Genomic DNA, 123,629 nt, shown 5'->3' with positions numbered 1-123,629 from the left:
ACTTCATTTTTAGTGCTTCAACACAGGATTCTAGTTTTAACTTCATCTATTATATGTTTCTGGTAATCATAAAATTTCTTCACTAAGTAACTGGTGGCCACTAAATCCTTGTTTTTAGAAGTGTGACTTTCTATGGTTTTGGTTTTTTTTATTTTGTGCATTTACTATTATAGTTTCATTCTATGGATTGTTGAAGTCTGAATCACAAAAACTGTAGGATAAGAGCAACTATTATGTAGTTTGAGTATTTTTAGCATTTTCCTTTTTTGTTACTGGAATATAAATAGATCTTTCCTGTCTTGGCCCTTACTGTGTTTTTTATACTGCATTATGAATCACAAATAGTGCTTTAATTATACCATGTACAGGTAATTCTTGGAAGTTACGGCAGATACCCCCTACCCCCCCCCAAAAAAAAGCTACTTACAATCCGGTTTCAAAATTGTGCCTGCTGCAGAGCCTCACAGTCACATAGAACAGAATATAACAGAGCTGGAAGGACCTTGGAGATTTTCTAGTCCAATCCCCTGCTTAGGCAGGAAACCCAACACCACTTCAGACAAATGGTTATCCAATCTCTTCTTTAAAAAATCCAGTGTTGGAGCATTCACAACCTCTGGAGGCAAGTTGGTCCACTGATTGTTATAACTGTCAGGAAATCTGTTAGTTCTAAGTTGCTTCTCTCCTTGATTAATTTCCACCCGTTGCTTCTTGTCCTATCTTCAGGTGCTTTGGAGAATAGCTTGACTCCTTCTTCTTTGTGGCAGCTCCTGAGATATTGTAATACTGCTATCATGTCACCCCCAGTACTTCTTTTCATCAGACTACACATACCCATTTCCAGCAAACCTTCATGCACAAACCTTGGGTAGATTCGCCTTTATGATTGACTATCTACCTATCTCCCCCTTATCATTTGAAGAGCTGTGGAGCTCTCATTGGGGAAGAAGAGTAGGCCTTTCCACCCCTCTGCCATGTGGCTCCAGCCCTAAGTAGGCACCATGAATACATTCAGGAAGCTCCAAAAATGATGCCTGCTTCTGGGACAGAGCCATGGGGCTAGGGATGCTGAGGAGTGGAGCAGCCAGCTGTCTTCTCTCAGTGCAAGCTCCCAAGAGGTACAGCAGATGGTAAGGGTTTGATGGGAGTGGGGAGGAAGGTGAGGGTGTAGATCTGGGTCCAAGTATCCCCAAGGCCTATAGAGGCCCTGAGGGTGGGAGGGAGAGGCTTGAGGCAGGCAGGCCTGGGCCTGCACAGGCTTCTCAGGCAACCATGTCGTGTTCAATGACCCATGTGGTTGATTAATGACCACAAGAGGAATGGGGGAGTCATTAAGTGAAGTAAAGTTTTCCCCAAATGCCATAATCAAATCAAGCAATTTCTAGTCTCTCCAGAGGTTGGACCTCCAGAAAAACTAGGAGCAGGGAAACAGGTTTACATCAGGGCTGATAGATGATCTCCAAGGAGATCCACAAGACAATTCTTTACCTTTCATGGTTTAGGAAGGACAGCTATTACACAATGGTCCTTTACAGGCTCCCCTAAATTTAAGGGAAAAAGTATAACTCAGTCATGACAGTAAGACAGCTGGTCATAGGAGAGTGTTTAAAACTCAGCATCAGGTTCTTAGGGACTTATTGGGGCCAAGAGTGAGGGCAGATGTCAAAGATTATGTTTCATTTTGTGATGTACACTGCCGGGCAAAATCTGTTCCTGGAAAGCCAGCTGTCTTGCTGCAATCTATAGGCTCACTTTTGCCACCCTGGAACACTTATGTATTGTTATTTACCACCAAGTTTTGAAAGGCCCCTTTTCAATTATTAAACGTTAAAATTCATTTGTCAACTTCTCTGCATCTGGCATCCAATGGGGAATCCGAGAGGTTGAATAAAATATTACAGGAATATTTAAGATGCCATGTCACTTACAGAATTATCTGCCCTCATAAAGCCCCTCTGGCCCCCCCCCCGCAACACCTATCTGCTGGTGATCTGCTTCTGAGCTGCTTGGGACTTGCAACTTCCTGCTTAGTTGTAGGAAATTGGCAGGAGGTTGCCTCAACTAATGACCATGGAATTTGGTTAATGATGGCACTCAAGACTGTAGGGGTTGCCATCACAAAATAATGAGGTCATGTTTTAGCACTGTATTGGTTGGCAACGAAAATTCCAGTCCAATTGCCATTGTAAAGCAAGGACTACCTACACAGAGAGCAAGAGAAGATATGGTATAATTAGAATTGTAGGATTCTGTTGTTATAATTTGGTCCTGGACAACATACAGCTCATGACCTGCATGTGGCCTGCAAAACAACTCTGTAGTCCACTTTCTTAACAAAAATAAATTTACCATCTGCCACCACAAAAGATGATAAAGTTGTCATACATATGAATTCACAGCTAAATGATTTTCTAATTTGAAAACAACAGGTAATGGAACATTTAATGGCTGATCCTCATATGACTGTTGTAGCATCCTCATGGTCACATGATCAAAATTTGGACACTTGATAGCCAGCATGTATTTATGATGGTACAGTATTCCAAAGTCACATAATTGCCATTTTCAATCATCTCAAGACAGCTTCCTACAAGTAAAGTCAAGGAGGAAGCCAGATTTATTTATTTATTGATGACTTCAAGGTCCACTTAACCACTGATTATTTAACAGCCATGGCAAAAAAAAAATCAGGCACAACTGATTTAATGGCAGCCTAGCTTAGTGACACATATTAGTCTCAATTGTGGCAGTAACTTGAGGACTACCTATAATAATCAGATGTGTGCTTTTAGACCATTCTGTTTATAACTAAGTTATATATTTTTTATATATATAACTAAGTCTTCCTTTTCAGGTGGGGAATCATACTTTGGGGGAAAATATTGGGCCTGTCAGGATTATGGAAAGAATGGCTAATGCAGCTATGAAGTCACAGAAATAAATAGGACAAAAACCTTTGGCCCATTTTTATCAACTCATAAGCCTATCTCAAAATAAGGGAAACTGGCTCATAGGGCCGGAAGTGGCTTTTTCCATTTTAGCTTTCATGATCACTAGTGGATCATACGCAACTCAAGAGTTGCCTACTTTGTTCTAGAGCTAAGATCAAATTCAAGAAGGAACCATGTTAATTAAATTAGAATAATTACTGGTTTTCTGTGAAATTGTTATCTTTTCCTTCTCACATTTATTTAATATCTGGACATTTAAGATTATTATCTACTTTTAAATAATATGTACTGAAAATAAGATAAAATAAGATATTACAATGATTATATGGTCTAGATTTAATTACAACCAATTTAATTATAAGCTTAACTGAATTAACTTAACGTAATAGCTCAGGCTGTTAGTAGCCTGTTATTAGAACACAGTAGCCTGCAATTACTGCAGGTTCAAGCCCAGCCCGAGGTTGACTCAGCCTTCCATCCTTTATAAGGTAGGTAAAATGAGGACCCAGATTGTTGGGGGGGCAATAAGTTGACTTTGTAAATATACAAATAGAATGAGACTATTGCCTTATACACTGTAAGCCGCCCTGAGTCTTCGGAGAAGGGCGGGATATAAATGTAAATAAAAAATAAATAAAAAAACTTTAGTGTATAAATCATTTTTGTTAGGTTTTTTCCTAATAACCTATTTTATTTGTTAATTTTTTATGTCACCCATATCCCCTACAAGATGATTCTGGGCAGCTTGCAGATTATAAAACAAGTAAAATAGTTAAAAGATTAAAACAACACAAAATTAAAATATTATTAAGAACTATACAGGTATATAGTTAAGTCCTCGACTTACCACAGTTCAATTAGTGACCATTCAAAGTTACAATGGCACTAAAAAAAAGTGACTTATGAGCATTCTTCACAGTTACAACCTTTGTAGCAACCCCATGATCATGTGATCAAAATTCAAATGCTTGGCAACTGGTTCATACTTCTGACCATTGCTGTGTCCCAACATCATATGATCACCTGCAACCTTTTGACAAGTCAAGTCAATGGTATCTGGTATAGAAATTAAATTATAAATAAATAAATAAAAATAAATGGGAATTTATTTTAAAATAAATGGGAAATTAAATTATAAATAAATAAAAATAAATGGGAAAGACCAATTTTCTTAACCGGTTTTCTAAGTTATCAACTGGACTGATTTACTTATCAACTGTGGCAAGAAAGGTCATAAAATGGGGCAAAACTCGCTTAACAAATATCTCAACAACAGAAATTTTGGGCTTAATTGTGATCATAAATTGAGGACTACCTGTACTAAAACCGAACTAAGAGAGCTAAGTGCCAGACGGAATGGGGATGATGTCTTGTTATCCACTTGTTATCTTGCCACCTCCAGCAATGAGCACTACTCCCAGGGCTCCAGGCCACCTGGTAAAGTCAGCTTTTGATACCCTTCTGGAAGGCCAAAACGGAGGGGGCAGTTCTTACCTCCAGTGGTAGAATGTTCCACAGGGATGGGGCCAGAAAAGGCTCTTCTTGACCCTTCCTGCTTCGATTAATTAGCAGACAAGATCCATAGCAGGTCTCTTCCACTGGCACAAGAGTGGTAGGCTTGTCCCATCAGGAAGAGACAGCTCTTCAGATTTATCTTAACCACTATAATAAATATACTGGTAGTTTTTTCCCCTCATTATATAATCAGTATGTTCTTTCTTGTGATATATTTTTTTTTGTTTCATTATTTTAAGAAGTTGAAAAATGAAAAAATATATGGACATTTAAGCTGTTTAATTTAAAAGGAAATTTCTTACTAAAATATTCATCATATGGTAGAAATGGTATAAAGTATGAATGATGAAAATATTCATCATATGGTAGAAATGGTATAAAGTATGAATGTTTATCTAATTAAATATTTTTCACCTGAAATTAGTTTTGAATCTTGGCATGACCAGTCAGCTATTGCTTCTGGACCCCCTTTAGATTGGAAGAACCAGATTAGTCTATTTTCAGAGCTCTGCATTAGAATTCCCAAACTATTATAACCCTAACTTATATGTAATTCTTTGAGAATAAAAGCAATATCTTGGTAGAAAAATTAACAGCTAATGATGAATATCTATATAACATTATTATTGTATCCTATATTTTTAACATCTATTTGATCAATCTTGAGCAATCTTTAAAGTTCTTGAGTTGACTTCAACATTAAATATATTTATTTATTTATTATTTATTATTCGAATTTATATACCGTCCTATCTCCCAAAGGACTCAGGGCGGTATATATTAGGAGTCATTCTTGAAAGTAATGTAAATCTGGTTGTAACCAATGTCAAACTGTAAAACTAGCTTTTTCAAGTTATTTTAGCTGAAACACTAGTATTTTAACACCTCTTGATAATTCTCTACATTTATCTGTAATTTACAATAAGATATTGATTTTCCATATAAAAATACTGAAAATATTTTTCTGTGTCAGATGCCTAAAAACAACAGTACTGAAAATAGTATTCACACTTTTGGTGGCCAAGCACATGACAATTCTCAAAATGTTAGAACAGATGCTTTATTATCTTCTCATACTGGCACAGAGGAAGTTTTGATTGTCTTTTTCATCAAGAATGCATTTATTGTCCTTGTTTGTGGAGAAGGAAGTAGGCTCTGTCACTCACATTCAACTCCACTTAACCTTGCTGTGAAAATTATTCCTCTCACAGCCTTGAGTGCCTTCCCCTTTCATCAGCTTTGTTATCCAACTGCTTCTATCTACAGCATAATTCTCAAGACCCCTATGAGCTTCTGATGGTGACTGCATGACAAGTGAACCACCAATTGGCCAAACATATGTTGTGTGAACTCAGCATCTGGTTAGTTTAGAAGTCTGGGTGTGGTGTGAATCCTGGAAAGTTAATTAATTAAATAAACTATGGTAAACTTAACCGTGGAGAAGCATGCCCAGGAGCGTTCAGCAAATGAGTCTCTCTCACACAACTACACTATATGATTCAGGACACCTTATAACCTTCTTCCATTTTGTCTCTGAGTTTTGGTATCTATTCTTCTTTAGCTGGGCCAGGCACCCCACTCCTGATCTGGGTGCTGTCGCCTTTTAAATTGGTCTTGGGCCTTTCCCACTGAAAAAGCAGCACCCTCAAAACACAAAGACTACACTGCTGCCCCTGAAACACGAACAACTCACCCCCATTCGGCTTTCTCCAGTTTATTTTATTTATTTATTTATTTATTTTGTCACAACATCATATAAAAAGGATTATATAGTATATAAACGTATATATGAGTAAATATTAGGAGTTCCTAATATAAATATTAGTTCCCACCCTTCACTCCTTTTCGTATCAGGCGGCGGCGGCCCTTCGGCTGCGGCATATCCGTCCTGGGTTCATTTTTGCCCGCTTCCTTGGCATAACAAGGGGGTCCAATCTCAGCAGGTGCGCTCAGAGAAGCTCGGCCGGGAAGCGGCGCCAGGAGCAACTGCTCTGCAGCCGCCGCCGCCGCCTCTCAGCCATCTCTTCCAGGACCCAGCGCGGAGGCTCCCAGAACAGAGAGCCCTGGCAGCCACACAAAGAGAGCCAAGGCCGTCGCACGACGGGGTGGCCGAAAGCGGCGGTGGCCGCTATCCGCGGGAGGGGCCAAAAGTGCGGCAGGACCCGTCTCACCTGCCGCGCCCCGCTTAATCGAAAAGCGCAAGGGCGGCTGAGGAAGCCGCAGAGGGGACTGCAAGGCAACGCCAACGCTGCCCGCATCCATACTCCGGTGCTGGCCCGCTGGACGGCGGAGGGATGGCATCGGCCAAGAGAGGGCGAAGGAGGAGAGGATGCCCTCCTGGGATGTAATGCGGAGCAGCAGAGATTCCTGCCCCTCAGGAACCCCGAGCCGGGCTCCGCTCTCCCTCTCACCCCCGAAGCGCCCTTTTGGCGAAGTTCTCGCGTTAAAAAAGGAGGGGAGCCCTCCGCCTTTCCCCCTCCCCATTTTGGCTTCTCCGCAGGGCTGGGCAGGGCCTGGAGCACGTGGTGAGGGAAGGCGAAGCCCATGTGACCGGCCTCCCTCTCCCCTCGAGCCCCCCGCCGATCGCCTCTCTTCTGCCCGCCTGCCTTCTCCGTGGTGGGCTCCGTAGCGTCAGTCCGACTCCGCTCCCTCGGCACAAGCGGCCGCCGCCATCACCCCCACCCCCCGCGCCGCCACCCAGCCCGGGCACCATGGTAAGAGCGCGGAGCAACCTGCCGCGCCTGAGCGCTCGCCGCTCGGACTCCGCCGGAATGACGGGACCAGGCTCCCGAGGGCGAGAGGGGCGACGAGAGCCCCGTGGCGGCGCCTGGCAGCCATTTTAGTCTAATTTTAGCCTAGGCTGAGGGGGTGGCAGCGGACGACCCCCCAGCGCAGGCCGCGGGGGAGGCTGGGGGGCGCCGGGGGCGGGTGGACAGGTCTCTCGGCCGTCCCCGAGAGAAGGGGAAAGGGAGCGCCGGTGAAGGAGGCTTTGCCCCTCGGTGGCTCCTGTCGTGGTCTTGAAGAAATGCTTTCCCCCGATCGGAGCGCTTTCGCGGAGAGGCGCGGAAAAATACCCGGGAGCGACACGATTCCTCCTGGTTTCCTTCCCGTTTAGGTACAGCGGGGAAGGTTTTTCTCTAAAATAGCAGGATCAATTGGCCCTTTGGAGTCACGGAACGGGACCCAAATAACGGGACTGGCTTCTCCCCTCGCCGGGTTACCTTGCCTTCTAGAGAGAGGACTGGGGCAGAAGAAACGCAGTGGGGCGGATAGGATGAAACCGAGCCCCTCATTGCTTGGAAAGGATTCGTTTCATTCGCTTTCCCTTTTTATTGGCGTGTAATGCGGGAAATAAAAAAAGGCTGGTTGACTTCATCCATCCTTCTTTTTATTTTTATTTTTGTAGATTTGGGAGAAGAGAGGAATATTCCTTCTAATAGAAGGATCTATAAGGGAGAACAGTCGATGAAAAATAAATGACTTGGGCTTCTTCTCCCCCACCCCATCTCCCACAAAAAAGAGAAACGAATATTTTCTATCTCCCCTTTTTGGTGGGAAAATAGGCAAGATCCTTTGTATGACTTCCATCTTATAATGGGCATGTCTACTGGCACATTATGTGTGATAAGATGCAGCTTTCTTTTGCCTAACTCGGGAAAAAAAGCTGTTTCTTCACTGAAAGGCAGGTGTGATGGAATGACGCATAGCTGGGTTTTCCCCTCTCCCTTGTGGCACTAGCTTATTGCTTCTGGATAAAGAACATGGGATAAAACCAATGTTTTCCTTTGTTAGATGGCTTTAATCGATCAGAATGTTGGGGCAGAAGCACCCCCTCATTGGGAAAGCTGAGTGCAGTAATATATACCATTCACCACATATGGATATTGCTTATATTTACGGAGTTATTCAAACATGGGGGAAGGGGGTCATCTTTACTCTTTTAATCTATTCCAGAGAAGACTGCCCATTAGAGCCTGCCCACTGCCAGTATGTGAAAATCCAACAGAATGGCAGGAATGTCCTGATTGTATTTGAATGACATTATTATACAGCTGTTCCTGTTGGTGCTAGATAGTATGTGTACACAAAAGGCTCGATTTTCTTCTAACAGTAGAGAAGAAAAATGGCAAAGGTTGTCATTCTGTAAAAGAGAACACTGAGATAACTATTATATTTTGTTTACAGAACAATGTTTGGGGCTTGGCTATATCATATGAGTAAATAACTGAATTGTTTTTGTAATAAAGCATCATAAAAACATATAACCATATATTTCTTTGTGTGTTAAAGAGAAACATGAATAAATACCAGCTTGAGCTTGTGCTGTTACTTTTCTGGATGCACTCACGAATCCCTAGTAGTGTGATGTAGGGATTAAAGTGATAAAATAAAATCTGGAAGACCCAAGTTCAGATCTACCTTCAACCACAATTACTTTGAAGCAGGCTCTATTTTTCAGATGGTCCCCACCCCACCAAGAGATAAAGCTTAGGAAAAACTGGAAAAGGGAAGTGCTATGTGTTCCTTGCTATACTCAAAAAAAAAGGTAGTAAAATCTAAAGTCTAATTTCTGTGCAGGGACTTGTTTACATGAAAATGAGGTTTCTGCAAGAATAGCTTAACTTATGTCTCACGTTTTGGGATGCTGTTTATATATTAAAGTTATGCTGTATGGGTTGCTGTCCACTAGGCTCTTTCCAGCATAATATTTAATACTAAATATAATTGAAAAAATTCATAGATCTTTCCTGCAAATTTTGCATCCTCATTTCATTCACTGCAATTGAATGAAAGCTAGAAAAAAAATCTATGGCTTTAAATAACTACGACTTTAAGGAACACCTCCTCTTAGTCAGATGGTGTGAGTTACATTCTTTTAGGCATGGCTCCTGCAAGGTTTAACGAGCTTCAGTGTAATTGTACATTCTGTCCTTGGTTATTTCATCCTGTAGTGATTTCAGTGAAGTATAAACAGAATAATATTAGCTAAAATTTAAGTACATAACATAAATCCTGATACAACACAAGATACATTTATTCTGCCTCCTTAACAAAACTAGAATATTCAGTATAAATTGTCTATTATTATACTGTATAATATTAGGACCATTTCCTTGGCTATTAACATTTCCTTGAATTTGATAGGAATTAATCATAGATAACTGCAGATAATGTTAGCAAATATTGAACCTCAAAGAGTGTTCAAAATGTTCCAAATTTCACTGGGGACCAAGTTACAAGATTACAAGTCACAACTTGATTCTATGCATATCTCCCTTGAGGTAAATATTCCTGAATTCAGTAGAGCTGCTCTTAGTATGTCTTCAGATTCAGTTTATATTAACAATTATTATTTCAATTTGTTTTATAGGCTTCTGGGGTAACAGTGAATGATGAAGTTATCAAGGTTTTCAATGATATGAAAGTACGGAAATCTTCAACATCGGAAGAGATTAAAAAAAGAAAGAAAGCAGTTCTTTTCTGTTTAAGTGCTGACAAAAAGCAAATAATTGTAGAAGAAGCAAAGCAGATATTAGTTGGTGACATTGGTGTCACAGTCGAGGACCCTTATATAGCCTTTGTGAAGCTGTTACCACTGAATGATTGCCGATATGCTTTGTATGATGCAACATATGAAACAAAGGAATCTAAAAAGGAAGATCTGGTATTTATATTCTGGTGTGTAAGTCAAAGAATTATTGTTAAAAACACAGTTGACTTTCCAAGATTTAAAGCCCAATTAACCAATTTCTCTTCTCTGCAGGGCCCCAGAAAATGCCCCTTTAAAATCAAAGATGATTTACGCAAGCTCTAAAGATGCCATTAAAAAGAAATTTACAGGTATGAGTAGAAAACATGTCCTAAGACAATTTTGAATTTAGATTTCTATATATTCATTATTTTTCAGCAACTTTATGAAAGAAAATCCTTGCCACTAAAATACAGAACAAAACATATGTATTTTCATTTATGTTTTCCAGGTATTAAGCACGAGTGGCAGGTAAATGGTTATGAAGATATTAAAGATCGTTCAACACTGGGAGAGAAACTAGGAGGCAATGTGGTAGTTTCACTTGAAGGAAAACCCTTATAAAAGGACAGGCATGTGCCATCTGGAGCTTCCATTTTTGCAGCTCATTCAGTTGGAATAATACTAATTCCTTTTTTGGCCCCATCTTCCCAGAACCCAAATACCTAAAGAAGATATCATTAACAGTCTACAAATGACCATCGTTAGACTATTTTTTAAATCTGGTAGTTTTATGTAGAATCCATGGAATGCCTTCCTTATATTTTAGCCCAAACTGTAGGCATTTCTTGCAAATGTGTACAATGAATGTGATAGTTGATGTGGATAGTCTAGCCAAGCAAAAAGAAAAGGTTTAAGTTAATTGATTGCCTTTAAACTCTTGTCCAATGATCACATGAGACTCTATTCAGTTTTACTTTACAGTTGCACTTGCAATTCCATGAGGCTCTTGTGCATTCAGACACCTCACATGCCTTTATAAGCCTATTTTTTGTGACATGGCAGCACATAACACTATGCATTTTAAGCACTTTTTGTAGTATGTTTGATTTCTTCTTCCATCTCCCTAGAATGCTAATTAATTTATGGAATTGTGTCATCAGTATCTTGTATCTTGGTCCTCATTTCTGTTAAATGAACTAATTGTAATTATGCCTTTTTTGTTGTTTTCCCCATGAAAATATATGCTACTGAACAGGAGTAGGAATTGTTTACCACGCAGATCATGCAACCTAAATATATATTGTGAAGCATCGTTCATAATGGCAATTTCAATATAAAGGAACTGTAAATGTAACCCTGATTTGAAATCAAATATCAAATCACCACACTGCAATAAAACCTGTAGCTAATTACAGAAGGCCCCTTTATTTTCATGGGAAAATATACAAAACATATACAAATACATTTTGTATCACTTCCCATCCCTCTAGTATATATTCCACTTCAATCACTAATCTATTACATTGTGATTTTGCTCTTACAATGATTTGAATATGCAACCTTCCTTCCCAAATCTATGGTTGCTTTAATATGTTTTATTATTAGGAAACAATTAGTCCAGCAACTTACCCTGTTTCAGAAAAAAACCTGCAATAAAAATTATTAGCTAGCCTAGAGTGTTATTTCAGGATACTTTCCCCAATTTTGTGTTAGTTTAGTATTTCATGTTCTACTTTTTTGTCTAGTCATAGGGCAGCTGTTTTCCAGTTAACTTTTGTACAAATAGGTCTGAAAGCTTTTGCTGCTACTAAGTCTTGCATCAGGAGCATTTGGCTAAAAGCCAGACACTACACTCCATATAGAGAATTTGATCTGCTCTGTACGAGCAGTCCTCCGTTAGCCAAAGCTATTTATGGCAAACACATGCTTTTGTATCTTGTCATCGGTTCTCCACAAATGGCAAAACTGGACAGGGTTCTATTGGTATGCATAAAGGAACTTTGTTAGGCAGCCAGTCGCTGTTGAAGTGTGCATACCACTAGAAGGAATGTATTCATCAAAGGACAAAAATTTAAAACGGTTGCAATTTCTTAACAGAAGATGCCAGAGAATACAAATAAATTTTAATCAGATTTAAAATTGTTTTAAGACCCTTTAGGGGAAGAAATAAAATAATTGGGTGACAACTATTACTCAGTTCTACAGATTGTTACTGTGGAACTCATACTATTTCAAGCTTTCAGCTGTCTCCAGCTTATTGCCAGTGAAATGTATATCTTTTAGAGTAGTATCTGATTTTCATGGTAGCATTTAAGCTATGCATACTATTGATAGATTGTAACAGTTTTGTAGCAAAAAGAAACTTAATTTATTTATAGGAGACTTTAATAAGAATTAAGTTTATGAAACATTTCTTTCTTTCTATTATGATGTGCACTTAAAAAGTTCTGGCTGGTATAAAAACCTACTTTTGTTCAGTCCTTACCTAGGCCTGTAATTTCAAATGTTTTAAAATGAGTGTTAATTAAAAAAACCTGTCTAGATTGCAATGTTTATCCATATCCAGTGTAAAGCACTATTTTTAATTCATGGAATCTTCTACAAATAATATACCGCTGCCTAAATGGATCTCTTCACTCTTCAGAACCGAATATCAAAGAGAACATAAACATTTGACTCAAACTATGTATTCACTTAAAAGTTTACACCAATTTATGTAAAGCCAGAATTGATTTATGTGTATCAAGTATGAAACCCTCCATAATTCAAATTTTGTTTACAACTGAAAAACAGTACTGAGATTGATTTCAGTGCTATAACTTGCTTTTTTAAATGCTGCTACCAATCTACTGCTTGGACAATAAAACAAATGAAAGACAGCTGGCACGTGTTCCCCAGAGTTCATCAGCTGTTGTTTTCTGTCATGCAAAAAGATGAAGGCTTCATTGTGACTTAAAGGTTGAAGAAAACTTCACAATCTGAGCATCTTGCATGCTTCCCATCACTGGTGGGCATTAGGAATTTGCTTCAGTTATTTTACGGATAAAGAAATGTTAAATAAAAGTTTTCATGACTGTACTGAAAGTCTCTGCAGATACCGCATTTTTTTCTTTTAAAAACCTTGAAAATGAGCAGGTTTGGCTTAAATATTGAATACATAACAATACACTATGTGGATTGATATAAAATGAAACAGAAAATTGCAAAAGGTAAAAAATAGATACAGAAACTAAAAATGACTTTGGTAATAACCTTCAATAATGCCTTTAAGTTGATGTCAGATGCTGTTTGTTCTTCTGACATAATGGATCTTAATTTAAACTGCCAGTTTTCCTTAGCTGAAGCTTTTTCCCATTTTAGGATACAGTTCTGAGCCCATTAATGTGGGGGTATGGCTCATTGAAATCATCATTCATTTTCAGGTAGCACTGTATTATTAGATACAAATCAAAGCAATCCAGTTTTGAATTATGTAGTAATCCTATCAAAATAATTAGAGGCTTGATAAAGGATCCAATTAAAATTGGATACAACATGCTAGAAAGCAAGAGTGCTGGATAAAAAAATAGGAAAACACAATGAAGCAAATATGAAACTTAAGGATTTTTTTTTTTTTGCTGATAGAATTGTTCTGATATATTTTTTCTGTCTCTGAACAGATGGCTTTTCTCTTATTATTGATCTTAAAATAAAAGATGATAATTTTTTAATACCACCAGTAAATGTCAGTAACGAGGATATAAACAGTACTGATATGTTAAAATAAGTGGGTTTGTTTTTCATTTATTGATTGATTAATCACTAATATTTACACTGTAAGATCTCCTATGACTACTGGTAGTAATGCATATATTAATTCTATCCTAACTCCAACTTTCTTGTTAAAATGAAGAAAACAAATAGTGGATCTGCTTTATTTATATACTTAAGAAAAGGTAACAGGGTAAGTACTTGCCCTTTTACAGGCGGTCCTCAATGTACAACAATTCATTTAGTGATGATTCAAAGTTACAATGGAACTGAAGAAGTGATTTATGACTGTTTTTCACATGACCGTTGCAGCGTTCCCATGGTCACATGATCAAAATTCAGACTCTTGGCAACTGACTCATATTTATGACAGTTGCAGTGTTATGGGATCATCTGATCACTTTTTGTAACCTGACAAAGTCAATGGAGAAGCCAGATTAATTTAACAACTGTGTTATTAACTTAACAACTACAGTTGTTCCAACACTGGAAATTTTTAAGAAAATGTTGGATAACCATCTGACTGAGATGGTGTAGGGTTCCTGCCTAGGCAGGGGGTTGGACTAGAAGGCCTCCAAGGTCCCTTCCAACTCTGTTGTTATGTTACGTTATGTTATGTTATGTTATGTTACAGTGATTCACTTAACTGTGGCAAGAAAGATCTTAAAATGGGGCAAAATTTACTTAACAAATGTCTCACTTAGCAACAGAAATGGGTTCAATTGTCGTAATTTGAGGAGTACCTGTATTATACACACAAATAATCTTGATCTCCATCATTCTGTGAATGGGTAACTGCTTACTTTTTATATACAGTGGTTTTCTATGAAGGCAAACGCAGCAGACAGTAAACTATTTTTCTTCTCTATATAATTTTCTATAGTAATCTATCAGCTCTGTTGTTTTCTCTGATAGATGACCTGTATTCAAAGTAATTGTGCCACAAAAATACATATATGCAATGGCTTTTTAAATGATGAAATTTTACACAAGTAAAAATAATAGGTTTTGTTTGTTTGTTTGAGGAAACAGCAATGTATAGTTGCCTCACCTCAGCTTAAAAGAAGCAGAAAAAGTGCATATGATTGGGAAGATGGGTATGAACTAATTGCACGTTTAGCCAATTATAATAAAACATGTATTCATCTATTTTGCTTTTTAATAGCACATTTTACAACAAATCATACAATCTAAACTGGGGGTAATAATCTAATTATTGTATGTAAAAACGCTTCCCATATAATGCTCCATTATTATTTGGACAAGTATCTTCAATTATTTAAGAAATTCTGTAAACACTAACATGATTTAAAGAGTATTTGAAAAATGGATAAAGAAACAAAAGTGCTTGTGCAAACAAGGATACACAGTTTTTATGGCAAATAAGAATGAACTACTGGATTTATCAATTACTGTGTGCAAGAATGAAAGTAGGATACAATAGAAACTGTCATTTGGAAAAAAAGATACAATTTCCACTTTTAAAATTAATTATGATGAGTCTCTGGTTTTGGCTTGTATAGGTGTATCTATCTATCTATACCTCCAGTGATACAAAATCTTTCTCAGAATGGCTTAAAATCGTATCACTTTCATTCTAAAAATGTGTTGAAGATTTGGTCTAATTACATAATTAATATCAAATTTGCGATTGAGTTAATGACTTCACTGTAAGGATTCATTTAAATTTCACACAGATACTAATTGTCAGGGGGCTATGTTTGGTTTCTTCATAAATTTGTTCTCAGAAAAATATAAAATATTATTAATATGGTTCATCGCACACAGCCAGACCTTCAGATTAGATTTGATATTTTTATCCACCAAAGACCTGCAATAGGTGGATGCTGATGTTTGATGGTGTTAAAGATACTGTAATAGGATGTAAGTTGTTCCAAGTGAAGCTGCCTTTTGCAGTTGGCTGATAGTGATTTTGTCAATCCTGATTGTATTATTTTGGTTCATTGCACAGTCAGGCAGATGTTCAGATTGAACCTGGCAAAATGTAACAAACATAGTACCAATATAGAAAGGGTGCAATCCCAGAACATCTGGAGCACCCCTTGAACAGCACTGGCATTGACAAAATCATCATAAATCAAAAGCCAACTTGAAACAGCTTTCATCCTGCAATAATACTTTTTGCACCATCAAACAACATCTACTGGTAAATAATGACATTTTAAAAATGTAGCACGGTATCTCAAAGCAACTTAAACATTTCCAATTCTACAAGCTTGTTGAACAGATGAAAGTTGATATAGGTACTTCTTGACTATGACTATTTGTTTAACAACCATTTGAAGTTACAATGGTATTGGAAAAAGTGACTTACCAGTCCTTGCACTTATACCACCATAGCAATTCAAACTGGCAAATGGCTTGTATTTATTCCATTGCAGAATTCCAGGATTGGGTGATTGTCATTTGTGACCTTCCCAGAGGGCCTCTGACAACCAAAGTCAATGGGGGAAGTCAGAAATGTTTAACAACTGCAGCAAATAAGTTACAAAATTGGGTGTGACTCAATGACAGCATCACTTTGTGATGGAAGTACTGGTTCCATTTGCAATAGTTAACTCAAGGATACCTTGTATTTGCAAATGTTGAAGCATGTTTCATCATTTTTTGTGTGCGCCTTCAAGTCAGGTTGGACTTCTGATGACTGCCTGGTCTAATCCCTGCAGTTTTCTTGGCAAGATTTCAGAAATGGTTTCCCATTGCCTCCTTTCTAGGATTGATAGAGTGACTGGCTCATAGTCATTTGGCTTTTGTGCCTAAGATGGGACTAGAATTCAAGGACTTCTGGTTCTAGCCCAGTGCCTAAACCACTACACCAAACTAGCTGTTTTTACCACTTTAGCAGTGCCATTTCAAGTGATGATGGAGGAGGGATGGTTGTTGCAAGGTATTAGATATCTGACCCTCTTTTTAAAAAGTAAAAACTGGTACTTTAAATAGTATTGAAAGAAAAAAAGAAATGTACTTTCAGCTATATATCCTAGTAAACAATCTGGCTATCTTAATCTGAATGGAGTGGTTTAGAGAACATGGGAATAAAGATGGTTTTGATTATTAATTTCACTAAACAATGAAACTAGAATTAGTGAAAAGCTTTCTATAGTGCAATATAGTATTACATTGGTATGAAATAATCTAATTTTATGGACATAGCTCCATGCTGTTCTCCATTCTAATTAAGTCTTTTGTTCATACCAAAATTATATTAGCATCCAATCATTTAAAGTTTCGGTGGTATGAAGATCTTCCAATAATTTTATTAATTGGAACTATAACCAGTACAGTACTCTACATGTGGCTGTGGCACAGATTAAATGACATTGGCGATTACAGTTATAGGGTTGAATCAAACATCTTGCTGGCCGAAGGAAGTTTATCCTTTCCCATCCAGACTTTGTGAGACTCTGGGGACGACTCACAATTCTATAATTAAAATCTTAAAAATATTTTAAAACAATAAAAAACATTAAAACACTAAAAAGTATTAAAACATCTAATTTGAATATATGCATAGCAAGACATCTGGCGTCTTAATATAGCCAGGAGGTGGGGCCCTTGGCAATGTAAATAGCCAGGTCTTTAAAGCTTTATGGAAGGCTAACAGGGTTGGGGCCATTCTAATTTCTCAAGGTTATTAAACTTTTTAAGGTTTCCTTCACAGTTGGGCTGTGGGAAAAAATAATTATTTACAATGTTATATGTACAAAAGAAAATTAATTTCAATAATGCGAGAGACTATTCATTGATATTGCCTGAACTGGCACTAGCATTAAAATTATAGCCATAGCACCATCTACTGACAACAACATAGCTTGCAACTTACTATGTGTAAAATCATTATTTATATATATATAACCAGGTAAATAAGAAAACAACTTAGCTCATGATTTCTAGAATTATTATCATTCACATGAGGGCAACCTTAGGCTTCATTTATTTAAAATGTTCACAAGGTAAAATGAAGCTCAAGAATTTTATTTTCTGAACAAAATGTAAACATGCAAATTATCGTTAGCTGTGCCTACAGCAAGTGGCAACGTATAGCTGATTTTGGCTGATCTCATAAAAGCAAAGCAAGGTGAAATCTGGTTTGTATATGGATGGAAGAAATTCCCCAAGCAATAGGCTAGACAGGAAAATTGACAAAAACATCATGAAAAAGGGTAACGGCAAACTAGAATAGAATAACAGAGTTGGAAGGGATCTTGGAAATCTTCTAGTCCAGGGGTCTCCAACCTTGGTCCCTTTAAGACTTGTGGACTTCAACTCTGGGAGTTGAAGTCCACAAGTCTTAAAGGGACCAAGGTTGGAGACCCCTGTTTTAGTCCAACCTTCTGCTTAGGCAGGAAACCCTATATCATTTCAGACAAAAGGTTGTCCATCTCTTCTTAAAAACTTTCAGTGCTGGAGTATTCACAACTTCCGGAAGCAAGTTGTTCCATTGATTGTTATAACTGTTTTTTTTAATTGTTTTTTTCTTAGTTCTAGGTTGCTTCTCCCCTTGATTACTACTTCAGAACTACATGAACATATATATGTCCTGGGAATTTATATTTTTATTGTTAGCTGTCACATGCCCTATGATTAAACTTCATTGAGATCATCTGTGCATACTAGTAATAGTATGATAAAGTTCTTAATACAATGGGAGTTTTAAATGAGCATTTGAAGGCTTAGCCAGTAACTGGCTTAGAAACAACATAAGACATTCGTGCAGTTCAAATAATTGATTTGGCAACATTTTCAGTCCAGCAGAAACAATATTTTTTTTCATTCATTCATTCATCATACTTCTAAACCGTCCATCTCAAAGAAGGACATGATAATGCCTATGGATTAGAATATTGTTTAATCGCAGACAATTAAATTAATTGAATAAAATGTAGTTAATCATGAGTTGATGTGTTGGCCAGGACCATGCCAGGAAACATCATTCATACAATTTGCTGCAAATGTACAACTGCATTCAGACACTGTATTCCTACAATTACTGTAAGTGTACAACTCTGAATGTATCCAAATACAGCACTTGTCAAGTATTTCAGAGTGCTCTCCTTACACTCCTTTCTGAAAAATGTTGCTGGTTTCATGCAAAAATATGTTGGCCACCAACAACATGATTATTCCAGAGCCCATATGAATCCTGAACGTTCTGCTTTGCATAAATATTTTTTTTTAAATTTTTATTTACATTTATATCCCGCCCTTCTCCGAAGACTCAGGACGGCTTACAGTGTATAAGGCAATAGTCTCATTCTATTTGTATATTTACAAAGTCATATTGAATTATTTAAGAGAATGCTGGTATCACGAACTTTGAGAAACCCTGTTCTAATACAAATATCATTAGGCTGACAAATGATGATCTGAGAAGCAGATTTTCAGGGTTTATTATTACTGATTAAAACAAAACCAGCAACTCAGTATAAACTACACTGTTCATATTTATTATAAGAGCATCATGAATAGCTTCATGTTTACCAGAATACATTTTTAAAGCCCTCATATTTCAGGATTTCATGGGTACTGTACCATCCTAATACTTTCCCAACGGTGCTTTTTTCAAGAGGCAACTGGACTTTCTGGTTTTTCTTTGAAGACATTTCGCTTCTCATCCAAGAAGCTTCTTCAAGACGCTCAGAGCTGAAGAAGCTTCTTGGATGAGAAGCAAAACAGTCCAGTTGCCTCTTGAGAAAAGCACCTTTGGAACAACCACAACCTGGATGACTGAGAATCTCCATAGACATCCTAATATTGCACTAGACTATTTTTAGAAGACAACTCACACATTTAATAAAGTATAGAACATGAAAGAAGATGGATAGAAAATATTATCATAATAGAATCAAAGTCATCCAGTAAAGTGATTGGTAGCTGATTCAGACTGGGTCAGAAATACTTTTCACTTGGGGTGTAATTAAATTATGCAATTTGCTTCTTCCAGATGTAAAGACCGCAACGAGATAAGAATGCTATAAAACTAATCTTGCTTTTAATGAAACTCACAAATCAGGACTGACAGTGTAAAAAACAGAGGCAGAATGGGGATCAACTATGGAGATAACAAATGTTACGCTAGCATTATTTTGTGCCAAAGCACGGATGGGTGGGTGGCACTTTAGCACAATAGAGGGGGAATGCTAATGTTATATTTGTGTTTCATGCATGCCACACATTCTTTCTTTTCAGTCTATGCCAGTTGATCTTTAGGGCTGCCTTGCATAATAATTTTTTTTCAATCATATGGAACATAAGGTTGAAGGAGGAGATAAAACTAAACCCTGGACATATTTAAAAAGGGATTTTATAGCCATGTTCTCAAATATTATTTCATTAGTTTTCTTCACAACAAAGGCCAGAAATTATTAAAGGTTTGTTTAAAGAGCAAACCAAATGTTGCTAACTCATGAACTTTGAACACCTGATTTTGTCAATAAGAGTGTGTCAGGAATGTGGTTTAAAACATTATTCCATGAATGTTGTAATAACAAATTCTTTTTTGCTATGTAACCTGACAAACATTTTGGCTTATATTCAGAACTATCTTGGAAATGGGCTATTTCCTGTTAGCTATGTAGAGAATCAAAACTCCAAAATGCTGAGACTGTGTACCATGTAACTGATATGTACAACAAAACAAAATTTGTTCCAGAATTCCCTGGAAAAAGTCATAATTTCCCCAAGCTATCTCCTTTAACCTGAATTGTAATCAGAGAGTTGCGGTAGAAAATGTGAATCTGTGCATATTTTCCTCTTGATAATAAAGGGAAAAAGAAATCAACAAAGGCTTTAGCTTTTTAAAAAACTTTATGGAAGAATCACATTTTATTTGCAGATGCCATCCCATAAAATTTACATGATTTCAGATGAATAAATACAAACAGGGCTTTTAAAGGGAATTGGTTCAGTTCTTTCTAATTCTGAACAGAGTTGGACACATTTTGCTATCAAATTTCAGGAAATGTAATGAAAGTTTTATGTTACAAGTCATTGAAGTTTTGAGGAAATGGGTTTATCCCCCCTCGCTTTGTCACAAATTAATCAACCACATTTTTATTTATTCTGTTATGCAAACAACAGCTTTTGTAATACGTTGTATAATCCTATAATATTTTATTAAATAATACAGGTAAGAAGGATCTCTTATGAACCTAGCCAACAAAATACTGGATTTTTGGATTTGGATTTTTAAGATTACTTTTCTATGTAATTTGCTTATTGGTGTATTTATTCCTTTAGATCTTTTTAATTATATCATGTATTGTATACAGTAATAAAATATTGTTGCATAATGTATATATTTGAAATAATTACAGTAAGTCACCTTGGGTTTTTTTTTAAAAAGCACAGGATATTCAATGATACACCCTACTTGTATCATAAAAGGTGTCATTCATGTTTATTTTGTTGTACTGTAAAGCAGGCCTAATTATCAGCCCACAATATAGCTCTTTCCTTTGAATCTATGCAGCTCCTAGGAGATGCAAAAGTGATACTACAAGAGCCGCAGTGGCGCAGTGGTTAGAATGCAGTACTGCAGGCTACTTCTGCTGACTGCCAACTTTTTGACCCAGATTTTTGGGATGAGAAAAGAAAGTGTCTCTCCAAGAACTGAACCTTTTTTCAGCTGACTCGGAGCTCCCAAGCAGCCCAGAGGTCCTGCAATGAGATGGATCCGGGCTAATGCCATTGCGATCCTGACCATAACCTGGATCCTAGGCACTTTCTAGTAAGTGTGGCAGGACAGCAAGCCTCATTCGGCCGCGTCCAGCTGGTTTCCCAGCAGCATCAGCATTGGCGGCGTTAAGAGTGGGCAGAGAAGAGAAGAGTCCGGCAAAGTCAAGCTCCATAAAGAAGAGAGGACCGTCCTCCTTCTCGTAAGTGTGGCTTTCCCCTCTTGGGCTCCTGGTGCCCGCCGATGGGTTAGCGATTCCCACGGCTGCCTTACTGCAAAAACAGATGCTGCGCAGGCATGGGGAGGTTGTGGGGATGGGGAGGAAAGGAAGCATGTGGAGGTGTGGAAGTGTTGGCTGAGTTTGCAGGGAGATTGGCCGAGTGGATGCTACTGGCTAGGAGGAAGAGATGGAATGGTAAAGTGGGGGGGGCAATTTACTCCCTTCCCCGAAGCCCTGCCATGCTTGACTGCCTTCCATGGGGGCTTCTATTTGCCTGTCTTCGCAAGCTGGCCACCGGGACGCCAGGAAGGCAGCGTGGAAAGCAGGCAAGCATGGCAGGATTGCGGGCCGTGAATCGGTTCAGGGGCGTGGCGAGCCATTGCTCCCGGTTTGGCGAACCAGGCCCAGTCTTCGTTACCTACTCACCCGATCCGGTAGCATTTTACCCCTGGTACAGACATTAGCCAAAGGAATGGTAACAAATATTTTCTGAATTACGGTATCAATTTATTCACATATACATATGTTAATCCTTTCATTTTTGTTTTAAATTAGATATAAAACAAGAAAAACAAAAGGCTTGATGTAGCATATATACATATATACAAATCTGCAATAAGATTTTAAAAAATGGCATTGTTTTCCATCTTTTTAGAATTCCTTACATTACAAATCTTTATGGTGCCCCGATCTATTATTTAAGAAGACAGTGAAGGCTGAACTTTCTCTTAGGGCTTTTAATTCTTATCTTTATTGGATGCTGGTATGTGCTTTACTTATTGTTGTTGTATGCAATAGCTTTTATTGTTTTAATGCACTGGGAGCTGAAGTCCACAAGTCTTAAAGTGGCCAAGGTTGGAGACCCCTGCTATAGTGAATTGAGTAAAACTACACTCCTGCAACGAACCTATCTACTCTTCACCAACCTTTTTATTTTATTTTATTTTTCACAACAGTATACACAAACATCGACATAAAACAACACATCATAAAAGAAAAAACATATATATAAGCAAAAGTATACAACAACGATGTTAATTTGATATAATGAAAGGGAACAATAGGACATGAACGGTAGGCACTTTTGTGCTCTTATGCACGCCCCTTATAGTCCTCTTAGGAATGGGGTGAGGTCAATAGTAGACGTTTTTGGTTGAAGTTTTTGGGATTTTGAGTAGAGACTATAGAGTCAGGTAGTGAGTTCCAAGCGCTAACAACTCTGTTACAGAAGTCATATTTTCTACAATCAAGTTTGAAGCGGTTGACATTAAGTTTGAATCTATTGTTTGCTCTTGTATTATTGCGATTGAAGCTGAAGTAGTCTTTTATAGGAAGGATATTGCAATAGATGCTTCTGTGTTAAACACAGGTCATGTCGGAGTCGGCGGAGTTCTAAGTTTTCTAATCCCAGGATTTCAAGTCTGGTGGCATAAGGTATTTTGTTGTTTTCAGAGGAGCGAAGAACTCTTCTGGTAAAATATTTCTGGACGCGTTCGATTGTATTAATGTCAGAGATGTGGTATGGGTTCCAGACGGATGAGCTGTATTCAAGAATAGGTCTGGCAAATGTTTTGTATGCTCTGGTTAGTAGTGTAGAGTTTTTGGAAAAGAAGCTGTGTAAAATTAGGTTTACAACTCTTAGAGCCTTTTTTGCTATATAGTTGCAGTGGGCTTTGGCACTTAGGTCATTTGATATGAAAACTCCAAGGTCTTTGACAGGGTGGGGGTCATCTGTAAGGTAATGTCCATCAAGCTTGTACTTGTTGTTAGGGTTCTTTTTCCCAATATGTAAGACTGAGCATTTGCTGGTTGAGATTTGGAGTTGCCAAGTTTTAGATCAATCGGCGTAGCCAATTTTGACCACTTGTTGTCTGTTTGACAGGAAGGCATTTATCCAATTGTGAAGAGGTCCTGATTTTAGGATTTTAGTTTTAGGAGAAGTTTATCATGTACTACTGAGTCAAAAGCTTTGCAGAAGTCTATGTAGATTGCATCTATTGCTTCTCCCCCTTTAGCTATTTTCCTCTATTAACCTCTCCCCCTTTAGCTATTTTCTCTGAAGCGAGCATGAATAATTGGATTATAGCAATTTTCAAGGATTCTATTTCGATTGAAACACATGATAGGAACACATGATTTGGGTTCGAGTCGTAATATGTCTCTGAAAAGCGCATTTTCTTGAAATAACCGGAATGCAGCAGAGGCGTCGGAACGAACTAGCTGCGGCAGTGTTTTTTCTCCCACCCTCCACCCTGCCTTGTCGCCTCCTCTGTGTCCCCCACCCCCAGCCCTCCGCAGCACATCCAGTACGCCACGTAAACTTCGAGTGGGATTTTCAGACCCGAGCTTCTTGAAAGACCACAGCCCCTTTTCGGAAGGAAATGCTGATTTGCCCTGGAGAGGGGGGGGGGCTCGCCCTAGTGGAACCACTTCCAGAAATCTATAGTTCAGCTCCTGCAAAATGCAAGCCCACAACGCCGCTGATTCATAAAGCGCGACGCCCTCTCGGTTAAACAAACAAGCTTCCCTCACGCGGCTTCTGAGGAAAGGCGACCCCGCACCCAGTAAAGGCGCCGCCCTCGCCCGCTTCTGGGAGCCGCCTTAAATCCCGCCCCTTCGCTCTGGGGGCGGGTCGGACTGGTGGGTAAGGCCGGCGCTCGCGAGGCCAGCAGGGAAGGGCCGGGAGAGCAGCCATGATGGTAGGTGCTCGGGGAGCTGCGGGCAAGGAGGGCTTGGCCGACTCGCCACTAACCTCACTGTCGCTTTCTCCTCTCTCCCTTCCTTTCCTTCTCCGGGATGCCTCTGGACCCCTCGTGCTCCGCCACCGCCTTTGCTCGGGAACAGGAAGGCTCGGACGACGGCCCAGATTTCCTTTCCGAGGAGGACCGAGGAGTAAGTGCTGCCTTTGCAGATGCGGGGCGGGGGGAGGGGAGGAGGTTGTCCCCAGCTGGAAGCGGGCAGTTCCGTTTAGCCGTGGGGTGGGGGGCGGATGGGTCGTCGAGTGCGGGTCCTCACGACCCTACTCCCCTCGGGGGCTGGTGGGCGGAGGAGCTGGGCAGCCGAGTTTGTGGAGACGGACGGACGGCGGCGGGAGAGGGACTTTTCCTGGGCAGCCTCGTCTGGTGGAACCAGGAATGGGCCGCGGCCGGTGCTCTGGGCCCACTTTTGATTTGTCAAATAATCCCTGGCTGTTTGTGCCAGTTTTGAGGGGTTTTTTTCTTCAAGGTTTGTAAAGTCGGGCTAAAAATTTATAATCACTGTTATAAAGGCTGTAATTACCTCAAGGGCAACCGGAATGCTCGTTTCCTTTTCGGAATACGGTTTGCTGCGAGAGTGTAAACGCGTCTGCAATTCCAAGAGTTCATAGCGATTTCATTGGTTTTTGGTCAGTTTCGTAAAATAAACTGGAGTAATTTACCAGAAATCGCAGACCACGGTTTAAATGACTATAGTAAACGTTTTCCCATAACGTGCTAAAGCAAAACCCTGGTTTTTGGTTTAAACAATAGTTTAACTATAGTCCTAGTGTAGCTCCTTAATTTCCCAAGGGGCACTTCAAAATATTAAAATAATGCCTAGTGAATGCTTTTCTTTCCCATTTTATCCTTGTAATAATCCTGCAAATTATGTTAGGTGTAAGTTATTGTTTCTCCAGGCCAGTTGGACTAGTTAATTAAAATTTCGGAGCCATACCTTGGTTGGACTCCTCTTCTGTAGCTACCATTCTAAGTATTATTTCTTTGACTTAGAAAGTTATACGGGTATATTGTGTGGTGTTCATTGCAAGAGTCATAGAGACAGTGATAGATAGTCAAATATTTTAGAAACTTTAAAGAGAAAATTATAGAAAGAAATATCAAGTATAGAACTAGGCTATCAACTAGTTAAGATGAATTTTTGCCTTAATCAGCTAGGCAAAAATGGATTCTTTACAGTCATAATTCCTAATTTCCCCCATTTGCTATAAAATACTGTTTTCCAGAATGCAGAAGTTAGATATGCTAGATATGCAGGTGATTGGCAGTAGATTAACTTGGGTTCCCAATTCCCAATTGTGCAAGCACTACATGAAAATGATAGTCTGTCCTAAATTATAATTCTGAAATGAGAGCTTGAAGAACAAAATTGTATTTGACTGTTTTTTAAAAAAACCTTAATTCAATGTGAATTAGGGCATACCTTTTACAATATATACTATATAGGTTTCAAATAATGGATTTAAATTTAATTCTGACTGAAAAAGTAATACTAGAAATTCAAAAGTGAACACACCTATGGAACATTGGCTACTTGGTTATTTTCTCCAGTTCTGTTTTCTCTTAAGCTTGGAACAATTAAGGAAATACTATGCTTTCGAGAAGATTGTGACTTGATCTCAAGTTCTCTGTTACAGAGATAACATTAAGAGTTTTTACTTGCAAAGGCATAGCAGTAATGTTTATGTGATTTCTAAACAGGGATGTAAATATTTACATAATTTAATATGTGGTTTAAAATATATGTTCCACAAAAATTGTGTAGTTGGCTCTAAAATACAGACATTTTTTCAATTAGCTATATTTATAGTATAAATAGTAATTATTTTCTATATGCTTGGATGTGGTTAGACTATTTTAGTGGTTTGAACCAATAGATGGATGAGGCTGCAATCCCATACATGTGTATCTCATAGCAAGACAAACTGAATTCAGTAAAATTGTGTAATTGTGCATAGGATTGTACTTAACATAAATCATATGGTCTACATTTTTCTCAAGACTAGTTCCTGCATAATGTAAGCAATAGTGCCTTATCTGGTTGGGGTAAACTGCTGAATTAACTATATATTTGGATTATCCCATAGGGCTGTTCTTTTTAACATAGCTTTGTGTTCAAGAGAGTTGGGGACACAATTACAATTAATTATCATTATGAAAAAGGGCAATGGTGCCATGGCAAAAATGCTCTGAGATCAGTTTGTCCTGAACAATACAGCAATTTGATGGAAAATTCTGAATATATTAGAAGGCGTTTCATACAGAAATCATGTGATGAAGGCTGGAGCAACCTAATTCAATTTGCATGCCCTTCAGAACTGTTAAGTAAAATTCCTACTCACCAATCATTGGCTGTAAATTCTGGAAACTGAACTCTTATCATATATGAAGAATACCTTATTGAAGAAGGCTGACATGGATTATTTATCTCTAATCTTGTTGCTAGAAGCATGTAACTAGAGGTCTGTGAATTAAAGAATAGTTTTACAAATAATGATAGAAACACTTGACTGATTTATAGTACTACTGTATATTATATTTGATACCATTTTGAGAACCTGATCCCAACTTTTGGTAATTTAAAAGAGACATCGTTTTGTTTGTCTAACTTCCTGGTTTTTTTCTGTTGTCAGTAGAAAATAAGTGCAAGAGTTGAGTACTATAATCTTTTCCCTCTATGTGCATTGATATGTTTTTCAAAATGGTTTTCATATTGCTATTCTAGTGCTATTGTTATAAAATATTCAATATCTGAACAATTGATTAAATATTCTTGAAGACGGAGTGCTACTATTGAGAGTGGTGGTTTCTGTTTCTTGCCAACTGATCCTAAGCAGTATTTTTTTTTTAAAGAATGGATAGTATCAAGTAAATATTAGGTTACTATCACTCCAGCGGACAAAAAAACACACACAAAAAAACACCTTTGTGAAATGCTTTGTTGGAATGTTATAAGGTAAATATTGATACACAATGAGAATAATAGATAAAACATGGCTGCTTGATCAGAAAACTGTTTCACATAGTGTAAAACTGCTTTCCCAAACTTTTTCCTTCATTACCTAAAACTATGAGAGTTTTATCAAACTTCAAGGACAAGTTGTAACTTCCTTCCTTTAGCACTCATATATATCCTCGAACAGTTGCTGAACAAATAGTTGTACCCTGAGAACTACCTGTATTATAAAACAATATTGAATAATCCTCATGTCATTTCAACAAATTACCATTGTAATTAATTTTTATCTTAATATGAATACTTTGGGAGATTTTAAAATGTATTTTACTAGCTTTCAAGTTGTAATCTTTAAGTCAACTTTAAGTTTAAATGTCTTGTGATGGGTAATGGAATTGTGTGTTGCTACTAAAAGAAAAACAACTTTCTCAGTTTTGGCTAATTTGGGAAACACTGAGGTAAAACATCAAGCCTGATTAATGCAGTAGCATTGTTTTTGAAGCAAAAAAATATTTAGTGTTTACTAAAAGCTTGGCCAAAATAATAGATATATTTGCAATCAAAATCCAATACATTTTAATAACCTTTTATGCCCCTTACTAATTAATTTCCTCTTTTTAGCTTAGAGCTGTTACTGTAGATCTGCAAACTGATGCTGCTTTGCAAGTGGACATTTCAGATGCTCTTAGTGAAAGGGACAAAGTCAAATTCACTGTTCATACAAAGGTAATCCTTGACATTGCTTTTATTTATACTATAACTGATTTTTAAAAAAGTAAATAAACCTTACTGTGTAAAGATTAAATGTAGTGAGATCTCATTTTAATGAAACAGTTATAGGAGGTGCTTTGCTTATATCCAGCATAACCAAAAGTCCAGTAAATTGAGACATTCTTATATTTTAGATGATGGTTATTGGTATCTTGTATATAATATACTCAATAACATTAGGTATATTTTGTCATTGGTATGATGTAATGTAATTTGTAATATAATGTGGTTAATTTCACGTGAAGTCTGTTGCATTGAGATCCCCAAAAATGGACTTGTATAATATTTTGATGTCAATCCTGTTGCTTTCAGTAGGATTTAACTAAAATTTAAAATGTCTTAATGCATGATTAGGTTGATAATACACTTTTCCTCTGTGAAAATATGTAATATACATGAACAAAGATTTACTATGCTATGAGTGAATATCAAACCTGCTCCTAGATTTCTATATTCTCACCCCCAATAGTTGCTTAATAATTTTTTGCTTTGAATGCCCTATTTCTGAATCTGTTGTGGTTGAGGTATATTACTGTACTTTACTCTGAAGAGATATTTGTGTTGTTTTTAAATTAACATGAGGTAAAGCACTTACTATGTTGTTCATTCTATTTTGTTTTGTAGAGTTCTTTACCAAACTTCAAACAAAATGAATTTTCAGTTGTCAGACAACATGAAGAGTTTATCTGGCTTCATGATTCCTTTGTTGAGAATGAAGATTATGCAGGCTACATTGTAAGTTTTTCCCCCAAAGAACTGTAGGAAGAGGATCTGACAGTAGCAAATGCTCCTGTACTTCCTGTTGAACGTTTCTGTGAAACACCACAGAATGTTTCATAAAAATGTATTCTTCTGAAAATGAAACAAGATGTTGGAAAGAATTTCAGGATGCAGTTCTTACTTTGATTTCCCATTTGCTGCATCAGCCTTTTTGCTGCTTTTAACCCAGGATCTTTCTATGTCTTAATATTTTACATCTAATTTACAAGCGATAAGAACATCAAACTACGTAATGAAACATCCAGTTGATTACTTTTATTGCTGTAATTAAGGGAGGAGATATTTAGAAATTCTGAAATACTGCTCTTCAAAAAAGGCATAACTGATCATTAGGCTATGGACTTTTTTGAGGTGGAAGTATGCAGGGTGTCAACATAAATTACTGCAAAAGTAGAAATACGAAATTATTCCCTGTAATAAAATGGCAGTTGATTTAATATGAAGAAAAAGAAGCATGAAGGCACTATTAATAGAAGTGATTTCTTGTCTTAGAGAATTGTGCTTAATTAATTAAAGAATTAAATGTTGTAAGAAACAAAATAATTTTTAAAAATAAATTGTTAATTAACAAGAATATTTTAACTTTTAGCAGCACATCTGTAAATTCTTTAATTGGAGTATAAATTCAAATGTACCCATTTATTTTTACTTCTGCAGCTAAATATTTCCTTTAACAGTATTTCCTGTTGTTTTAGCTATAGTAGGCAGATTTACTTTGCCTTTCTTTTTTATCCCAAAAGGGCAAATTACACTGCTGTAATTTCTGGTCAATAAGGCAAATAGTTAAGGGTGATTGATCTGAGGGTATATTGCTAAGAAAGTTTGCCTTAAGGGATATTAGAGGCTTTACTTCTTGAAAATTATTTTCCCAGAATAAAAGTACATCTGCTGTTGCAATGAGGAAGGCCTGATAACTAATAAAGCCAAATGAGGAAGATGACACATATTCCTGAGTCTAGTACTTGATCAGTTTTTCACCACTGCACAGTGGATGTAGTGGGAGAATAATGTTACACATTTTATAGTGCTTTTTCAGTGACATCACTGAAGAAAAAAGTACTAAAATATATTGCCAATAAACCACTGAATGGCTGTGGTTTAAATCTCAATGACTTACTAAAATGATACTTGAATCTATACTTTCCAGTAATCATACTTAATTTTTGGATGCTATTATTTAGAGCTGCTTGAAAGTATTTCTGATTTAAAATGACCCATACTGATTTATGACAGATGCAGCATATATTTTAAAATACGCCTTTTTTCATAATATCATGAACCTCATAAGCATTATAATTGGAATCGGCAACACATGTTATCTTGAACTATTATTGAAAGATAATACTTAAATATTTCAAAATAATGCTTAAGCGGACTGCATAAATCATTAATGAAGTTGAAGTAAGTCTGATTTTTGTCTTAATGCAGTGAACAGTATAAGGCAAGAGGTTTGTGTTAATGTTCTTATATAGCTTAAAGTATGCTTATCCAAAGAGTTTTCACTGTATAAGATTTAAAAATAAACCTGATCAAGTCATTTGACAGATACCACCAGCGCCACCGAGGCCTGACTTCGATGCTTCAAGAGAAAAATTGCAGAAGCTTGGTGAAGGAGAAGGATCCATGACTAAGGAAGAATTTACGAAGATGAAGCAAGAATTAGAAGCGTATGTGTATAGTTTTTTTTTATATTTCCAACTCCAAGTCTTTCTAGAAGTGTCAGGCATATTGGCATACTTGCCTATGATTGCTGAATTAATATCTTGCTTGTATTAAAATAATGGAAGATTTGACTGACTGAAATTCGAGAACTACCTATAATGGACTGAGAATGCAAGTTACTTCCTTCTAAAAGATCAGTGTCCTATTTTGTATATAACAGGCAAAATGAAATGTATATGTGTTTTTAATTTCTATATATCTGAAAATACATGATTATGACAGTAAGTACTTTGTTTATGAAGGTAATTTGGGGGATATCAAACCAGCTTCCACCATTATCAAAATAAGGAAGAAAGTAATACTTGGTCATTAATCTGACCATGTATCTCTTACAGGGGAGAGTTGTGGAGATCCTGGAAAGAGGAAAAATTGACAGAAATCACCTCATTCTGCTGAATAATACCTTCTATCAGCAAAATAGTTGGATATTTGGATATTCTGAATTTTAACTCTCATCTGTTAGGGAATAGCGAGAGCTTAGGACAGTGATGGTGAACCTTTTTGGCATTGCGTGCCAAAAGTTCTTCCTGGTTTCCGCCTCCTGTTCTCTGCAAGCACAGCTCTTTAGTCAGATCCCTTTCCCCTACAAGTGTGGCCCTTTTAAACAGGGAAAGAAGACAGGCGAGAGAACGAACATGTTTTGCAGGAAGCTTTGGAGTTGCTCGATCATCAGCCGAGCAAATTCTGGCTCTAGAGCCACCCCAAACCCCACAGTCCGTGAGCGTGACAGAAGAAGGGAAAAGCCCCTCTCTTTTCAGTTCCCCATCGGGCTGGCTCCACCAAAGGCCGCCTCATGGTCTCGCAGCCAGTTCCGCCCTGAAGTTTCAAGGGCCGCCATATGATTTCCATGAACTTGAGCAGATCTGCAGCGTCGGGTAGGGCGAAAGCAGCAGCTCCTGGTTTTCCTGGCCGCCGAGCACTCACTAAGAGAAGAGCAGCTGGGGAAGCAGGCAAGGTGTGGTGGCAGGCAGGTGTCAGGGAAGCGCCAAGGGCAGCACACATGTCCAGGATGCCCCTCTTTGGGCTTTCCGCTGAGGCGGCAGGTGCAACCAGTCCCCGCCCGCCTGCTCGACCTGCAGCTCCCAGTGGGAAGGACCACAGGCAAGCCACGTGTTCAGAGCTTCCCCAGCAGGGCCAAGATTGCGGCCATCAGCCAGGGAATGGCAGCTCCTAGCAGGAAGGAGTCCAGGCAAGCTGCACATTTGGAGCTTCCCTGGCGGTGCCAAGAGCGTAGCCATCAGCCAGGGAACAGCTCCCAGCAGGAAGGAGACCAGGCCATGGGGTCATCTGCGCAGGCAGCCCACCACCATCACCCCGCCCTCACCTGCTGCTGGTCCAGATCGCCTAGGCCCAAGCAAGAAGCCTGCGCGGGCAGGGAGGGAGGGAAGCCTCAGCTTACCTTACTCTGTTCTCTTAGGAGTAACCGCCAGTATCCCCTCTCTGCTTCTCTTGATACATGTGCCTGTTGCTGGTCTTAGCATGCGCATGCGTGCCAGAAACCAGACCAGCTGGCCGGTGCGCATGCACACTCTGGAAACAAGAAGATCATCTTCCTGAAGTGCACATGTGCAATGGGCAGCTGCTCTTCTGGTTTTCGGTTTCCCGGTACACAGGAAACCCAGCTGGCCAGCACACTGGAACCCGGAAGAGCAACAGGCAATGGCTTTGCGTGCCCGGAGAAATGACTCTATGTGCCACTTCCAGTACGCATACCATAGTTCGCCATCACGGGCTTAGGAGAAGACAACTTTCCTTTAGTTCCCTACAAAGAATTGTTGGTCTTTCTGTTTGAAATTCCTCTTTAGTTTGATTAATTTTAAATTTTTTCTTTTAATTAAATGCAACTAATGAGCATTTTATTTTAAAATCTATTGTTTTTCATGCAGAAACACTTTTACAAAATAATATTGCTTTTTATATTTAGAGAATACTTGGCAATCTTCAAAAAGACAGTAGCTATGCATGAAGTCTTCTTATGCCGTGTAGCTGCTCATCCCATTTTGAGAAAGGATTTAAATTTCCATGTCTTCTTGGAATATAATCAGGATGTGAGTACTGAAATACATCACAAAAAACATTTGTGTTTATCCAGAAAACAATATATTCATAATATTGAGCAATTGTAGAGCACTGTATTCATTAAAAATTAGGTGTTTTTGTTAAATAAAATTCAGTATATGGTATAGAAATACATTCTTTTTAAAATATGTGAACATGATGGCTAAAGTTAACATCTAAAAACAAGTCTTCACAAAGAAAGAACAGCATGATCTCTGCAATAATCCTCTTGTCCCATTTAATAGATTTTTCTTTAAAAAAATGATGCAGAGGATATGGCAGTTCTAAAAATTGTTGAGTATGTTCCTTACAGAGATCACACTTTGATAAGGGTAACAAGAACCATTCTCTTAGGAATCAAAGAAGTTAAAATTCAAAAGATGAAGAGATGTAAAACATTGACAGCTCTTCCAGTAAATGGCAGCAAGGAGAATAGCTCCCTGAGGAAGTAGAGAAATTGTTAACAGTAAAATTGAAAATGTGTAGCAGCCTTTCTTTTTTTCCATATTAATTCAAGGTTAATGTGAGATCAGAAATGGTTTCTCAGATTGGGAGAACAGGTAATAAAATAGGAAGTGAAAGCTGGCATAAATAATGGGATTCATTAGGGAGGGGAATTTCTAACTTTGTATTTTCCAGGTAAAAAAAGGATTTTGAGTTGTAATTGTGGAAATGACAAAACAAAAAAATGCCTTTTTGGGTGGTATTATGCAGAAATTGAAATATAGTTGATCTTCATTATTCAGGATTCCATAAAATAAAACCAAAATACACCCCCCCACACACACCAATACTCACTACTTTCACATTATTTGTGAACATGCACAGACTGGGGAAAATCTGCATATCCCCAGCTGAGGATGAGTATTCACTAATTCAGTGTTTTGGCAACTTTATAGAACACAGCTACCATGAATAACAATATTTGACTATAGATGGGTAGTGCTATACTTCTCTCTAATAATCTGCTGAGAAATCACATTTGAAATGAACATTTCTATTGAAGTTATTTCAAAGGAGATTGTATTAATGAACATTTACAGAAACAACAGCCAAATGATAGGACTGAAGCATTTTATATGCATTAGTATTCTAAAATAGGACTTGCTAGAGATTTGACGTGTGCAATCAAGAGAATGTAATAAAATCTTTCTTTCCCAAATTCTAGGACTTGGGATCATCCAGTAACATTGATTAGCAATTAATTCAGGCTAAAGTGCCTCTTTACCAATGTGTATTCAAAATGTGAGGCTTGCTATTATTGAATATGGTGACAGCTATTAGTTTCTAAAAATACGATTAAATAGATTAATGATTGCTAGGCAATATAAGAGATAAGCTGTTTCTCAGTTGTTGGTAAACAGTCATAGAGAATGCTTTTGTACTCTGGTACTGGGATTTCCCCATCTTTTTAGCCATGGAGAAGTAAAATGTTTGATCAACCTTCCATTATTGCTACAGAAACCTAGGAATTCACAAATAGGATACTACAATAAATAGACCATAGTCCAGCAGTAATGATGATGACTTTTTTAAAAGCAGCCATGCATTTTAAAAAGTACAATGTTTTATATAATACATATTTTTCATTGACATATTTCAGCTATCTAAAAAAATACATGCTTTCTAAAAATAATCAAAATGCAATTGGTGGCTCAGACTGCTAAGACAGTCTGTTATTAACACAGCTGCTTGCAATTACTGCAAGTTCAAGTCCCACCAGGCCCAAGGTTGACTCAGCCTTCCATCCTTTATAAGATAGGTAAAATGAGGACCCAGATTGTTGGGGGCAATAAGTTGACTTTGTATATAATATACAAATGGATGAAGACTATTGCTTAACATAGTGTAAGCCGCCCTGAGTCTTCGGAGAAGGGCGGGATATAAATGCAAAAAAAAAAATACAAGTAAAGTATTTAACATGAACTTAAAAACCATATTAGTTTTCTGGCCTAGTCATCTACTGAAATAAATGTCCTATTGAGCCACGATGGCACAGTGGTTAGAATGCAGTACTGCAGGCTACTTCTGCTGATCACTGGCTGCCAGCAGTTTGGCAGATCGAATCTCACCAGGCTCAAGATTGACTCATCCTTCCATCCTTCCGAAGCCGGTAAAATGAGGACCCAGATTGTTGGGGCAATATGCTGATTCTGTAAACTGCTTAGAGAAGGCTGTAAAGCACTGTAAAGTGATATATAAGTCTAAGTGCTATTGCTATTGCTATTTACATGGATGTAGCATTAATAATAATTTTAAATGCCCAGTTTTTACTCCTAGCAAATTAGAACAAACTATCGGCACTGAAAAACATGAAATAAATCCAATACGGTAGAAAATTAGAATAGATCTACAAATATTGAAAAAAAATCAGTGCTGTGTTTAATGTGATGAATTGGGGACATTAAGTCCAGCCCCAGTCATGTAAATAATTCACTGATTTACTTTGAGCCTGTCACTCTTTTATCAGCCCAGCCTACTCACAAGTTGTGGTGGGGTAAAATCAAGGGACCTATTCAGTTAAATTACCTTGAGATCCTGGAAGAAATTTGATAAATTAGAAACACATCTAATAAGAAAGTAAGGACATTAAAATCCACTGTAACTGGGTAGTGAATGAAATGTTACTGTACAAAGGTGGAAATGAAAACAATACAACATTCTAGAAGTTTATCTTTAGTGAGAACTGCTTTGAGTTAATAACATCTCTGAATTGAAAAAAGTAAACTTACATTATGCATTTGTCTTATTTCAGTTGAGTGTACGGGGAAAAAATAAGAAAGAGAAACTTGAAGACTTTTTTAAAAACATGGTTAAGTCTGCTGATGGTGTCATTGTTTCAGGAGTAAAGGTGATCTTTTTAAATCCATTGCATCATTTCTGAGTATTGTTCAAAGTTATGAATTTAAATAATTTGCAAGACAGGAGTATATCTCCACCTTGCACCTTGAGGACGGGCTTTGGAGTCCCGAGAGGTGGCATGCGAAAAATAGGAGGCTTAGGGGTTTTTTAATTGGCTGTTTTAATTGACTTTTTAAGGGGAGTTTTTAAGGGGATTTTAAGGGGGGGGAGGGAAACCGACGGGCTTGGGTTGGGGGAGGAATGGGTGGGTGTTGGGGTAACCCGTCGTGGGGAGTCCAGTTCCTGCACATGCTCGTGGCGGGGGTTGGTGGGTCCGAGGTCATGGGGGAGTCGGTGTTCCATTGGCTGAGGTGGTGCTATTTCCACGGTAAGGGGAGGGGCAGATATGGCGGAAGTGGGGCTCATATCGTGTTAGGGGGTGCGCGCCCGATGTTTACAGGCGATCGCGCCCGAGCCCTCAAACTTCTCCCGTTCCCCGGATGGTCAGGATCCTCAGGGCCCTGGCCTTTGGCTGATGTTATGCAATGCACGGTCCGTGGCCAATAAGGCCCCCCTAATTCACGATCTTATTCAGGGGGGTGCCGCAGACCTTATGGGCGCACGGAGACCTGGTTGGGCCCAGAAGGGGCGTGCCCTTGTTCAGATGTGCCCACGGGTTTCGAGCATTTCATCAGCCGAGGGCCAGGGTAGGGGTGGTGGGGTGGCGGTAGTGATTAAAGAGAGACTAGAGCCGAGGGAGACCACTGTACCTCAGATTGCCGGGTGCGAATCCCTCTTTGTGAGATGGGGTCATAGATGTCAGATGGGCTTGCTGGTCGCGTACCTGGCTCCTTGCTACGTGACAGCTGCCCTGCCCGAGCTCCTGGAGGTGCTTGCTGGGGTGGCAGTTGAGACCCCCAGACTTTTAGTCATGGGGGACTTTAACTTGCCATCTTCCGGCTCGTCATCGACAGTTGCTCGGGAGTTCATGGCTTCCATGACGGCCTTGGACCTGACTCAAGTAGTTGATGGCCCTACTCACATTGGGGGCGGCACTCTGGATCTGATTTTTATCTCTGGTCAGTGGTTGAGAGATCTGGATTTGAAGGAATTAGCTATTGAACCTTTGTCATGGTCAGATCACTCTCTTCTTCGCCTGGACTTTCTGACCGCCATTCAACACCGCTGTCGTGTCCCACTCCTCCGCTGACGGCTGGGTCAGGGAAATCCGAATCAGGCTTGCCTCTGCAGCTCTGCCCAAAGTCCTAGCAAAGTCCTCAGAGCAGGCAGGAGACCAGTAAGTGACTTCAGCAAGATAAGTTCGACTTTTGCCTGACTCAGAGACTGCCAGAAAGTAGATCCTTTATATAGGCCATGGGGTGTGGCTCCATGACTCAGCACTCATTAAGGCCTGCCCCTCCCTTCCTTCTGTTGCCTCCGCCTCTCCAATCTTCTGATGCGAGGGTCACTCCAATCAGCTGTTGTTGGGAGTAAACCCTCCTCAGGCTCACCTGCTGTGGAGGAGGGGGAGGGGTCTAGCTGCTCCGTTTGCCTGGGCATGGAGTCAGGGCTGGGGGAGGGAGATGCTCCTTCTTCTGCAGTTTGTGTGGGCATGGAGCCAGGACTTGGGCCGGGAGGCATACATTCCTCAGTGTTCGGGAGCAGGTAAGAAGGCCCTGGCTGCTCTGAGGGCGGGCAAGACACAACAACCGCAGGGAGACGGAGCCATTACGTTGGTTCCGTCCCAGGCGCCTGATGGACCCGGAGAGGTTCCGGACGGAGCTTGGGCCATTTCCTGAAGGTCTGGCCCACGACACGGCTGAGGAACTGGTTGCGGCCTGGGAACGGGCCGCGGCGGGGGCCTTAGATCGTGCCGTCCCTTTGCGCCCCCTGCCCCGGCGCAGGCCCCAACCGGCCCCTTGGTCCCCCGAGGAGCGGAGGGGGATGAAGCGCCGGAGAAGACGCCTGGAGAGTTCTTGGAGGTCTAGCCGTTCCGAGGCTGATCGGACACTAGTGAAGTCCTATACTAGGACTTACCTAGTGGCATTGAGGGATGCGAGGCGTTGCTCGCCTCCTCCCTCATTGCGCCGGCAGATAACCGCCCAGCCGCCCTGTTTCGGTGACCTGCCCTCCTTCACCAGGGGGAGCGGGATGACCCGTTGCAGGGACGTGCTGAGGAGTTTAACGGTTATCTATACGATAAAATCGTTCAGCTTCGGGACGGTCTGGACCAAAATTGCAGTGACTCAGGGGAGGCGTCCGAGGGTGGTCTTGGTGATATTTTATGGGATGAGTTTGACCCTGTGGCTCCCGAGGACATGGACAGGTTGTTGGGTAGGTTGAATGCCACCACATGTTTACTGGACCCGTGCCCCTCCTGGTTGGTGCTGGCCACCCAGGAGGTGACACGAGGCTGGCTCCAGGCAATTACGAGTGCTTCCTTGGTGGAGGGAGTCTTCCCGGCCGCCTTGAAAGAGGCGGTGGTGAGACCCCTCCTCAAGAAGCCTGCCTTGGACCCGGCTGTTTTAGGCAATTATCGTCCGGTCTCCAACCTTCGCTTTACGGCGAAGGTTGTAGAGAGTATGGTGGCATATCAGTTTCCCTTACACCTGGATGAAACTGTCTATCTAGACCCGTTCCAGTCCGGTTTCCGGCCCGGTTACAGCACTGAGACGGCTTTGGTCGCGTTGGTGGATGATCTCTGGAGGGCCAGGGATAGGGGTTGTTCCTCTGCCCTGGTCCTATTAGACCTCTCAGCGGCTTTTGATACCATCGACCATGGTATCCTGCTGCGCCGGTTGGAGGGATTGGGAGTGGAGGCACCGTTTATCGGTGGTTCTCCTCCTATCTCTCCGATCGGTCGCAGACGGTGTTGACGGGGGCAGAGGTCGGCCCGAGGCGCCTCACTTGTGGGTGCCGCAGGGCCGATTCTCTCGCCCTCTTGTTCAACATCTATATGAAGCCGCTGGGTGAGATCATCAGTGGCTTCGTGTGAGGTACCAGCTGTACGCTGATGACACCCAGCTGTACTTTTCCACACCGGCCACCCCAATGAAGCTATCAAGTGCTGTCCCGGTGTCTGGAAGCCGACGGGTCTGGATGGGGAGAAACAGGCTCAAGCTCAATCCTCCAAGACAGAGTGGCTGTGGATGCGGCATCCCGGTACAGTCAGCTGCAGCCGCGGCTGACTGTTGGGGGCGAGTCATTGGCCCCGATGGAGAGGGTGCGCAACTTGGGCATCCTCCTGGATGAACGGCTGTCCTTTGAAGATCATTTGGCGGCCGTCTCCAGGAGAGCTTTTTACCAGGTTCGCCTGGTGCGCCAGTTGCGCCCCTTTCTAGACCGGGATGCCCTATGCACGGTCACTCACGCCCTCGTGACGTCTCGCCTAGACTACTGCAATGCTCTCTACATGGGGCTCCCCTTGAAGGGCATCCGGAGACTGCAGTTAGTCCAGAATGCGGCTGCGCGGGTGATAGAAGGAGCCCCTCGTGGCTCCCGGGTGACACCTATCCTGCGCAGACTGCACTGGCTACCTGTGGCCTTCCGGGTGCGCTTCAAGGTGTTGGTGATCACCTTTAAAGCGCTCCATGGCATAGGGCCGGCTATTTACGGGACCGCCTTCTGCTACCGAATACCTCTCACCGACCCGTGCGCTCTCACAGAGAGGGACTCCTCAGGGTGCCGTCAGCTAGGCAGTGTCGTCTGGCGACACCCAGGGGAAGGGCCTTCTCTGCGGGGGCTCCCGCCCTCTGGAACGAGCTCCCCCCAGGACTTCGCCAACTCTCGGACCTTAGAACCTTCCGTCGTGAACTTAAAACACACTTATTCAGGTGCGCAGGACTGGATTAGATTTTTTAGTTTTTTAAATTTTAAATTTTAAATTTTGTACTGATTTTAATTGGTTTTGCTATTTTTAGTTAAATTGGCCGGTTAAATATTTCATTTTAAAATTATTTTAAATTTATTGTCTATCTATGTATTTTAATAAGGCTGTACACCGCCCTGAGTCCTTCGGGAGAAGGGCGGTCTAGAAATTTAATAAATAAATAAATAAATAAATAAATAAATCTCAAGTAATTTACAGGAAACTTGTACACAAAGTGTAGCTCTTTTCAAGATACCATTGGTTTTCAATCTAGCGTTAAGAATTTCTGGGATACTTTGCTTGGGACTCTTGCAGCTCTGGATCTTTTTAGCTTTCCTGAAGGAATTGAAACTTGCTCTCTGTCCTTCTGGATGTAGAAATTATAGGATGATTCTTGTGGTCTGTTTACTCCCTTGGACTGCTGCAGAGATGAGGTGTAAATACATAGCATTTTTCCATATCAGATCTATCCATCTAATCTTGAAATGCTTGCCAAAATAATCATAATTTCATAATTTTCTCATTTTATACCTGCAACTTAAATTATCTGGGCTAAATGGCATTCTCAGTCTAAGGATCTCTAACTTTGACAGTCATTGGAAATACTTAGAATTTTAAAGATACAGTATGGGCAATCTCACACAAGTGGTATGTTCAGTCACATAGTACTAATACATTAAAAGTTGTTCTCCACTATTTCCTCTAGCCTTCTATGCAAGTGGGTACATTTCCAAACATTGTCATTCAAAAGTATTCTATTTATACCATTCTATTGGTGCATGACTCCTATAAGACAAAATGGATTCTTTCTGTCCACTTTTTAGACGTGAAACTGGGGGGGAAACACAGAAAATGAGAAAAATATTTTCATATTTATATAAATATGAATAATTTTCCTTTCGATACTTATACATTACATAGCTTGGTGGATTTTGCTGCTTTTCCCAACTTGGTATTCTTCAGATGGGCTGAAAATTTCAAGCTGTCAATGGTTATGCTGGAGTACAATTTAGAACACAGCAATCTCATTTTACCAGAATTGTTGTGTCTGGTGTTGTTTTATTTATCTGAGCTTTTAAAAAGAAATGATCTAGAAATATTTTATATCAGTATGTTGAAATGCTACTATAGTAGAATTACTGGGGGTGGGGGTTTGAGTGTTAAAATTGGGAATTTACTAAGCATCACTGTAACTATGGATATGTAACTGCTGTTTCTACAGTTGATCTTTGTTTATCTTGAGGCAGTTACATTTTAACTTGTTCAGTAAAAATAAATTGCTTCTTTTCAAATTATTCTGCTTACTTCTGATGTGTCTTGGCATACAGGATGTAGATGATTTTTTTGAACATGAAAGAACATTCCTTGTAGAATATCACAACCGTGTCAAGGATTCGTCTCTCAAGTCTGATAAAATGACACGATCCCACAAAAGTAAGTTGCCTACTAATACCTAGAAAGTATTTTGGGGGCATTAGGATAAATACCATTAAATTGTAAAATATTATTAGTTTGCAGATTCCATTTTATGGGATAAATCTGACAAGGATTTGGAAAGTATTTTGGAAAAATAGGGACAGTATTTGATTGATTAGGACTAAGACCAAATATGGAAGCGACAGACTGTGCTTTGTTCTTTTTTATCTGTGCTTGCAGACATTGCCTGAGCTTTTGTTTATATCTTCCAAATAAGTTTTGAGATTTAAGACAGGTGTGACTTTAAAGAAGATGGAATTCCTGAGAATATAAATCACATAGCTGTTCTCAAAATTGTGGATGCACTTCATATACTAATATGATTAAAGTAGAAAATCTAACAATATAAAATGAATTTAATGCCATTTCTTTTTCTTTTTTCAGATGTTGCAGATGACTACAATAGAATTGGTTCTTCATTATATACATTGGGAACACAGGACTCCACAGATATATGCAAGTAAGTCTCTTTTAAAACATACATAACTTAAAAAGATTATAGCACATAATTTTGAATGTTTTTAAATTGATGTGCATACCATGTAGTAATTTCAACTATTTTTATCTCAACTTTGCACTTGGGTTTATGAAAATCCCTGACTAGAAAGTTTGCTTTCTCAGTTTTGAGTTCTGCTGTCTTCAGTCACCACCACTGCTACTACTAATTTATTAATTTTACATGCAGCTCAATTCCTAGTGACTGACTGGGTTACAAATCGTTAAAAACTTTAAAACAAAATAACAAAGCAAAATGGATCAAAGATGATGACAGAGATAACAAACATAGATGGTTTGTTAGGGAAAAGGTAAAATAAAAAAGGGGAGCTTCAGTTGTACACACCAGAGGCCTGGGCAAAGAGACAAGTCTTCAGACTCTTCAAAACACCAATAGAGTAGGGGCTGCTCAAATCTTGTTCATTCCAGAATGCTATAAAAGAATATCAAGATTCCAACATTTAAGCTTTCCTTTAAAAAAAAAATCTGTTCATCCAATTTACTGCTTGCTTTTCCAAGCTAAACTTGCAGTTGTGGACTTTTAGAACTGCTTGTAATTCTGATTAAACGGATATCATCCAAAATACTGTGTTGTCTCATGTCTTTGTTGAACAACAGCTTGAGGGAATATTTACTCTCTTTATTCGAAAAAGTATGTATGAAATAATATTAATACAGTAAACTGAGCCAGGTGGTCCAGTGAGATGTGAGGTTCCATTTAAAGAAAAATCTTTCTTTGTTATTTAAAAAAATGTATATAGCCTTTTTATATGTATTTATTTGTATATTTTTATTCATATATATTTTAATATATACATTTTTTTATATATCATTTTAGAGTCTGTTCTACAGAAAAGTTTACAGAAATAAATTTTGCCCCCAAGTAAAAGCTTTTGAGGACCTCCAGAAAAAGATTTTTAACGCTTATGAGGCAACAACTATAAATCATCCGAAGATATGTACTTGATATGTAGATTGAAAAGAACCCTAAAAAAAGTAAAAAATCTGCAGGCTATGCTTACATTGTTTGATGTCAGTATTCCTGATTCCATTCTAAAGAATACACTGAACATGAGTTGTGTGCATGGTAGGATGAAAAGCACTGCTGTTCAGATGGCACATTCTTGCCCATTTGAAGTTTCTCAAAGATGACCTGGATGTTCCAGCAGGCTTAGAGGGACCACGGTCCTCAAATTATAAAGTGCACTGGATGTCATTGAATCATATTGGGTGGTTTCTGCCTATTATTTAGAGCTATATTAAAGAAAAATTGGGGCAGTTAAATAACAGCATATGCCAGGGCTGTCAAACTCAAGGCCTGCTGGCCACATCTGGCCCATGGGGTGCATAAATCTGGCCTGTTAGGACCGGCCTGGAAATAGCAAAGGAATGGCTTGCAGTATCTTTGGCAGCCACAGTGGGCAGGGCGGGCAGGGTGCTGCAGGAGCATCGGTCCCATCTCTACCCCCCATCCCCAAGGCCAGCCCACAGAGGAGAATGCTGATCTGGCCCTTGGAAGAAATCCAGTTTGATACCCCTGGTGTATGCCACCTTGAAGATTTAGGAAAGGGATAACTGTTATAAACATTAAGGAAGTTATTTTGATAACTATTGAAAGTTAACATGATTCAGTAGTCTCTGTGTATAGTTGATAATGTTGTTCACCAGGCAATTATTGATATGGAATGATATCCACCATAAATTATAAACAAAATTATGACCAGAAAACTATTTATTATATTTACTTTTCATTTACAGATTTTTCCTGAAAGTATCTGAATTGTTCGATAAAACAAGGGTATGTATTATGAAAGATTGCAAAATTTCAATTTGGTTAACTCACGGGTTCTTCAGATTTTGGTATTTTTCTCTGGTTTAGGTTTCTATGACATCTTATTATTATTCAATGTTACTTATGCTTCCAAAATACCTCCTGTCCAAACCTCTAAAGCATTACTTAATTAACCAATAAACACCAGAAATATGAATAAAAGAAAGACCACGAACTTCTACAAAGTACTACCTACATTCAGTTTGATCAGAGGAACATCCATGGGATCACCACTCAGTATTTTAGGAAATAGCCTGTCCACTTTATCCTCACCATGCACCTCAATCATGTCTCCTTTTATTCAACTTTTAGACCAGGGGCATCAAACTCAAGGCCCGTGGGCCAAATGCGGCCCGTGGGGTGTTTAGATCTGGCCCATGGGGTCAACCTGGAAACAGCGAAGTACTGGCCCACAGTGCCTCTGCCAGTGAAAACTGAGCTTGTGGGGAGGGGCGGCGGCACATATAGCCCTCCCAGGCTCCGTTTTTGTCTGGAACAGCCTCCTGCAGCCCTTTGCCAGCAAAAATGGAGCTCGGTGGACCTTGGACCCCTTGAGTTCCATTTTTTCTGGCAGAGGGCTACAGGAGGCCGTCGCGGCCGAAAACTGGAGCTTGGAGCCCGTTTTCACTGGCAGGGTGCTCAGGCTGACACAGGCACCCCCGACACAAGTACTGTCAAGCTGGCCACGCCCACCCAGCCCCCAAGATCAAACACAAGCCTGATGCGGCCCTCAATGAAATCGAGTTTGACACCACTGTTTTAAACTCTTCTAGATTAAAAAAACCCAAAATATCACAATCTTCCTGATAGAGAAACTCCTTGCTCATCTTAGTTACCTCTTCTGAACCTCCTTTAGCTCTACTATATACTATTTGAGCTGCAGTGACCAGGCATTTTAAGATGTAGACAATAGCTTTCTGTAAATGTCTGCTTTTGATAATAAAGTAGGAGCATTTAAATGGGACACTATAAATGGACATGGTTTGTACTATCTAAAATATTCTTTCTGATTTGCTTTTCTTGTTTAGAAAGTAGAGGCCCGCGTATCTGCTGATGAGGATCTTAAACTCTCAGATCTTCTAAAATACTACCTAAGAGAATCACAAGCTGCAAAGGTGAACTGAATTTCTGGTTGGAAAAGTATCTTATAAATTTGATGTTGTAATAGAATAACAGCCTGAAAATGTTCAGAAAGTAGAACTCAGTGGAACTAATATTTGATGTGCTAAAATAGTGTTTAGATGCTCTATTCACTAGTTTGTACTAAGCCATATTTGCTAAAAACTCATAACATATGGTCCTTTCAGTTTGGGTGTGTGCGAGGATGAGGAAATGAAACAAGCATAATGGAAACAGAAGTATTCTTGTGCTATAGTTACTTTTTTTAAAAGACAGGATGATTGATTCAGTTGGTTACTTCAGTAGTTATTTGTTTTCTGATATAGTTCCCCTTAGAGGAATGAACTTTAATTTTTATGATAGGAAAAAATTATTTAGTTTTGTAAAGTGACTATCTTAATAATAGAGTAAAAATACTATTTGGATAACATTGAAAGTATTCTTTCCAAAGCTAATATACACAATTGGATTTTATTCCTTTTTTATTTATTACAGGATCTTCTGTATAGGAGATCAAGGTCATTGGTGGATTATGAAAATGCTAACAAGGCACTGGACAAAGCAAGAGCAAAGAACAAAGATGTACTGCAAGCTGAAAATACTCAGCAGCTTTGCTGTCATAAATTTGAAAAAATATCTGAATCAGCAAAACAAGGTACTGAAATAGTCTTGGAAATAGTCAAATTTTACAATTACAATTTTACAATTTCCAGAAGAATATGTCCTATGGCACCTTAAGGCTTACAAATTAATTATGGTGTAATGTATTGTGGACTACAGTACACTCCATCAGATTTTTCAATCTTCTGAAATGCAAGAATATATAGGTTGTCCTTGACTTATGGCCATAATTGAGCCTGACAGTTATTGTTGTAAATCAGGATGATCATAAAGTGGGTCATGTGACTGACCTGATTTTATAACTTTTTGTGGTCATTAAGGGAATGTGGTGGTCGTGTAGCAAATACAGTGGTTGTTAAGTGAACCCAACGGTTAAGTAAACTAAAAGTAAATACCCAATTTCTGGCAAAAACAAATCGTGGTCATGTAACTATAGAATACTGCACATGCTTGTAAATGTGGGCTGGTTGCCAAGCACCAAAGTGCAGTCATGTGACCTGGGGGGGTAGTGGAATTTTGAAACCAGGTCTAAATACCCCGTTTCCCTGAAAATAAGACCCTGTCTTATATTTTTTGAACCCCGAAATAAGCACTTGGCCTTATTCTCGGGGAGGTTATATTATTTTGGGGCATATGGAACAAGATGGGATTTCTCTTGCCTTCTTACCTGATTTCCAGCTCTATTTTTGGGGAGGGCTTATTTTCAGGGGTAAGCTTATTTTAGTGCATGCGCTGAAAAGCCTGATTGGGCTTATTATCAGGGAATGTCTTATTTTTGAGGAAACAGGGTAGTTTTGGGAGGAAGGGTCTGCCATGGCTTTGAATGGTCAGTAAGTGATCAATTTAAGTCAAGGACTGAGTGTGTATTTACATTTTGAGAAGTGAATTTCTAAGGATTCAGAGGAAACGAAATACAGGCTATATAGACAGTGGTAAGGAGCGATAATAATGAAATATATTTTATTGCATTTGATTTACTTCTAATACTCCCAGTCCCCCTGCCATCCAATACTTCTGTAGATAGTAGCAGCAGCATATCAAGAAATGGACTGAAATCCACAAAAGCTTAAACTTTGTTAACATTTAAGATTCTGTAAGATATAGAAATGATTTTTTAATGCACTTAATACCTGAAAAATAAGTATTGTTCATTAGTTTGTATTTATTCCTATAAGAAAATGCTTTTATATAGAATACATTTGTTAAATTGTCCTTGTAATCAGAATTGTAATGCTGATTGATGGGTTTAACAAAATTAAAGCACTTAGAATGGTAATTAAATCAATTTAGGGTCACTGAATGTTTAACTAGATTACCTGCAAGAAACTCACTGTTAATATCTGAGTTCTTTCTCAATAGGATAGAAGACTAATAGGCAATTGTAGCTAGAAAATCTAAACCAGTTAAAATAAAAGTAAGTTTTTATCCTAGAATATCCAAATATTATGAAGATTATGGATTGTAATACTGTTAGAAATTTTTTTATCTGTTACACAAAACAGTAATGACTTTATGATTTAATTATATAAAATATCTTGGCTAGATTTAATGCTATTAGATCTAATATTATTGGACTTGAAGCTTATCAAAGAGTTGCTGGATTAAACTTTGTTTTTGGATCTAAGTAGAATTCTCTTAAATGTTACATTTTTATGATTGAAATGCCAAATCTTTTCATTTCCCACAGAACTTATAGATTTTAAAACTAGAAGAGTTGCTGCATTCCGGAAGAATCTAGTAGAACTGGCAGAATTGGAACTGAAACATGCTAAGGTTATTGTTTTCTTTTTTCTTGTAATTTAAATATTGTGTACTTTAGAAGCCAAAACAATACACAATGTTTTAATTAAAAAAATTGAGATGCAAATTAAATATATTTGATACATAGATTGTAGCCTTTTTTAAGAGAAAGGATGAGCAATCTCAATTTGAATTAACATTTCAAGGTTATCTCTAATACAGAATATTTATTTCTGAATTAGTTTTGATAATTGAAGTGGCAAGTATCATTGAAATTAATGTCATCCGTTATATTGGCATCCATAATAAGTTGCAAGTTTGTGTGCTTTTTCCATTTTCCAACTCATTAACTAGAAGTACGATGGAGATGTGGCTTTCATAGCAGCAGTGATGGATAGATGTTGGATAGATGTTTTAGTGAAAAGGAGTAAGAGATAGTTATGTCTCTTAGATAAACTTATTTTGTTTAGAGCAGGTTATTAGTTTATTATATTTTTTTCATTATAAATCCCTTTTGTAAATCGAAAAATAAGTTCTTGCCCAGTTCCTTATCATTTTGTCACCTTTTTTATCTTTGTCATGTGTGTTTTCATTCTATGATTTCTGTCTTATAATCTTCAATTTCTTTCTCCCGCAATATTTCTCTATGAACTAATATTTGTATCCCTTCTTCATCCTGTCTATCCATATATTTTTCCATAGTTTTGTCTGCCACATATTTCATTTCTTCTTTATAATCATCTTAAAAATACATTTTAAGGTACAGCGGATTTCTTTCCCAATTCTTAAAAAAATCTTTTAAAATGTGTCAAATACCATAACTTTATTTCTCATTCTGCAGATTTCACTTTTCTTTTTCTTGCCTGAAACTTCAATTCCCTCTAATGGTCCATTTCTATATTCATGAAATTTCAGGTTTCATTACCATTTTGTTTTCAACTTTCCACGAATGATCTTTCTGGTAGAATAAACAGTATGCAATCCATGGAAATGTTTTGTTTATTAATTTTTTCAAAAGAACTTTAGCAAAAATCCTAATATTCCATTTTTTGGGTCCCTTAATCTATTTAAAACATTTCTTAAATTCTAATTTAGCCTTTTTGTCATCTGTTTTATATTTTTAAAGTTACAAGCTTCTACATTTCAAGTTTTTAATGTTTCTTTTCTTAAAACAATATTTGAGAGCTGAGCATCAACTTTGATTATACTAGCGTATAATCCTAATAAGTAAAAATAACTACACTCAGACTTCCCCAGCCTGGGTATTCTGCTTTGTGAGTTTTAATTATCACAATTCTTGAAAAACAATATGACAGTTGCTGAGAATTCTGGGATTCTGGCAGACACTAATCAAATAATGTGTTGAAATCATTGGAGTACTCAGAAAATGATGGTAGTAAATTTGTTTTTAGTCTTGTACATCTTAATCTTTATATTTTAATTGGTAAATTGAGTTATAAGTATTGAATTTCATTGCTTTCAGTGCCAATTTGAGACATTAACAGAATATTTTAAAAATGAATATCAAATTGCTTCCACTTGCACTTTAATTGAACATCACAATGTTAGTAACATGTAACAAGTGTAAAAGCAGTTTTTGAAAGTCCAGAACTACTAACTCCCAGTATGATTTGTACTGAAACTGGGTTATATAAAATACTGTCTTGTCGGTTCGCTTACAATGATATACATCCTTAATAATATTACTAATTTGAGATAGGAGGAAATCACAAATTAACAGTGACCTCTGTGTTTTTTTCATTACCACAGGGCAATTTACAGCTGTTGCAGAGTTGTCTGGCAGTGCTTAATGGTGATACATAAACTAGAATCTGTCATCCTGTTAATAAGGGCTGCCTTCCACTGGAGTTTACGACTTTGAGTTAATATTTACAACTTGGTGAATTTGGTGACAAAGGATACACAAACACGTTCCTTTTTTTCCAAAACCACATAAGCGTATCAGAATAATTCCAAATTATATGAAGCAACAATATATTTGCTACATACAAATATTCACATTAATTTAATCACTGTACACTCTTATTGTCTAAGAAACCAAATGTTCTGAGTCTTTTTTTTTGTGAGAGTAGCCAATAGAATTATGTTTTTGTTTAAAGCTAGTGTTAAATATTGCTGCCATTCTTATTTTACTACCTTTGTAATGTCCGAAGCTGATTTGAAACATATGGTTTCAAAACAATTAAATATTGCCACTAGGTGTTTGGATAATGTTACTGTAAAGCATTGTATTGGTTATTTCACATATTGTTATCAAGCATCTTAACTTTTTCAAATAACATTTCCTAGAAATTTTGGAGCAAACTTTATGTAATCTTTATAATACAACCTCAGAAAAAAAAGCAAATGCATTAGTATATTTGCCTTAACTTGTAGACTAATCCCAATTACTGTAAAATAAACAGCGCAATCATTGAATTTTTCTAAAATCACAAGTCATTGTATTATTGTAATTGTTAAGCCTGGTGATCTGACAATTGTCTCCACTTTATACTCTTTAATTATGTTTGTTTTTAAATAAATACTTGATTCCGTACTACTATATATACATTGAGACACATTTAGTGCATCATACAGAATACAGGGTTGGAAAAGGCAATTTGGGGCCTTAAGTCTAGTCTCCTGCTCAGAGGAGGAATCCAAATTAAAGTGTTCCTCACAGATAGCTTTTAGTTGCCACTTGAATATATTCAACAAAACAGCCAATCTACTGGGCTGCTATTACTGGATAATGAATTTCTCTGTCAATCTGTTTTGTTAGAAAGTATTTTTTCTAATATTCAGTTAGAATTTGCCTTTCTACAATTGCTTATTCTGTATTTTATACCTTGGAATAAGAAAACACAGATCTTGACATCCTTCATTTCCTCCCTCAGTTGTTTTTAAGATTAAACATTTCCCAGTTCTTTCACTCTCTTCATATGGCATAATTTCTGGTCCATTGAACATGTTGTCTTCCTCTGAGCCTGTTCCAATTTTTCTAATTTTTTAAAGTGTAGTGTCCAGTTTTGGACACTATTTAAAGTAAGGTCTGATCACAATACAAAAAAGTTCATTACTATTCTATGAATCACTTTGAATCATTATTTTCCATGATTTGGAAATTTCTGGTGACACATGTAAAATTGCATTGCCTTCTTTGGAATTTCATCACACTGCTGACTCACAGAAAATCCTTTATAAGAGGAATTTGCTTAGAAGTTAACTAGTAACAGAAAAGGCAGAGTTACTCAACTCCTGTTTTGGTTCCATCTTCTCCAACAGCATTATTTGTCAGTAAGAAACTGAAAAGAATGATTATTATATCATAATATTATATATTATTATATATATTATTATAAATAATATTCATATTAATAGAAACATGATAAAAAAAAGTCTTTGGAAGCTCTAAATCAGTATGAATAGGATACTAAAGGAATTAATGGTCTGGTCAAATCTTTCATGTATCTGAGAAATTGGAACTTTACGATGATTGAAAAGGAGCTTTTCCTCCCCCTCTCCAAATAGGAGAACAGGAAAATTCATCAAACTACAGAAGTACTATTTATAGGAATAAGACTGGAGGAAAAAAGAAGAGGACATGTGAATGAGATTAACATTTTAAACAGTATTTCTAAAACTAGACTTTGAAGTCTTGTTCATGTATCTTAGAATTAACAGTACTATGTGTTGCTAAACTCTTTGTAGTTGTCATACAAAATTCCCCATGCTGTATGATCTTTAAAAGTACTGAGGCTTAATAAGGCCAGGAAAAATTGCTCATTTCCCATTGTACACCAGAGGTTATCAGTTAACTACAGGCATGGAGGTTTGTAAGAACAAGCCTATTTTGAAAACAGGAGTTTGATTTTCTTGGCTCCTTATATCCAGCACGTAGAAAATTCACTTATCCATGAGCCGTGGTGGCGCAGTGGTTAGAAGGCAGTACTGCAGGCTACTTCCGCTGGCTGCCGGTAGTTTGAGTCTCACTGACTCAGATAAGTCTCTGTTTGGTTCTTTGCTTACGATTTCTGTTTGTTCTCGGCTCCAGTCAGCTGTGGGGTTAATTAAATCAAAGTCAGGGCTGGTCTCGCCTAATTCTGCCTTATCGCTCAATCTGTTTCTTAATTGATCTATGTGGCGCCTCCTGACTCTCCCGGACCTGCGCAGTTCACTTTCTGGAGTTGAGTCGAGCGTGCCGGAGGGACTTTTCGTTCCTCTGAGCCTGTTCCAATTTTTCTAATATTCAGTTAGAATTTGCCTTTCTACAATTGCTTATTCTGTATTTTATACCTTGGAATAAGAAAACACAGGTCTTGACATCCTTCATTTCCTCCCTCAGTTGTTTTTAAGATTAAACATTTCCCAGTTCTTTCACTCTCTTCATATGGCATAATTTCTGGTCCATTGAACATGTTGTCTTCCTCTGAGCTCCTCCTCCCGCCATCCGCCCTGGATTATTCGCCGCTCGGACCTGCTGTCCTCTAGAGGGACCGGAGGGTGTCGCTGGACCTCGCCTGACTCAGATAAGTCTCTGTTTGGTTCTTTGCTTACGATTTCTGTTTGTTCTCGGCTCCAGTCAGCTGTGGGGTTAATTAAATCATAGTCAGGGCTGGTCTCGCCTAATTCTGCCTTATCGCTCAATCTGTTTCTTAATTGATCTATGTGGCGCCTCCTGACTCTCCCGGACCTGCGCAGTTCACTTTCTGGAGTTGAGTCGAGCTTGCCGGAGGGACTTTTCGTTCCTCTGAGCTCCTCCTCCCGCCATCCGCCCTGGATTATTCGCCGCTCGGACCTGCTGTCCTCTAGAGGGACCGGAGGGTGTCGCTGGACCTCGCCTGACTCAGATAAGTCTCTGTTTGGTTCTTTGCTTACGCTTTCTGTTTGTTCTCGGCTCCAGTCAGCTGTGGGGTTAATTAAATCATAGTCAGGGCTGGTCTCGCCTAATTCTGCCTTATCGCTCAATCTGTTTCTTAATTGATCTATGTGGCGCCTCCTGACTCTCCCGGACCTGCGCAGTTCACTTTCTGGAGTTGAGTCGAGCTTGCCGGAGGGACTTTTCGTTCCTCTGAGCCTGTTCCAATTTTTCTAATATTCAGTTAGAATTTGCCTTTCTACAATTGCTTATTCTGTATTTTATACCTTGGAATAAGAAAACACAGATCTTGACATCCTTCATTTCCTCCTCAGTTGTTTTTAAGATTAACATTTCCCAGTTCTTTCACTCTCTTCATATGGCATAATTTCTGGTCCATTGAACATGTTGTCTTCCTCTGAGCTCCTCCTCCCGCCATCCGCCCTGGATTATTCGCCGCTCGGACCTGCTGTCCTCTAGAGGGACCGGAGGGTGTCGCTGGACCTCGCCTGACTCAGATAAGTCTCTGTTTGGTTCTTTGCTTACGCTTTCTGTTTGTTCTCGGCTCCAGTCAGCTGTGGGGTTAATTAAATCATAGTCAGGGCTGGTCTCGCCTAATTCTGCCTTATCGCTCAATCTGTTTCTTAATTGATCTATGTGGCGCCTCCTGACTCTCCCGGACCTGCGCAGTTCACTTTCTGGAGTTGAGTCGAGCTTGCCGGAGGGACTTTTCGTTCCTCTGAGCCTGTTCCAATTTTTCTAATATTCAGTTAGAATTTGCCTTTCTACAATTGCTTATTCTGTATTTTATACCTTGGAATAAGAAAACACAGGTCTTGACATCCTTCATTTCCTCCCTCAGTTGTTTTTAAGATTAACATTTCCCAGTTCTTTCACTCTCTTCATATGGCATAATTTCTGGTCCATTGAACATGTTGTCTTCCTCTGAGCCTGTTCCAATTTTTCTAATATTCAGTTAGAATTTGCCTTTCTACAATTGCTTATTCTGTATTTTATACCTTGGAATAAGAAAACACAGGTCTTGACATCCTTCATTTCCTCCCTCAGTTGTTTTTAAGATTAACATTTCCCAGTTCTTTCACTCTCTTCTTCGCCTGGACTTTCTGATCGCCATTCACCACCGCAGGGAGACGGAGCCGACACGTTGGTTCCGTCCCAGGCGCCTGATGGACCCGGAGAGGTTCCGGACGGAGCTTGGGTCATTTCCTGAGGGTCTGGCTCACGGCTCGGCTGAGGAACTTGTTGCGGCCTGGGGACGGGCGCTGAGAGGGCATGTCGGATGCCCTTCAGCCAGGTACCCTTCAAATAATGCTGCGGTGAACTGTGGATCGTTATCGGACACGATGGTGTCCGCAGCCCATGTGGCGAAAAGGTGTTTTAGGGCTGCAGTGACAGCTCCCGCGGTTGTGGATTTCATTAGATGATCTCCAGCCATTTGGAGAATGCATCCACCACAATTAGAAATGTTTGGCCGTGGAAGGGCCGGCAAAATCAATATGTATGCGGGACCAAGGGCCTTGGGGTTTCTCCCACTCCAACACTGGGGCCGTGGTGGTAGTGGTCTGATTCCTGACAGACTTGGCATCGCCAACCCTGTCACTGATTTCCTGTCCATTAGGGGCCACCAGACATAGCTCCTAGCCAAACCCTTCATCCTCACAATTCCTGGGTGACCCTCATGCAGGAGTTCCAGGACTTTTTTCCTTAGTTTTTCGGGGGCCACTACCCTATCCCCCCAGGGCAGGCACCCCTTGTACAGACAATTCCCTTTTTCTTTACAAACTTTAAACGCCGCCATGCAGCGGGCCATCCCCTTTGAACCCATCCAATCACAGTTCTTAATACAACGTCCCGGTATGAGGCCCGAGCCACTTCCTGAGATGTGGCTGGGCCAGAGTCCAAAGAGTCAATTAGTAGAACGGGTGCGCCGGGTGGGGTCCTCGATTTCCTGGCAATGGGCATCTGCTCAGTGCGTCTGCATGCCCCAACTCCTTTCCAGGCCGATGCTGCAGTTTGTAGGAGTAGGCGGCCAAAAAATAGTCCATCTGGTCAGTCTAGGTGAGAGTGCTACTGGCGTTGGGCGGTCGCCAGCCAGTAACCCCAATAGCGGTCTGTGATCAGTGACAATTTCAAAGTCTCGCCAAAACGATTCGTGAAATTTTTCACCCCTGACACTATTGCGAGAGCCTCCTATCTAGTTGGCTGTAATTTCTTTCAGCCGGGACATCGCTCGTGAATAGAACGCTATAGGGGCTTCAGTGCCGTTTGGGAGTCTGTGGCTAAGTACAGCTCCTACTCCATAGGGGATGCATCACAAACCAATACTAACGGCAGCCTGTTATATTGTATTAACAGGCTATCGCTTGATAGCAAGTTTTTGACTGCCTCAAATGCCCTATTCTCTGACTTCCCCAAGACCAAACAGTGTTTTTCCAAGCAATTTATGCAACGGTTCAGCAACGGTTGCTTTGTTTCTTAAAAATACAGCATAAAAGTTTACCAGACCCAGGAAAGCCTGGAGTTCTGTCTTGTTTTTGGGTGCTGGGGCTCTCTTATCGCTTTGACTTTGCTCTCAGTGGGGTGAATTCCATTCTTATCTATCCTATATCCCAAAATTCAACAGATTCGACCCCTATCTGACACTTGCTTGCTTTAACTTTTAATCCTGCCGACCTAAAATGGCCAAAACTTTCCTTAATCGCTTCCCCAGTTCTCTTAAATCTTCCCGATACCAACACATCATCGAAATAGGGCACGACTCCTGGTAACCCTTGTAGGAGTCGCCCATCAAATTTTGAATAGCCCAGGGCCACACTCACCCCAAACTGTAACCGGTGCATTTAAAGGCACCTCGGTGCGTTACAATGGTCTGGGCTTCAGCTGTGCTAGCATCTACGGGTAGCTGTTGGTACGCTTGTGCCAAGTCTAATTTGGCGAAAACTTGTCCGTGCCCTAGTGAGTGCAATAAGTGTTGCACTACTGGAACTGGGTAGGCGCTTTTGCAATGCTTTGTTCAAGGTAGCCTTGTAATCAGCGCAAATTCTTATGGACCCGTCTGGTTTTATAGGGTGACGATTGGCGTCTCCCATTTGGCATGGTCAACTGGCACTAGTATCCCTGGCTGACTAATTTATCTAACTCTTTGTCGATTTTAGGTTTGAGTGCAAAAGGAACCCTCCTTGCCTTTAACCTAATGGGAGCTATTTGGGGTCTAAATTGAAGGAGATAGGGGTCCCTTGTACTTGCCTAAACGGTCCTCGAATCGTCTGCGAATTCCTCCATTAGGTGTTTTGCAGGTTGCATCCGTCCGTGGACGCCAGTCACCCCATTCCCAACGCCTGAACCAGTCTAGCCCCAGCAAGCTTGGCAAGGTTCCTCGACTAACGTGATGGGCAGGGTCTTTTCGTATGTCCCGTACTTGACCTCGACGGTCGTTGTCCTCGAACAGGGATGCGGTTGCCCTGGTAATCCTGCACCGGAGCCGTTGTTTCTGTAGCTTGCGCTTTGCGATGTGTGGCAAGGCTTTCACAAAAGTGTCCCAGGACATGATTGAGATAGCTGATCCTGTGTCTACTTCCAGTCGGCACGGTACGCCTTCAATCGTCGGGTTTGTGAAGATCTTTTCTTCGATGCGGGTAGCTGCGTGGTCTATGGTAACAGTCATTCGGTTTGACTTCGCGCTCTTTCTTTCCTGGCCAATCGCGGGTCGCCTCGCCGATCTCGCGCTCTGATTGGCTGGTTTGAAATTTCGCGGAATGTGGGTTTGCATCTCTGACTCAGAGCCGCTCTGATTGGCCGATTTGAATTTTCGGCGGAAGGTTGGGGTGCTCGGCAGACTTGAGCCAGGTGCCCTTCCTTTCACACCGCCGCAAATGGCGCCCCTGAACTTACATCTTTGGCGCTGATGTCGCCCGCAACTTCCGCATTCCTCCGGGTCTTCCTTGTCGATTTTCCGGTGTAGTGGACTTCTTCCTCCTTCGCTGGTTGACTCACGATAGGTTTCTTCGTGGTGGACTGTGCTCGGCTTTGCGCCCGCCATCGGCGTGAGTCGCTTTGTAAGGTGTCTGCTGCATGGTTGGACATCTCATGGGCTCTGGCTTCGTCCAGGCGTTTGCCAATGTCAGGTTGCTCTTGGCTAGCAACCGTCTCCTCAAACGGATGTCTCTGACCCCCCGTATAAGTTGTTCCAGCAGCTCTTCGTCCAGATCGCGGTACTCGCAATGCTTGGAGGCTTGTCTCAGGGCTGCCATGTAGTCGCTGATAGACTCGCCTTCTTGTTGCCTGCGCCCCAAACTCGCATCACGAACGATTTGGACGGGCTGGTGCGTAGTGATTCTTCAGGAGGGTCTGAAGGGTCTGCCACGACACGGAGTGTAGCGGTGTTGGCTCCGCTAGGGCTTCTGCGACGGCGATGACTGCGGACCCACAGTGGCTTATGAAGTAAGCCCGTTACGGTTGTCGGAGACTCCTGTAGCTCGTTGCCTCCAGGAAACTTTCAAACGGGTCATATATATTCCCCATGTCTCCTGGGCAGGGTCAAACGGAGTGGGTGGCGTGTAGCCGGTCATCGCTGCATTCGCCGTCACCTTGCTGGGTTTGAGTCTCGTAGTGAGTTCAGCTCTGTTCTGGTGCTCTGCCTCAAGATCCCACCTTCGTCGCCAATGTTATGTTTGGGTATTGACGAGGCAGGAGACCAGGTTAGTGACAACAGCTCTTTAATATAGTGTGACCCAGCAAAACTCTGGAGAAAAACCTCTCCTTATATACACTTCAGCCTGAGGCTGCATCCAATCAGAGACGAGATATTTCCCGCCTAAAACTCCCGCCAAAACTTACAGTAATACATTACAACTATGTGTTGCTAAACTCTTTGTAGTTGTCATACAAAATTCCCCATGCTATATGATCTTTAAAAGTACTGAGGCTTAATAAGGCCAGGAAAAATTGCTCATTTCCCATTGTACACCAGAGGTTATCAGGCATGGAGGTTAACTACAGGCATGGAGGTTTGTAAGAACAAGCCTATTTTGAAAACAGGAGTTTGATTTTCTTGGCTCCTTATATCCAGCACGTAGAAAACTCACTTATCCATGAGCCGTGGTGGCGCAGTGGTTAGAAGGCAGTACTGCAGGCTACTTCCGCTGGCTGCTGGTAGTTTGAGTCTCACTGACTCAAGATAGTTTTCCATCCTTCTGAGGTCAGTAAAATGAAAATCCAGATTGTTCAGGGCAATATACTGACTATAAACTGCTTAAGGAGGGCTGTGAAGCGATATATATGTCTTTATTGCTATCCAGCACCCTGCTATATCCAATTAAATAATCACAAAATGGTGGGAAATCTGGGAGTCCACAAAAACTTTAAAATACTGAGCTTGACAAACACTGGTATGGTGTGATGTGAACGGCATCTTTATGTACTGTTATATGTATTGTATATGTTACAGCATCTTACTGGTAAAAGGTTAGAATATTTTGAAACTGACATTTATTAAGAAAAACACAATATAATTTAAAATTAAAATGTTATTCCATACCGAAAGAGTTGGAAAAACCTACCAGCATCCATATTCAGAATTGTAAGTCTTAATAGGGAAACTCGTATCAGGTGACTAGGAAAAACTCCCTGGGTTCTTATTATGAATCCAAAACACTTTTCCTGTTATGAATAGAATGGAATGGAATAGAATAGAATTCTTTATTGCCCAAGTATGAGTGGACACAAGGATTTTGTCTTGATGCATATGCTCTCAGTGTACATAAAAGAAAAGATAGATTTGTCAAGAATCATAAGGTACAACACTTAATGATAGTCATAGGGTACAAATAAGCAATCAAATCACGTTAGGAAACAGTCAATATAAATCGTAAGGATACCAGCAACAAGGTTACAGTCATACAGTCATAAGTGGGAGGAGATGGGTGATAGGAATGGGAAGTTCCCCCTGTTCAATCACAGTCTGATCACTCCAGATTTTAATAGGGGAGAGCCTTTTCCCTTCTGCAAGCATAGAGAGTTTTCTCTCTCTTTTTTTTTTTTTGCCCTTCGAGCTAGGGCAGATTAGGCTTTTTGGGAAATTCGCGTCGCTATAATTGGCTGCTTTTTTCTTTTCCTGGTGTTTTTCCATGATCAAATTGTCCCAAAAGTGCTTTTTCAAGAGGCAACTGGACTTTCTTGGTTTTTTCTTTGAAGACGTGCAAGGAATATAAATCCTTCCATTCCCCACCATCCAGTCAAAGCTGAAGAAGCTTCCTGGATGAGAAGCTAAACGTCTCCAAAGAAAAAAAAACCAGAAAGTCCAATTGCCTCTTGAAAAACCACCTTCGGGACAACCGCGACCTGAATGATTGAAAATCCATAGACATGATTGCAAACTCCAATGAGCACCAGATAGAAACGCAGAGGCGCAGACACGGGCGCATGAAGTTTGAAACCGGAACTAAATATTTTCCGGATTTGTATCCGGAATCAGAAATTGGTGGCACCAACCCCAGGCTTAAAGGAACAGGAAGTGACGAGAAAGACGATTTGTGCTAGTTGGGGGACGGAATAGACCAGGATTGTTTACTCCAACCAAGAGGCCGGCATGAGTTCTCTGCGGGAAGAAGATGATCCTTATGTGATCGAGGAGCCCAGCGACGAGGACCCAGCGCAGAGCAGGTCTTTTGGGTTTGGGAAGGCAGCTGCAATACGTCTTAGTGGGGTTGGGATGTTACAGAGAAGGAAAAACCAGGAAAGGCCTCGTTTCCTTTTTAATGAGCTATTGTCGAGAGATCATTAGTTACTTTTCTGAGATCAGGTGAAACTGCTGTGTATTGCAACCTGCCGCTTTCTATATTTTGCAAAAACAAACGCAAAAAAATCCTTGAGATCTTCACGTTTCTTTCCGCAGTTATATCTTAAACGGCTTTGTAAATTTTGGTTTTGAGAATTGCTCTTGCTTATTTACCTGTTTTGCACAGTGGTATGCTTACATTTGAGTATTATCCCATACTAAATAACCTGTGCTCCTTTGGGTCATTGTTTCAGAAATATTTCCTTACCTGAACAGAGAAACAAAATGACCAGGGTGGGCAATAAAGCAATGGGAGCAGGAGCAACTTCGGACTTCCTGCTGCTTGGCAGGGAGCATTTGAAATCTTCCTTCTCCCTGTTTCTCCCTCCCTCCGTTCTTACCTCTTCCCAGCAGGAAGGTAAATGGCTGATGCTGGGGAGGGAGAAGATGGGACTGTCTGGAAAACTGGCATGGAACTCTAAAAATGAAGATCATATCACCACAGGAGCATCCAGTAGCATTGAAGCAGGGATATCTTTCCCAATTTTCCTAACCTCATAAATAATCAGTCCTACATTTTGGACACATTCTGAAAGTTATCCCATTTGCGATAACTTGGTTTAAAAATTGTTGCTGTATTATGCCCAGTTTTGCTCAATTAAAGGTCATGACAATGAGGGTTTTAGTTATATGAAATATAATTCTGTTATGAAAGGGCAGACATAAATTTACTTAGTTGCTTTTCATAAATATTCTTCAAATAATTTTCTCTCTGAAGTGAGATGAACCTTTAAACTCACATTTTTTTCTTGTTAGCTGATGTTTCTAGCCAGCTGCTAATTAAAAAGGCTATTTTAGAAATACCTTCTTTAAGTAATGTTAAACAAGGACCACCTGTGTGATATTCATCTTGAAATAATGATCTCTTAATATCTCGTCATCTACACCACTGTGTAGTTCTGAAGATGAAGTGGATGTGCTTTTATATGGCACCCCAGACCAGAAGCGTAAACTGATACGGGAGTGTCTCACAGGAGAAAGTGAATCTTCTAGTGATGATGAATTCCAAAAGGAAATGGAAGCTGAACTTAGCTGCACCATGAAAAATATGGAAGGCCAGTGGAAGTCACAACTTCCAGGTAAACATTTTTCCAAAATTTAAAAATATGAATTGGCTTTCCAGGACTTTTCAATCCTGATTAGTTTTGGGAGATCAGCTCATTTCAACTAATTTCGCCTATTTGCTGTAACCATGAGGGGATACTCAACTCTAAATATTGAGGAATATGAAGAAACTGGATAATGGAAATGTAGTCCTGAGTCCTGTTGTGCTACAAAAATAACCAAAGAAAAAAAATCAGTGCTTGTTTTTTAATTCTATGCAACTACAAAATGTAAACAGGGCAACAGGACTCAAGGTTATATTTCCATATTTCTATCAATAAATGTAGAGAATATTAATAAGGTTGCTAATATCAATTTCTATTTTACAAATATTTTTAATAATACAGCTACATTTAAAATTAAAAGATAATTTGCTGTGTGTGATATTTTTGTCAAGACACTGCAAGCATTTGAGGCACATTTGTGCCTACTTAAGATTTTAAGTCCAGAAGATTCAAGGTTTCTCATATTCACTGCAAAATCAGTTTAATTTGTGCAATCACAGAATCGTCGTAACGAGATGCCAGGATATTGACACTGAATCAAATAGTTTCTCTTTTCTATAATTAACTGACAATGCAATCCTATGCTGGGATTTACTTTTGAGTGCATTTTGTATAGGATTGCATTCTAGGTAGTTTGAACAAGCATATTCTTCCAGTATAATCACTCACAGCATTGTTGTCAGGCTGATGATCTCTGGGTTTTTTTGAGTGATTTTGGAATAAAAAATAAACATCATCTGGTAAGCTACTGCTTAAAAAGGAACTATTATTAACGAACATCTGGGAATGGCTATCTGAGTGCATGGGTTTAAAAGAGAATTAGAACAACTTATGAAGAATAAGACCATCTATATTTGTAATGCTACACTGATCATATATTACCTCCTGGATTAAAAATTGGTACCAGTTGCTGAGACAGACGGGTGTTTCGACCCATGTTCTACTTGTAGGCTCCTGTAGGTATTTGATTGATTACTGTTAAAGCAGAATGCTAATTGGGCTGAGTACAGTTGATCTTATATGTAAAGAATATAAACAAAAGCAATTATAGTTGCACGGAATTTCAGTGTATAACTAGGAGGATATGTACATATTTGCACATGTAGAGTGATCTCATAATTGTATGTTTTTTGTGACTTAGGTGATGCTTCTGTTGCTGGGCAGTCTGGAACTGTCTCCACTCCTAAGTATTATGATGACATTTATTTTGATTCCGATTCAGATGATGAAGATGTAGCACGTAAATAACCATTAATTTTATAGCCTGTCTAAAAACATAAACAGTAGAATTCCTTTGTCTTCCAAATACAGAATAAGCTCTCAAAATCTGAAGTGCTAGTTACATTTTGTTTGCTAATTAAAAAAAAATTGAAATGAAATGAACACATATACATCTCCATGCAAATTTAGTATACAATTCTTTGGATGCCATCATGGATGCCACTTATTTATTAATTAAATTTATACATTGCCCATCTCACTATCCAAAAAGAAACGGTGAATGCAGGTGATTTTGTGTGTGTGTGTGGGTCACTAATGTGTTTATTTTTACTTAAGGATTACAGTATTATCTTTAGTCTATGAATTTGATCTGCACAAAAGTTGAATATGTATTTCCCCCTTCCCCTTCCAATACATACATACAAGCCATTGGAAAATGGCATTGATTTTAGCCCAGTCATTGCTAACCTTTTCCGGATTGAGTGCCCAAAGCGTGTGTGCATGTGCATGAATACACATGCACCAAACCACCAAAACTCTATATATGTGACTATCACATATGGAAATATCAGACATTTAGGAGATACCTGTTTGGAATATTTTTCATAGATACCCACCCAGGGGATGTTAATTCAACAGAGGCTTCTGTTTTTGAGTTACACATTTTGTGTCATGACTACAAGTATAATCTGTTTCAAACGTGACAGGTTCTACAGAAACCAGGAAAAAAAGAAAACATCACCAACGACGAATTCCAACTAATGATGAGTTATTTTATGATCCAGAAGAAGACAATAGAGATCAGGAATGGGTAGATACGATAAGAAGGAGGTAAGAAGAATGGTGAAACTTTACTCTGTGATTAAAGCTAGTTTATATTAAGAACTCAGAGCTTTAAAGTTCTGCATTCAACTCAACCTTTAAATTTAGACACTACCTAAAGTTTCCTGAATATGGTGGAATATAAATTGATATAGATATAATTAATTAATTGCATTTTCACCACAGTTTATGTGGTCCACAGATCATCTTATTGCTTTAACATTGCCTTCCTTTCTGAATCCCCAAGATGGAGATTAATTATTGAGACTTCTATCATAGAATCTTTTATTCCTGTCAATATTTTATGTCACTGCAAATTTCATTACCTACCTTTTTTTTCTTAGTGTGAAGTCTTCATTTTACTTAAGGATGTTTAGATTTGCTTGTGTGCCATCAAGTCATTTTAAACTGCTAGTGACCATATAGATATTCTTTATTTCATTCTATCTCTAACCTATTCTTTCAAGTCTCCCTATAGTGCACTCATCATTGTCACCTAATCGACCCACCTGCTGTTGGCAGATTTTTTTTTTTAAATTTTGGAATAAATTATGATAAAAGTCTTACATATTTCTGATTTCCTGCCATTGTTGCAAATTTGTGTTTAATTATTGGTACATCAAATGAATCTTAGACTCTGGTAACTCCTTTCTGCACATTCAGTTAAGGAAAGATAAGCCAGTTGGAATTATATTTTGAGCTAGTTTAAGGCAGGAAGACATTTCATTTGCATTGCTGGATTTTCTAGTAGTTATACAAATGTACATATGATAAAATTGCATTGAAACACATGCACTAGAATGTAAAGAAGCAGATAATCGTATACTTACATCTGACTCCCCTACATTAAGTTAAATAAGAACTAGTTTTTTTGCAGGGCTGGGGGGGGGAATTGTGTAAATACCAACTTTCCCCTTGCCTATCCAGTAATTTATATAAGAGATCTCTAGTTCTGCCAGTATGGGTCTGATGACATTAAACACCTTCAGGGTGACATCTATTTGTGTTCCTGGAGTGATGTCGAATTGTCTTGTTGGGTTTCTCTTGTCAATTTGTTCCTGCTTGCATTAAATATGAATAATATGGGTAATCTGGAGAGAAATATGAATTTGTGTAAAACCTGTATCAAAAGGGTGGTGGTGAAGGGTGAAGCCATGTCATTTTGGGTGTGATATTTATGTCTAGGACTAAGAACATTGAACATTGAATTATCATCACCCACCATTTCTAGGTTTTTGGTATGCATCAAAGATTGCTACACTAATAGTGATGTTTCTTTACTTTTGTGCTCTCTTGCTGTAGTTATCATAATATAAGAAATGTTCGATCACAACAACAAGAAAAACTTCCTGCCATTCCCAACAGTGATGCTATTTTGAACTGTCCTGCTTGTATGACAACATTATGCCTTGATTGTCAAAGGTAATTTTTCAAACTCTGCATAATATAAACTATTTATTTATGTGGTTAAGTTAATAGTTTAATTTTCAATTCAGTTTCCAGAAGTATTTACCTTGCATGTACTCAAAAAATAAATAAATAGGGACTTAGTATAGATAGTCCTCGATTTACAACAGTTGAGTCACAAATTTATGTTGCGAAGCAAGACAGTTAAGTAAGTTGTGTCCCATTTTGCAACCTTTTTTGCTACAGTTAAGCTAATCACTGCAGTTGTTAAGTGAATCTGGCTTCTCCCATTGACTTTGCTTGTTGAAAGTCAACTGGGAAGTTTACAAATGGTGATCACTTGATCTTGGGACAGTGCAACTGTCATAAAAACTTGCCAATTGCCCAGATTTTTATCACATGACCAAGGGATGCTGCAACGGTCATAAGTAGGAAAACTGGTCATAAGTCACTTTTTGCAGTGTTGTCGTAAATTTGAACAGTCATTAAATGAATGGTCCTAAGTCAAGGACTACCTGTACATAGTTTTTCATCATTAGTTTGTCAGGAGTGAAAATATGGAGAGGAGTAATTTCTTTATCAGTATATTTAGATGCATAAACTTATTCAGACCAATATCTGTTGTGCGATGAAAGTTTCAATTCTTCATATGCAACCTGCCCCAATCTGCTGTGATGGATTCTCTGATCTTTTACAGCACACTAGGAGGAAAAATCAGTTTCACTGGTTAATATACTTCTGCCAGTTCACTGATGCTGTTTACAGTAGATTGAGTAATAGCAGACAACTATTATCTAAGATGGCTTGCATCAATATAGCAAGTCTCTCCCTGCCTAAAAGTTACAAATTTAAAACAAACAACACATCCAATGTAGAAAAGGCAGATTCATTATTTTTAAAGTTCAGAATAAAATGGTAATATGAGCTATTCAGATAGTCCTTGAGTTATAGCTGTAATAGAGCCTGCAGGTTACAGTTGGAGGTCATGATTGTTAAGTGTGCCCATTTTTGGGTCAATAACTGGAGCACGGAGTGCCTCAGCTTGCATTCAATATTTAAAGGGTTATCAATTTTGAAATATTTAATCAGCCAAGGTCACTATGTTTTTCCTTCTCCCCTGCTGTTCTTTTTAGGCATGAATTATACAAAACTCAATACAGAGCAATGTTTGTGATGAACTGTTCAGTTGTCAAAGAAGAAATTTTGAAATACAAATACCCACTGAAAAAGAAGACAAACAGAGGACACAAGAAAATTAAGCAGAGTAATGAATCAACAACTGGCTCAGAAAGCCAGGAAGAAGAAATATATCACCCAGTAAAATGTACCGAATGTTCAACAGAAGTGGCTGCATTAGATAAGGATGAAGTCTTTCATTTTTTCAATGTATTGGCAAGCCATTGCTAAGGCGCACTATTTTACATTTTTCAACATTATATTAAAATGTCAAAGTGAGAGATGATTTAATCTAAGGCCCCTTTTGTATTTTTAAAACACCGCTTGACTAATCCGAAATGGAGATTATGCTATCTGTGTTCTTCTCTGTAAAAATAAAACAAGGGAACTTTTAATTTATGTTCAGAAGTTGAACAGTTTTATTCTATTATGTAGAATCAAAATAGTTCTGAGTTAAAGAGATATCAGTCAATGTTCATACTTTATTTAATGGCTGATTTATAAAAACATATTTTCAACATTTAACAGTCCAAGATTAATTCTCTTTAATTATGAATAATCCCGCGTATGTTTTCCTGCCTATTACTTCATATAATTCCTGAATTATGTGCTGTCTGTATTAAAGTTGATTTATTATTAAAGGAAATGAAATGTTGAGGTCATCAGCCAATAATTTTCTTCATTGTATAACACTACTGCTAAACCTAATTACACATACATAGTCATTAACATATGTTCTGGAAAATTCTCTGGACACTATCTTCTTTGATTATGCATAGGTCATTAGGCTAGCATGATTACAAGTGGCATAATTTTACAAACCTATCAGTTAAAAAGATCAAAAAATAATACATCGGTCAAGTCAATAAAAGTGTGGCTTGGAAGCCAACCAGCAGCATACTATATTCAAAGAACGGTTCAGGAAAAACCTCCAAATGAAGACAATTTTAACCAAATAGGAAGAGGCATAAAGAGAAACGTAGAAATACTTGCTATAAACATAGCCACAGTTTTGAAGGTTTTCTGCCATAATTAAAAGGAAGTGAGATTTATAAAATACAGTATTCTCACATGCATGGACTATGAAGCAGCGCCTTTTGCTTAGATACCATTTCACTTGGGAATGGAAAAATAAATCACCTTTCCTTTGCAAATAGTGCACAGAAAACGGGGGCGGGGGGGGCGGGAAAGGAGCCAGACTTCCTTTGATTAAGATGTTTGTTATGATTGACAAAAAGAATTTGTTCAGGATGTGTTCACATCTCTGGTGACATTTCCTTGTGGAAATATCTTTGCATCTGACCCATTGTTTTACAAAACCCAATTCAAATGGGAGGAATTAATGGGTGATGTTTGTACAATCCTACTTTGGAAAGATCGGTATTTCTAAAGAGCCAGTTTGGTGGTGTGGTTAAAGTGCTGGCCTGGAAACTGGAGACAGTTCTAATGCCAACTTAGGCATGAAAGCCAACTGGGTGACATTATTTATTCATTTTATTAAATTTATTGACCACCCCTTGTTGCCATAAGGTAACTCTGAGCAGTTTACAATATTACAAAGATACAATTGTACAAAATGTATACACAATAGGAATTAAACAATAATAAAGATAAATGCACAATCATAATAAAAAGATGGGGAGCCATCTTTTAGTGTGGGCCAGTCATTCTCAAGCCAACTTCTCCCATAGGGTGGTGGTTGTGGGGAAAACTACAGGAAAGTTTATTAGGTATGTTTGCCTCAAATTACAGTGGGGTAAAAAAGTATTTAGTCAGCCACCAGTTGTGCAAGTTTTCCCACTGAAAAAGATGAGAGGGGCCTGTAATTGTCATCATAGGCATACCTCAACTAGGAGAGACAACATGAGAAAACACATCCAGAAAATCACATTGTCTGATTTGTAACGAATTTATTTGCAAATTATGGTGGAAAATAAGTATTTGGTCACCAACAAACAAGCAAGATTTCTGGATTTCACAGATCTGTAACTTCTACTTTAAGAGGCTCCTCTGTTCTCCACTCATTACCTGTATTAATGGTACCTGTTTGAACTTGTTATCAGTATAAAAGACACCTGTCCACAACCTCAAACAGTCACACTCCAAACTCCACTATGGTGAAGACCAAAGAGCTGTCGAAGGACACCAGAAACAAAATTGTAGACCTGCACCAGGCTGGGAAGACTGAATCTGCAATAGGCAAGCAGCTTGGTGTGAAGAAATCAACTGTGGGAGCAATCATTAGAAAATGGAAGACATACAAGACCACTGATAATCTCCCTTGATCTGGGGCTCCACGCAAGATCTCACCCCGTGGGGTCAAAATGATCACAAGAACGGTGAGCAAATATCCCAGAACCACACGGGGGCGGGGGCGGGGGGCTAGTGAATGACCTGCAGAGAGCTGGGACCAACGTAACAAAGGCTACCATCAGTAACACACTACACCGCCAGGGACTCAGATCCTGCAGTGCCAGACGTGTCCCCCTGCTTAAGCCAGTACATGTCCGGGCCCATCTGAAGTTTGCTAGAGAGCATCTAGATGATGCAGAAGAGGATTGGGAGAATGTCATATGGTCAGATGAAACCAAAGTAGAACTGTTTGGTAGAAACTCAACTCGTCGTGTTTGGAGGAGAGAGAATGCTGAGTTGCATCCAAAGAACACCATACCTACTGTGAAGCATGGGGGTGGCAACATCATGCTGTGGGGCTGTTTCTCTGCAAAGGGACCAGGACGACTGATCCGTGTAAAAGAAAGAATGAATGGGGCCATGTATCGTGAGATTTTTGAGCGCAAACCTCCTTCCATCAGCAAGGGCATTGAAGATGAAACGTGGCTGGGTCTTTCAGCATGACAATGATCCCAAACACACCGCCCGGGCAACGAAGGAGTGGCTCCGTAAGAAGCATTTCAAGGTCCTGGAGTGGCCTAGCCAGTCTCTAGCTCTCAACCCCATAGAAAACCTTTGGAGGGAGTTGAAAGTCTGTGTTGCCCAGCGACAGCCCCAAAACATCACTGCTCTAGAGGAGATCTGCATGGAGGAATGGGCCAACATACCAGCAACAGTGTGTGAAAACCTTGTGAAGACATACAGAAAATGTTTGACCTCTGTCATTGCCAACAAAGGATATATAACAAAGTATTGAGATGAACTTTTGCTATTGACCAAATACTTATTTTCCACCATAATTTGCAAATAAATTCGTTACAAATCAGACAATGTGATTTTCTGGATGTGTTTTCTCATGTTGTCTCTCCTAGTTGAGGTATACCTATGATGACAATTACAGGCCCCTCTCATCTTTTTCAGTGGGAGAACTTGCACAACTGGTGGCTGACTAAATACTTTTTTACCCCACTGTATTTATAAAGTACTAAAGATAGGATAAAATCTAATAAAAATATTTGCAATAGTGGTGACTATCTAGCTTGGGTGTAGGGTGAAGGTGAAGGTTCATTCTCCAAGCTTATAGGTTGGTTTCCAAACGTTTCTTTACCAGGCTAGATAGCATCTTCAGCGGAGTTTAGGGGATGTCAGTGTCAGTGTTGTTCTGTTTATCATAAATATAAATATTTTTATTCTATTTTGCTATTAGGTTTGCTGTACCCAGAGTGCCACTGTAAAAACACTCCATTTTCACAATGTATTCCATTGTCCTGCAAATTTAGGCTTTCCCTACCAGACTCAGAGTGCATAAGTCCATCAGATGTTACTAACTTTCAGCTTAACTGCTCAAATTAGGTCACCTTAGCTAACATCTTCCGCATATTTTCCTCTTCATTTGATCACTTGTTGATGGAGTTCATTAATATTATCAATCCTCTGTTTCTGTGCTTGAGAGCCAAGCAGATAACCTAGCTCATAGTGAAAGTCTCTTGACAGCCAACATTTCTGACCAGAATCCTTTACCAGAAGCTACCAGATTAGCATCAGTTGTTGCACACATATCCTGGAAATGGATTCAGGATTTTTATGGATTTGTATTTACAAGGAAATTCTAGGTTAGCTTTAAACATGTTCAGCTGTTTTAGACACCTTCTACATAGGACACTCAACCTTTTCTGCAAACCACTGATATTCCTGGACTAACTGGTTTTCAGACAAAACTCTCCCACTTTCCTTATATTTGGCCTTTCTCAACTTATTTTTGGCAATAGTGCAGTGCCAGGCAATAGTGCTTTGCATGGGGGTAGAGAGGAAAAAACAGGAAAATAGCTTTGGACCTAAACTGGTTTACAGAGAAATGCAGCACAGAAGGGAAGTGGCTATAATAGCCAGTCATGTCAAATGTCTTTCTATAGTCAATGAAGGATGTTTTGCATTCTTTTTAATTTTCTTTGGCTTTCTCAATTAATCAGCATGTATCAACAGGAATGTTTCTTCTTCCTCAAAAGTACTAAAGACTTTTTATTTACAAAAAACTGGAAACCTCATATGGTACTTTTGTTCAAAAAAAAAAAAGAGTAATGATTTATGGATTTGGGGCTTAAAGGGGCTTAAAGAGAAAATTGTAACTGGTATAAATACACCAGAGAAATGGTTAGCATATAAATTAAGAAAAGAAAAAGAATGATAGTGAAACTTCAAAAGGATAATATGGCAAGAGAAAAAGTGTTTCATCAGCATTATTCCAATCTATATAAAGGACATGATGATATTCCTTTGGAGAAAACATGAATATTGGATTTATATTGACTGTTTTCCTATGACTATCATTAAGTGTTGTACCTTATGATACTTGACGAATGCACCAAGACAAATCCCTTGTGTGTCCAATCACATTTGGCCAACAAAGAATTCTATTCTATTCTATTCTATTCTATTCTATTCTATTCTATTCTATTCTATTCTATTCTATTCTATTCTATTCTATTCTAAAAAAAGTCAAAGTTTACCAAAGATTACAGTAAAACAAAGACATATTAGGAATGAAGCTATAACAATAGGAGAGGTTTTTCAATGCTATAAGCAAGATTAAACTTCCTGGACCAGATGACTTACCAGGTTCTTACTGTAACTGCTTTGAGGATGAACTTTTACAACTTTTGCAAAACACAGTGAATTTTATCTTACAAGGAGGAAAGATGCCTGAGACTTTGAACGACACAAATGTGGCATTAATACCAAAGGAACAGGACTTGACATCAACAAGAAATTATAGACCTACATAATTATTTAATCTATATACTACTAACATTCTCAACCTTTAACTGGGCAAAATAGTGCATCATAGTGCAACATTATTTTAACCAAGATACCTCAAATGGCCTAACTTATAGAATAGTAATGAGACCCATTACTATTGAGGGAATCAAATTTTGGAAAGGAGTGACTACTTCAGTGCTGCCATTACACTATAATAAATAAAGAAAATGTGAAAAAGATTGATTGAAGGATGATATTAAATAGTGAGCATTTGAGAAAAATGAATGTAACTTGGAGTTATCTGACTCATACTTTGCAATGCAGCAATTGTAGTAAAATGTTTATTCTTGATGTTATCTCAAGGGTGTACCCCAGAGGTGGGTTTCAGCAGGTTCTGACCAGTTCTGGAGAACCAGTAGTGGAAATTTTGAGTAGTTCGGAGAACCGGTAATAAAAATTCTAACTGGCCCTGCCCCATCTATTCTCTGCCTCCCAAGTCCCAGCTGATCTGGTGGAAATGGGGATTTTGCAGTAACCTTCCCCTGGAGTATAGTGACCAGACGTCCCGCTTTTGGCGGGACAGTCCCGCTTTTTAATAATTTGTCCCTTGTCCCGCGGCAATTCCAAAAAGTCCCGATTTTTTTTTGTTTCACTCCCATTCTGAAAATGGGAGGCGGCAACGCAAGAGGAGGAGGCGGAGAAGGGGGAGTGGCGGAGAAGGGGGCGCGAGAGGGAGGAGAGACACCGCTTGACTTCACCCGAGAGGAAGAGAAGAGCGGAGAGCTGAGGAGAGCCGAGCCTGCCTAGGAGAGCGGAGCCTGCCTGGAACAGTGGAGAAGCAGCAGCCACTCCTCCTCCTTCAGGCAGGTGGCAAGACTCAGCACACATGCGCAGCTCCCCCCCCCCCCGTCAATGGTGTCCCACTTTGCCATCGCTGAAATCTGGTCACTTTACCCTGGAGTGGGGAGGGAATGGAGATTTTATAGTATCCTTCCCCTGCCACGGCCACCACGCCATGCCCACCAAGCCATACCACGCCCATCAAGTCACACCCAGTAAAATTTTTTGATACCTACCACTGGTGTACCCGTCAATTGAAGATTTTTTTCTTATGGCAGTTACTTATTTGCCCCTCCCCCATTTTTACATAATGTTTTGAATAAAAATACTAACAGCTAAAAACATGTTTTTGAAAACGTGTATAAATGTTTGTTGCAAAATGAAGAATTCATAATTAATAAAGCTCTCTCGTTGCCCAGCCTTTCAGATTAGCCCCACCTAATTTTCCACTAGTGTTTCTTAATCCCTTTATTATTTTTTTTAAAAATAATTCAAGGCAGGAACATACCTAACAGTCTCCTCCTCATAGTTTCCTCACAACCCTGAGAAATGAGTTGGGCGGAGAGAAACTAGCCCAAAGTCACCCAGCCGGCTTCCATACTTGAGCTCCAAATGACAGGAGGAAAGAATGCTTGTTTGTCAAACGGGAAGCGACCCTTAAATCGATTTAACTTTAAATAAACTGTTTATTTATTCAGGAAGCGATATAGGAGTAAAATAGTCAGGAAGCTGGCCCTGGGGAGTTAGTTCTTAGGTTCACCTGCCCTGTCCGTGTCCTAATGTTTTCTCTATTGGTATCTTATTTTATGTATTCAGTTCATGCTTATACTTAGGTAATATATATATTACCTAATTCGTTCTTAATAAATAAAAAAAAAAGAGTTGTGGGTGAGCACAAAAGGGGAAAAACGTTGAAAGACAAATAAAAAGTAGTTAGTATAAAACTATGAGGTCTGCCTTGTGGTAGGAAAACCCAGGGAAGCTTTTTTTTTTCTTTTTTTTGAGGATAAAACTACCCAACATGACTACCAACTGGACCAGGGGTCTCCAACCTTGGCCACTTTAAGACGTGTGGACTTCAACTCCCAGAGTTCCTCAGCCAACTCTGGGAGTTGAAGTCCACAAGTCTTAAAGTTGCTAAGGTTGGAGACCCCTGCACTGGACTACCAACTTCTCAAGCTAGCACTCCCGCAGGTAGGCGCGGGCCTCCGGGGAAAAAAACCGTCACTGCGCCGCCTCACAGACAGCAAGCAGGATCGTGTTTTCCTCGGCCGGCTGAGAAAGCGCGTCATTTCCCCCTATGGCGAAAGTCGGCGCATGGATTCCCGCCTCTAGGCGTGGCTCGGCCGGCCGAAGAACAAGAGCAGGCCGCCGGGAAGCGGCTCAGCCAATCCGCGAAGAAGCTGGGCGTGACACGCGCCCTTCTCCCTCTTGTCCTCAGCTCGGCGGTGCGTTTCGCTAGCGCGCTCTTACGTACCGAGACGCTGCCGGGGAAATGGCGTTCAGCTCGGCCTGGAAGCGAATGTCGTGGCTTTACTACCAGTACCTGCTGGTGACGGCTCTTTACATGCTGGAGCCCTGGGAGCGGACGGTCTTCAGTATCCTTTACTCGCTCTTTTTATTGTCGTCCCAGGCCGAGGGATTTCCTGGCTCCGTCGGGAAGGTTCCCGTTAAGCCGAACGCAGGTTGCCGGGGCCGGTTTGGACTCGGGCGGGCGGGGGGATGCGAATGGGTGGCAGTGGGGCGGCCTTGGGAACTTGCTTTAGCTGGGCAACCCTTAGACCGGAGGCGAGGAAGGTGCTCTGTATGTGCGCCACTAGCTTGGAGGGGTTTCGCCCGCTACGGAGTGGAAGTTCTCCATAGAAAGCAGAAAACCAGCGGCACGTAAATGGACTGCCTCCGTTATTGCTCTATTTCCAGCCTTTCCTCGTTTTTAAGGCGTCGCTGCTACCTGAATACTTGCCTTGTACTTTGTCTGACCTCAGTGGCTTTTGGTTAAAGTACTACTTTAACAACAACGCAACTAAGGATGCCCTTGCTCAGGTTGGGTGTGAAAATAGAAATGTTTGTGCTGTGGTTTGGTGGAAGCGGAATAAAGCTCAGAGATGGAAATTAATGTCTGATTGTATTTCAGGGCTGTCATTTTAATTCTGTGCCGCTTTAGGAAGAAGATTGTGGCTAAGCTTCATGTGCTTTCAGAGATATTTTAACCGTATCATTTTCCTATCCCATCTTGAAAAGCCATTTGCGGTTAGTGCCTAGTATTTTATTTCTAAAGACAATGTCCGGATTTGCACTTTTCAGTTTCCTCCATTTAGGCACTTAGCAGTTAAAAGGGAGGCACAAAGTGGAAATTGAAGCCATATTTTCCCACTTTTCTTAACTATGGAGGATATATTATGTGTTCAGGAGATATTCTCACTGGCTGACAATTAGTAGTTTTTTGTCTATACTACCCACTGGATTGTTGTGAAGATAGACATATCCAGTTCTGATATCAGTAAAGTTATTCAATCAAGATTCATTTTTTTAAAAAAACCTTATTCCAAACTTAGGTCTTAATTACATGCTTTTGTGGCAATTTCAGCCTATCATCCTTTTTTAGGGTCTAAAAACATGCTACAGATTTCTGTTACCAATGCAGTCCTTCGTATTTATCATGAAGGAGCAAGTTTTGGAATCTGTTGCATTCTGAAAGATAATAATTTTCTTTCGAGCCCTCAGAACACTCCTTAATTTAGTTTTCTTTTACTGCCTAATTGTTAACAAATGCTCCCGAACAATTATGTTAATAACATTTTAATTATTTGACCAAAATCTTTAAAGGCAGAAGTTAGACAATATACACTTCAATGTTTTGCAGTTGATGGGATAACCAAAGCTTTTCTATAAACTCTGCGGTAAGAGCCAGTTGGTATAGTGGTTAACAGTTGAATAGGACTGGGGAGAATTCAATTCATGTAGTTATTTAGCTGTGGAAGTCCGTTTTGTGTCTGGTCAGTCACATAATCTACAGGTAGTGCACGACTTACAACCATTCATTTAGTGATTGTTCGAAGTTACGGTGTCACTGAAAAAAGTAACATGAACATTTTTCTCATGAGCATTGCAGCAGCCCAATGATCAAGTGATCAAAATTTGGACACTTGGCAACTGGTTCATATTTATGATGGTTGTAATGTCCCAGGGTTATGTGATCACCTTTTGCAACCTTCTGACACGTCAGTGGGGAAGACAGATTCTTAACAACTGTGTTACTAACTTAACTACAGTGATTCACTTAACATCTGTGGCAAGAAATATCATAAAATGGGGCACAACTCACTTACACAATTGATCCCAAAATAGAAATTTTGGGATCAATTGTCATAAATTGAGGATGCAGACTTCACAGAATGTTTTTCAGAATGGTGGAAACATTGTAAGAGGAAGTGCTATGTACTGTATGCCATCTTTAGCTGCTGTAGGAAAAGTGGGTTATTTAATAATAAATTGTGCTTTTTAATAAATCACAATAAATGTGATTCATAAAAGTTCTTTCTTTCCTACCCATTAAACTTACATATTTTTTAAATGCAGATCAAATCTTTGTTTCTAAATTAGTAGGCTAATAATGATTTACATTAATATATATGATTATATGTGCTGAAAAAATCCAATATAATCATTTTTTATTTTTTAAAAAATGTATTTTATCTCCTCCATGTACTACTCTGTTCTTAGGCTTGGAATTAACATAGTACTTGGTTGGCTTTCCATCCAGAAACACTTCCTCCTTTCAGAAGAATAATGGCTCTTTAAAGTGGTGCTTGCCACCTGCTAATATTTAATATCTATGTTGCTAAGTAAGTAATTTGTTCATTCAGGACCCCTGTATAGAATTCTTCGTTCTTGCAACAATTGATCCTTTCTCTTATTTTCTATAGAATAGAATAGAATAGAATAGAATATTTTTATTTATAGACCGCCCTTCTCCTGAAGGACTCAGGGCGGTGTACAGCCAAGAATAAAATACAGGAAAAACAACAGTACAAAACTAAGAACAACCCTTAAAAAAACCTATTTGATATGGCTACTTATAGATAAAATATTACCCTCTAAAATTTACAAAAAATTTAAAACCCATAAAATCAATTTGATAATTTAAAATTTAAGCGAGTCCAGCAAGACGGAATAAGTAAGTTTTAAGTTCGCGGCAGAAGGTCCTAAGGTCAGGTATTTGTCGGAGTCCAGGGGGAAGCTCATTCCATAGGGTAGGAGCCCCCACAGAGAAGGCCCTCCCCCTGGGGGCCGCCAGCCGACATTGCTTGGCTGACGGCACCCTGAGGAGCCCCCCTCTGTGAGAGCGCACTGGTCGTTGGGAGATAAACGGCAGTAGACGGTCCGGTAGGTATCCTGGTCCTAAGCCATGAAGCGCTTTAAAGGTAGTAACTAACACCTTGAAGCGCACCCGGAAGACAACAGGCAGCCAGTGCAGTCTGCGCAGGATAGGTGTTACATGGGAGCTCCGAACCGCTCCCTCAATAACCCGCGCAGCCGCATTCTGGACTAACTGTAGTCTCCGGGTGCTCTTCAAGGGGAACCCCATGTAGAGAGCATTGCAATAGTCCAGGCGAGAGGTAACGAGAGCATGAGTGACCGTGCATAGGGCATCCCGGTCCAGGAAGGGCCGCAACTGGCGGATCAGGCGAACCTGATAAAAAGCTGTCCAGGAGACGGCTGTCAAATGGTCTTCAAAAGACAGCCGCCCATCCAGGAGCACGCCCAAGTTGCACACCCTTTCCATCGGGGCCAATGACTCGCCCCCAACAGACAGCCGTGGCTGCAGCTGACTGTACCGGGGTGCCGGCATCCACAGCCACTCCGTCTTGGAGGGATTAAGTTTGAGCCTGTTCCTCCCCATCCAGACCCGTATGGCTTCCAGACACCGGGACAGTACTTCGATAGCTTCGTTGGGGTGGCCTGGGGTGGAAAAGTACAGCTGCGTGTCATCAGCGTACAGTTGGTATCTCACCCCCAAACCACTGATGATCTCACCCAGTGGCTTCATGTAGATGTTGAACAGGAGAGGCGAGAGAATCGATCCCTGCGGCACCCCACACATGAGGCGCCTCGGAGTCGATCTCTGCCCCCCTGTCAACACTGTCTGCGTCCGGTCAGAGAGGTAGGAGAACCACCGATAAAGGGTGCCTCCCACTCCCAACCCCTCTAACCGGCACAGCAAGATACCATGGTCGATGGTATCGAAAGCCGCTGAGAGGTCTAATAGGACCAGGGCAGAGGAGTAACCCTTATCCCTGGCCCTCCAGAGATCATCCACCAACGTGACCAAAGCCGTCTCCGTACTGTACCCGGGCCGAAAGCCGGACTGGAACGGGTCCAGATAGACAGTTTCATCCAGGTACTGGGGTAGCTGACATGCCACCACACTCTCTACAACCTTCGCCGTAAAGCGAAGGTTGGAGACCGGACGATAATTTCCTAAAACAGCCGGGTCCAGGGAAGGCTTCTTGAGGAGAGGTCTCACCACCGCCTCTTTCAAGGCAGCGGGAAAGACCCCCTCCCGCAAAGAAGCATTTATAATCCCCTGGAGCCAGCCTCGTGTCACCTCCTGTGTGGCCAGCACCAACCAGGAGGGGCACGGGTCCAGTAAACATGTGGTGGCATTCAGTCTTCCCAGCAACCTGTCCATGTCCTCGGGAGTCACAGGGTCAAAACCATCCCAAACACTCTCAACAAGACGGGTCTCGAAACTCTCGTCCGGATCTACCCAATTTTGATCCAATCCGTCCCGAAGCTGAACGATTTTATCGTATAGATAACCGTTAAACTCCTCGGTACGCCCTTGTAATGGGTCCCCCCCGCCCCTCCTGTTGAAGGAGAGAGCGGGTCACCCGAAATAGGGCAGCCGGGCGGTTATCTCCCGACGCAGTGAGGGTGGAAACGTAAGAACGTTTCACATCCCTCAATGCCACTAGGTAGGTCCTGATAAAGGACCTAACTAGTGTCCTTTAGTGTCCTTTAGTGTCAGACTCAGAACGGCTGGATCTCCAGGCACTCTCTCGGCGTCTTCTCCGGCGTTTCATCTCCCTCAGCTCCTCAGAAAACCAAGAGCTGGTTGAGACCGATGCAAAGGCACGACACGGTCCAAAGCTCCAGCTGCGGCCTGTTTCCAGGCCTGTTCTATGATCTCCCATGGAGAAAATGAGCAAATATTGCAGAGAAACTAAATCCAAAATTAGTTGAGTGGATTGGGCTTCAACAATGCTCTTTTGTTTCCATCTAAGTTACTGTTGATACTGCAAGATAGTCTTGTTTGAAATGTATCTTGTGACATATATGCCTTGCTATCATAATTCCCTCAAATCTGGGGTAACAGTCCTTTTATTTGCTAATTGTATTTTTATGTAATACTGCTAGCTCAGTTTCTCATAGAATACCGTTTGGGCTGTTCTGTAACAGTGATACTGACATTGTGGCTTTTGTTACAAATGTGCTGAGCACTGCGTAAACAAATATATTTTACAGCTCCAGCATTTTTTCCCTAAGCTTACAGAACAGATTTTGAGGGAGAGGAGGTATGGATCCTTTCCAATTATGTTAAGAAAAACTGTCCTATTGATAGAAAATTGGAATTGGATCCCATCTCCTAGTCTTCAGAATTACTTTTGTTGGTCAGAACTGACAATTGTTCAGCTTGATTTGTCCTGTTGAGAAGCAATATCCACTCCCTCTTCAGGGACTCGGACAAAACGTTTCAAGGATTTTATAGAAGAAAAGAGTCTTGCTTTCTCCCCTTCTTACAGAAATCTTCCTGAAAGAGAAAAAGTGGTTGAATTGCCTGTCTTCTGAAATTTGATATAGTATGTCCTAATTGCAACCGTTTAAACACACTCTATAATCCACATTAGTTTATGCAGTCTCTGCATTCATATATTCCTATCAGTCTATTGCTAGGTTGCTATTAATGAAGAAATTAGTCTGAGCCTGAATTTAAGCAATGATCTGAGATAATAAATGTGCTAAGTTTGCTTCTGAGAGCTGGTTTTTACTCTTACAAATGTCTGATTATTAATCACTTTTCCTTTCTGTCAAAGTTGTAAAAGCTCTTACCTTGAAAATTTGCAGTGAGAAGTTGAACAGTTATTTGTTGAGTCAGACTAATCAAAGATTTTTTTTGATAGTTGTACCATCTGTACTAAAAACCATTTAACTTCATAGGATTTTGGTAAATATGAAGAAGAATGCATATTAAACATTTTTACTATATCATTTGAGATGTTGATAATCCACTTTTGTAGCCTTTTATGCTTTCCTTTACTTTCATTCAGATTCCATGTTAGTGTCTATTATTGGAATGGCACTTTACACTGGCTATGTTTTCATGCCTCAACATATAATGGCCATCTTGCATTATTTTGAAATTATGCAGTGACGAATCTCCGAAAGAAGCCAGTTAGAAATGAAGATCAGATTGCTAAGAAAACTGATTATTTACAACTTAAGGAATCCTACAGATGGCAAAATGAGCACCATTTGATGATTGTGGCAGCCACTAGGGGCATATGGAGATGCAAATGCATTTTATTTATGTATAAGATTCCCTTGTATATTTTGTCTATTAATACTGTGATTGTTTGTACCTTTGATATCAGTATTTTCTTAACTTTGTGACTGTCTTAGTATTATACTGTAAAAGCTTTTCCTAATGTACATTTTGCCTTCTATTTTTTAATCAAAAATTACCTTATTAAGTGGAGCTTGAAGCTTTTGCTATTGTATACTTAGGTCCATCTGGGTATATTTCTAGTAGAACATTTTGTAAGAATGTGTTTAGATTCATGTATAAACGTGGATATACTCATAAAACTTTCTTATAAAACTTACTCAGGTGCTTGAGTTGCTATCTGAATTGTTTAAAACTGTGGTGTAGCGCTCTGTTTTGCTTTAACAATAAATGGAAAGCTTTTTCTTTGTACTTGGAGAAAAACATCAAAACTTACTATTGTATATCTACAACAGTATGAAATGTAAGAAAGTACTGGATTCATTCCTTATCTGCATATAAAATATTTATTTAATGCATGTCATTTGGAATTTTATGACAGAAATTTAATGCTGCTATTATAATTTCTAACTAAAATATATATGTTTATTTCCCAAGGAACATATTTTATTACTGATTTCAGTTTAAAAGACTATGAGTATGGATGTTGACTATAGTGTAATCATGTCTGTATTCTAAACCCAATGTTGACAGTTTTCAACTTTTGTGAATATTTAAATCACATCACCAAAATAAGTTTGGAATGGACCTGATTTAAAATATGCAGCAGTAAGGAGTTGCCTACTGGTCTTAAAGTTCTCATAGTTTTTATAGCATTTTTCAGATTTGTATTTTGGACTGTAAGATGCAAATTTTTAAGGTGATTTATGTTATTTTTCAGAGATAAAAAAATATGAAAACAGCATTGATACCTAATGTGTGTCCTTAATTTTAGAAGAACACACGGGTAAACTTCTTTTAGAAATGGACAATGCTATAGAAATTTACCAACACTTGTTAAAGAAAAACTGGGTAGACCAGATACCATAACATAGCAGTTGAAAGAACAAATTTTGAATTGGGATGTTCAAATCTCAATTCTGAACTTTAGACAAGTTCTTCCCTTTACATTTCTCTCCCCAGTTTCTTATATTGGTATTGGTTATATTGATTTAGCAGGATTATGAGAATAACTATTTAGATGGTTTATATTGAATACACAACATCAGAGAGTCCCCGAGGTTTTGAGGGTGCATTGAATGGCATTTTCACAAAGTCCTTGCTTGGGAGTATTACTATTTTATAGAATGACTGTCATGGGTTAACATAATCAATTGCCAATCAATTTATCAATTCAAAAACTTGCTATCCACTTGACCCACTCCCGCCTTCTATATGATGCTCCATTTTTAAACATGTTTAATTTTCTATCTTTGATAGATAAATTTGGACATTTCCAAATATAGCATTTAATTGTGGACAGCTAGGATTTCATTTCCTAAGAAATCCTACAGTGCTAAAAGACATTATTGGAATAAATCTGTAAATCTGAGAAAGGAGTCTGACAGACACAACGGGAAATGTCTGGGCACACTGACAGCCTAAGTGCTACACTGGAAACCCTAGCGCTATGCAAATTATATAATCGCATTAAAACCATCCCCTTAAATTATTCTTTGTTGTTTACAGTATTCTCTATAGAATTACCAGTTAATACCATGGTTTAAAAAGCTTGCCTTGCAGAGTCTCAATAAAGGCCCCCAGTGAACCCCAACCTGATGTGAAGATAGCAAATCAAGAATTGCTTTTAATGATGATTCTTACCAAATACTTGATGCAATTCCAAGGAAAAGTGAGAGACACAAAGACCTACTTCTATTCATTTGCTTCTGTGGCGTGATAATGTGGAATTGTATTTTCTTGACAAAATTACTGTCGTCTGTATGAGTCTTTTGCTAAAATCATCAGACTCACTTATAGAAATGGAAATATGTTTAACATAGTTTTAAAGCCCTACAATTAGAGGTTTTAAATTGGTCCCATGTGGTGGTGTACTGAATTTGTCAAGTGTTATTAGTACCGGATTATAATTGTTTAAAAGAAACCATAGAATTAATAGGGCTGGAAGGAATCTTGGCAGTCTTCTAGTCCAACTCCCTTCACAAGACAGGGATCTTTATACCATCCCAAATGATTGTCTAATCTTTTCTTGAAAATCTCCAGAGATGGAGACACTCAGTTTCAGAAAGCAAGTTGTTCCATTGGTTAATTTCGCTTACTTTTTTTAAATTTGCATTTATATCCCGCCCTTCTCCGAAGACTCAGGGCGGCTTACACTATGTTAGCAATAGTCTTCATCCTATTTGTATATTTATATACAAAGTCAACTTATTGCCCCCAACAATCTGGGTCCTCATTTTACCTACCTTATAAAGGATGGAAGGCTGAGTCAACCTTGGGCCTGGTGGGACTAGAACCTGCAGTAATTGCAGGCTGCTGTGTTAATAACAGACTGTCTTACCAGTCTGAGCCACAGAGGCTTACTGTCAGGAAAATTCTTATTCCAGATGTAGGATCTCTCTTTAATGAGCTTCCATTGGTTTCTTGTGCTGTCCTCAGGTTCTTTAAAAAATAAGCCAATCCTCTCATCTCTCTGACAGCTCCTTAAATATTGGAGACTGCTATCATGTCACCCTTAGTCCTTCTCTTTGTTAGGCTAGACCGGGGGTCTGAAACCTTAAAACACTCAGAGTCATTTGGCCCCGTTTGCCACAGAAATCTGGGGCACCGGGAGCCACAAAACCTGGGTGGGCATGGCCAACTCGATGTCCCTCACTCCCACCCAGTCACATGACCCCCTAGCCACTCCTACCCAGCCACAAAACGATTCTCTGTCTCCCTCTCTCCCCCTCTCCCTTCTGTATCTCTGTGTCTGTCCCCCTCCCTATCTTCCCATCTCGCTGCCGCTCTCTGTATCACTGTGTGTGTGTCTATTCTCTCTCTTTTCCCCACTTCTCTGTATGTGTGTGTGTCTGTCTGTCTTTCTGTGTCTCTCTCGGAAAGCCACGGCTGGGCCAAGGCAGCAGGCTCTTATTGGGGTGCTTCGCTACTCCTTTTAGTTCTTCTTTTTGGAAATCCAGGCTGGCTGAGGAAAGATCTCCAGCAGCCGCAGAGGCTTCCCTTCGGGCGAACATCCTCCTTCCCCCCTCCTTCTCCTCTTTCTTAGAGTAGACACACCCAGTTCCTGCAATTATCATATGTTTTAGTCTCCAGCCATCTAATCATCTTTGTTGCTCTTCTCTGCACTCTTTCTAAAGTGTCAATATCTTCTTTGTATCTTGGTGAGCTCTGACAATATGTTGCTTTCTTTACAATAAAAACCCAATTCGCTATATTAAGGTTATTTTGCCACTTTTTAAAAGAATCTCCTGTTCATTCAAAATCTGTTTACCTACAGAATTCGTTTCTAGCAAAGTTCATGCTTCTGGGATTTTTTTTTTTTTTAAAGTATTTTAATTTAGATTATGAGCAGTAATTTGGTAAGAATATGCATAGGATTGTTTATAGTATTTGTATTGTATTTTCAGCACATTATTGATTGAAAAAGTGGCATAGGTTTCTTTTTCGATACTAGACTTTTATTTCCATATACTTAAAACTTTCGAGCTGCTTTGGAGAGGAAACCATCGAAATGGACCAGCATATCACAAAACTGAAATAATTTGGAAAGTTGAGAAGAAACAATCTAGAAGCAGCTGTGGTAAATCACTTTTACACTGTCACAAAAGGAATACCAATTGACATACTTGTGTACTCTTTTAGAAACTTGACTTGAGATACTTTATTTATAAATAATTTATCATCAATAGAATATATCTGAAACAAATGACAAGAACAATCTAAAAAAGAACTTTTGATAGCATAAAGAATGAGAGTTTAGAAAATTCTAAACTTAGAAAAGTTTATAAAATTCTTTTGTGTCTATATACTGAACTACATAATGCTGTTGAATATCTCATGCATTGAGCAGAGAACAAATTTCACAGAAAGGATAACTTCAAAGAGTTTTACATTTTACAAGCTTCTATCGACTTCTAACACCATCTCTAATTTCCCATCTAAAAGCTTCAAAGTTTCCTCTGAATGTTAGCTATTCTAATCAAAACTGGTTTTATAACCCAACTTCTCCCTGCTGTACAGTAAAGTCTTGATTAAGTTGAGACATCAAACATCTAAATCCTGTTCCTAGACTCAGAATGGAAAAGGAGGTAATCTATATTAAATATACCGGTGAAATTCAAAAATTTTGTCCACTTCAATAGCTGTACGTATAAAGTCCAGAATTTCTTATGCAGTGACATATCACACAAACATATCCTTGGAAATAAATCCTATTCAAATTTATTTCCAAATTTAACATACTTGAAATCTTTGTGTTGGACTTCCTCAACTCTTTAAGTACATGAGTCTAAAACATTCTGTTCTACATATTGCTGAAAATACCTTTGCTTATCCTAAGGTTAAGAATTCAGTAGTTGTCACAAAGTGGAAATTACTAACAACTGAAAGGCAAACAAGTCAGAGTGTAGATGTTCATGTGAGCCACATGGACACAGGCACATTTTTCCTGGTGACGATGAAGAATTGGATTTCCCTCTAATGAAATGCTATCATATAACATTCTATTTGTATAATTCTGGGAAGATTAATTGGGAAGGGTAAAAATTAGTAATAAAGTGGAGGCTTGTCTTACTCTTCACATCACAGAAACTGACCTAGCTTTTTTGTGGGTGACCTTTGGGCAGTACTGTACGCTTACAGTTAAAGCTTTGAATAATGACAGGCTACAAGTAGGGTCCATTTTTAATATCTATCATGATGCCAACTGGCTTTTTTGTTGTCATCTTCATAAGTGTTGTGGCCCACCAGTGGCTGGTAGCAGATTCAGACAGTGAGGACAGTGAGGAGAAACATGGGCCAGTCCTGGAGTCTGGGGAAGGCTCTGATGAGGGCTATGCATTGGAGGCAAAGAGGGGGCCAGGGCCATATGCCTGCTATCAGCTGCCTTTGGAGTCAGACATCAGTGAGGCAGACGAACAGCTGGAGCCTGTTCCCAGTGTGTGCATTGGCAGAGTTGCCAGACGAAGGGAACAGATAAAGAACAAGGGTAGACTTGGGAGTAAGGCCACAGGTGGACAATGAATGGCCCCTCCCATAGGAAATAAAAGAGGAGCGAAAGGGGAGTGGGCTTTTGCAGGAAACAATTCGGTCATTCAGTGCAGGAGTGTGAAGATCTGTACATGAATCTCAGAGACTCTGTGCCAAGTTTTTCCTTGCACAGCATTGAGTTTAGAAAATATTTACATGACAGTTCTCCAAGCTAGATAAGGTCTATGGTCATAAATTCACCTTTGTAAGACTGGTTGCCAGGCCTTTGCTGAATGTGGATAAGAGGAATTCACATTCCTTTAATAAAAAGGGTTTTGTGGGGACCAGGATTCTGCTTCGTGCTTTTTGGGGAAGCCTAGGTCAGAACAGTACCTTTTTTATTTTTTGATTACTAAAAGATAAATCATTTACTATCTTTACTAGTTTCTTTTCCTAGCTAACATCATACAAAATGCTCCAGGAAGAATAATTTTAAACATCCAAACATTTTACAAGCCCAAACTGACAACTGATATGAGACCACATATCATTGTCTATCCATAATATTGGCAATATTGCTATAAACTGGACTACAATGTGGATGGTCACTAATTGCGCTGTCCTTTGTCATTTTGTAGTCATCCAGAGTTTTACAATCGGTTCTTTACCTCTAGCTCAGAATTAGGAGCTAAATAATAATGGAATGTATGAATGACTTTAGGGAAAGATGGGAAGAGATATTGCCTAGGAATCAATCAGACAAGAAGGGTCTGACAGGAGCCCACAGTCACTTAGTGATGAAACAAACTTAGGAAGGACCCACCCTAATTGATCAAATAGTTTAAAGGAGGGCTCTCCAACCTTGGCAACTTTAAGACTTGTGGCCTTCAACTCCCAGATTTCCTCAGCCAGCTTTGCTGGCTGAGGGATTCTGGGAGTTGAAGGCCACAAGTCTTAAAGTTGCCAAGGTTGGAGAGCCCTGCTTTAAAGGGAAGGCAAGAAGTGTGTGCTTTCACATGTACAAGATACTGTTAATGTAGCCTTACAAAAAAAGTATAATTAGTTCATTTTGCTTTCTTGTCTGTTTTACTTGGGAAAGGGCAATATACTGACTCTGTAAACTGCTTAAAGAGTGTAAAGCACTACGAAGTGGTATATAAGTCTAAGTGATACTATTATAAACTTTATATTTATTTATTTATTTATTTATTTATTTATTTATTTATTTATTTATTTATTTATTTATTTGTCACAACAGTATATATAAGCATAAGCATGAAATAACTATACGAATTGGATACAATCAAAGGAAACATTAGGACAGGAACGGTAGGCATGCTGGTGCTCTTATGCACATCCCTTACAGACCTCTTAGGAATGGGGTGAGGTCAATAGTAGATAGTCTTTGGTTAAAGCTTTGGGGATTTTGGGAAGAGACCACAGAGTCGGGTGGTGCATTCCAGGCATTAACAACTCTGTTACTGAAGTCATATTTTCTGTAATAAAGATTGGAACGGTTCACATTAAGCTTAAATCTATTGTGTGCTCGTGTATTGCGATTGAAGATGAAGTCTTCAACAGGAAGGACATTGTAACAGATGATTTTATGAGTTAAACTCAGGTCATGTCGAAGGCGGCCGAGTTTTAAATTTTCTAAACCCAGGATTTCAAGTCATAAGGTATTATGTTGTAATATACCTTATGGCATAAGGTATTTTGTTGTAATCAGAGGAATGGAGAACTCTTCTTGTAAAATATTTTTGGACACACTCAATTGTATTTATGTCAGAAATGAGATGTGGGTTCCAGACAGGCGAGCTGTATTCAAGAATTGGTCTAGCAAATGTTTTATATGCTCTGGTTAGTAGTGTAATCTTTCTGGAGAAGAAGCTACGCAAGATTAAGTTTACAACTCTTAAAACCTTTTTTGCGATGTAGTTGCAGTGGGCTTTGGCACTTAGATCATTTGATATGAAAACTCCAAGATCTTTAATGGGGTGAGGGTCATCAACAAGGTAATGTCCATCAAATTTGTATTTAGTGTTTAGATTCTTTTTTCCAATGTGTAAGACAGAGCATTTGCTGGTTGAGATTTGGAGTTGCCAAGTTTTTGACTATTCCGACACAAAGTCAAGGTCTTTTTGAAGGGTAGCCATATTGTTGGTAGTGTTAAATAGTTTAACATCAACAGCAAAGAGAACACAATTACTTATAATATGGTCACAGAGGTCGTTAATGTATAATATGACGAGTGTCCTAGAACACTGCCTTGGGGGACACTGCTATTGACAGGAGCAGGATTTGATAGGGCACTGCCTATTTTGACCATTTGTTGTCTGTTTGACAGGAACAAATGGAGGGGTCCGGAGATGCCATAGGATTTTAGTTTTAGAAGAAGTTTGTCATGCACCACTGAGTCAAAAGCTTTACTGAGTTTTGACTTTACTGAGTCAAAAACTGCCCTAATCCCCACCCAACTCCAAATGCAATTGCAGTGAGATTTTTTGTTTGTTTCTGGATGTGGAGGAGTGAAGATCAGTTCTTTGTTTAGACAACTAAATGAAGATTTTGCTCCAGCCCAGTTTCTTACAATATATGTTCAGCATATTGGTTGAATAGGTAGAGAGAATAGCCTCATTTCACCCTTTGCTGACCTGGAGACAGTCAACTAGGAAAAATGGGCAAGCTAAATCTAAAAATGCTAGGAATTTCTGGAAACTTGGCACTAGAGACATCTATAAAAACATAGAGATAAACCACATTTACCTACCTTTCAAAAGAGACAATAAAAAGCCAAGAAGGAAACAAAACAAAAGAAAACAATCCAGGGATTAACACCAGACAAACAATCAAGCAGACAACTATTCTAATCAAGAAATTATCAAGGAGAAAATCACAGCCCCACCAACAATGGTGAGGTAAACTACTGTATATAAACAGGAAACAAACCCCACATTTACTATAGTGATGAAGTTACCTAGTCAGAAAATGAAATGTCTGCAACAAACAATGAAGGGCTCCATAGTTCAACCTCGCTATATATATTCTCTTCTATTGGTACTAGTCTTTTGTTGATATTTCTTGCCTTTCTTGATTGTACAGCTGGCATTAGCTGTAATTTCTCTTGTTCCTTGATCTAAAATCATATTATATATTGTGGCATGAAATATTCCTTTCCTTGTAGAGCTCTAATCTACATTACTTCTCTTGCAAATGAAATTAATTATGTGATCATTTGCACACTCCATTAGGTATCTTTTTATAAAGAGCAAGGAAGATGACCTTGATGTAAATATGCAAGAACCTAGCCAAATGTCTATGGAGATTCTCAAGCATCCAAGTTATGGTTGTCCCATAACCTGGATGGCTTCTTGAATGAGAAGCAAAATGTCTTAAAGGAAAAACAAAGAAAGTCCAGTTGCTATTTGAAAAAGCACCTTTGGGACATGTGCAAGAACCATTATCAATGTAAAATGAGCTGAAACATTTCTTAACTCTAGAGCAGGGCGGTCAAACTCGCAGCCCGTGGGCTGGATGCGTCACACACTGGCCATGCCCATTCTCAGTTTAGTGAAGGAGAAAAAAGTCCCGATACATCACGTGATGGTGCTGTGACAATACAAATTTGGCACCCCTGCTGCAGAGCAATGAGATAACATTTGGGAGCAGCTTAAGCTAGAGGTGGGTTTCAGCAGGTTCTGACCAGTTCTGGAGAACCGGTAGCGGAGATTTTGAGTAGTTCAGAGAATCAGTAAATACCACCTCTGACTGGCCCCGCCCCCATCTATTCTCTGCCTCCCGAGTCCCAGATGATTGGGAGGAAATGGAGATTTTACAGTATCCTTCCCCTGCCACACCCACCAAGTCACGCCCACCAAGCCACACCCACAGAACCGGTAGTAAATTTTGAAACCCACCACTGGCTTAAGCAGATGCCTCCTTAATTCACAGTATAAAGAGGAGAAAGAGGGACAGCACAATCAGGCTAGAAAGACTGATGTAAGCCCCATTAGGTAGACCAAATCAGAAAATCATCTCCACAGGAAGGCTAAAATTATATTTGGCTATAATACTACAGTTGCTGTGGTGTTTTGCACCAGCTGAGTCTTCCAATTACTCTTCAAGGGCAGGGCTCTGTAGAATATGTGGCAGTAATCTAAGTGGAAAGTGACAAAGTCATGAGTGATTATGAGCAGGGCCTCCCAGTCCAGATATAAGCAATAACTATTAACAATCTATGAAAACATAGTAGGCTTGACATTTTTACATTGCCTTTATTTTCCGTAAGTGAATCTTAGTAAGTTTTACTAGAATCAATGGAATTTTTACAAATTAAATATGCTAAAGCTTATATTAGAAAAGTTTTCATATATCCTTATCTGGGATGAAGGTCTCGGACTGAAAGGAAATGAAGGCTGGAATCCAGCAAGGCAGATAAGTCATAGCATTTTCCTACAGCTGAAGACATCTGTTTAACTAGCTTTACTCCCATTGAATGCTGAACCCCCAGTGCACTATTCTATAATTCATTTCAGCTGCAATGTCTTTGAAAGGTCATAATAGCAGCAGCAGCAGCAGTAGTAGCGCTTTGTATAAAATTGGCAGGGTCTGCTTAAAAGCAGCAGGGGTAGTTTGTGCTAGAAATGAGTGGAGAGTTATCTAGAGGAACCTTTAAAGGCCCCTGAAGAGAGTTATTTCAAACAATTTCTTACTCTGAAAAGGAAAACTGCCAAGAGATTTAAAAGGGGGGGCTTTGGCTGGGTGTGCGTGTTCACATGTAAAGAGCTCCAGGCTCAGCCACTAACATTTCTATGCAATGGTGAGAAAGGTTTCTGCTTGAAATCCTGCAGCAGTACTATTGCCACTCAGTATAAATGATACTGACCTAGAAAGAGAATTGACATGGATAGATAATCTACTTTTTGGCACTTCAAAGACTCTTAGGTGAGTAATGGTTAGTGATTCTGTAAGAAATTGTAATTTCAGAAAAAAAAAATCTATAGTGTCACACAGATTGTTTATTCAAATAATACTGAGCAACATAGCCACCTTCCAGATTTCTGGACTTTTAACTCCTGGAATGCTTAGCAGTAGTTCTGGGAGTTGAAGTCCACACAGCTGGAGAGTATCATTGCCTTATACTACTGGGGAAAAAAAGGGGATATCAATTAAAAAAAAGAACAGTATGAATAAGTATAAATTTTACTTATAAAAGGATGATTTTTTTAAAAAGATGCATTTTTAATTTACCCACTCATGATTTATGAAATGCATAGTATTCTGACCACTATCAAAGTAAACAAGTTTGGCAGATGATTGGAATGCATCATAAACCTGTAATAATGGTTCTATTACAGTTAACCAAGGTAAGTGTAGGAAATATGCATTTATAAACAATCATTATTCCTGTTTCAAAAAGAATGTTCCCGGCTTTGGGCATATTCTCACTTCTTGCTTAGTAAGACACATGTCTAACCATCTCTAAGAAACATATCCTCCTAACGTAATCTCCATCTTATCTCCAGCCAGCCTCTCAATCAACCTAAAGCTGGGTTTAGTAGTTCCAGTTCGGAATTGGTGCTTTCCTCTTCTCCCAATACAAACTTACTCATGCATTGTCATGCAGACCATCTAAGGTGCTTTAAGTCTAAAGATGCTGCAGTCAGGAACAGGTCTGCCCACTTCCAATTAGCGTTAGAAGTTTGCAGTGCAAACGCCCCCTCCCTGCATCATTGCTCAATGCGCTGCCATGGCCATGTTAACTTGGCTGGGGGAGACAACTATATATCTGTTCCCCCCCCCCTTCTCACTGAACTATGAAACTCCCAGAAGATCAGTTGGGTCTGTTAGACAGGGATCTTGGTATTGTATATGTGTGATTTTATGTGAGTGTGTGTACCTGCACATATGTGCTAGTTAGAGTATGAAGTAGGGAATGTGAGTGACATATACATGCATAGATATGGGATTAGTAACTTCTATGTACTCCAAAATATAGCGTTGGGCAACCTCTTCCAGGATAGATACTGTAGACCTCACCCCATTCCTAAGAGGTCTGTAAGGAGCGTGCATAAGCACACCAGCGTGCCTACCGTCCCTGTCCTAATTTTTTCTTTTATTCGTATCCTTTACGTGTATTTATAATTGTGTTTACACTTGTATCTGTCATAAAATATATGCTTGACGAAATAAATAAAATAAAAAATAGTCTGCTACTGTGCAGTACGTCGGAGTCCACAGGCAAAGGAGTGCCAGGGAGTAGTGCTGAAAGGATGATATAATCAGGGCAAAAAAAGTAAATTATATTAAAGAATTAAAAAAAAAAGATACAGAAAAGTGATAATATTACCATGATTTTAACCATACTCCTGGGGTTTTGGAAGCATATTGCATTACTGAATTTCATGCGATGGAAGATGCGTGTGTTCTGTGGGGCAAAGCTGGCTGGGGAATTCTGGGAGTTGAAGTCCTCCAGGCTTAAAGTTGCTAAGGTTGGAGATCCTCTGATCTAGTCCAGCCCCCCACTCAAGCAGAAGATCTTATTCCAGTGATGGGTAAACTTTTTGCCATTGCGTGCTAGGAGAGGGGGCAGAGCACCTGCTCATGGCACACGATGGCCCGGTAGGCCCATTTTTCTCTCTCACCTGGCTCCAGAGCCTTTCTAGGGTCGGAGGGGGGAAACGGCCTTCCCCACCCCCACGGAGGTCCTCTGGAGGCCGAAAATGGCCCGTTTGCCAACTTCCAGTGGGGGGTGGGGAAGGCCATTTTTGCCCGCCCTCCAGATTCCTAGAGAGGCTCTGGATCCAGATGAGAAAGAAAAACGGGCCTTCCCCATCCTCTGGAGGGCCTCTGGAGGCAGGGAACAGCCTGTTTCCCTACTTCTGGTGGGCCTAGAAGGCCCGAAAATCAGCTGGCCGGCACATGCATGCATGATGGAGCTGAACTCATATGCTCACTGATATGCTACATGTGCCACCTGTGGCACACGTGCCATTGGTTCACCATCACGGCCCTATACCTTGATGAAGGTATCTTTTCTTTTATGTACACTGGGAGCATATGCACCAAGACAAATTCCTTGAGTGTCCAATCATACTTGGCCAATAAAAAATTCTATTCTATTCTATTCTATTCTATTCTATTCTATTCTATTCTATTCTATTCTATTCTATTCTATTCTATACCATTTCTGACAAATGACAGTCCAATCTTTTCTTGAAAGTCTCAAGTGATGAAGCTCCCACAACTACCGAAGGTAAGCTGTCCATTGGTTGATTGTTCTCACTGTCAGAAAGTTCCTCCTCATTTCTAGGTTGAATCTCTCCTTGGTCAGTTTCCATCCATTATTCCTTGTCTGGGCTTCAGGTGCTTTTTCGAAAATAGCTTGATCCCCTCCTCTCTGTGGCAGCCCCTCAATCTCCTAGCTTAGTTTTAAAATGGGGATTTCCTCAGCGAAATGTATTGATGTAGGGCAGGGGTGTCAAACTTACATCATCACATGATGTATCGTGACTTTCCCTACCTTCGCTAAACTGGGTGTGGGTGTGGCCAGTGCATGATGCATCCAGCCCGTGGGCCATGAGTTTGACAGCCCTGATATAGGGGATTCATGCATACACTTTGGGAATGTATTCTACTATTAAGAATTAATCTCATGTAGTCTCATGGCTCTGTCATACAGCAAAATAGACATGATTTGTCTTGATTGCAAACATCTTCTTTTGCCTTATCCAGCTTTGTCATCCTCCTAAGTTTTAAGAAACCTTTCTGACCTTTAAAAATAATATTTTTCTTTGACATTTACAATCTTCAGCTGCTTTTTAGTTTAATCCAACACTTTAACGGCAACTCTTACAGCTCAAAAATCTAAAAATAAGTGTGCTCACAGACAGACAGTATTTGCTGAACTTAAATGATCCAATTTAAAAGGCTGCCTGCTGGTAGCCCATCATCCCTTTCAGTCAAATATACCTTTTATCCACAAGTGATCTGAATTGGGAAAGTACGTTTGCCATATTTCATCCAAAGATTCATTGAGTTTCAACTCTTATCCAACTCTCTTTGCTAGAATCCAATTCATTATGGATGAACAGCTTCAAATCATAGCCCAGTGACTCCTGGCTGCAGGTCAAATAATTAAGAACACATTTTTCAATTTGCTGTAAACAGATCAATGAAGGGAAGTTCATGTGGTAGGCCATAGCAGTAATCTTATACCACAACTTCTAACATAAGCTGTGCTCCACAACTAGCTATACAATTGGCAGGCTAGCTACTGAACAGGATGCTATGTAAGTATTACCAAAGACTATTACTAAAGACTTTATTAGATCAGGGCTGCTCATTGTGATTTTGTGTCAATTATCAGAACAATAGAATAACAAAATTGGAAAGGACCTTGGAGGTCTTCTAGTCCAACCCCTGCTTAGGCAGGAAAACCTACACCACTTCAAGACAAATGGTTATCCTATATCTTCTTAAAAGCTTCCAGTGTTGGAGCATTCACAACTTCTGCAGGCAAGCTGTTCCACAGGTTAATTGTTCCAACTGTAAGGAAATTTCTCCTTACTTCTAGGTTGCCTCTCTCCTTGATTAGTTTCCACCCATTGCTTCTTGTCCTATCCTTGGAAAATAGCTTGACTCCCTCTTCTCTGTGGCAGACCCTGAGATATTGGAACACTGCTATCATGTCACCCCTAGTCCTTCTTTTCATTAAACTACCCGGTTTCTGCAACTGTTCTTTATATGTTTTAGCCTCCAGTCCCCTAATCATCTTTGTTGCTCTTCTCTGCACTCTTTCTAGAGCAGTGGTTCTCAACCTTTATAGTGCTGCGACCCCTTTAATACAATTCCCCACGATGTGGCGACCCCTTTAATACAATTCCCCACGATGTGGCGACCCCCAACCATAAAATTATTTTCGTTTTGAATTTATCGCGCCTGAAGTCATATTGGCTAGCGATCTGAACTGCTTGCGATTGCCTTGAGGACAGAGGCATTAAAGCGGAGACTCCTCCCCTATTAAGTTTATCGCGTCTGAAGCCAGATTAGGCTAGCGATTGGGAGTGATTGCAGCTGGCTTGAGAAGGACACATCAGAGCAAAGATTTCTCTCTTTTTTAATTGATCACGCCTAAAGCCGAATTCGGCTAGTGATTTGAAGAGTCTGCAGCTGGCTTGTGAAGTCAACCATTGGAGCGTGATTCTTCAACTCGCAAATGTACTTCCCATATTTCCGATGGTCTTAGGTGACCCCTGGCAAATCTTCATTCGACTCCCAATGGGGTCCCGACCCACAGGTTGAGAACTGCTGTTCTAGAGTCTCAGCATCTTTTTTACATCAACCCGATGCGGTATTCCACGTGTGGCCTTACCAAGGCATTATAAAGTGGTATTAACACTTCATGTAATCTTGATTCTATCCCTCTGTTTATGCAGCCTAGAATTGTGTTGGCTTTTTTGGCAGCTGCTGCACACTGCTGGCTCATATCTAAATGGGTGTCCACTAGGACTCCAAGATCCCTCTCATAGATACTACTGTTGAGCAAGGTACCACATATATTATACCTTTACATTTTGTTTTTCTTGCCTAAATGTAGAACCTTACTTTTTTCATCTTTGAATTTCATTTTGTTAGACAGCGCCCAATGTTCAAGTCTGTCAAGATCTTTTGAGGTTAAACATGTATCTGTTCAAAACCCATGGCAATAAATTAAATCTGGGATATCTGCCTTCCCTGATTCTAGTCATATCACTCCATGGGCAGGAGGTTAAACTAGAAGACCTCCAAGGTCTATTCTATTCTATTCTATTCTATTCTATTCTATTCTATTCTATTCTATTCTATTCTATTCTATTCTATTCTATTCTTTCATCCCCATCCAATACAAACACTGCTGTGCTGTTTTCTGCTTTTACTAGAATTGCTAACCAGAGTTACCAACAGCCTATTGGTTCTCTCCATTCCTTCAGGTTACTATTGTGGCCAATATATGAGCACTTTCTTTATAAACAAGTGTTGAATTCTCTCATGGTGCAGAATCTTGCAGCATTAGCACAGAAACATTAGGTTGCCATCCTTCTCCAAGGATATCTGCCACGTTCATTTTTTATCTATCAGGAAAATAAGTAATGTCATCAACTGAATGTGGAGGTTGATTCAGAAATGAGGGAATCAAGTTATAGAAGCAGGAGTAACTTAATCTATTCTAAAACCAAGTATTTGCTGTAAATAACTATGTATGTGGATTGAATGAAAAGTAATGCCCCCATTTTCACCCCTATAATTTTACCGTTAATAGGAATATTTGAATAAATGAAGCAGGATCATAATCCTCCAAATCAATTCTTTTGTTACCTGTATTTATTTCTCCACATAATCATTAGCATTTACTACACATTTTGTTAACAGTGGGCAAGCTTCTTAAAGCTATCACAAAAAAATTGCATACTTTTTCTCTTCAACCAGGCTTAACAGTCCCTTTTACCTCTTTATTGAATCAAACAGATGACCACGAGGGTATTCTTCCAGTTTCTGGAAAAGGTGAAAGTCACAGCTTGCCAGATTTGGGCTGTACGATGGATGGAATGAAACAATGAGATCCAACTTCACAATGGCTTTTTGAGTGGCTTTTAAGGTATGAGGTCTAGCACTGTCATGTTGCAGCAAATTTTTCTTCTTGTGCTTCTAAACTCTGCTTAGTTATTGTTTCCATATTTTAAGTGTTGGAATGTTGTACTCTAAGCTGATAACAGTGCCAGGTTAAAGGACATTCAGGTGAATAACTATTTGCATCCTCCAAAGAATAACTGCTGTTTTCCTGCTGAAGGTAGTTTTCCTGCTGAAGGCTGTCGAATTCCCCCCCCCCTTTCAGGTGAAACCTTAGAATTTATAATAGAATAGAGCTGGAAGGAACCTTAGAGGTCTTCTAGTCCAGCCCCCTGCTCAAGCAGGAAAACCTATACCCATTTCAGGCAAATGACAGTCTAATCTCTTCTGAAAAACCTCCAGTGATGAAACACTCATGATTTCTGAAGGCAAGCCGTTCCACTGGTTAATTGTCCTCACCGATAGGAAGTTACTCCACCATATGATGCTCTTCGATGGACTGGTGCTTTGCTTTCAGGCAATGATGAGCCCATCTTTTTTTTTTCCAGCTGTCACAATGTTTTGAAGAATGTTCTCATTTTCATTTTTGTAGTGTGACCCACACACTTCTATGAAATGCCAAGCTTGATGGCAATTTCCATTTGTATGATCTGCCATTTTGCTCAGTTGGTTCATCAATTTTTTCCTTTATCAATTCATCAACCCTTCTCATGCAAAACTCTCTGGTTGCTATCACAAGGTGTCCATTGCATTTAGCCATCAATATCAGTTGGAGGGACTCCTTCAATTGTAAAAAGTTCAGTCACAGTGCATTGCTTAGTATTCATTGTTGGCTACAATAGCAATTTAGCTTTTTCTCATAGCAACTTTCTACTGAGAAAAATGGGGGAAAACACACCAAATAGTAAAGAACTCATGAATGCTTCTAGCACACCATTGCTACCATCTTTTGGAAACTTATAATAATGGAAGCATTAATTTTCATTCAGTCTTTGTAATATTGATCTGACCTTTCTTTTAAAGAGATCCAATGTGATATGCATATTCCCTCATTTATTCTAACAAGAATTTTATCAGAAAGCTGGGTTGAAATTAGATATATCTAAAATAAGGATACACTTTTGGCAGCCTTACTGGACATATATACTTCTATAAGTCCATACTAAACATGAACAAATACATAAGCATTGGCTGTGGTGAAATCCTACCGGTTCGCACAGGTTCAGACTAACCAGTAGTGATAAAAGCTACCAGTTCTGGTGAACTGGTATTTCCGACGATCAGCTGTGCTGCGCGATTTATATTTGCCAGAAAGCAGGAAATCCTGCTTTCTAGCAAATCTAAATCATGTGGCACAGCTGTTCCCCCCCCGCTTGTTAAACCTCCTTTTTCCGTGTGAAGTGCGTGTTTGACATGCACTGCTCATGCGCGTGTGTGCAGCATGCATTTGGTGCACGCTGCACTTGTGCGCACAGCATGTGTTTGGCACACACTGTGCATACGCGGGCAGCGAACTGGTGGCAAACCGCAGCGGATTTCATCACTGAGCATTGGTGATGCACTATTTCTATTCTTCCTCAGTTTTTGATCCCTGTGCCAGCTGTTTCTTTCTTGATTCCATTAGATTTTTTTAAATTTCATTTTGTCACAACAGTATACACAAACATCGACATAAAACAACAATCCATCATAAAAGAAAAATATATATATAAGCAAAAGTATGCAACAACTATGTTAATTTGATATAATGAAAGGAACAATAGGACAGGAACGGTAGGCACTTTTGTGCTCTTATGCATGCCCCTTATAGTCCTCTTAGGAATGGGGTGAGGTCAATAGTAGAGAGTTTTTGGTTGAAGAAGAGTCACACCCAATCAAAGTACAATTTTTGTAGTAACTAGGTTCCACAAGAACTAGAGCAAAGTGAATACTAATGGAATATACCTGAGTCATTTTCCAAGATCCATGGACATTTCTATTAATAAAACATATACAGATGATCTAGAAATGATATCTTTCTTTGTAAATGCCTATTATAATTGTAGAGAGCTTTGGAGACTTTTGATGGAATGAATAGAAAATATTTGATGGATATGAACGCAATGTTATTCTTGTATCCAACACTAGATGACACCAAATTGTCAAATATATCAGCAAACAAGAATCTGTAGTACAGCCTTTATTTTTTTTTAACCTTAATCAGTTACTATGCAGGTCATATCACTAACACATCTACATATGGGCATTTCAACATGATACATATCTAAAAATGCAAATTTGTTTATCCTAGAGATGGATAAGAGAATTAGTACTCATTTTTTTCTTGTCCTGGTGGAAGAAATGATTGACAGGAAGGATAATGGGTATGTGTTGGGGATTCTATGAATGCAATAGTCAGCATGTAGGCAGGATCTTGCTAATGTCCAGCATAGGACTAGGCTAGCCTACTGGGGCTAAAACTCTCTAAAGCAGCCTCTTGAATATGCATAAGAACAGCAATAAATTAAGGAGTGATGGTTCAATAAACTTGAAAGGAAGACGAATGAGTAGAAGAAAGATTGACAGCAAAGCCAGGATGAAATGATGGGTGGAGTTAGCATGTCTGTTAAGAAACAGTCAGTTAAAAAGCAGGATCACAGATAATTAGCTGAGTTGGAAAACTGATACCTGTGGCTGGTTAGCGAGGATACAGAAAGTAGAAGCAGAGACAATTAATGGGTTAGAAAATAGGCTGGAAGGCTAGTGAGATCAGAAACATCCAGCATCTTATTAAAGATTGTTGATTGTTCCCTGTCAGATAAGAATCTAAGAATAGCCCTGTTGGATCAGGCCACTGCCCATCTTAGTCCTGAAGTGACCAACTTAATGCTGCTTGGGTATTCTATTCATGGTAGGAAATGAAGACATATTTCTTGTCAGAATATCCATGACTGGGAAGACATAGTAACAAAGTCAGCCAATTGGGAGCTGAGACAGACTGGAGCCAGGGCGTGTCTTAGTCTGGAGCTTCTGAGTCTGTGCAGAGCTAAAGTGAAACTAGTCTCTGCTGTACTCTGTGTGAACTGATCTGAGCTGAAGAATCCACTGTTGGTATTGTAAATATACTTTATGTGTTATTATGAATTTAAAGAAGTTAATGATTCAGTTATCTGTGTGTGCTTCTGGATTTGATTTTTGCAAGAAACACTGATATTTCTGTCTTGCTATTATTACCCTGCCACAATTTAGAGCCATGCTGCACCCAGCCCATTGGGAAAGCTCAAATCTTCGATGGATTTTTTTTCTGTCTATGAATTTATCCAGTCTTCCTAAAGCCATTAAAGTAGGTAGCAATCACAATAATTTGTCATAATGAATTCTATATGTCAATTATGTCTAATGCAAAGAAGTCCTTTCTTTCCTCTATTCCAAAGCCTTACAATTAACTTCTTTGGATCATCTTTGGTGCTAGAGTTTGAGAAAGGAAAAACAAACAAACAACCCTCAGTCCCAGTGGTGAAATCCAATTTTTTTACTACTGGTTCTGTGGGTGTGGCTTATTTATTTATTTTATTAGATTTCTAGACGGGTGTGGTGTGGCTTGGTGGGTGTGGTGTGGTTTGGTGGGTGTGACGGGAAGGATAGTGCAAAATCCCCATTCCCTCCCCACTCCAACCAGAGGTGGCATTTGCCGGTTCTCCGAACTACTCAAAATTTCCACTACCGGTTCTCCAGAACCTGTCAGAACCTGCTGGATTTCACCCCTGCTCAGTCCTCTTTCTCCATCTGTACATGATGTAATACACCCTTGATCATCTTCAGGGTTGAGGGAGTGGGAAAGAATGGGATTTTTGCAGTATCTTTCCCCTGGAGTGGGGTGGGAATGGAGATTTTGCAGTATTCTTCCCCTGCCATGCCCACTAAGCCACACCATGCCCACCAAGCCACGCCCACAGAACCAGTAGTAAAAGAATTTGGATTTTACCACTGATCATCTTCCATATTAGTAGCTTTTCTCCCCAAACTGTAGAGTCCCAGATATTCTTGATGGGAAGGGGTCCAGGATGCCCATCTTTTTTATTGTTCTCATTTCCAATATTTTCAGTTTGTTATGTATTTTTCAAAGGTAATATAGATAGAGCATTATCTGACATTAAAATGTTACATAAATACATATATTTTATCTATCTGCGCTCTACTTTCTTTGGATTCTAAAACTGGCATAATTCCACAAACAAGCCTATAAACAGTTAAAGGATTTATCCTGCTCATGTGTATTTCAAAATGAAAAATCCTTCAGAACTTTAACAAATTTCTTTTGTATCAATAGGTAAAATTGATCCTTTTGTTTGCCATGTCTAAAAATTTTTTTTTCAAATCTTAATGGAGCTCTGTCTAACCAGATGGAAAAGAATTATCCAGATCAGTTTCCGGGTTTAATATTTATTCTTCTCCTTTAAAGAATGAGTCATCCATCTGATCTGGTTGTATTACATTTACATTCCCGTCAAATTAATTACATAGACTTCCATGGCAGCTTGTTCTTGTTTTACAACTTCATTAGAACATGCTCTTGTCAATCTTATCAAGCATTGATCCATTCTGTCCAAAAATCTGGCTGAAAGATAGTCAAAAATTTGCACTAAGGATTTCTGTTCCATTTTCTTTATCCTCTGGCTCTATTGTCCAGCTTTCAAATCTCTTTATCATTAAAAAAGAAAAAGAAAAAGAAAGCAAGCTCAATTTTCCAATGAGAAAATATCTTCTAAATAATTCAAAACTATAATTCCAAATCCCTCTGGCCTCTTAATCTGTTATTAATTTTCAAAAATCCATATATCAAGCACCTTTTTGCTGCATTGTCCAAAAAAATCATATATTTTAAAAATGTTTAAAATCAAATGTACATCATCATCTTTTAAGGAGGCAGAAACTGCTGAATACAATAAAAGCTTGCCAGTGTAAAAGGTCTTAATCTTTCTAATATGCAAAAAATTAAAAATACACCACCACCAAAGTGTTTCAGATGTAAGGCTATTTGAAACCACGCCGTGTGAGCAGTGGGGAAGCACATGAAGCTTCAACTGCATGAGCAATGGGCAAGCTCATACACATGCATGAAGCTCCACTTGCACGAGCAGAGGGCGCTTGCATGAGAGGAGGGTGGTTATGCTTGCATGCCAAGCTCCATTTGCATGAATGGAGTTTCGCGTGCAAACGCCCTCCACTTATCTGCCCTCCTTATGGTGTGTTTATAATGGAGCCGTGTATTCGTGTGTGCACCTGCCACTTACATACCCCCATGCCCTGCGCCAGGCCGCCAAGCTGGAAAGATTGGGGACCGCTAATCTAGGTCCATGGCCATTATGAGGGCCATAAATTCCCAAGCCACTTCAGGCTCCACTCCTAGAGAAGGCAGACTGAAGTTCTCCAGAACTATAAGTTGCCAACCCAGAAATGGATTCAAGGAGCTCAGGCAGGGAAATTGCTATGCAACCGGGAGGCTGGTACAACAGCAGCAGTCCCAACTGACCCCTAGAACCATCTTAAGAATCCTAGTCTCACATCTCACAACCTGTGAGCCATGAGAGATTCCTTTACCATTCCCCCACCCCTGTTCCCAAGTCTTGGCTGATATCACACTTGAAACCCAGCTGTGCATAAATCTAAAAAGGCTACCCCTCTTCCAAAGACAACCAGTTCATGGTGATACATGCCAGGTCTGCTTTCTCATCAATGATTAAATCACTAATAAAGGAGGCCTTATTACAGACTGGCCATGTATTTAGAAGCAGCAGCTAAAAGCCAGGATTGCTGAAGCTCTGCTGACAGAGTATTGAAGCCAAGACCAAGGAGCTAGAATGCAAAACAGCATAAAGTATCCCTTATTCCTTGAGAACAACCTATTTTGTGGAGAGAGGGAAAGAGGGAAAGAGAGGGAGAGGGAGGGAGAGGGAGAGAGACGGAGGGGGAGAGAGAGAAAGAGAGGGAAGGAGAGGGAAAGAGAGAAAGGGGAGAAGGGGAGAGGGAGAGGGGGAGAAGTAGAGGAAGGGAGGGAGGGAGAGAGAGGGAGGAGAGGAGAGAGAGGGAGGGGGGGAGAGAGAAAGAGAGGGAAGGAGAGGGAAAGAGAGAAAGGGGAGAAGGGGAGAGGGAGAGGGGGAGAAGTAGAGGAAGGGAGGGAGGGAGAGAGAGGGAGGAAGAGGGAGAGATGGAGGGAGGAAGGGAGGGAGGGAGAAGGAGAGAGAGTTCCTCCAGTTGTTCTGAGAAAATATTAGGATTGCATTTAAAAAGAACATGAAAATGAAAGGCATGTTGGAGTTCATGATGTATTCTGAATGAGTCGGAATATATGAATGAGAATATATGAATGTATTCTGAATGAGTCAGAATAAAAGGAGACTTCCACTAATGTTTTATATCTAGAAAAATAGTTTGCAAAATTAAGATGACAACAGAGAGAACTTAAATTTGTGTTTTACTTTCCTCAGTCCTATTTGAATAAGATTTAGCAAACTAGATGTAAAATTGCATTTGAAATGGAATCTTTTCTCATGACTTATTTTCTAGGTAAGTATGGTATACACCTCCTAAATGCAATATACTGTACATGTTTGGAGAAAGATGGTTTGGGGTGGTTTGGGGAACAAAAAGAGATGAATTATGAAGAAGTAAAGAGGAAAATAATTTCAGAAGGTAATGGATGATCTCTGTCCGGAAGATTAATCAAGGCAGTTGCAAGAAAGTGCCAAAAGCATAACTGAAGTAGAACTAAATATCTGATTGTAATTAAAACTTTAGCCTTCTAATGGCTCCATGAAAGATATTTTAATAAATGTGAAATGCACTTTCTAAATGGCATGCTAACTTTTAATGACTTGGGTGTTTTGTTTGATTAGTAACCTGGACTGTTAAATTAAAGCCAACTGCAAGTGCATGATAAAATATTGATGGTTTCAGGCAAATGAATTGGGGGAGTTATGCTTGACAGATTTTTTTTTTGTATCATTAAGGATTTTAACTGGTGGAAAATATATATTGCTGGTGCTTAAATATAGTTAAAGAGGATCTAGCCATTTATTTGCCCTCGTTTTAATTTTACAGTAATAATGGGAGGGAAATCTGAATTATTCACAGATGGCTGGTCAAGAGGGGTCACTTAATTTAAAAAGTGTTAGTTTAATTACACCTGTTTCTCATTTCCTGGATAGATAATTAAATATTCAGACGTATTTGGTTATTTCTTTTTCTTAAGACTGCCTGAAGCTTTTTAAATAGAGAAGTTTTTACTATACAAAGCCAAATTTAGTTGACTGAAAAAAAATATTATTATAGAAAATGTTTTATGATCACCAGAGAAAATTAGGATATTCCCTTATATTTCTTTCCCCATCAAAATCTTGACAATTCTAGAATTATACTTGATCAAACCTGATGTCACTGCTTGATGTATCTTAAGGTAGACTTTCCAATCTGGTGGATGGCAAATCTGTTTGACAACAACTTCTACAACTCCCAGCCAATATGGCCATTGAGTTATAGAAGAATAATTTAATATGCTATTATAGTAATGGAGTTTGTTTCACTAATGGTAAATCTGACATATTGAAAACAGCATGTGGAGGTAGAAATCATTTTCCTAGACTGTCAGCTCCATTATCCTTTAGGATTATTATCACTCTAAAAGCTGAGGAGCATTAAAGTGAATGCTGATACCAGTGTTTTTCACCTAGAAGCAAAGATATTGAACTTTATCGCTATAACTCTTTATCATTATAAAAATGGAAATCCAAATTCTAAAATGTAAAGCTAGGCATTGTATGTTCTTCTAGGGTTCTAAAAATGACACCAACAGCAAATACACAGCAGCCAGACCCGTGATGGCAAACCTATGTCATGCATGTGGGAAGTGGCATGCAGAACTATCTCTCCCGGCACACGGAGTCATCGCCCATTGCTCTTCTGGGTTCCGGCATGCTGGCCAGCTGGTCTTCACATGCACAGGAGTGGCAGAAACTGAAAGAGCAACCGCCTGGTGTGAATGTGTGCTCCGGGAAGATGATCTTCTAGTTTCCGGTGTGTGCATGTGGGCCGGCCACCAGGTCTTCCGGTTCCTGGCATGCATGCGCTTGCAAAGACTAGCTGGCCAGTGCACATGTGCGCGCCAGAACCCACAAAGGGAGCAAGAGGAAGGGGAGCAGAGCTGCCAGGATGGGCGGGTTGGGATTTCCCTCCCTCCCCACCTGAGTGGGCTTTTTGCATTCCCTAGCCCTCCAGTCCATCGCACTGCTGCGTGTCTATGGTCCAGAGTGCTGGGCCAGTTTGGGTGCATGGGGCAGCGGGGCAGGGTTTGCTGGCTGGGAGGCTGGCCACCCTACCTGCTGCTCCTGCCACTGTGAGGGGGCAGTGGCGGTTCTCGCACTGCCACTTCTGGCCAGGATGCTGGAACAGGAAAAGGAGGAGGAGTCACTGTCTGGGAGGTGAGCTGCCCCAGGAGGGCGAGAGGAGAGCACAGCATGGAGATGCTGCCGAAGGGTAAGAGGTGCACCAGCTGGGAAATGACCGAGGGGGGGGCTGCGCTCACTTGTTTTCACTGGCAGACTGGGGGGGGCACTTCATCCCAGCCAGCGTTGGGGCAAAGCTCTCCTGCTTGCTGGCCCCCCAACCTGAGCCCTGGGAACACCAATGCCCCTTACCTCTGAGGCTGGGAAGGGCCTCTGGCTTTCCAGTGGAGGGAGGCAGCATTCCCCTGCCCCTTTCTCTCCCTGTCCAGGGCTGTGGAACCAGGTTGTTGATGGGAATGTCCCGCTACCCCTACGGGGGGCAGGGGGGCGGCAGCGAGGCACAAGGAGCCCCAAAAGGCCGGGCGGAGCCGGCTCATGTGCACTGGACAGCTAGTTTCGTGCGCCCATACATGCCACAAACCAGAAGAGCAGCCCGGATGCACGCTGGAAATTAGAAGATGATCTGCTTTTCCGGTTTCTGACGCATACGTGCATGCGGTGCCAAAAAGGTTTGCGCACCCTCCTGTTTTGGCACTCAGTGCCGAAAAGGTTAGCCATCACTGAGCTAGACTATTCTATTTCAGTGCTATTATTTCAGGCTTTCTAATTTTTTTGTCAACTCAGTGCTAAGTAAGACAATATGGTCCTTATATTATTATTACATATTAGAGTGTTACTTGGAGGAAGGAAATCTTTTGATGCTTATACATACATACATACATACATACATACATACCAGTACATACATGTGAGCGCACGCTCATATTTGCGAACCGGTAAGGAAGATAAGTGAATCCCACCTCTGATAGAGATATTTAGAGATATATAGAGGTATATATATATATATATAGAGAGAGAGAGATATAGTCTGTATTTAGTGAAATTAAATTTTCAAATGCCAATGCAAGGCAATCAATGATAAATTGATAATTCTTTTGTTGGAGTATAAAAGATCCCACATATGAATAAAAAGTTGTGATGTACTTCAGAAGTACCGCTTATGAAAATATATATCCACACACCCTACTTTTAAAATTACACTGTAGTGCAGGGGGTCTCCAAACCTTCAGACCTCAGGGACCACTAAATTCATAATTTTAAATCCAGAGGACTACTAATATGAATTTTTAAAAAGATAAATATTATTTATTGCAATATAAAAAATGCAAATATTTTTTCTGTGGACCACCAAAATTTTCTCATGGACCACTGGTTGGTGACCATTGCTGTAGTGTGTTGTGGAACAAGCTCAATCTTTTTTCCCCTCAAGCAGTTTCCAAGGGAACTCAAGAGATATGTGGTGATATTTTAATGTAGTAAATTGGCCAGAGTCACTGTATGTGTGTTAGATGGCCATATAAATTTGTTTAATAAATACATAAAAAATAAATATTAAATATGGGGATTTTAACAGATAAATATTTGTAAAGATCTCATAATAAAAAAAGAACACAGAGTAGAAATATTAGCCCTCACTAAAAAGAAAAATAGAACAAAATAGACACTTAAAATTTTTCATCAGAAGTGCAAGCATTGAAGACGATAATATCCTTGACAAGAAAACGAGCAAAGCATTTGCTAAACTGTCTTTTATTATTATCATTGTTATTATTAATTATTGTTACTAAAATTCTGAAGGTACAGCCTTCTTTGCAAAGATAAAAATATTGGAAATAAGGGTGTTAGTAAGCGGTGAGCCATGGAGCCTGCAGGCAGTAATATACAGTGAATAAATACTGTAACAAAAAGCTTCAAAGCCTCCTAATAGATAACCATTCCATGTTCAAGAAAAAATGATAGCTCTCAGCAATACTCATGTTTCTACAGTCACCCATCCATTTTTATATAACCACAAGAATGATTAAAGTCTTCTCCTTTATTGAAGGCAAACAGTACAAGCAGTGGCTGTGTTCTTCTTGATGAGATAGCATGGTGTTTCTTAACTGGTCATGGAGGGGAATGTGATAAATTCACTGGGAAATTAGTAATCCTTATCGTGTGTTTATAAAGCGATGTGTTTGGATGACACTCCTGTGACAACATTTTTATAATACTGGTTACATTATCCTACAGGCAAAATGAAATTTTGTATTACCCGGTGATTTCCTTGACTCAACCAAATGCCATCTTTCCCCCTGCTGATTTGGCTCTATGCCTAGCAATATTCCTCACCCAAATTTGCTTTATTATTTATTAACTGCAGGCATTTCATTGATTGATTATTCAATAAAGCGGATTGATTGTAGAAGTGGTTGTGAGCAGATGCTGAGAAAGGTGATAAAACAGTTTCACTGTAAATCTTATTAATAAAGTTAGATGTTAGGTAGGGTCAGGTTTCTTACAATTGTAGCATTATTTTCATCACGACTTTAAAGTGCTTTATGGTGAATGCTGAGTATGGTGAATGTTGATTTTTCCACCCTTGGAGTAAGTTGAATTGCTCATTAGTTTTATGTGTTATATTTTTATTGTGGTTAGACCACACTCCAGCAGGTGGCTTATTATGAATATATTTTTTGTTTGTTATAGCAAGGATGGCTTGAAGGAAAGAATAAAAGAAAACAGAAAAAAATGAGTCTTGATTTGAAGAAGTGAAAGAGAAGATCATTAAAAATTGTCTTTGGGGAATGCAGTCCACATAAGGATACCATGCCGAGAAAGCTTTTCTCTGATTGGCTTCATCCTTACCTCCAGAGGTGAGAGCATTTGGAGAAGGTTCTTCATTAAAGCTCTGGATATAGGTTGGTGATTCTTCACAAACTTTGGGTTCATACATGGATCATTAAGGATAAACAGCTAATTGAAATGAGTCCCAAATCAAACTGGGGGGTCTGTACATGCCAGCTGAGCAATTCCAAGAATGGAAGTCCATACATTATAACAATAACAACAACAACAACAGAAGAGTTGGAAGGGACCTTGGAAGTCTTCTAGTCCAATCCCCTGCCTAGGCAGGAAACCCTACACCACTTCAGACAAATGGTTATCCAACATTTTCTTAAAAATTTCCAGTGTTGGAGCATTCACAACTTCTAGAGGCAAGTTGTTCCACTGATTAATTGTTCTAACTGTCAGGAAATTTCTCCTTAGTTCTAGGTTGCTTCTCTCCTTGATTAGTTTCCACCCATTGCTTCTTGTTCTACCCTCAGGTGCTTTGGAGAATAGTTTGGCTCCCTCTTCTTTGTGGCAACCTCTGAGATATCGGAACACTGCTATCATGTCTCCCCTAGTCCTTCTTTTCATTATAAACTTTTCATTATAAACTTGCCAATGTTGAAAAAATACTGATCTGGAGTTTATCTGGAGATGGAGAAAGCAAAGGCATAAAAGATACAGATTAAATAGGCAGGGGCAAAAAATAAGGTCCAGAATAAGTTTGAAAAGTTTGAGGTTTTGAAGAGAGTAATCACTGCAGGGTCTTTGATATTCTTTGAGCTTGGTTGTTTCCTTGCAGACATTTCATTACTCAACTAGGTAACATCATCAATGCTGGAAGTGAGTTGAATTTGCTTTTTGGTTATATATAAGTGGTTTGCCCTGTCAGTGTTGGTGGGAGTGTTCTTAAGGGTTCCTTAATTAGGCTGCTGTTTACTTTTGATTGTTAGTCAGAGTTGTAATTCCTTGTTTGCAGTGTTGTTTGCAGTTTGGTTGTTGGTCTACTAGTGGTGTGAATCTTCATGTTGCTCTCTGCTGATCTGGTGGTTGATTGCTGGCAATGAGATGTTTTGTTCTTTTTGTTTCCTTTTCAGTTTGATTGTCTCTTCTGAATGATACGTAGATGTTGCTTATCTCTATGTGCCTGTTGATGGGGGATTTGCCTGAGTGCCCGGCTTCCATGAATTCTCTAGCGTTTTGGACTTAACTTGGTCTAAGTCATTACTGGAGAGCTATCAATTATTCCTATTTATTTTACTGTGATAAATTGTTAGTGTGCATTTTTTTGCAAGCTTTTTCTCTCCACATTAAAACATCTATACAAAACTGTATCTACCTTTTCTCTTCTGTTTTGGGGACATGCATGTTTGAGAGATAGCTATGTTTTGTTTTCCAACAATTGGTTACTGTATTTGTATAGCCCTTTTCCCAATTTTCTTCTTGAACCCTTGTCTTCTTGACAATTACTTCATGATGCTGTTTTTTGTTGCCTGGTACCCTAATCAATAGCTCATTACCTATTTTCTGATCTTTGTTTTTCATGAAGAGTGGAAGAATCTCTGGAGAAAGATGTCTGGCAACTGATAAATGCTCACAAAAATTATTTGTACCAATACATTTTAATAATATTCATAATTTTCTCTTCAGACTAACAGTTTAATAAAAAATTAGGATTTGGAAATCAATACATTGGCGTTTTTCTTAATTATTCCCTTACATAAAAACATCACTCATTTATCATAACCTTCCTTTTGGTAGAATCAATGTTCTCTATACTTTTTTTTGTATATGAAAAAGCTATTAAGACCGCAGTGAAAAAATTATTTCTTTAACTCTAGGGGGCAGTACAATACAATCAAATCTGATTTTTTGTACAGTTTAACCACTGCCACAACAAAGCCCCAAATTCTATTTGTGCTTAAGAAAATTTCTGTGCCAACTATAGGATAAGAAGCAGTTTGCTTTTCTTTCATGATTGACTGTTGTGTTGAAAATGTTCATCCTGCCACTGGAAATTATGCATGTGTTGTGAAATGTGTGTTGACTGAGGACCTAATCTGTCTGACTGCCATTGGTCAACACTGTAGTTTCTATTTTTTAAAAAAACAACTAGTAATTTTTCATTTCCCCATTCACTAACAGAAACATGTTCTAGAAAGAAATGGCCATTTTCATTTCATTTCTAATTTTGTATATATCTAAATGATATAATTATAAAATACATTTTATTTTATATTACCAGTAAAAGTTGCCACTATTTCATATAGGGTTATAAAGAAGTTATTTATATAACACTTCATGTACTATTTGCTTTTTTTTATCCAGAGAATCAGGACGTATAAAAACAAATTGACATGATATGATAGCTGTGTTCCAATATCTCAGGGGTTGCCACAAAGAAGAGGGAGTCGGGCTGTTCTCCAAAGCACCTGAGGGTAGAACAAGAAGCAATGGGTGGAAACTGATCAAAGAAAGAAGCAACTTAGATCTAAGGAGAAATTTCCTGACAGTTAGAACAATTAATAAGTGGAACGACTTGCCTGCAGAAGTTATGAATGCTCCAACACTGGAAATTTTTAAGAAAATGTTGGATAACCATCTGACTGAGATGGTGTAGGGTTTCCTGCCTGGGCAGGGGGTTGGACTAGAAGGCCTCCAAGGTCCCTTCCAACTCTGTTGTTATATTATGTTATGTTAAATTCAGGTTTACAACTTTTATTGTTCATTTTCAGAGCTAATATTATGCTTGCACTAATACTTACCTATCCAACTCAAAGTTCAGTTGGCCAGGCTAAGTGAATTTTCGAAGAATCCAGTGGCACACTCATCATGCAAGATCCCCTCCATTATTGGATAACAGTGTTCCTGTCAAACAGACAACAAGTGGTCAAAATAGGCAGTGCCCTATCAAATCCCGCTTGTGTCAATAGCGGTGTCCCCCAAGGCAGCATTCTAGGACCAACACTCTTCATATTATACATTAACGACCTCTGTGACCATATTATAAGTAATTGTGTTCTCTTCGCCGATGATGTTAAACTATTTAATACTACCAACAATGCGGCTACCCTTCAAAAAGACCTTGACTTTGTGTCGGAATGGTCAAAAATTTGGCAACTCCAAATCTCAACCAGCAAATGCTCTCTCTTACACATTGGAAAAAAGAATCAGAACACTATATATAAACTTGATGGACATTACCTTGTAGATGACCCTCACCCCATCAAAAACCTTGGAGTTTTCATATCAAACGATCTAAGTGCCAAAGCCCACTGCAACTACATCGCCAAAAAGGCTTTAAGAGTTGTAAACTTAATCTTATGCAGCTTCTTCTCCAGAAAGATTACATTACTAACCAGAGTATATGTTCTGTCCCCCCTCGCCTCCGTCCGAGCGATGGCTTAATTAGCTGGCACTATCAGCTCTGGCAGCAAACTAGCGAGTGTATGCCAAGTGACTCTGTTATCTCCCTTGATGCTGATAAGTCACCCAGGAACAAACAGTACTTCAGCTCTAGTTAAGCAGTTGATTTGCCTGCTACGAAGAGGCATAGCAGCCCTCGCTGGTTTTATATCCTGTGGGCTCCATGACTCAGCACTTCCTAGGCCTGCCCCACCCCTGCTTCTGTTGTTCCCGCCTCTCATGCCTACGAAACTTAGGGTCCACCCAGGCCTGATTGCCATCAGCTGGGTCTGGAGGCGTGGCCTGGGGGGGAAGAGTCAGGGGACAGAGGCCTCGTTATCTCCTCTACCTGGCCTGTCTCTGGTTCCTGGAGCTGAGCCAGGGAAGCCGGTGCTCTTGAGGTAAGTCCTGATGGCCCTTCCCCCTCACTTTCCAAGTCACTTTCTGGCAGGGGGCCCCAGCTTGGGGGGCGCAGACACAACAACATACAAAACATTTGCTAGACCAATTCTCGAATACAGCTCACCTGTCTGGAACCCACACCTCATTTCGGACATTAATACAATTGAGCATGTCCAGAAATATTTTACAAGAAGAGTTCTCCACTCCTCTGATCACAACAAAATATCTTATGCCACCAGACTCAAATTCCTGGGTTTAGAAAATTTAGAAAGGGGCATGCATAAGAGCACAAGCGTGCCTACCATTCCTGTCCTATTGTTTCCTTTCATTATATCCAATTAATATAGTTATTACATACTCATATTTATATATATGCTTATATACTGTATAATTATTTCATACTTATGCTTATATATACTGTGTGACAAAAATAAATAAATAAAATAAATAAATAAACTCCACCGCCTTTGGCATGACCTGAGTATAACTCATAAAATCATCTGCTACAATGTCCTTCCTGTCGAAGACTACTTCAGCTTCAATCGCAACAATACACGAGTACGCAATAGCTTTAAATTTAATGTGAACCGCTCCAATCTTGATTGTAGAAAATATGACTTCAGTAATAGAGTTGTTAATGCCTGGAATGTACTACCTGACTCTGTGGTCTCTTCCCAAAATCCCCAAAGCTTTAACCAAAGACTATCTACTATTGACCTCACCCCATTCCTAAGAGGTCTGTAAGGGGCGTGCATAAGAGCATCAGCGTGCCTACCGTTCCTGTCCTAATGTTCCCTTTGATTGTATCCAATTTGTATGGTTATTTCATGCTTATACTTATATATACTGTTGTGTTTGACAAATAAAAAAAAAAGATACCTCATATTATGTATTGGCTGTGAAGTGCTATTGTTTCTATCACTTCAAACAAGACTTGGTCAATTGCTGCTTGATCTTCTTCTCACATGTCCTTCAGGTGCAATCACTTCATAAGTTCACATAGGAATCATCTATTGTTTTGAGAGGGGTCTCTTTTTTGAGAGTGATCTGAAATCTATTGTTCTCTCTTAAAGGTCTTCTTTGAATTAATCTCATGTATTTTCATGTACCCTTTATACATATTCATAGCTGTACATAAATACGGCCAGTCATCTCATAAATAACTGTGTAACACTAATTACAGTATGGCGACACCACTCATACCTCAATTATTTAGTATGCTTTCTTTTCCCCTTATTGTTATTTTTAACAGTAAGTTTATTAAAAATTACAATCACAATAATAAAAGAACTAATACAAACTAAAAAATAAGAATATAAGAAAGATTAGTAGTAGGTTCCACTTACCTTCGCTACCGTTTTGGAATCGCTTGCTTCGCTTGCGCGCATGGGCCACTTCTGCATATGCGCAGAACCATGATGACATCCGGGTGGGTGGGCGGAGCTTACTGCTGCTGCCACTACCGGTTCGCCTGTACAGGGGCGAACTGGTAGAAACCCACCACGGAACAACAACCCACCATTCATATATATATGAATGACATTTCCCTTCATCACAGCAAGTATAACTTCAGTTTATAATGAGATGGGTGGCAAACAAATTTAATAAATAAAATAATATAATAATAACCAACTTTAGTAAAAGAAATGATTACTTTTCCCAATATCCATCTCTTATCTATAAACAAATCATTAAAACCTCATCATTTTAGTCCTGTTCAGCAGGAGTCTATTACCAGAAATATTTTAACCTTGAACAAATAAAGAAACTTCATGTTTTATATCCAGGAAGGATTGCTATTGGTGTATCAGATATAACTGTGCAAGTCCCTACCAGTTGCTGAAGCAGGAACTATGAATCCAGGAGAAACTTATCTTCTGAACTACCTCAACCGTTGTCAAAAAGACTACATGGATAAGTCATTCTGTTGTATCCCTCTGTCCAAAGTCAAGTTCAACCCAAGGAAAGTTTTATTATAGTGCAGTGGTTCTTAAGCTAGGGGCAATTACCGCCAAGAGGGTAATACAGGCATGGCCTGGGGGTAATGGAGCAGTTTGTAATTGCTTGTTTGTCAATCAAGAATCCAGTCTGGGACTGCCAATTGCTGAGATGCTTGTGTAAAACAATAAACTTTGGGATTTTTTGTAGAGGTAATTACAAAAAGGACATGTTGGCTCAGTGGCCAAGACATTGAGCTTGTTGATCAAAAGGTCGGCAGTTCAGTGGTTTGAATCCCTAGTGCCGCGTAATAGATTCTGTTACAGAAGTCATATTTTCTGCAATCTAGATTAAAGCGGTTAACATTAAGTTTAAATCTATTGGTTGCTCTTGTATTATTGCAATTAAAGCTGAAGTAGTCTTTAACAGAAAGGACATTACAATAGATGATTCTATGAGTTAAACTTAGGTCTTGTCGAAGGCGACAGAGTTCCAAGTTTTCTATGTCTAGGATTTCAAGGCTGGTGGGATAACGTATTTTGTTGTTTTCAGAGGAATGGAGAACTCTTCTCTCTTCTGTCTTCTGTCCCAGCTTCTGCCAACCTAGCAGTTCAAAAGCACGTAAAAAATGCAAGTAGAAAAATAGGGACCACTTTTGGTGGAAAGGTAACAGCGTTCTATGCACCTTTGGCATTTAGTCATGCTGGCCACATGACTATGGAGATGTCTTCAGACAGCGCTGGCTCTTCGGCTTTGAAATGGATATGAGCACTGCCCCTTAGAGTCGGGAACAACTAGCACATATGTGTGAGGGGAACATTTACCTTTAATTACATTATTCAAGACAAGGAAAAGGGATAATTGGGTTACAGATTAAGAACTACTGCTATAGTGGTTAGTAGAAGTGGCATACCTTACAGAGATATTATAAGATTTGATGAAGAAATACGAAGTAAAGCTCTTTAAAAGTTTGAAATATATTTTTTTTAAATATATAACGTATCTTCCTCCTCCTTATTTCTACAATAATAGTAATCACTTTGAAACATGAAGATCAGTTTAGTACTGATGAATGACAAAGCCTTTAATGGAATGTTTCCTTCAGTGCTATTAGCTATTCATTATAGAATACATCTGCTGGTGTGGACAAATGCCCAGCCAATACCCCATTTTTGGTTAGCAGGTTATGCTATTAAAGATCTCTGTTATTGTTAACCAGCTGTTTCAAAATTAGAAATTAAAATATACCATTAGGCTTAATTGATTCATGGGGTTAGGTAGAATGAGATCACTAAAGAGTATAGTATATTTGGAAGAGAGAGTTTATTTGGGTGATGTCTGAAAAAAATAAAAGTAAATAATAACATAAGAAAGTATATTACACAGCATGCAGCAAATTCTACATTATATTCTTTATGTCCAAATGTATTTATGTCTCTAATAAAAAGATTATTGAAAAAATCAACATGGCTGAATTGCTGAATTGGTTTTGCAAACAAATCTTTTTATTTTATTTAACTGTTTCAATTTCCAATTTGGGTCCATTAATTTTTTTAAAAATCTTATGATTGCTAGCTGGATAAACAAATGTGTTATAGCCTTTTTTTTTCTTTCAAAAAAAATGCAATGCTGTACATTTCTTCCTTATTCAGTTCCAAACGAAACTGATAAATACGCATACTAGCCCTTTTATTGTACTGCAGTAATTAAAGTAGAAAAGCCTTTGCAGAAGCAATACATAAATGAAATTCATCTGAATTAAAACATTAATGATTAACATCAGTAAAATGAACAGATTTCATTTAATATTAAATGTTATTACTTTTCTCTATAAAATAACTGAATTATTTTCCTAACTTAAAAAAAAAACCTTCTTAAGTGGGATATTAATTAATATTCATTAATAGGCTGAAGTAAAATTTGCAGATCAAGACTATTCCAATTACTATGACTTTTAATTAATTATAAGAATTATTTTCATTTCCAATCTGTGAAAGCACAGGAAGTGCTATTTTTTTAATTATTAAATAAACACTCTTTCACTTGAACTTTTTTTCTGGAAACATTGCTCACACATATATTAAAGATTTTGAAATGACCTTAAGAAGGATAAATGTACTCACCAGTTATTTCTTGTAAGATTTAAGGCTTTTTGCGGTGGGCAGAATGCCTGGAAGTTGACAAGGACAGGATGTGAAGTACAGAACGAAGTAGACAAGACATCTATTTATTAGTAACACCAAGTATGCAATGAGACTTTATAAAACACAAATAGCCATTGGAAAATCTTGATTTATATTGAACGAAGGTGGCTTCTTTGACCACATGAGGTACTTTAATGTTTCAGTCCTTGGAAAGCTGTTGCAATGTCAAAGCACCCACATTTAAGATGGGAATACTGGTGTCACTGAACTGTTGGCCATTTGCCTTGCTGTACCAGGGAGAAATAATCATATTCTTAAAGCGATGTAAAGTGTATATATTTCTAATGAGTTATTCTCTGTTCTTGCTTAGTATTCAATTCTTGTTTTAACATTAGCTGCATAACTGAAATTGTTAAGTTCGGGCAATGAAGAGGCAGGAGACGATACAAGTGACAACAGCTCTTTAGTTTATTGTGATCCCAGCAAAGACCAACAGGCAAAACCCCTCTTTAAATAGTAATTTGGCTGAGGCACCAGCCAATCAGCAATGTGCTTTCCCCCCCCCTAAATTTCCCTCCTGAAATTCAAATACATTACACTCCTCCCCTCCCAGAACACATTTTACCATATTTACATAATTTTTGCATAACATTTGCATGTTATCTCTCCACGTAGTCACGCAGGTAGACAGGGCGTCTCCTAACTCTTTCTGACCTGCGCAATTCATTCCCTGGGAGTGAGTCGAGCTGGTCGGAGGGACTGTTTGTTCCTCCCAGCTCCTCCTCTGGGCCCTCCGGCCTTGGATTATTTGCAGAGTCGTCCCTGCTGTCCTCTGGAGGAACCGGTTGGCGTCGCTGGACTTTGTCAGCCTCAGCTAAGTTCTCCGACCACCTCGGGGTTGAGCTAGCTGTTGGTTCAAATATTTGGTAGCCAAGGTCTGGCTGTTTGGTTTCTGGATCGTTTTGTATTCTTTTTCGTAATTGATCTATGTGGCGTCTCCACACTCGGCCATCCCCCATGTCCACTAAGTATGACTTTGGGCCCGTCACTCCTACAATTGTTCCCCTAAGCCACGCTGGGCCCTCACTATAATTATGTGCCCATACTGGGTCACCTGTTGTCATTGTTCTGGTTTTTCCTTTCATGCTTTGGTACCCATCAGGGGAGTATGTTGGGTTTAACTGATCTAGGGGGCACCAGAGTCTTCTACCCATTAATAACTCTGATGGGCTGCGGCTGGTGGTCACACAGGCGTTCTATGTTGGACTGCCAGGAAGGTATCAATTTTGGATTGCCAATCTCCTGGGCTAATTCTAGATAGCGCTTCCTTGGCACTGCGTACGAAACGTTCTGCAAGTCCGTTAGTCGCCGGGTGGAAAGGTGCCAAGAGGACATGTCGGATGCCCTCTCCTGCTAAGTACCCCTCAAACTGGGTCGCCGTGAATTGCGGGCCGTTATCAGACACTAGAGTGTCGGGTAACCTGTGTGTCCCAAATATATGCCTCAAGATTGTGATTACAGCTTCCGCTGTTGTGGTTTTCATGAGTAAAATTTCTAACCACTTCGAGTAGGCATCTACCACAATTAAAAAGGTCTGCCCATGGAACGGCCTGGCAAAATCTATGTGGATCCTGGACCAAGGACCCTGGGGTTTCTCCAAATCCTTATGGGGGCTGTTGGAGTAGTGGCCTTGATTCCTGACAAGCTTGGCATTTCCCTACCCGGTCGCTAATGTCTTTGTCCATTTGTGGCCACCATACATAACTTCTCGCTAGGCTTTTCATCCTCACAATCCCTGGGTGGCCCACATGCAATAGCTCCAACACATACCCTCATAATTTCTCCGGAATAACCACTCTATCCCCCCATAATAGACAACCCCCTTGTACCAACAGTTCCGAACGCTTCTTTGTAAACTCTTTGAAATGATCCCCCAGTGCAGCGGGACATCCCCTCTGCACCCAACCGATCACAGTCCTTACAATAATATCTTTGTAAGATGCCCTAGTCACTTCCGTGGATGTGACTGGGCCAGAGTCCAAAGAGTCAATTAACAAGACAGGCATCCCTGGGGTTGGGTCTTCAATAGTCTCTGGCAACGGGCATCTACTTAAAGCGTCCGCATGTCCCAAATCCTTGCCCGGTCGGTGAGACAGTTGGTACGAATATGCTGCCAGGAAAATAGTCCAACGGGTCAGCCTGGGTGATAATGCAACCGGTGTTGGACGGTCCCCGCCAAGAGTCCCAATAAAGGTCTGTGGTCTGTGACTATTTCAAATTGCCGCCCAAACAGGTACTCGTGGAATTTTTTAACCCCAGAGACTATAGCAAGGGCTTCCCGGTCTAGTTAGCTATAGTTCCTTTCTGCTGCGGACATCGTGCGGGAAAAATATGCGATAGGGGCTTCTGAACCGTTCGGTAACCTGTGGCTGAGGACAGCCCCTACCCCGTAGGGTGATGCATCACAAACTAGTACTAGTGGCAATGTCCCATTGTACTGAATTAAAAGGCTATCGCTGGACAGAAGATTCTTAACGCCTTCAAATGCCTTAGCTTCAACCCTGCCCCAAGTCCAAACAGATTTTTTCGCTAGCAGTTTATGTAGCGGTTCGGCTACCGTTGCCTTATTTTTTAAAAATACCGCATAGAAGTTTACAAGCCCCAAAAATGCTTGTAATTCTGTTTTGTTTTTTGGGGGTGGGGCCTTTCTAATGGCTCGTACTTTGCTCTCAGTTGGGTGGATGCCTTCCTTATCTATCCGGTAACCCAAGAATTCTATAGATTCAACTCCTATCTGACATTCGTTGAGTTTAACTTTAAGCCCCGCAGACCTGAAAATGCCCAAAACCTTCCGCAATTTGACCCCTAATTCTTCCAAGTTTTCTGCTGATATCAGTACATCGTCGAAATATGGAACTACTCCCGGTAGACCTTGTAGGAGCCATTCCATTAGGTTTTGGAATAACCCGGGGGCTACACTAACTCCGAACTGAAGTCGAGTGCATTTAAAAGCTCCCCGGTGTGTGACAATCATCTGTGCTTCGGCCGTTTCATTGTCAACTGATAGTTGTTGGTAGGCTTGAGCCAGGTCTAGTTTGGCAAAAACCTGTCCCTGTCCTAACGAGTGCTGGGGGGGGGGGGCAACAGTGCAACAGATTGTTGCAACAGAGTGCAACAGATTGTTGGGGGGGCAATAAGTTGACTTTGTAAATATACAAATAGAATGAGACTATTGCCTTACACACTGTAAGCTGCCCTGAGTCTTCGGAGAAGGGCGGGATATAAATGTAAACAAACAAACAAACAAACAAACAAACACTATGGGGATGGGATAAGCACTCTTCTGCAATGTCTTGTTAAGCGTTGCCTTATAGTCAGCACAAATACGGACTGATCCGTCCGGTTTGACTGGGGTCACTATTGGTGTCTCCCATTTTGCATGGTTGACGGGGACTAGTATTCCCTGGTTTACTAGTTTGTCTAATTCCCTGTCTATCTTGGGTTTGAGAGTGAACGGAACTCTCCTAGCTTTTAATCTAATGGGAGCTACCTGGGGTCTAAACTGAATGATATGGGGGTCCCCACGTACTTGCCCAGGCTGTCTTGAAAAACGTCCTCGAATTCCCTCAACAATTCGTCCTTCAGGTTGACTCCATTGTTGTGGATCCCGGTTATGCCCATTCCTAGGGCTCGAAACCAGTCCAGTCCCAGTAAGCTGGGCAGGCTTCCGTCAATGATGGTGATCGGCAGGGTTTTCTTGAATTGTCCATATCTTACTCTGACCGTTGTGGCTCCTTTAACAGGGATCCGGTTTCCCTGGTAGTCTTGCACTCTCAGCTTTTGGGGTTGCAGCTGTCGTTTCGTGACTTCTGGCAGGTCCCATGCGATCGTGTCCCAAGACATAATCGTGATTGATGAGTAAAATGACCTCCATTTTACACTGCACTCCTTTGATGTAGGTCTTAGTGAATATTTTCTTTTCTAGTCGTATCGATGCGTGGCCCACTCGCACAGTGGTGTGATTCGACTTCGCGCCTTTTTTGAACTGGCCAATCCCTGGCCGCTTCGCAGAACCGGCGCCCTGCTGATTGGCCGGTTTGAATTTTTGGCAGGATGGTTGGCAGGCCTGAGCTATATGTCCTTTCTTTTCACACCGCCGACAAATTGTGTCCTTGAACCTGCAATTCTGTTGTTGGTGTTGGCCTCCGCAACTTACGCACTCGTCACGGCCGCCTCTTTCCGGCCTCCCGGTGTGGAAAACCTCTTCCTCTTCTCCTCTTCCCATTCTGCCTGGATCTCTTCTCTGTGGACCGGCGTTGCTTTCGCTGAGGGACTTTGTGCGTTCGGCTTCTGTAAGGTTTCCGCCGCTTTGGTGGACATCTCGTGCGCCCTGGCCTATCCAGGGCTATCGCCAGGGTTAGGTTGCTTTTCGACAGCAGCCGCCTCTGTAGTCGGATGGCCCTGACCCCACAAATGAGTTGTTCTAATAATGTGTCCTCCAAGTCCCTATACTCACAGTGGGTTGCAGCTGTCCTTAATGCGGCCATGTACACGCTTATCGATTCGCCCTCTCGCTGAACTCTTTGCCTTAACTCGAACCGTTGCACGAACTTCGACAGCACCGGAGCATAGTGTGCTCGTAGCGTCGTCTGTAGCACTGGCCATGGCACCGACTGTACAGGCATTGGTTCCGACAGCGATTCGGCAGTATCGAAGACTTCTGGCCCACAGTGGCTCAAGAAGTAAGCGCGCTTCCGATTATCCGATACTCTTTGCAGTTCGTTAGCTTCGAGGAAACACTCGAAACGAGCCATGTACGACCCCCATTTCTCCTTGGCTGGGTCGAATGGCGCTGGCAGTGTATAGCTAGACATCGCTATGTATCCGCTCTGGATGACTGGCTGGGTTTGAAACTAAGTTGCTCCTTCAGCTCTTTTCCTAGTCTCACTGCCTTCAATATCCCATCCTCATCGCCAATGTTAAGTTCGGGCAATGAAGAGGCAGGAGACGATACAAGTGACAACAGCTCTTTAGTTTATTGTGATCCCAGCAAAGACCAACAGGCAAAACCCCTCTTTAAATAGTAATTTGGCTGAGGCACCAGCCAATCAGCAACGTGCTTTTTTCCCGCCTAAATTTCCCTCCTGAAATTCAAATACATTACAGAAATGATTTAAAATTCTAGCTTTTTTTCCCTCTTTAATCCCACTATGCTCTCTTGCTAAAAGAAAACAATGCACAAAGAACAAAAGGGATCAGAAAACTGTAGAAATGGAAAACCTTTTCAAAACATTCACTGTAGAAGTTTGTAATAAGGTGTCTAGTGATGATCATTCCCTGCTGAAAAGTGTAACAAATATTGCTATTCAAGAAGAATGAATTTGAACTGAATGCTAACAGTTTTGGCAATAGCAATCACGTTGTGAGAGCATGGTCTCTTAACAATCACTTTCTTATCCAGTGCTGTGGAATTTCTTCAAGCATTTCCTGAAGACTTCTTGGCCTTCAAAGGCACCTGAAGGTTATGTAATTCAGATAGTAGGCTAAGAAACAGGACAACATATCCAAGCACTACAGTGAATTCATTTGTAATGGTGTAATTGCAACGTCCCCCTAAGAAATGGAAAAAAGACATGGGTATTCTAACATAGGAAAATAGAAAGCTGATTTTGGTCTTCTGGCATGACTAAAGCTCATGAATAAATCCATAGCCTTGCTTGTTATGAATTATTTAATTCAGTAATTATTTAATTACTGAAAATACAAATAGAAATCAACTCAGGTTTTCTACCTAATTCTGCTACTATATGCTAGCTCAGGGGTCTCCAACCTTAGCAACTTTAAAACTTTAAGCTTTGCTGGCTGAGGAACTCTGGTAGTTGAAGTCCACAAGTCTTAAATCTATGATCTATGCAGCAAAAATCTAGGGGACCATAAGAAAACAGCAAACAAATACAGATATCTCTAACTTCTTAGTGCCATATACTACTTCCACTACAGATCCGGTCGCCCTATTCCGTGTAGACAAGACACCACGATTTATTCACACTTTAAAAAAACTTTTAGAATAAATGTGTGAGGGAATCTAGATTTATTCCCTAGAGCCATGATGGCAAGCCTATGGCATGCGTGCTAGAGGTGGCATGCAGAACCCTCTCTGTGGGCACATGTGCCGTCGCCAGCTGCTCTTCCGAGTTCCCTCTCACGCATGTGCACCGGACAGCTGCTCTCTTCTGGTTTCTGGTGCACTGGTGTGCGCATGCACCAGTTTCAGTACTCACTGCCCTAGAAGCTCTATGTTGCATTGAGAAACGTATTAATACTGTATTGTTATTATATATTTCTTATTGCAAACTTCTTAAAGTCTTTGCTTTTACTTCAATAGTAAAAGCAAATGCAAACTAAATTCAAAGAGAAAGAGATTAAAAGAATAAAAAGTGCAACTAAAGAAAAAAAGAAAGATAAAAAAGTAATATTTAAAGAAGTGATTTCTAATCTTCATCACAAGTTTAAACAAACTTAATAACTCTTCACCTACTATATCATTATAAACAAATTAATCTCCTTCCTGTAACTGTCACATATCTGTATGCAAGTCCATAAATCATCAACTTTTTAGCAAAAAGTGTCAGCAAAAAGTCTGTAAAGGGTCCCCAGAGCATTATAGAAACATGTCTTCCTTTTATTTCTACAATCTTGATCTTTAATTCATTCAGATGTCATTGTAGGATTGGATCAGTCTTCAATTTTTATTTCTCCCATTTCAAAGGCTTCTTCGAGGCTTTAGCAAAGCCCTTTTGTAAATCAAAAAGAAGTTATCTAGGTAGTTCTCTTAGTTTAGTATTTGTTTTTCCACTTTAATTGTCAAGCTTTAACCAATTTTTGTATATACAGTAGAAAGTCCTTTTAAAGCTTATTCTCTTGTTATTTGTATTTCCACTTTAGTTGTCATCTTTGTCTTATAATCCATTGTTTTAAAAATTATTATTATCCAGTATTTCTGGTATTAATATTTCTACATCAAGCAAAATTTATTTTACATTTGATATTCCTTCATTGACATCTTTTGGACATAGTTTTCTACAGACATAGATATCATTGCTGATACTGTAGCTGCTAATTTCTGACCCCATTCTTCAAAAATCTCCTGGAGTATTTTAAATATCTTAACATTTTCTATCATTTTGTAAATTCCAGGGCTAACCAAATTAAAAGGCAAGCTATATTTTTTTCCTTTTCTGCCTGGAATTGTTACTCTCTTTAAGTATTCAATTTCTGGAAGCATAAAGTTTCAAATTTCTGTTATGACTTAGGATAGATGGAATAATTTAATTCCAATAAAAGGCTGTTTATATAATTATTTCAAAATCCTTGTAGTAAAAATCTTAGTATTCCAAATTTATCCCTTAACTCATTTACAACTTCTTTGGATCAAAAATCTCTTTAGCTTTTTGCCTTTTATTTTCAATTCTTTCAATTTTTAAGGGTTTTTTTTTTTTTGTTCAAGAATAAAGATAAACTCACTAGGTGACTTTTCAAACTTCTTGATCTGAAGAAATCTAAAATAGTCAAAAGAGGCAATTTCCAAAAGTGATTAGAAAGTGAGGTTGGTGAACCCTGTGTTCTTTAAAAGGCTTTGCTGTCTTTGTTGTAACTATTTTTGATAATGCAGATGCGTTAGAGAAAAACATGTTAAGGACATATAAATATGTGTGATAGATCAGTGATCTTAGGATAACAGTCTGAGACAAAAGATAAAGTGAAACATAAATAAACTAGGATCACATATATTGAATACATCAGAATATGAGATGGTGCATTGTATAAAAACTATGAACATTTTCACATTGGATTGGACTATTCTCAGGTTCATATCATTTCAGATTTTTTACAAAGGCTTTCTCTATCAGCTCTTCCCAGATCCCATGCCATCTGTCAAATATTCACTGCAAATCATTTGGGTTATCACGTGCAATGTCATCTACATTCAAAAATACACACATATTCATGCTCTCAACCAACACACTTCTAAACTTATCTATAATTAGGATAAAGGACTGAAGGAACATCCGACATCCTTGCATTACTTCTGGCTGTGTTAAGCTGGCTATGTTCAGTCCACATGTATTTATTCTCAAGCAAGACTTAACTTTCAATATACAGCATTCGTTCTACAATTAGCAACCAACTGTCGTATTCACACAAAATGTTCCATAATGCTGGCCAATTCACTTCATTATATGCTTTTTCTAAATCAGCAAATGTAGTGATTTAGTCAGTTGCAACCTCAGACAATGACAAATGATGTTACAGCCTGATGCAAGTGTGTCATTGTAGCATTTATTTGATTACATCATCATCCCTGTGGACTTCCATGTGTATAATAAATGTTCTCACATTTCATACATTTCCCACTGATTTGCTGAAGATCAAATGTCGGGTCTCCACATAAACCAAAACCCACACAGTGTTTCCCAAAGTTTGCTCATTGTGACTCTTGAATAATTGCAGCCAGAATTCTGCAAACTTTCCCCCCCAGGAATAGTTAGCTAACTAATTTTCCCATAGCGTTGTATTCACTCTTCTAACCTTTCTATATGTGTGGGGAACATTATCAACATTTTCCCAATTATTGTACTAATTCAGCTGTCAACTTCCGAAATGGTGTTGGCCAAAGCCAGGCATTCCAGTGCTCCGTTTTGTAGTTGTCACATATGGCAGTGGGGAGGCACCAGCACGGAGGTGGGATGGTGGAGGTAGCATGGAGGGAGTGAGGAGTGGGTGCTCTAGAGAGCTGGCTGTAACAGTCACAGGACCAGTGGTGAAATCTGAACTGGTTTACTACTGGTTTGCTGGTTGCGCATGCGCTCTGTGCATGCTCATGCACAATGCGCACCATACACCAAATGTGCATGCCAAAAGGAGGCATAGGGTAAGTAGAACAGCGCGCGGGGGTATGTGTGATCAGCTGTGGTGCACGATCTTTTTTTTTTTTTTACTTTTAAAAGCATTTTTTTACAACCTATTTAAAACCTTCCTGTCCAACCGAAAGTTGGCAAACGGGCAGTTTCTGGCTTCCAGAGGGCCTTCAGGGGGGGAGGGGCTGGGGAAGGCCATTTTTCCCCTCCCCAGACTCAGAGAGAGGCTCTGGAGCCAGGTGAGAGAGAAAAACGGGCCTACCAGGCCATCACGTGCCAGGAGTAAGTGGGGGGGGCGAGGGGAGTCACGCGTGCATGCGTGGGGGCGGGCGCATAGAATTATGAGTCTGGCCATGCATGCGCGCGCCCCCTACCCCCTGTCTCCTGGCACGCGATGGCAAAAAGGTTAGCCATCACTACCATATATACTTTTTCTTTTCTTTTTGCATTTCATATTATGTAGATGATGATCTCAGCTGTTATGTATTTTAAGTTTTATATCTGTATGTGTTTTATTTTATTATTTTCTGCCCAGAATTATTTTTGAGATGGGCAGCTAAATAAATAAATTATAACCTTATAATGTTTCTTCCAGAGTTTGTGCTCTTTTTTGTTTCCCTTATTAAGACACATTTTTCATTCCTTGAATTAAGCATTCTTGAATTTAATAGCTTCTTGGACACAACTAGAAAGTCATGCTTCTAGCTCTTCCTGGATTTGGTTGGCCTTTCTTACCTTCTGGAGTATAATCTAGTGGAGCACAATTTTCATGGTATTTTAACCTCTCAAAAGGGAGTTGGAAGGAAAAGAAACCCTTTTCCCTATAATAGTTATTCATTAAAAATGCTCCCTATTCAAAAAATGCTATTTTCCCAATAGTTGAATCACTATTATAATGCTTTACGTACAAAGAGCAATTTGGAGAGGGGAAAAAAATCAATGAGGAAACAAATGCAGGGGACAGGGTTAATCTCCCATAACCATTAAGAGCTGTGGTGGTGCAGTAGTTAGAATGCAGTATTGCAGGCAAACTCTGCCCACTGCCAGCAGTTTCATTCTCATCGGTTCAAGATTGATTCAGCCTTCCATCTTTCTGAGGTCAGTAAAACAAGAATCCAGATTGTTGGAAGCAATATGTTGACACTGTAAACCACTCAGAGTACTGTAAAGCACTATGGGGAAATATATAAGTACCAGTATAAGTGCTATTATTTATTTATTTTATTTATTTATTAGATTTTTATACCACCCTTCTCCTGAAGGACTCAGGGCGGTGAACAGCCAAGTAAAAACAACAAGCACATAGACAAAATTAAAAGGATATTAAAAAACTAATTATAAACTGGCCAATTAAAATTAACACTAAAATAAACAATCCTAAAACCCCACTTAAAATTTCATCAAACTAGCCCCGCACGGTGGAATAAGAAAGTCTTGAGCTCGCATTTAAAAGACCGGAGGTCAGGGAGTTGACGCAGCCCCGGAGGCAACTCATTCCATAGGGCTGGAGCCCCCACAGAGAAGGCCCTCCCCCTGGGGGCCGCCAGTCGGCATTGTTTGACTGACGGCACCCTGAGGAGGCCCTCCCTATGGGAGCGCACAGGCCGATGGGAGGCTATAGGCGGCAGTAGGCGGTCCCATAAGTAACCCGGTCCTGTACCATGGAGCGCTTTAAAGGTGATGACCAACACCTTGAATTGCACCCGGAAGACCACCGGCAACCATTATTACTATTGCTATTACTATTGCTATTATTCAGGTTGGGAATTAGATCTTGGAAATTGTTCTTATGAGGCACAAAGGGATTGCCTATTACTAATAAAATGTATTCTTATTGTAAGAAAATACCAGATGTTCTACAGAGGATGGCAATATGTCATCATCCAAAACTTGCTTTGGTCTGTAGGAGTTGGAATTTAACAATATTTGGGGTTCCTCATTACCCCGCTCTGGTATAGCAAATGTAATATAAACACTGTATCAGGAAGCGAATTGTTTAGTGCTTTGGCAGTGATATTTGGATATCCTTCATTGCTTTTGTTTTTGCCATACAATATATACTGAGTGTATAGTATCAGTTTCCAGTGCAGTACAAATTTGTAATACACATGCAGTGATATAGCAGCATGGAGGTATAACAAAAAGCTGGATATAGTCATTAATAATAATTCCCATTTGAACATGGTAAATGTTCTGTAGCAGAAGAGAGAAACTCCGGTACTTGAGTTAATTGGAAATATTATTGTAGCAGAAGTATAAATGATTTACTATTAAGCATTGGAACTGACCTTGCTATGATACAACCAAGTCAT

At 39.6% G+C, this 123,629-nt stretch overlaps 4 protein-coding genes across 5 annotated transcripts; all 4 read left to right on the top strand.

Moving 5' to 3' along the window:
* The first annotated feature begins 7,007 nt into the window (after positions 1-7,007).
* On the top strand, positions 7,008-13,017 carry CFL2 (cofilin 2). 2 transcript variants are annotated; one of them, XM_058162249.1, is made up of 4 exons: positions 7,008-7,180; positions 9,838-10,145; positions 10,231-10,307; positions 10,448-13,017. In XM_058162249.1, the coding sequence occupies exons 1-4, from the start codon at positions 7,178-7,180 to the stop codon at positions 10,558-10,560; spliced, it is 501 nt and encodes a 166-aa protein (XP_058018232.1). In that variant the 5' UTR covers positions 7,008-7,177; the 3' UTR covers positions 10,561-13,017. The 2 variants fall into 2 exon arrangements, with proteins under 2 accessions (XP_058018232.1, XP_058018233.1); XM_058162250.1 differs by lacking the exon at positions 7,008-7,180 and adding an exon at positions 7,450-7,581.
* An 11,195-nt stretch (positions 13,018-24,212) lies between these two features.
* On the top strand, positions 24,213-49,204 carry SNX6 (sorting nexin 6). Its single transcript, XM_058162248.1, has 14 exons — positions 24,213-24,304; positions 24,450-24,497; positions 27,939-28,043; positions 28,713-28,823; positions 30,414-30,535; positions 32,515-32,638; positions 35,404-35,499; positions 40,686-40,791; positions 41,218-41,293; positions 43,087-43,126; positions 44,188-44,274; positions 44,774-44,933; positions 46,587-46,672; positions 48,410-49,204. Exons 1-14 carry the CDS (start codon positions 24,299-24,301, stop codon positions 48,461-48,463), a joined length of 1,221 nt encoding a protein of 406 aa, XP_058018231.1. The 5' UTR covers positions 24,213-24,298; the 3' UTR covers positions 48,464-49,204.
* An 8,618-nt stretch (positions 49,205-57,822) lies between these two features.
* On the top strand, positions 57,823-64,743 carry EAPP (E2F associated phosphoprotein). Its single transcript, XM_058162247.1, has 6 exons — positions 57,823-58,178; positions 59,251-59,432; positions 60,604-60,702; positions 61,391-61,514; positions 62,808-62,927; positions 64,046-64,743. The coding sequence occupies exons 1-6, from the start codon at positions 58,105-58,107 to the stop codon at positions 64,317-64,319; spliced, it is 873 nt and encodes a 290-aa protein (XP_058018230.1). The 5' UTR covers positions 57,823-58,104; the 3' UTR covers positions 64,320-64,743.
* Positions 64,744-71,555: 6,812 nt separating this feature from the next.
* On the top strand, positions 71,556-77,962 carry SPTSSA (serine palmitoyltransferase small subunit A). The gene is made up of 2 exons (XM_058162246.1): positions 71,556-71,674; positions 77,408-77,962. The coding sequence occupies exons 1-2, from the start codon at positions 71,572-71,574 to the stop codon at positions 77,509-77,511; spliced, it is 207 nt and encodes a 68-aa protein (XP_058018229.1). The 5' UTR covers positions 71,556-71,571; the 3' UTR covers positions 77,512-77,962.
* Positions 77,963-123,629: the final 45,667 nt, after the last annotated feature.

This window comes from Ahaetulla prasina, chromosome 1 (genome assembly GCF_028640845.1).
Source record: "Ahaetulla prasina isolate Xishuangbanna chromosome 1, ASM2864084v1, whole genome shotgun sequence".
In the NCBI taxonomy this organism is placed as follows: Eukaryota; Metazoa; Chordata; class Lepidosauria; order Squamata; family Colubridae; genus Ahaetulla; species Ahaetulla prasina.
The sequence above is the reverse complement of the archived record's forward strand: the minus strand, read 5'-3'. Positions and strand labels throughout refer to the sequence as shown.

What these genes read in the sequence shown, in the direction of transcription:
- EAPP (XM_058162247.1), top strand. Translation starts at nt 58,105, where the DNA reads ATGAGTTCTCTGCGGGAAGAAGATGATCCTTATGTGATCGAGGAGCCC. An exon ending in GTGGAAGTCACAACTTCCAG is followed by an intron (nt 59,433 to 60,603) that starts GTAAACATTTTT and finishes TTTGTGACTTAG; the next exon opens with GTGATGCTTCTGTTGCTGGG. An exon ending in AGATGATGAAGATGTAGCAC is followed by an intron (nt 60,703 to 61,390) that starts GTAAATAACCAT and finishes CAAACGTGACAG; the next exon opens with GTTCTACAGAAACCAGGAAA.
- CFL2 (XM_058162249.1), top strand. An exon ending in GATCTGGTATTTATATTCTG is followed by an intron (nt 10,146 to 10,230) that starts GTGTGTAAGTCA and finishes TCTTCTCTGCAG; the next exon opens with GGCCCCAGAAAATGCCCCTT. An exon ending in CATTAAAAAGAAATTTACAG is followed by an intron (nt 10,308 to 10,447) that starts GTATGAGTAGAA and finishes TATGTTTTCCAG; the next exon opens with GTATTAAGCACGAGTGGCAG.
- SNX6 (XM_058162248.1), top strand. An exon ending in GACTCCACAGATATATGCAA is followed by an intron (nt 41,294 to 43,086) that starts GTAAGTCTCTTT and finishes TTTCATTTACAG; the next exon opens with ATTTTTCCTGAAAGTATCTG. An exon ending in TGGAACTGAAACATGCTAAG is followed by an intron (nt 46,673 to 48,409) that starts GTTATTGTTTTC and finishes TCATTACCACAG; the next exon opens with GGCAATTTACAGCTGTTGCA.
- SPTSSA (XM_058162246.1), top strand. Translation starts at nt 71,572, where the DNA reads ATGGCGTTCAGCTCGGCCTGGAAGCGAATGTCGTGGCTTTACTACCAG. An exon ending in CTGGGAGCGGACGGTCTTCA is followed by an intron (nt 71,675 to 77,407) that starts GTATCCTTTACT and finishes ACTTTCATTCAG; the next exon opens with ATTCCATGTTAGTGTCTATT.